Raw genomic sequence first — 109892 nt, 5'->3', positions numbered from 1 at the left:
AAGTTCAGTTTATAAAATGAGAATAAGAATACTAAGCACATGAATCCAGGTATCACTTGGTAATGACTTGAGTGCGTGAGGAAAAAAAGATACCAGGATGCTCACCACTCGTTCCCCATAAGTTGCTAATTTTCTGTTCTGCAGATGCACCAGGACTCCCATCAAGGAGGGTAATCCTTTAAAAAAAAGATGTGCATAAAACACAGCTTAAGTATCTGGTGTCCACAGAGGATTAACTTGAGTAAACAAAGAAGCTTTTATAGAAGAATGAGTCACTCATATCCTGAAGGAATTGGTGTCTGTGTACCACCCAGCTAGGCCGAGGAGCTTCACTCTATCTTTAGGCAGTGCTTTGGGGGGCTATGCTCTTTCGTGGGTGCATAAAGCAGAGGTTTATCTGCTCTATTCCTTCTTCCTGAACAGTAAAATGTGGGTTACTGGAGATTGCAGTATTTTCTTGCTTATTTCCTGCATTTTATGTCATTGAAAAGGGTTTGTTGTGTCGCTCACTGATTTTAAAGTCAAGCAAAAAACCAAACAAACAGCAGATTGGTTACTGTCCCCTGTTCCAGATCACGTCTCCTGTGTTGATGTCTTTCGCGAGTTTTCTCTCCTCGCGTCTCTCCAGCCCGAGAAGCTGAGGAGAAGGAGCTTGCAGTTCAGCCGCTGCAAGAAGCCATAGTGGCCATCGCTGACCACCACTTCATCTTCTTCAGTGACCTTGGAATCAAAAGGGAGGCTGTACATGCCCTTAAAGAGACATTTGATGATGCGGAATGAGTGCTGCAGGTGTAAGCAAATGGTCAAAACCTTGCAGGCACTAAAGTTATGTTAATTGTTTTCAACTTTTGTAAATATATTTGGTCAAGCAGGTCAAGATAACAGGTTGGCCTTGGTTCTGTCAAAATCTTATATGGCTCAAACAGTTCTTTTGCACAGGTGTTAGTTCAGTTGGCCTGACACCAGTTTTTGTAATGGCAATGTATTAACAGTCCTAGCATGTCAGAGGATCTGTGGACATACCATGTTGTTTTCAAAAGGGGCACTGCAACAATTTAGTATTGCACTTCCATGAAGGTGAAGGACTCACAAGAGACATACAGTATTTAAAAGAGGAGTCTTCAGAACTATTATGGATCAAGCATCCACATTTGTCTGGATTTTATATGTAACACAATACTGTATTCAGTGAGATCCTCCCTGCAGGGCAAATTACATCACCTGAGATATTTTCTTAGGCACAGGAAAGCTTCCACAAGAGTGAAAACATTGCACAAATGTTTCCATTGGCTTATTCATACTCTCTGTGATGAGTAACCTAAAATCAATGAAGTGCCCCTTTTATTGTTCTGAATAATTCCATTTTCTTAACTGCAAATTTCTGAGGAAATGATTTTTAACTGTTTTGCAGAAATAAAATAAAGGTCTGATGGAATGTTTTTGTGTATGCCAGTTTATGTTTTCTTTTAAACTTTGGATATCAGCAAGAAACTTTATGTAACAACAATAAACACTTTTAAGAAGTCACTGAAACTGGTTGAAAAGAAGCTGCAGAAAATCCTTGGACCAGACACAGACGGCTTTGTAGTGTGTCCGTCGTGTTTTGATTTACAAATGCAAGTACGGGTGTTGTGATTATAAAGATTTTTTTCATTTAGATATTTTGAGTATATATTATTTGACTTTTTGAGAGGTTGCAATCACACAATACTTCAGATTCGTTCGTGACAGTAGTGTGCTGTAGAAGCCTTTTTTCAACCGCTTTAACACAAGTGAAGAAGAAAACCGGAAGCGTCACTTCTCCTGCTGCTGCTGGCGATAGCTAAAGCTACGTCGGCGTCATCGTCTTATCGGTTTGGGGTTTGACAACAGACACAACAGCCTTATTTCGTGTCCAGCCACGAATACCCATTTTCATTGGGGTCTCTGGAGAGGTATGTCTATACTACACGCCCTATAGTTGGTAAATTTCAGAGACGCGGGGGTTCTGCTGTTCATGCTAGTGGATGCTAACCCCAGTGGATGCTAACGCCAGGTAGCTAAACACAGCTGTGGCCTAGGTTAGCTAACGTTAGGCGGTGGCGGCTAACAGTGACCAGTGTACCTGCGAGCTTCATCTGAGTCCAGTTAGCCTACCTGAGCGGACAGCACTGATACGCTGTGATTGTTGAATTAAAATCTGAAGCCATATATTATGTCGTTATGTAGCTTGGACCTGCTCTGCTCTGTTTGTTTACAGTCGGTGGGCGAGTGACTGTCTGGTGTCTATCTAACTTACCGATCTGCTCAGGTAGACAGGTTTAACTGTAGCGTAGCTTGCCAAAGAGCGGATTAGCCTCAGGAAAACACAAGTTGCGTTAAGCAACCTGTCATTTATGAGGAAGTGATACCGAAATCACGTCAACTGTGTTACAGTTCAGCTCAGCAGCGGGTATGTGTCAGCTGTTAGCCTCATGACAGCAGGTCAAGTTGGCTCACAGTGAAGTTATCTTGAGTTCATTGAGCTGGGGTGAAGAGACCGTTAAAGGTACATTTAAATCCACGCCGTGTAGTCTGTATATGTGGCAAAATACAGTCTCAAAACATCAATTCTTCACGTATTTGAATTTCAAGACTTAGCACTTTAACTCCACTATCTTTTAAATTGAAATACAGTTCTATAACTACGTGGTTAGACATAGCAAGTTTGTTTATTTGATTCCATAAGACTTACGAAGAAACATTAGGGGATATTGAATGGACACGTTTAAATGGGATTTTAAAAGAATAAAATATAAGATCAAAAATAATGCTGAATCAGAAAGAAAGAAAGAACAAGCAGTAGTAACAATGCAGAATCATGAGATATTAAATATCCTTACATTTTAAATAATCTTTAGCTTAGCTTTTTAAGAATTGCATCTATATCTATTGTTATTCTTGATTTCTCAACAACAATGAGCTCATAAAACTTAGAGAAATTACTACCTGACTCACAGCTTGCTAAAAATTTAGCAATAAGTTTAATTGATAACATGAATTCGTTTGATTTGTGAAAATCTTGAATGTGAGACTTCTTTATTGTTGTTTGGCTGTTTTTTATCATTCTAAATTAATGTGTGCTTTGGACTTTTGACTGTGGGGCAGACTGTTATTGGCATTTTACAGACTAAACAATTCATTGATCAATTGAAAAGTAGTCTATAGATCATTCATTAGATGCAGGCTTACCTCTAACATTAAATGTAGTCATGTCTCTGGTAGGGACTAGTCTTCTGACAACACTATATATGTTATCTAGGTGCAATATCAAGGTGATCTAGATAATCTACACAACTCGCTGTCAGCAGTTTTAATTGGGAACTAGGTCTGAGACAGTTACTGCATTACAGCGGTGCTGTGGTAAAGTAACCCCAATTATCATCTTCAGGTTTTTTCTTTTTTAGACTTGAGTCTCTTACAAGCACCCAGTTAATCAATAATCAATCAATAACCAAGCAACAGTATCGTTCACAAACAAAGTTTTCTCAGCTCCACTTACAGCTGCCGAAATGTTTTGCAAACGTAGCACTTCAGTTGGTGCTTCACAATTTAAGCTTTCCACTAGCCAATAACATGCTATTGGAATATGTTGTAAACAATTATGGCTGGAGATCATCTCTACCAAAAATAAAAATTAAAAAAAAGTTGAACACTATGCCATCAGTCAAATGCACAACAGCCATAAACTGTTAAAAGACTGAATTGCCAGAAATCAGAGCAGTTTCAGAGTTGAAACGTCTGCAGTAAAGGAAGGATACATTTTGGTCTAGCATCACAGTGGAATACAACCTGATAGTGGTGCCACGCTAACAAATATCAACACAAGATAAACTTCAGTATCTCCTTTTTGCATGTCTTCTAAATCCTCAGATGAACAACAACGGGAATAAGAGAGCTCCAACCACAGCCACTCAGCGACTTAAGCAGGATTACCTCAGGATAAAGAAAGACCCTGTGCCTTACATCTGTGCAGAACCTCTCCCCTCCAACATCCTAGAATGGTAAGGTGTTCATCCTGCCAAGGCCTAAGAACCTTTGGACTTTGGGCTGTTTTTTTGGTTTTTTTTTTTTTTTTTAAATGCCTATCAGCTCTGACACTTTGTCCATAAGTCATGAGGACCCAGAAACATTTTTGGATATATCTATGTATTGAATCCCCAAAAAACTAAAAACAAAAAACTAACATAGAAATAACGGTTAACAAAAAAAAAAAAAAACTTGATAAACCTGAGGGGTCATAAGATTAAAGATAGAAAATGCTACTTTACACAAATTACCTAAGTGGCATTTAGCACATAGTAAAATTTTTATATACCCAGGTTTCAAGATGCCTGTTAGCAGTGCCAACAGTCTAACAATCCCTCAATAAAATCAACTGTAACAAGTCTTTCCAGATTTGGTGTTGACACAAGATGCTGTCTGTTTGTGAATACAGACAGAAAGCAGAATGTAATTCACATGAAGCCTGTTGACCATGTGTTCTGTGGAACACCCAGAATAATGGGAGCATCTTTTTCCTGGAAAGATTAATTGCTGTGAGCACCACAAATATGCCACAAATACATTTTCATTTACCTCCATTGTACTGGAATGTAGACACAAATCACAAAAATGGATATTAAAAAGTGATGACCAGAAAAGATCACATATAAATAATGAGTGATCTTAACCGCATGTTTGTACATTACTACCCAAACCACCGATTTGTTGTTGTGTTGTAAAATCTAACTAGAGCTAGATAAGCAGTAATGGTTTGATAATAAAAGACCAGTTATATGTTAAAGTTAAATGTTTAGCTTTTAAACAGCCATATTTGAACTGGCTGTTGTATTATTGGATTTCATCTTCTAGGGAAAATCCTTTGATATCCTGTGTGGATTATTTATCAAGAATGTGAGTAACCTCTTGCAACACGTATTAAACATGAAAGTCAGCACTTCCTGGTTCCTGGTTGTTGAAACAGTTGTTTCAGAAAGTATTCAGACCCATTCAGTTTTTGCACACTTGTACATTTAATTTTAGATGGATAAAATTGCCATTTTTTCCTACCAGTCTTCACTCACAAACCCATGATGCCAAATTGAAAACGTGTTTTTAGCAATGTTTGCAAATTTGTTAAAAATCAAAAACTTAAATCTTTAACCTTAAATTATACTTAAACCTTCATAAATTATTAACCAACAGTGCAAATGTTTACTTTAACACACCCTTTGTGTTCAGGGTATATTTGTAACAGATGACAGCATACCTGAGACATGACAAATTATCTGTTTTTGAAATTTAGATAAATGTAACACCTTAGGTGTTTTATTTCCACCCCTTACTCTATGTCTCACTTCCCTTTCAACAATAATTTGATAAGGGTGATATGATGTCCAGGAGTTTTGAAATGAATACACTCTTATCACAGCCTTATCAGATCTGAGAAATAGTCAAGTCAATTTCAGTTATCTCGAGGCACTGTACATACTGAGCAGGTCTATACTGTACTCTTCCTTATAAGATTTACAAAGAGAGACCCAACAGATCCAGAACTGAACAGAACTGGACTCTGGGTGGGCGGCCATCTGCCTCGACCGGTTGGGTTTAGACAGAGAGAGGTGGGGGGTGGGGTGGGGGAGATGGTGTAAGAGAAAGACAACATTGCAAATATACAGTCTATGTCAAAATGTAGTAATAATAATGATAATAATAATAATAATAATAGCAGCTATAGGAGTAATAATGACAGAACAGTAACACTACCACTAACACAAATTTTTAAATGTTGTAACATCATTGGTTGAGTTGGATCATGGGAGCAGCAAGAGACTCTACAGCTCTGGAGGCAGACACCTGCAGTAAGCGACAGTAGAAGAAAGAGAGAGAGAGAGAGAGAGAGAGAGAGAGAAGCACAGCCTGGGCACTAATGTGCTTGAGGGAAAAAAAACCCAAACAGAGTTAGAGTAATGCAGCGATTTTAATACAGTTATAGACAACCTTTACTAACTACTAAGCTAAACTGACTGAGACTGACCCAACCCGCCAAAGGGAAAGTGTTGCATATATCATTTTATTTAATTTTTATTTAACTTTTATTTAACCAGTGAGGTCGTAAATCCCTTGTTCAAGGGAGGACTGAGGCCGAGATGGCAGCAAAACTTGGAGACAAAGCAAAGTTGTTAAGATAAGTTAAGAACTGAGACAATTAACAATGGAGTCAGCTACCATACAGTTTACAACTGTCCTGAAATCGTGTCACACCTTGAGTGTCTCCCAAATGTGATTTGCATATATATATATATGCTCCTCCCTCTGTTTCTGTTCCAAGACTTGGGGCAGAGAGCCCAAGGCTCAGAGTCAAACCGAACAAATTAACAAAACAACGCTCATCATGAACACCACTGAGTGTATTTTAGACACAATACAAAAAAGTTATCAGTCATATCAAATGTTAAAACATGTTATTTCAAAATTTATATAATAGGCTGTTTAATTTTCCCAAAACGTACCCTGTACAAATCCTAAAGGCACCCAGCCAAGAGGTAAGTAACATCCAGTGTACAGATTTTTTTGTTGAGAGGCAAACGCAGCCTAGTGACAGTGAGGAATGCACAGGTATTGACATGCTGACTTCACCAGCCTGGGGAACCACACTCTGCTCGCTCATACGAGCGTATACATTAAATTCCACATGATCAACAAAATTCTTAACGATCAATAATTACGCCTATTCCTCTATAATACATTGAATATTTATATGTATGGTGTATAGTGTGTGGTCAAACAAAGCATTATCTATGATAATTTGTGACCTGGTACTAAAATAATACTGTCACAGCCCAAACTGATATACATCTTAGCCACTACATCAGCAGGACATGCATCAAAGTAGTTGTTTAACACACAAGAAAAGAAATAAGAAAAACGTATTAAAGGCAAGGATGGAGATTTAGCCAACTCACTGTCACTCTATTATGTTTTTTTTATTTTCTAGCTAACCACAACCTTCTCTGTCTATTCCAGGCACTATGTAGTCAGAGGTCCTGAGAAAACTCCATACGAAGGTAAGAACGTACTGACAGTTCACCAGCATGTGGTCCCCAGGCAGCTACAGCGAATGGACACATTTTGTCAAATTGATACCTGCTGATTCCTGTGGTTTATGACATGTCATGTTGGAGAGATTGAACCTGAGAAGGCTCTGTCTGACTCAGTGTCTGGTATTTTAATCTGTGATGTCATATCTTCTCTCTCTCTCTCTCTTTTTTTTTTAGGAGGATATTATCATGGAAAACTCATATTTCCTCGGGAATTCCCTTTCAAACCACCAAGTATCTATATGATAACACCAAACGGGAGATTTAAGTGTAATACAAGGTAAGAATGTAGTTTCTTATTCATGAATAGAATGATTTTTTACATTTTTATTTGTTTGTAACTTTGCCTGCTTTATCCACAGGTTATGTTTGTCCATCACAGACTTCCATCCAGACACGTGGAACCCCGCGTGGTCCGTCTCCACGATCCTCACAGGTCTGCTCAGCTTCATGGTCGAGAAAGGCCCCACCCTCGGGAGCATCGAGACCTCTGACTACACGGTGAGGTCAAACAAATGATCACAGGCGCCGAGCAGGGACGTGAACGACCTGCGGCGTCTCAGATATTTGATATGCTTTTTATTCTTTTTTTCCCCAGAAAAGACAGCTGTCAGCCCAAAGCCTGGCTTTCAACCTCAAGGACAAAGTGTTCTGTGAACTTTTTCCTGATGTAGTCGATGTAAGTATGAGTTGATCTCCAACTTAGAATCATCTTCTCTCCTTTTTTTTTCCTTGACCTAATCTTCTCCCATCTCTTTCCCTCCCTCTACCAGGAGATGAAACAGAAACAGAAGGCCCAGGAGGAGTTAAGCGCCCGCACTCAGCCCCTCCCCTTACCCGACGTGGTGCCCGATGGCGACCCTCAACACGCCCACTACGGCCTCCCTGCCCTCAACGGAGGTCCCGTCCCGCTCGGGGGCGCAAACCCAGCCCCGGGCCTGCAGCAGGCCAACCGCAACCATGGACTTCTAGGCGGGGCCTTAGCCAACCTGTTTGTGATTGTAGGCTTCGCGGCATTCGCCTACACAGTCAAGTACGTGCTGAGGAGCATAGCTCAGGAGTGAGAGGAGCTGGCCGCCGTAGGGCGATGCTCCCTCCCCCACCACCACCCCCCATCCCCTTTGCAGGCGAGCCAGCTAGTGGACTCCACATTCTACAAACACACTATGTGGGGGGAGGGATGTTTCAGTCCTGGGTTAAACCCCCTCCACGACCACCACCACCCACAACCACCACCACCATGGACTTTGGAAGACGGAATCTCAAAGCCGACCCACCTAGGAAGGATTGAGCAGAGGAGGAGGGGAAAGAGGGAGAGGAGGAGGTTGGGGAGTGGATGGGAGTGGCAGTTGGACCGGGGGGGGTTTGGAGGGGCTCATTAAAACGGTTGTGATCCACTCTGTGCTTCAGTGGTTTATGTCAGCAGTAGGAACAAACTTGGCTCATGGGTTGTGGAAGAGCATAGAGCTGAGGACAGAGGCACACACAGGTCATAGTTGGTGGCACCGTGCCAGCAGGCTGGTCACCACAACAGAAATAGGCTTCACTGAGGTGGAATAAAATCCGCCATTGTTCTCCTGCACTATCAACTTATAATTAAGCAGATAATTCTTAAAGCAAGCCCCTCAGTGTTTCCCTCTGCAGTCTGTTCCAGTCATTCATACAGCTCAGGGCGGGACTCGATGCTGTTCCAATGCTAAATACATTCATAGTCAAGAAAAAAGGAGTTCCACAGAGGTGTCTTCAGTTGAAGTCTTTAATCCTGGAGTTGGTTACACTCAAGTAGCATTTCCATAAAATAGCTTCAAGGCAGCAGTTGTCATCACCCTGCAGAGAAGTTGAGAGGCAGTTACCTTCAGTTTCACTTTGTCACCAGTGCCATTTGGTTATTCTGCAAGAGGTGTTTTGGTATTTAGAGTACATCTGGGTCATGGAGGAAATTTAAGGAAGTTATTTTTCCTGAATGTGTAGCTTTCCAGATTACAAAAAAAAACAAAGAGCGCTCAATCAAAACAGCACAGACACGGGTGATAGCATCTGAATTTTAACCACATTCCTGAACACTATATGAGCCAACAACATGTCATCATAGGAAAGGCCTCATGTTCTACGTTGAGCTACCTGGAGGGGAAATCGAGACAGATTGGTGACAAAAAGCAAAAAACAACAACACGGTTAAACTACATGTGCAGGAAGATTAGTGTACAGCAGCGTGATCCAAATAGGGCCTTTTGATGTCATCGGTATGTGATGGTACATTTCTGCTGATGCATGGAGCAAAGAAAGTAGACTTGATACAACAGGGTATTATCAAGATACATCACAAACTTTCAGTCTGCAAAAGAGCTGCTGATACAGGGCTGAAGACTGATGTGAGTCCAGATGGTCTCTCCAGTCAACCCATGAGCCAAGCAATGAACCCAATGTCTGCGCAGAAATAGAGACCAGTGCCCCCCTTTTTAAAAAAAAAAAAAAAAAAAAAAAAAAAAAAATCCAAAATTGGCTTAGCTGACCAGTATAGCAGCACTCTATATAGGTCCAAATAAGGAGACACATGAAGAGAACCAACGTTTTGTTTCTGTATATTTTTCTTTTTCCAAATAATATTTTTCTTTGTGTTTTTTGTTCTCTTTATTTATAGACAGCCTTGGCTTGTCTGTCATGGCTCTGAGGAAAAACGTATAGTGTTTGCTAAGCAGGGCAAACACACACACACACACACACACACAGACAGGCAGGCCATGGTTCGGGCTCAAATAATTGCTGATAATTTACTGTTGTGCATTGCATTTAGTAAAGATGGTTCTACTGTGTATCCAATGTTTCAACAGAAAAAAACCGAAAGCAGAAGATTCACCTTTCTATTGCTCTTCTTTTCTGGCACCATCTTTAAAAAAAAAAGAAAAAGTTTTTTTAAAAAACAGAGAGAGAGGAACTGATGATGATGGGAGTGCGTTTGTGTGATTATACAGCAAATGCCCAAATTTCCATGCTTCAGTTAATCTTGTGTGACATTGTATGTTTTCATAGTAAATGCAAATAAATTACCCTGCTTGGCGGGGTCTTTTAGAAACCCGTCCTCTGAACTGCTTCTTTGACAAATCAAACATTTGTATAACGAGGTCAAAGTTTCACTCCTCAGAAAATAATAATGTAATTTAAATCCAAACGAGTTGGCCCGTATAAAGACTGTCATTTGCAGCTTATATAACATAACGTGTTTTTTGGAAGCTGAGACGAGTGTCGAAGCAGTTCCATGGAATGATTTTTTTTTTTACCTAAGGCGTTTCTTTGGAAGTGCCGGAAAACAACACGTGACAAGACCGGTCACGACGTTCGTGGGGAGGTGGGAGTGGAGTGCTTTAAGAGCACCTGAGCCAGGTAAACCTGTCACAGCAAACCTCAATCAACACAGCAGAATCATCACCTGCAGTAAGAACAGGGGACTCTGTCTATCCTGCACAGTAAGTGTTGCCTGGTAGACGCATTTATATTAGAGTAATGTTACTTTTGATTACTTATCATCAGCGAATGTCTCTTCATTTTTCCCGTGTTGAAAAATGAAGAGACTACTGTCCTCTGTTAACATGGTTTTCTCATGTTGTTGCTGCAGATCGTCCCTCGGCTTCGTCTAAGGAATATACTGATCCACATCCACGCCGACTCCACCATGTTCATCAACGAGGAGCTCGAGTGCATCGTGTGCTGCCACGAGTATTCCCGCAGCGACCGGATCCCGCGGCTCCTCCACTGCAAGCACACCTTCTGCGCCTCGTGCCTGGAGAAGCTGTCCAAGCTGGAAGGAGTGGTCCGCACCGTCTCCTGCCCCCTGTGCCGCTGGATCACCTGCACCCGGGCCAGTCTGACCCTGCCGGGGGCCCTGTGGGTCAACACGGAGATCTGGGACCAGATCGCGGAGGAGAAGAGGCAGCAGCGGAATAGGGAGGAGGAAGAGGAGGGAATGAACGACACAGACGCCCAGCTCATCAAGACACAGCTGTGAGTACAGGCCTCCTGCGTTTCAGTTCGGTTTTTGCCCTGATTGGTCGGACTTCTTTAAAGGGCTGCAGCAGTGTAATTTCAACATATAATATCTAAACAAATCTCTTGTTCTTTTTTTAAAATCTGTAGGTCGAACTCGAGACAGTCTGGCTTTATGTCCGCACTCAAGAAAATCTTCAACTGCGTGCTGCAGCAAGGACAAGAGATGGACGGCTGCTGACACCGAGGACAGCGGAGGAAATGTCATCTCCCTTTCTCCTCGCGTTTAACTTGACGGACATGATGAATGTGGCAGCGGGCTCGGCGCGGTTTTCACGACCCCGGAGGCCGCTTTTAACGGAGCAGAGGTCTGAGGTGGCTCTGTGAGGACCCGAGGGCCCGGACTGCTTCACGTGAAGTTTTTAAAGTTCTTAAAAAAGGAACTGCGCTGCTTGTAAGTCGAAATACCTTCTGTGAATTTGATGTAAAACACCGCACACCTTTTTTTCTTTAAAAAAAAAAAATCACAATAAGAGTAACTGTGAACGATCAGAATCAATCAGTAATCAATTTCCTACTTTTCTGTGTGAATAGCTCGTTCTGATTAGAAGAATGACATTCATACGGGAGGCTGTGAATTGTAAAATATAACATGATATACTGTAAATTATTAATTAAAGTATTTATATGTGTATAGTATTTTGTTAACTGTTGTCACACGTGCTTTGGTACATCTGTAAGAAAGTTTGATTTTGATTTGAATACTTCTTATTTATCATTCACATGAATGATTCATATCCTCAAAGACAGACTTATTTATATTTATATAATAGAGATAAAATCATAAATATTGACACATAGTTTTGTTGTGAACAAAATGATAGTGATTGTACCATGAAGAATAATGTTTTCAAAACCAAATATGAGCAACGTTTTAATAAAAGCTGTTCAGAAGTATTTCGTTGATTACTGTTCAGTGTTTATTTGCCTTAACCTGAGTAGAAAAAAAATTACACACAACCCAGTTTGGATTCACTTCAGTCCGTCTGCTCCTGCGGCTCTGCAGAAAGTTTCACTTCGACGTTTGAATCAGTTCAGTTTATCTGCAGTTTGGAAAAGAAAACTTTAAGAGAACTTAAAACAATTTGTCCAAAACTGCTTCACTAAGCCCTGATGATGATGCTGCAGCAAAATCTGAATATATTTTTAATGCATTGCTGTTTTTCATTATAGTGCAATAATATGGACCAACAGTGACCTGCAGACAACCTGTACAATTTATTTCATGCTTTTAAAGACAGAAATCATTCTCACGGAGTGCAATTTAAAATCAAATTAATGTGTTGAATTTAATACTAAGACTAAAACACTATTCTTATTTTTACAATTATGAGATTTAAAAAATATAATGCATGAACTGAAAATATCTCCATTTATTCACTGCAGTTTCACAATATAACTTTAAAATGTAAAATTGTCAGCTGAAAACATTTCTAGACCCACAGGTTTATTATTATTATTATTATTTATATATTAGATATTCTAAAAATAACAATGTACCTTGTTAAATACATTAAAAAATACACAAGTTATTCATATTTAAGTGGTTAGGGTTAGGGTTAGAAGTACTGATGAGCCTAGGGTTAGGGTAGGGTTAGGGTTAGGGGTTAGGGTTAGGGTTGGGTTAGGGTTAGGGTTGGGGTTAGGGTTAGGGTTAGGGTTGGGGTTAGGGTTACTGATGAGCCTAGGGTTAGGGTAGGGTTAGGGTTAGGGTTAGGGTTAGGGTTAGAAGTACTGATGAGCCTAGGGTTAGGGTAGGGTTAGGGTTAGGGTTGGGGTTAGGGGTTGGGGTTAGGGTTGGGTTAGGGGTTAGGGTTGGGGTTAGGGTTGGGGTTAGGGTTAGGGTTAGAAGTACTGATGAGCCTAGGGTTAGGGTAGGGTTAGGGTTAGGGTTGGGGTTGGGGTTAGGGTTGGGGTTAGGGTTGGGTTAGGGTTAGGGTTAGGGTTGGGTTGGGGTTAGGGTTAGGGTTGGGGTTAGGGTTAGAAGTACTGATGAGCCTAGGGTTAGGGTAGGGTTGGGGTTAGGGGTTAGGGGTTAGGGTTAGGGTTGGGTTAGGGTTAGGGTTGGGGTTAGGGTTAGGGTTAGGGGTTAGGGTTAGAAGTACTGATGAGCCTAGTCCAGAGTGACTGTGTTTGGTAAAAATAGTTCCATAGAACAGGAGATGTGAACCATTGGAAATTCCCCTTCCGGGTTTCATGCATATTTCCTTGTTTGTTTTGTATGCAGTCATAGACTGTGCTACTGGTCTTGTTTCAGATACCCTGGAAGAGACCTGTATATCCTCTTATCTCCGATTTTATTGTTTGTACTTGTCAAACCACTGTAAAAACAGCAGTGGTAGACATAATAAGTTACACTGACTCAAACAGATAACAAAGATTACTCAGCACTGCTCTTACTAATCTCAGCAGTTTCAGTTAGGAGTAATGAGGGAAATAATCATTAATTCACCGTGAACATATTGACGAAAAGATGAAACTCGTCATTTATTTGTGAATTTGTGGTTATTTTATTGAAAACAGTGACAGTGGATTATTTAAGCTGAAACCTTTTTCCCTGAATTAGTTCTACAAATAGCCTCTTAACTATACTATGTTAAGATGAAATACAGTTAAATATTCAGACAATACAACACAAAACAGATGCAAACACAACAGGGAAGGATTGAAAAAAAAAAAAAAGAAGCTTTCAAAACCCACAGAAACCATCCAAAGATTCACCTCCTTTTACTAAAGATGGTGGCAGGAAAAGCTGCTGGAAGTCTGAATTCAGAAAAAGACAGTTTTCTATATGTGGAAAAATATACAGGATTTTCATTTTTTGAATTGAACGGCGCTGAGAGACGTAACAGCTCAAGCGGCTCATCAGCCTTCAGTTTGCAGCACTCTCATATCCAGTCAGTCATTGTACAGCAGTGTGAGTAGTTAAAACTTCCTAGCGAGCATTTCCAAAGCGTGAAGGGGAGAAAACAGGACAGAAATTCATTTATAAAACTGTAAAAACTGGCCATAAATCAATTTTAATAATGAGCAGGTCCTACACGATCAGGATTCACAGATAATACAGAATATTTTTTCGGTACATGTGTACCTGGACTTTTCATATTTTAAGGAGATAAAAGAAATAGGGAAAGAAGGTTAATTGCTTTTTTTTCCCCCCTCAAACAATTTAAAACAAAAGCTTTTCACGTCATTCCTCAGGATGGTGATCCCACTCCTCTGTACTTCATAAATACATTCAGCACTCAGTTGATGCAGTTAAAAAAAAGTTTCTATTGCATAAGGACATGATTAATCCTGCCTAAACACTACATTAACAGACTATCACATGTGCACTTAAATTAACATGTATCCATCACAGTTTTCACCACACCTTTTTCTTATTCCACATCTTCATGGACATTCCTCTTCCTACCTCACACTGACAAAACATAATTTAAAACATGGTAAAAAGACAATTTGTGAGTAAACAGAGACATGGGTAAAGTACAGTCATTATTATATCAGCTAAAAAGATAGGGCCTCGCTGGATTAGTGTGAAAACTTTGTAATGAGGCTCGCGACTTTCTTTGTCAGCTTCGCGAGCCTCGTGAAGTCAGGCATCTTAAAAAGCTAAACCTAAAGTGTCGTCGCAGCTTGTGACAGGAGGGAAATCTCTCTTCACACAAAACCTCAAGATAAACAGGTGTAAAATACATTTAGCACAATGCCTTAATTGTACATTTGGATAAAGATAGGGGTAAAATATGGGCTATAAACAATATTTTTTAAGGGAAAATAAACTGATACGATATCAAATAATACCAAAGAACATTTCAAAAAACAAAACACTGAAACAGTCCAAAAGAGCATGTAAATGAGTTGGAGGTGAAATTCTGCCTTGTGGACAAAAGCAGCAAACAAATAAGTGACAAACAGTTAAACTACTAGAAATACAGTTTAAATGTCCCTTTGTGGTAAGTATGTGGGGAAGTCGATTTTTTTTTTTTACTTTTCTTTGTTCAAAATGTGTGTGTGTGTGTGTTTCTCCCTATAGGTAGGGGTACTGTGTGAGGCGCCTGGGGCTCAGCTGGTAGGCACTGTAAGCCTCGGCCCGGGGCGTCACGCTAACGTAGGGAGAACCAGTGGCGAACTGATGCTGGTAGGCTGCGGGGAGGCCGTGCAGCAGGCTGCTGACGGAATCCCTGCGACTGGCCGAGTCTCTCCTGGAAGAGGAGGAGGAGGAGGATGAGGTGTACGTTGCTGCATAGGTGGAGGGGGAGTGTCCGTGGCTGCCGTGGCCACGGCCCAGCAGCTGCTCCATGGCCTGCGAGGCCGAGGAAAGGGCGGTGGAGGCTGGGTAGGTGTACAGGCCGGGGACCGAGGCTGAGGTTGACGTCAGGGCTGAGACCTCGGGGAAGTTGTAGTGAGAGGCTGAGACGGCCGGAGGGAATGTCTGCTGGCGACGCAGAGTTGAGTCGCCGTGGGACGCCCCCGAACGCTCCTGAGATGAAGAAACCACCGGCTGAACCTGACGAGACATGACACAAAGATACAACAGTGAGAGGGCTGGAAATAATGGATAGTAATGGATAATAATCTTTTTCCACACTGTGGGTTAGTAACATTTAAAAACTTGAGCTAATGCAGCTAATGCCTTTACACATTAGTACACTGGTTCCCAACCTTTTTGGCTTGTGACTCTTTATAGCCTTTCTATATTGCTGCTACTCATGATCCCTCATTACAAATGTTTATGAGCTTTGAGTGGTTCAACATCAAAACTGTTTACTCCTCAGACTGCTTTAGTTTATACTTCTGAATCCTGAAGAGGTAAAACTCTGCAAAAGTAGGGATGAAAGAAGAGAAAAGGTCAGGAGGAAAAAAAAAAAAGATAATTGAATGTAGAAGTGTTGAGTTGTTCTCTTTCCTATCATGTTAATCAGTTTGCAACAACTTAGGTTTATCTCCTGCACCCTTGACTTGTCTGAACAGTTTGGGATCCACTGCACAAGACGTCATTCAAGACAAGCCTCTGTTTTTGGCAAGTCAATATTATCAGCAGGCATCAACTTAGCACAGATGTATTGGTATTGACACATAGGTTGGCAGATGTGCAAAAAAGAATCTGCAGTGCATAAATACTGAGAGTTTATTTTAGGTCATTTACAAACTCATCTGCCATTACACTGATTGTCCAGTAGAGAGCACTTTGGGACCCTCTTTATAACACAGAGAGACATTTCTTTTTCTGCTGTAAAATATTCTGCCACTGAAAATATCTCTGACACTCTTTCATAACCCAATCCTTGCTGTAAATATTTGTTTATGGGAGTGTGAAGATAAAAACAAAAGTCATTGTTTAGTGTCCTACAGGTGCAAACATTTTAAGACTTTTATATTGCTTTTTTTTTTGCAACTTATGACTGCTGTTCGTCTCCAACTGCAACATAATTTCTAGTCTGACCAACTGTCTAAACCTTTATGGCCGATACTGGCATTCAGAGTTATGTGATTCATCTTAATGGCACAGTTTGTCACTGTGATGGCTGCATCTGAGTATGCAAAGCAAGCTGACACAAAAGAGGCCTTACCTGGCTAAGGTTTAAGGGGTGTGACTGACTTGGCACCAGTCCATGGCGCTCCATGCTCTCCCCTGAGCTGCACGGCTGTCGATTGGATCTCTTAGGCTTCATGTAGTTCACTTTGGGTCAAAAATTGCAGTTGTTAAATTCTGCTGCTTTTTCACAGATTTCAAAATGAAAAATTGCTGCTGCAAATAAATAACAAAAGGCACCAGACTCTCACCAGTCTCTACGCGTCCACGTGAAGCCGCTCCTCTCTCAGAGCCCTGGGTTTTGACCGAGGGTGCCACCACTGCCAGAGATTTGACTTGACGTGATGACATGGTGCTAGCTGGGTTAAGTGTGCGTGGCAGAGGAGTCAGGGGGCTGGCTGTAGAGGAGTCGGAGTCGTGTACCGTCACACAGCTGATGACATTAGTGCGCTGGCTCAGACCAACACTGTGTGAACAGAGAAACAGTGTTACTTCACAGGTTGTATCAAAAAAAAAGAAAAAGAAAAAAAGATAGGTCTACCAAAGTTAATTCTGTCTAAATGAATGAAGCCTTGGTCTGGTAATAGAGTCAAACCTGGCCGGATGGAACTTGCGCTCATCTTCTGTGTCAGTGTCACTGTGAATAGTGATGATGCTGACCGCCGGGCTGGGTGTGTCGGAGATGATGATTGGCTGGGACAATGTGGCGCTGGAACTGGGTGGAGTCACACCACTACTGCTGAGTAATGATGCAGCGGAGAGACCCCTGGACAGAGACAAACAATGCAAATACTGAATTTCATCCACAGGGAAGGGGGATTCTTGTCATGATAACACATAAAAACCTAAAGACAAAAGAATGTGCCACATGGAAAACTCTACTAGATATCTACTGAAGAGAAGCTCAAAAATGTTCCAAGGTATGATAAATTGGAGATAAAAGCTGCAGGGATGCACAAACCTGTTTCTGTTCTCTCCACGTCTGGCTTTCACTTTCTTCCTCTCCTGCTGAGTCCTGGCTTGGGTTGTGTTCCTGTTGGAGTCAAAGATCATACCAATGGTAAAATAAGAACATGAAATATGAACACAAGGGAAAGCTTACTATTCTGATGGGACTCATAACAGTGAGTAGCCAAAGATAAGCTAGATATAGTGCGAGCCACTATAAAACCAAGGCACTTGGCAAAAATAACAAATTTAAATTAAGTATGTGTGTACTGCATCTGATACCAGTTGCCTGAAATTTTTGATTTAAAAAAAAAAAGTTATAAAACCTCTCTAAAATGACCAGGTCTAGACTACAAACGTTGGCTGACTGACCTCCAGCTGTTTCCCTGCTGTGTGGCAGCATCTGAGTGAAGTGTTTCCAGGGGAGATTCAGCGACATTTGACTGGTGGGCAGAGCTGTGGATGGCCACGCCTGAAACCTGCTGCCATGATGATGGTATGAGGATTTGTTGGGTGCCAGTGGGCCAGGCCTGCTGAGAGAAATAACAGAAACTCACACTTCAGAACGTGTAATATCAAGGACCAGCTATTTATGAATCGACACAAATTATTTGATTTGCTGGGATGGGCCAGACAAACTGAGCCATGCTGAGAAACAAATCCAAAGACTGAAGACAAAGAGGCAAAACAATGGGCAATCTCCTCTACAGGCAAAAGCACAAAGCTAGATAAGCGAGCAAACCTTTCCCAAGCCATTCTCTTATTATAGCATAGCCCTGCAACAAATCCACAAGATGATATCATGCAAAGCGTGGACAATGAAACACTGTAAACAGTCAGATCAGGTATAGAGACAAGTATACACAGAACCATGGTGCCTGTTAAAGAAGAAACACTGAAGAGAGAGAGAGATTAGTTTAGTTCACTGATGCCAAACAGTCTGCTGATAAGCTGTCTTGGGAAAAGGCATGCCACATGTTCTGGGGCTGAAACAAAAGACGTGTGTCAGAGAGTCAAGACTGTTGAGGATGGATTTTAGTGTAGCTTTGTAGCTGCAACCTCCTCTGCTGAAATCAAGGACGGACAGGACAAGAGAAGCTGCAAGCAAAGCGCAGACCAACTCAGCAACACATGCGCTCCATGCCCTGAGCACACCTATGGGGAAAGACTGTGGAGGAGGGAATGAGAGAGCGTGTGAATGGTGTGGGGGAGAGGGTGTCGTCTGGAATGGGAAAGATTGGAAATTTTGTCAATTCTGTTCTGATGTTGCAGAAGGGGAATTTAAATACATGAACACCAAGAAGGATAATGGTGATCAAAAAAGGCCAAAAAAAAAAAAAAAAAAAAAAAAGCGGTTTGATTTTCTTATTGATAAGCACTGACCAACCATGATCCTGACAACCATGACAAGTCCACATGTGAGGAGGGAGAATGTAGAAATATGATAAATAAAATAAAGACTATCCCCATACAACGTGTGGCACAGAAGGAGAGGAAAAATTGCAAACAAATGAAAAGAAAAGGGAAAGTGGGGCAGGAGAGAGATGGCACTGTTAGTGGTAGAGGGAGTGTGCATGTGCATGTCTTTCTTCAGGGATGTCATCGTTGCTTTACCAGCACTGTGGCTGTGTGCTCCAGGAGGGTGGGCCGACCCACCCCGGTGCCCAGCCCGAGGGGCAGAGAATACTGGGGGGCTATGCCTGCTGAGGGTGGGTGCAGGGTGGCCACCATCAGGGGTGTGCAGGAACCCTGGAGGAGGGAGGGAGGATAGGGGAGGGCAGTGTTAAGGTAGGATGAAAAAGTTATGTCCTTCAAGGCTGTATCTGATTTAGATGAAGGGACAGGGCGGATAAAACCAGCTGCGCAAGAGATGCACACTCGTACCACTGGCCATCTGGACACCTGACCTCAGCAGGGTGCAGCGATTATTCCTAATTTTAGCAAACTGCAATTAACTAGCTTTTTGTGCCAGATGAGTCTCCAACACTACACATCTGGCCTCCATCCCAGATAGGAGACTGGGAATAACAGAGGCCTGGCCCAGAGTGGCAGTCCAATCAGTTTTGGAAGCAAATCCAAGGCAGGATGCAATCAGCAGAAACACAAACAACAAAAACAGCGTTGATTATGTCACTCAAGCCAAATCTTCTGTTCTTTCAAAACTCAGATGTATAAATGCATTGAAATTACCAACATCTCCATTGAAAGTAAACCTTTTAACTGAAGAACACAATCCACCCTTCTTCCCCACCAAACTTTGGCCAGCTCTGCTGGCAGCAAGAAGAGAGAGGGGGGCATGAAAGGAGAACCCCAACAGGGAGAGTTTCTGGATGCACTCAGTGTACCCATGAATGAGCAAAACTGGGCACCACTGCTCTCAGCTTGGTGCTAATGACATGATATCATTCATGGAGGATGCCAGATTTTTACAGCAACCTTGAGTTTAGGTTGCTGATGGATGATGTGCTCATGTGCACTTTATCAAGGAAGTCTGTGGGGAACTGCTGGATGAATTTAAAGTTACATCAGTATTCACAGAAGGTGAACGGCATATAACGAAAAGTGTTTAATTCTGTAAACAGACTTTAAGTTAATGCGACAAATCTACAAACCCCTTTCCCATCAGTAACTTCTGCCCTCTTCCTACTAGACATCTGCATACAGGTCTAATCAGTGCATGGTCAACCCACCTAGGACTCAAATTCAAATGAGTCAGCTGTCACTCTGATTGTCTTTGTTAACCAAGGTTCCAGTCCCAGTAATAGTTAAGTTTCAGTTGCAGTCTGTCTCCATTTGTCCATACACATGCACTCCATTGTGTGCACTCTGGTCATCTTTCTCAATCACTCTCACATCTTCTACCTTATTCTCTTGTCCTCTCTTTATTTTCACCCTCTCTCTCTTTGGGGAGCTGGGTATTATTAAATTCATTGCCATCCGAGAGACAGAAGTTGACTAGACCAAACCAGAGGTCACACACTCCTGTTAGAGAGGAAGGTCAGATGCTGACCCATTCAGACAGACCGTCAAAGCAGCTTTCAACCACATCACTGTGTCAGTCTGAGCAGGATATTTGTGTTCTTCTAACTTCTTGTGTCCACTCCATGTGGGAACATGAGCCAGACAGGACTGTAGGTGGTAATCACTCCAACAGTTTACCAACTATGGACTGTCAGGTTCCTGTAACTCTTAGGTCACAGCTCTACTGGAAATAAAAGGTGCAACATTCTCAGGTAAATCCTGGAAAAGGTTACAAATGTCTTACATGTGACACAGAATTTTGCCACTGAGGTGACTGTATCTCTACTGTAAATGTCAGAGGTCACGCAAAACCAAAATGGCAGAGGAGAGAAGACAAAGCACTGTGTCTCTTGTTTAATGGTACATTCATACATACCAGTAAATATTACATGATGAATGCATTATATAACAACAGTTTCAGAACTGAACTGAAATTTGACAACACACACCATACAAACTCTTACCTGTGTGAGCATACTTGGCTGGATCTGCAATGACTGAGTAGACTGATTCTGAGGTACTATAGGAACAGAGTTCTCCATCCTCACAGGGAAACTAGAACTCTTACTGGATGGCTGTAGCCCTGGAAATGGACAATCCCGCAAATACAATGTCAATAAATAATCACAGATACTGATGAAAAACAAGTCACAGAGTATGTTCATGTGCACAACAGGTATCCCTTGAATGTAGGCGTTCCTGGTTATTGAAATCAAGATATGTGAGCAGGGTTACTACAAAGCAAAATGGGATACTGTGACACATAGACACCTTATCCTGATGTAGTAATTTAAAGGTAGCTAAAGCAATGATGTAATTATCAAAGTGTAAGTAGACACAGCCAGATACAAATCAAAGTGGAGGATTCATTGAGATACCCCTCATACTAATCAAATCAAAATAAACCACTGTGAGGTGTCTTGGCATTTGATATGCCTTCAAACATGAACGCCACTTGTTTTCAGTCTGAATGCAACTGTATACTTTACCTTGAATAGTGGAGGGTGGGCAGACGATGAGAGTCTGCTGGAAGGGTTCTGTCTGGCTACACAGCCCAGCAGGACGCGTTGGAATCGGGACACTCTGTTGAGCCAGCCCGGGAATGTTGATAGTCGCCTGCTGGTACAGAGCTGGCTGGTAGTTCAGCAAAGGCACCGCTCCCCCCGCAGAAGGCACCTGTTAGAGGAAGTAAAAACATCACTGATTAATACTAGAGAACTTACAGGTCCCTTATGTGTGTACAAATTTATGATGAAGATGTGGGTCATACCTGGTTATGTTGGTTGAGTTGGCTACTGAAGGTAACAGTGAGGTTTCCCGCTGCAGCGCTCGGGACTGCATTGGTGGAGTACAAGGATTTGCCACTGTCATAGGAGCTCCGGCGCTTGCAGATCTCCATGTTCTGGAAACACGACTTCACGCTGGAGAGGATCGAGTAAGAGCGTTTCGGTGATGACATCTCAATAAACACTCTAAACTAAACCAACATATACAAATCTTAATATACACACTTACTGGGAGCTGTGAGGATAATCCATGAGGTGGCTCATAGTGACAAAGGGGTGACCCAGAGTTTTTGTAGGTGTGATCCTTTTGTCGGCATCCAAACGGAGCATCCGCTTCAAGAGGTCTATAAACTCTCGTCTATCGGCTTTCTCAGCCAACATGTCCGTCCCCTCCAAATGAGATGACAGGTTGACCTGGAATTCACAAAAAATCCCCAAGATGACTCAAACAATGTAAGGTAGAGGTGATGTGATTTCATGATTTGCGCATTTCAGCATGTGTGTACGCTGTAAAAAAAACTGCGTGTTAAGTGCAAAGACATATGTGTACTATATCAAATATATTATGAAAAATTGCTATCTACCTGCATCATGTCATCCAGACAGTTGAAGATATACTTCCTGGCCTCCTTGGACTTGATACCCATCTCCATTTCATGCTCTGCTGGGGTCTGGAAAAAAAAACAAGTCTAATTATCTCTTAAGGCAAAAAATATTTGTCAGAAAACGGATTCACTGTAAAATATGGTTCTACTCAAATAAATAAAAAAAAAAAAAAAACTGAATCAGAACAATCATTAAGACATCTTTACATTTTGACATATTTAGCCATTCTTGGATACCCTGATTAATTCTTTAAGGGGCTTAATTAGCAGATATCCACACAATTTCATATGTGGCTTTATTCACCTTTAGCCTCCAGAGTGGGTAGCTGGAGTCAGGGCCTCGGTTGAAGAAGCGGCTGGTCTTAGTGCCGGCGCTCAGTAGGTACTCTGCTGGTAGGCCCTGAGTCTGGGAAATGTAGCGTATCTGTAGAAAGACACATACCAGTAAGTGCCATTGATATGACTAAAATAAACTGGTTACCTACAATACCTTTACAATTTGTAGTCATGCTTGTTCCTCTACAGTTTGGTATCTCTTGGTTTATAGCATTTACCACCTCCACAGATAAGGCTTGGGAAACACTAATATTTGTACTAACCTGGTCGTACTCCGAGGCTCCGGGGTAGAGAGGCCAACCCAGAAACAGCTCAGCTATCACACAGCCTAAAGACCACATGTCAATGGCCTCACAGAATGGCAAACCTAAAATGATCTCTGGAGCCCTAGACAACAAACAGAAGATTAAAGGACTAGTGCCAAAGAAATACAGCTGGGCTACAATGTTGTATCATAAAAACATGGCTTATTCAGCACACATGCTTATAAAACAAGGCAGAACTGGATTTCTCGCCACCAACCTGTAGTAGCGAGACTGTAAGTAGGTTGAGCAGACGGCCTTGGACACATGACTTGCTGAGCCGAAGTCAATGACCTTCACCCTGTAGGGCTGTCTAAGGGGGTCGACCAGCATGATGTTCTCAGGCTTCAGGTCTGCATGAATCAGACCCAGGCTCTTCAACTTCATTAGTGCTGTAGCCACCTAGAGGTACAAACAAGTAAATATTAATTTAAACCTAACATGAAGAATGAAAACAAATAAATAGAAGTGATAATATGATATGCAATTACATAATAACCATCAAAGTTGAAAAATATGTCTGCCTTTTAAAACATTTTGCCAACCTGCTGTAGGATGGGCCTGATGTGCCGTAGTGGGAGTGGGCTGAACTTGCTGTGTTTGAGAAAGTCGTACAGGTTCTGCTCCAGCATCTCAAACACCAGGCAGGTGTGACCCTTGTGTTGGAAGCATTCATATGAACGCACAAAGTTGTACTCATCTGCATTCTCTGCGCTTAGCCGGTTCAGGATGCCCACCTATGAAAGACAAACAATTCCTTGTGACTTGCCAAAAAATACTGTTCCACAGACATTTCACATCATGAAATACAAGAGCAAGGAAGTGCATAACAATACTATTTAGCCAATTTGCTCCAAAATGATGAGTGTCATTAGGAGCCCAATTGTTAAAGTGGAGGCAGTTCATGTTGGGTGCATTTCGGTATAATGACCCTACAACTGTGAAGCATCTGCAGGTAAGTTGAAACCCACATAAACACCACACCATGATCCTAGCTTTACAGTGTATTCAATCATTTCTAATACATTTCACATCATCAAAGTGTTTGACTCCTGGAGCCAAAGTTTGTACAAGACCAGAAGCTCTCTGCCAAGGTTGTCAAAAGCAGTAACCACTGTACAGGTAAGTTTGTTATCAAAGTAGGACACACAAATACTTTACCCAGAAAATTATGTCTGGTTACCTCAATCTGGCCCTGTCGAGCGTATGAGGGATGGTTTTTCAGGATCTTGATGGCCACAATCTCATTGGTGCCTCTCTTCCAGCACTTGGCTACTTGTCCAAATGTGCCTCTTCCCAGAAACTCCAGCACTTCATAGCTACAGGACACCGAGCAGAGGATCTCATGCTGCACTAGCTGATAATCTCCTTCACCATTGGAGCTACTGCTCTTGGTGGTCGGAGCCGAGTGGGGTATAGACTGACCTGTGCCCCCTCCTCCACCGCCGCCCGTACGGGTGGAGTATGTTGCTGCCGGAGCTGAGAGCTCCTCTAATATTTGGACACTGCCACACCCACTCCCACTGCCTTCACTGGCCTCCTCGATCTTTCTCTTCTGCCCGTGCCTGTGACCCCTCGTTTCAGAGGCTGTCTCAGTATGAGTGTAAGAGGAGGACGTCGCCTGCTCTGTGACACGCCGACTGGAGCCACGGGGAAGACTGCCGGTGCTATCAGCTGCCCGCACCACCACTTGACCCCTGGAGCCAGGAGCTGCAGGGGGGAAGACCAGGGACGGTGCAAAGGGCGGCACAGCCATTGCAGGCGTGAAGGTGTATGCTGACTGGCCTGCTATGGAGCTGTAAGCTTCAGTAGTGGAAACATCCCAGACATTGCTCTCCACCTTCAGCTTCTTAACACGGCAAAAGGCACTGGAGGAGATCGAGGGAGGAGAGAAGACCTGCAGCTGAGAGCTCATAGCTGAAAAGAGATTGAGAAGAATTAGACAGATGAGCTAAAAATATTCTGAACTACCTAAAAAGCTTTTAATGTATAGACCAATAAGTAATTAATAAGAAATTATAAATAAATGTTACATCACTCGTGATATATTCCATTGCTATAAACATCCAGTTTATTAGGTACACTTAGCTAAAAATAATACAGTCAAATATAAGTCCATCCATCTTACATCAGTAGACTAAATATTAGAACGCCTCTAAGAATAATGTAACACACTTCAACTGGACCACAAACTACAGAATCCAAAATGTCTCTGTAAAACAATTTCAGCAAAATACAGGAGTTGAAAAATTTTGTTATGTATTCAAGTAGACAATTTACTGAAAATGTGAGGTTCTGCCCTTTAAAATGAACATCTTGGGACTGGTTGGTCAGACAAAACAAGCAGTCTGAAGATGCTGCCTACAGTTCTGGTAAATATTAATATTATATATTTCTTTCATTGTTTCATAAATTGAAGGTATGATTTATTGACAATTGCGTTAGATTGCAGGTTTAGTTACGTGTAACTAATAAAATGGGAAATTCATTTTGAAAAACCCAATAACCCTGACATCAACATTTTAGAGGATTCTGTAACTTCTTGTAAATGTAGGGGTGATGAGTGTGATTGTGCTGATCCTAGAGCTGCAACTAATTTTTTTTTTCCATAATCGAGTTACCTGTTGATTATGTTCTCAGTTATCAATTCATTTCAATCAATCATTTAATCTATGAAATGTCAGAAAACAACGAAAATGGTAGATTACATCTGCGAGAATCAGTGCATTTTCAGCATTCAGTTATGCAGAGTTATGCATTTGCACGATCTCTCTGTAAAGTTTTTTTTCCTTCTCGCTAAGAAAGGCCCTTGCCATCTTAGCCCTTTTCTTTCTCTTCTTGGGTGGGGTGGAAACGGGAATATGGTGAAGTAATGTGTTTGGAAACAGAATGTATTTTCATTGATTTAAAGTACTGATACTCTATTTCATGAGTAAATATTGCAAGCCATGAACATATTAAACAAATAAACAAACAAATATTAAATCAATTATTTAAGTTAAACACTTAAATAACTCCTAAGACCGCTCAGGCAGTGTCTCTATGTCAAGCTGGGATCCTAAATGTAATGTTGACGAATATCTGAAGGATCTGATTCAAACGAAACTCTTGAACCACAAGTCAGTTACGAGAAAAATAAAGTGAAAGATGAAACACTTTCAGTAGTGTGTACGCTGACAGGGTAACTGCTGGGCAACTGTGATAGACCTCGGGGGAAGTTTAGCTGTGATCACCGCTGTTAACAAATATAACTATATACCTGTCAAAATATTACATCCATCATACGTCTGGCTGTTACTTTGCTGCCAACAAACATCTGTACCCCACTGACAAGGACAGACTTTTAAGATCAAATCAACAAGGTTGTTACTTAACTAGCTAATGCTAATAAGCTAACGCTTTCTGATCAACTTTCTGAAAATATGTCGTTAAACAACTGCCTGCTAATCTCACGAAAAATAGGGTTCAATGACATATGTCGCATGAGAAGCAACGTAAAACACTGAAACGGTTGTAACATACCGGATTGGATGTTATTGCAACGTCGAAAAACGGCTTCGTCCAAGGTTTAAATCCCACTGCAGTCTGCTGGACCAGCGTTATCCGATTAGCTTCCGCTAGCTACCATTAGCTGATAGCTAGGCCTGCATTGTTTCTTCAATCGATGGAGAGCTAGGCAGCGGGAGAAGGCGTTACAGAGCCCAGTTCTCAGAGGGAAAACACAAAGGCGTCATTGTCTTGTTAAATAAAATAATCCAGTCCCTAAAAACATGGACATTTGTTGGTTAAAACATGATAAATTATACTCTAAAACCGCCCGTCTTGTAGCAGCGAAACCCACTTTTCACCGGAACAAACCACGTCCTTATATCAGCTGCGAATATTACGGCATTTCCGGTTGCTACCGTAATTACCATGGATCTGGCAGGCGACATTCGCTGATATGAGCCTTATTTTTGAAGAAAATGCGGAATATTCACAATTTTATTATCATAATATATAACTCACAACTCTCCCAAAATGCATTCATTGTCGAAAGACTGGGCGAGTCACATTTTGGATCGTTTTAGATATCAAGGAAAAACGTAAACAACGTTTTACGGTAAAAAAAAAATTACGTGACGTGAATGGAGTAATACCAGTAATTTTCCGGCAGGCCCGGTAATACATGTTCCACATAAGTCAAGAGTGACTCTATTATTCCAATGTTTTACATGGCAACATAACAAACTATGCTTAAAAAATACAGTAGAAGTGACCTTCATATTTAACGGACAAAATAATTCATTTTTGTTCCATTTCCATGGAACACAAAATAATCTATCTATCTATCTATCTATCTATCTATCTATCTATCTATCTATCTATCTATCTATCTATCTATCTATCTAATGTTTGCATAGGCAGAGTTGCTTATTTTTTTAGCCTGAGCACATAGTTGTCATCCTCTTAATTTACTTGTGCCTTTAATACTATGCCACTTGTGTTAAAAAGTGAGCATTCTATAAATGAAATATTGTGTTAGAGAATGCACAACCACCACACAATATACACAAAAATACATTTTTCAAATAGATAAGCAAAGACAGTGATGTCCTTAAAAGGGTTCTATAGGCTCCTAATAACAATTCTTGAGGTATACCATTTTACAGATTTTGCCCTGCAGCCCGAAGTGTATGTAGCTCACCAGAAAGCTTGTAGCCAATGGCATGCAGAAGAAATTGTAAAACTACTTTGGTTTTATAAACCATGGGAGGAGTAAATACTGGGCAAAAATGGGTTAAAGTGCAAATTTTCTTTTTATTCTGATTTCATTTTACAGCAGAAATTATGTAAAGCATTCAGAAGACATTTTCCACATATAAGGGCAATATTCAAAACACTTTGCATGGCCTCAGCAACAAAATATTCTTTTAAAAACATCAACAATTTAGTGATGCTTGTGCATGCACATTTGTAAAACAAAAAAGTAAAAACTAGGCTACAAAAAAAAGAGGAATGAAAGACTGAGATAGGCATGGAGAACACAACAGCAGGCAAGGTGGGAATACAGCAGGAAATGAGAGAGAGGGAGGGGGGAAGACGGGGTGAAAGAAGAGGAAGGCAAGGAGAGGTCTAGCCATAGATTATCTATAAGGATCTACCATTCTAGCATGCAATGTGGAGTTTGGCCACGCCCTCTCAAAACAAGGCCTGAAAGGTTATACCATTCATTTCTAGGCGGACTTATGAGAACAGAGGCCATCTCTGCGCATGTCTACCAGCTGTCTACTATGGCAATATTTCATTTTTTGCTCTACTTTTTTTTTTTTTTTACACTACATACTCTTTTTACAGTCACCATCCTCTCCAAAAACATGAACATACTGATGGATTTTCTGCAATCTGTGTGTTTAGTTTTGTATATGTGTGTTTATTATGTGTCTGTTTATAAGCGCAAGCATTTGGAGTTGGTATGTGTGTATGTATCTGTGTGTGTGTGTGTGTGTGTGTATGTGTGTGTGTGTGTGTGTGCACAATATATATAGGAGTTGAAAGCAGTGTTCTTTAGTTGTGCTGATGTGAGAGGAGGGGCAGTTTAAGAGGAGGTTCGAGTGATATTGTAGCATGAATGCTCCTGACAGCGCTGTCCTAACCATGGCTGTCTCTCAGTGTGATGAAAACACATGAAACACACATAATAGAGATCTTCCAATTGTAAATCTCTCAATTTACTATCTCTCTCAACCTCAACCTTTAAAATAAGAAAATTGAAGTGATACGTGGCCATTACCTATTTTTGCATTATTTAAGAATTGTTTGTATTAAGAATCTTGTGCGTTTAAGACAAGAGCAAGTGTATAAATAGAAATATCACTTATTACTCGCTTTCAATTTTGTTTATATCCAAGTAAAATCCTATAAAATAAGGGATTTGGAGATATTTTTTTTTTCTTGTAGAAAAAGTGATGCACGATACAGCTGAGATGAAGCAAACAGATCACATTCGCTGCTTCAAAATGGGACTGATATATCAGAAGGAGTTTGTCGATTGAGAGCATGATCTGAAAATTTGTGGATACTAAATAGTGGATGAAACAACTGGAGTATCCCTAACATACACAAGTATGTACACATACAGTACATACGCATACACAAATGTACACAGTCATCAGTGGTAAAACAACTCTGTGTCAGCAATCATTGCACTCCACATACCATCTCCCTGTTCTTCAACCCTGAGTAAAATCTAAGGGAGAGATTTAATTGTTCCCAAAGACATAAGCACAGAGAGAAAGAGTGTGGGCTTCTTGTGTGTGTGTGTGTGTGTGTGTGAATGTGTACATTTGTGTCTGACTGTATATGTTCACGTGTGTGTGTGTGTGTGTGCTTGCTTGTGAGACGGGTGAGTTGAAGAGAAAGACAAAGAAAGAAAGTCTGTATGAAGGTTATTTTGTTCTGGAAAACTGCTGGGTTACGCTTTCACTTAAATGCTGCAACTTTTTTTGAAGAATAGACAGACAAAGTGAGTCCATGCAAGAAAAACACATCTTCCTCCCAAAAGCGACACTGGGGGATGTCGGAATAGACTTGCGACAGTGCCTTTCATACGCAGAGGCTGAATTCTATAGTTTTTCTTCTTCTACTGCACACACACAATTGGGGCATAAAGTGATAACTGTAATTACTGGTTTGTCTCATAAAGCAACACAGAGCATCAATCAGGCCATGAGCATCCATTCATACCACTGACAAATTAGAGCTTCTAACTGAGACTCGGATCAAGTTTAACACTGTCAAGTTCATTTTTAACACACAATTTAGGAAAATAAACAGGTAACTGGCAACCTTTTTTTGGAGGACATACAATAGATATTTCCTGATATTAGCTTGCACTTTTTCTGTTATTGAGCAGGCACTTTCTAAACAGAGCTTTCCAGAAGTCCAAAAGTACATGTCGTAGAGTAATGGCAGTGACGATGAGGAGAGAAAAAAGGACAAATCAATCAAATGATATGTAAAAAAAGTGGGGAGGAGACATTCTGTTTGAGGATGGAAAGCTTTGACTGGAGGCCAGGCTGGATCCGCTGTAGGTGTGATTAATGGTCTTAATAAAAGCTAGTATGTTGCTGAAGCACAACCACATTGTAAAGAATGTAGCGCCCTCTTCCCTTTTTGGGTCATCAGTCATTGCATTCACAATAAAACGATCATCATCATTATCATCATCATCATCTTCATCACCATTAGTATCATTTTCATACTTGCATCATCATCACCATCACCATCATCATCATCTGTACGCAAGTCTGCCTCAGACAAACTTCAGAACTTGTAGGAGGTCTACGGTTGAGCTAGTACTAGATCTCTTCTACTGTTTATTGTGTGTTTGTGTGCATGTGTTGCCTCTGTGGATCTTACTGATATCTTTTGGGTGTTGGTTTCCCCAACGTAACATATTGTTAGGCAAAATAGCATTCATAATAATTGGCACTACTGGCAAAAAGGGTTTAATTTTTGCTAGCCAAGAAACAAAAGCACAAAGTGTAAATGTTTTTGTTTGAAAGATCATTGTTTCAGCTAACTTTGTTTTTCCCACTTATAATTCTAACATTAGATTTTTCAGTTGCATGCTTTAACAAAATGTTCTTTTCGGTAACACTTATACTGGATACTCTTAAAGTGAAGCAGTTAAAATCCTCTCACAGTCCATAGCCACTAACATGTTCTTTTTGCTGTTTCTTTGTCTTAAATCTCATGCACATTACTCCGTTTGTAATATCTACATTATTTACAAGCAATACAGCCATCCTGTGTACCCAGGTCTCTGTCTTAAGTTCTCATTATGGGAGTAAAATAATTTATAATCTTAAATACAGTCCTCTTATGAAAAAGTTTCAGGGTCCTCGTATCCCCTTACCTCGTCAGTTTATATACAGGAATATGCAATAGTCCAAAATATGGATTTGATCGCCCATATGGGCTAATATGGGGACCAATGCCCTGTATAGGGGCAGGTATAGGACCCATGTCCTGTACAGAGCAAGCATAGAGACCTCTCAGAGTCAAGAAGAAGTCAAGGCAATGGTATGTGACTCTCTCCTCAAAACCACAGTTAGGATTTAGAGGTTCACGCAAAGAACAAACTAACAGAGACATTTAACCATTGGAACATGTCATATTTTACCACACAAGGGGGGAAAACCAGTCTCAAGCTTAACCACTCTTGAGCCAATTAAATTAATAATTAGACCCTTAAATAAATAAAGTAAAAAAAAGCACCCAAAACAAGTCATTTGTCCTTACACAGTTCACATTACACAGGGCAAGGATAAGTTGATGAGGACGTAAGTGAGACACAACTACACATAGAAATACAAAAGAAACAACACTAAAGCAGTTTGGCAAGCATGCAGGAGCTTGTAGCTCAAACACATGCATTGAATTGAACAAACACGGACACACCACGTCAGGCGAGCAAAGTGCTGCCTCTGAGAACGACTCCATACAAAGTCCATGTAACAAATTAAGACATCGTTATTCAGACCCCAACCCTTTATCTAACAATGCCCCTCTTACATTCAAGTGCAGTTCCTCCCCTTTTGGATCGGGTGACTGATTAATAGGTTTGTTAGCCTGTGAGTCAGAGTGATTGGTGATAATGTGATATACTGAATCAGCAGAATGATTTGCCACTATAGCTCTTCAGGATGATGGAGAGGAGGAATAAGCGAAAAAACCTTGCATGCAAATGCAACATAGAAGTGAGTTTTTTGGTTTATGTTTTCTTATTCTTTCATGGATCGCTGTTTGGATACAAAACGCAACAGGTTTTGTATATTTTTCTGCATGTCAAAGGAGCCGTTATCTTGAGCAAGCTGTTCATCGCTGGTGCCTTTCGGCACATCCAGTCGCTGCCACGAATGGAAGGACGTCGTTGTCGGATGCTTCCTCGCGTTCTTTCGTTCGACTCGTTGCCTTTTTTCTTGCAAAGAAACATACCCATGAAGAGTGCAAAGAATGCCATGAGGTTAATGTGATGGCCTCCCAGTGAAACTGTGGAGGAGGATCAGTGCTGTGGGCAGAGCCAGGTCCCTGGGCTCTACCCAGCAGTCTGTCTGTCTGAGCTGCCATGATGGACACCTATCCTGTCCTCAGTCTGTCTGGGAAGAGTTTTTTTTTCCCTCTTGAGAGAAGAGGGGAGAGAGGGTGAGAGTGAAGGAGGGAGAGAAGGAAAGAGGAGGGGAAGAGAAATGGGGGAAGGGGATTGAGAGGGGGATAGTTCGGGGAGGATGAAAGAGAGGAGAAAGAAAAAGGAGAAGATGGAGGGCAGGGAGGGTGTATAGATTGCTCACAGGCTGAGGGGGCTGTGTGTGGGGCCTGGTGGTGGGCTCTCAGGACCCCTGGCCTTTCTCTGCTCTCTGGCCCTGAGGAGAAACCAAACACACATTAGTGTATGTGCTTCTGTGTGTGTAACTGTACATGTCTTTGGCAAAGTGATTTTTTTTCCCCACTTTTGTATCCAAAGGTGAAACTCAGAGCAGCAGGAAAAGTTATTCAACAACACCACCCCCAGCACACGCACATACACACACACTCTCCAACCTGTTATCCTCCCCCACTCGTCCAGGCACAAAAAAAAAAAAAGAGACTAGCAGGCCAAGCAAGACACTTAACGTCCCCTAGTGATGTCAGTCAGAACATGCCCCCAGGAAGACCGTATGCAAGAATCGCTCCTCTATCTATCTGTCAGTCATGCACAAGTACCGACATCATTCAGCAGTCCTTGGAGAGAGACAGAGAGAGAGAGAGACAGGGAGATAGGGAGGGAAGAAGAGAGAGAGAGAGAGAGAGCGAGAGGGAAGGATGATAATCCTGGACCACCTCTCCTCCTCCCTCTGCTGACATGCAAACAGGCATCAGCCACCAGGAGAGAGGGAGAGAGAGAAGAGAGGGAGAGAAGACTCACCCGTTTCAGAGGCCTATGGTCCATCAAGGGGCTTCACAGGAACAGTAAAACAACACCAACTATTAGCACCAATGTAGTGAGCGCACGTGTGGCAGTGGGCTCTAAGTGTGTGTGGGTAATGTGTATGAGTGTCCTTGGATGTGTGCGCAGTGGTGTTTGAGAGTGCGTGAGAAAGTTTCAGGCCTCACCTGTGGCGGCATCGGAGCAGGAACCTCAGGATCTTGCGAGCAGCCTGGTTCTGTTTTTTAGTTAGGAGGCTGCTGCAGGCGAAGATATGGGTGTAAGAACATTTTTTAACATAATTAAGCCCCGTGAGTGTGTGTCTGGAGTGTGTTTGTGCGTGTGAAGTACCTGAGGGAGTGCCTGTAGGAGCGGTAGTATTGCTGGATGAGGACCGCTGCTCTACGACTCTGCTGGAACTTCCTCTGCTCATGGAAACTCCGGAAACGACTCTGGATCAGGATGGCTGCCAGGGTCATCCTCTTATAAAGTGCATACTGAGAGAAAACACAGCACAAAACACAGTTTTGTCTCCAAATTTATGATAAAGATAAAAAAATAAAATAATTTAAATGTACAAATATTTAAGGTTTGCTCTAGTGAATCCACAGCACTTAACTCTGAATCTATAGCCCTGACCTAAACCTGATACGGTAGGTGTGTCCTTTCAATGCACAGTGGTCAAAAACTGTTAGCAAGTGGGTTAATATATCCACAATTAAGAATAATTCTCAGCTCACAAGCTTGACATCAAGTCTTACCTGCTTGTATCTCTTATAGCAGCGCTGAATCACTGCTGCAATCTCTTTGCGTTGTTCCTGAATGGGACCCTGAGAGGAGCGACAATAGCATTAACATTGTGTGTTCAGTAGTTATCATAAGCTTTTTAAAATGACTGCAATTTATGGAAGAAAGAATGGAAAGGAAGGTAATTTGAGAATATGCTAGAATCAGGTATTTAAGAAAACATACAGTATTCCGTAAATACATCATATTATTTTACGTAAAAATGAATAAATGTATTAAATTTATGTATACCTTGTGTTTTCTGAGGGAGTGCAGGGCATGCCTGATAGTGTCATACAGCTCTCCCTGCTCTGCTTCAGTCATGGCTAGACAGGAGGAGTCAGCTTTCAACCTCTCCTCTTTCATAGCTGCACAGAGGAAGGAGCTCCAGTCAAAGGGGGAGGATGGGGCTTGCTTAGCCTGAGGACTCTGGTGATCCTCGGGCCCTGAGAGAGAGTTTGGTTTGGGGCAAGGATTCTGCGGCTTGGAGTTCAGAAACCTGGAGACAAACAAGGAACAAAGCAAACTTTTAATTGTAAAAAGATTGACGCTATTTCATGAGTTTGGTGAAGTAAATGTGGTGAACCTTGTAACACTTTTCACTTACCTCTCCACCTCGCCGAGGTAACCAGACAGTAACCTGACATCACTGCTGATTCCCACCTTCCCAGAGTCTGTCTCAGTCTCCATTGCCTCCTGCTTAAGCCTACCAGTTGAAGCCTCCATGATGTGATCAGCTAACATTGTGATGTCCATCTGCAACACAAACAGGGCAGGTGTTATCTACATATACATATAACACCTGCTGCCCTTAAAATTAAGAACTAAGAAATGCTTTAATTTTGTCATTTATTTTCATGCCTATGCTGATGACACACTACTATGTACTATGTACTATGAAAATGTACTAATACAAAATTATATGTATAGGTGGGAATGTGAAAAATTAATATTTCTCTTATCATTGTTACTTGATTTTCTTCTCTGTGATTTATCCTGTATACTCATATTAAATGTGTTAATGTGGCAAGAGTCATGACCAAAACAATAAAGTTTGATCATGCAATACATCCTCTATCCTCTCTTCATTTGCCCACTTACCTCTAACAGTTAGATGCGCTGGCACTGTCATTTAATTTCATTATAGACTATATAGCCACATATCTTTGAGTGGTGGCTAATTATCTTTCCTTGTGAAAAAAACAACTTCAGGCATCTGAGCTTTTATTACAGCAATCCTTTTCTTTGAAACTGATTGCTAGCTTTGACTAGCTAGCACTATAATCAATATCCAAACTAAAAACCTTTTAATCTGTATCATCATTTACTCAAGCTCAGTGCTGCACAGAAGGAAGAGTGAATTTCTTCCCTTAATTTAAGGTTTAATGTAGGTGCAAGGTTCTTGCTAGTAAGAATTTAGTATATGTGCCCTTTTTTCCTTTTCTTATGGGTACACTTGATCACTGATATTAGTGTGAGTCTGCTTGTGTAGGACTGAGTTGTGAAGGTAACACTGATGTACCTGCACCAGGTATCCTTCTTATAGTGACAAATTCAGTGTAAACAAGGTTTGAGATAGTAAATAAATGTAAAATCACAATATTCACCCGTTATCTGTTTTTCCTGTCTGTTTGTCTTGGGCCGTTCCTGAGTTTTTTGGGGGCATTTCATTGGATTTTTCCCTTAATCATTGAGGGTCAAAGTTTTTGTGGACAGTTGTTTTCATAGATTTTTTTAATGAGTTGTTTCATGTATTTACATGACACACATGCAAGCAAGCTGTACACATTGTCTATCACATACAGTACAAAGAGTTCAGTTTTTGGTTAAGGAACAAGATCCAAACTGCCCCTATCGATCTGCTCCCCCTACCTGCAAGTCCTCAGTGTTATCCTGATAGGTCAGCAGCTCTGTCTCCTCTCCCCTGTCAGACAGCACTCTATGGCGCAGGTGAATGGCCAGTCGCTCTTTTCCTAAAATCCTCCTGGCTAGGCTACGTTGCCCCAGAGTCTGTCTTAGACTCCACCTGGTGCCCCCTCCAGACCCCCCTATCCTGGCCTGCAGGTGGGAGAATGGGGTGCTGGGGAGCTGAGGCCGGTTAGGGCTGGAGCTGGCTGGAGGTGCGTTCTGACAGCTGAGGTTGGAGGGTTGAGGTTGCAGGGTGTTGGGGAGGAGGGAACACTGAGGGTTAGGACTAGGGGAGGTGTTGAGGGTGTTGGTGCTGGGGGTGGAGTTAGCTAGCTGTTGCTGGGTGTCTGGGCTGGGTTTGAGTCTCTTGGCTGGGGGTGGACCTCCCTGTTCTCCCTGGGTTCCCTGTGGGGCTCTGTGTCCTGTTTGGCTCCAGCTCTGGTTGTGGTTGTCTGGCTGGTTCTCTGTTCTGGCTCTCCTCAGCTCTATGGAAACATAGGTGGCAGAAAATAAGAGTCTAATAATGACAACATTGATTCCTACCACACTGGAGATGCCAACTTATTAAAGGGTCAGTTCACTCAAAACAAAACAAACAAAAAAAAATGTATACCTTGAAAATGTATTGTGATAATTTTCTGTTTTCTGTTTGTGATCTGATCCTTTAAAATGAGACAAATGCTCCCTTAATATAAAAGCAAATTTTGGCACCTGAGTTAGGGTTTGGAGTGGAGCTGTTGCTTATTCCGCTGGTCTGTGACTCTCCTCTCCACCTGTCCATCCAAGTGTCAGCAGGCTGGCCCTGAGCTTGAGGAGTCTGTTGCAGCTGCTCTAAGAGCTCAGCCAATCGAGTGTGACCCCTGGATCGAGCAATGTTGAGCGGCAAGCGCCCCAGCGAATCAGGAATAGCCAGAGCTCTTGGGTCCCACTGGTAAAGCACCAGTGCTGCCTCAGTGTGGCCCAGAGCACAAGCCCACATCTAGAGAGACCAAAGGAAAACACAAGTCACACACAGGCAGGGAAAGTCAGACACACACACTTAAAATGGCATTCTAAAGTATCAATCACTCACTAGTGGAGTGCAGGAGAAGTGGTCTACGTTGAGAGGATCCACCTCCAGCTCGAGGTCAATACTGTCAGCGTGCTTTGTGCTGCAGAGCAAGACGGCAAAAGTGAAATTAATTGGCGCAGTCTTGCACGTCGGCAACAGTGTGTCATGTTTGTGCGGAACTCACCGCCAGCGAATGAGTGTCTGAATGAGCCCTGCGTAGCCCTGAGCTGCAGCCAGATGAAGTAAGGTCATTCCTCTGGAGTTCTTACTATGGACGAGCTGATTAGAAGAAGCCCAGCATGGCTGAGACATCATCTTCTCACATACCACCACCACGCGACCCTCGAATGAACCCTGATCGGGGGATATCTGGAAGATTGGAGAGACGAAGAGGGCACACTGAGTTAAAGATGTACATCTTTGGTGTATATTCTGTCTGTTTTTAATTAGACTATGTTAAAAAAATACTGCAGAGTGGATTCAACATCTGCCTGAATCTAAAGCTGGTGGTGCTTTTGCACTTGATTGTGTTATACAGGTTTTGTTGTTGCTGTATAAGATTATTTCTTTACAAACTTTAACTACTGCAGGTGTTTAGCTCATTGGATTAATAGTCTTCAAATTTTATCTCAATAAGTCAAACACACTTGATTTATTGAGATTAGATTTTTATAACTAAAACAATTTCTATTAGTTTCATGTTGTTTGCCTCCACTGCTCACTTGGTAATATGCAAAACTGGGTTACTGAAAAGGAAAATTTCATCCCAACTAAATCACTTCTTCCTGCCTTACTTGAGACTGCTGATCAGTGGCTCCTCCTCCCTCCACTCCTCCGCCCTTGGTCGCCATGGTTTCTGAGCTGGGGTTCTGATTGGTTATCTCAGCCATCCTCTGTTCCATCTGCTCCAGACGCTCCAAGATGGACATCCTGAATTGGGTATCTACAGGCATGCAGGTGGGACACACAGAGCTGTAAGCTTCGGGCAGGTTGTTTGTTGGATTTAAGCAAATCAATATTATGTTTTAGTAAATCCTACTTAGAGAAGCTTAGAGAGCGAAGCTCTTTTCTGATGGACTCAATATTGGAGAATAAATCAGGGCTGAAATTCCAATAAATCTCTTTACCAACAATGGCAACTAGGCAACCAAGTAAATTGTGCATGTTTGTGAGTGAGTGTGTGTGTGATACATGACTTAAGACAAATGTAAGTTTTGCATGTCTGCGGCATGGATGTATGTCAATGTGACCTTTTGTTTTGGTGCTGCTGCAGTTTTGCTGCAGTGCACATTATGTCATCCCACCTGCTGCTCTCTCACTCAGTCTCTCTATTTTTCCCTCCTCTCATTTCACTCTCATTTTTCTTTCTGCTGTCTGCGGCGGACAAACTGAGCTGAGAGGGCAGAGCCATGGCACTGACACAAACGCTCAGGCTCCTCCCGTTTCCACTCTGCCAATCAGAAGGGGAGCAGAGTTTTTGATCTGAATACAAAGCAAAACACTCTCACACTATTTTAGCTGCCAAATGCATAAGGAACAGCTCCCTTCACCCATTACAAATGCAAACACAGACACCAGATACAGATACATAAAGGCACACATACAAAAAGGAAAAGTCCATTAGATTTCTGGACACATATCATACATATAATGCTTACAGAACAGTAACAGAAAAGGAGGGTTGAGAAAACTATATCTGCTATTTTTATGGCTTATTATAATGATTAATTGATACATTAAAATATAATTAGAAAGTTGACAAATACTAATTATAATTTAGCAATTGAAGTGGTCATTTAATTAGCCTCCTTAATAGAAAAGTGAATTACTCAATTTGAAATATGCTTTTCAAATTGGCTTTCAAAAAAAGGTTTTATTTACTCTTCATGTCATTTTCCATTTCACAGATCATTAATCTACCTGCTGTACATGTCACTTCTGTCTGGATGCTGCTGGGCTCATGTTATGAAGGATATGGAGCATTATGATGGAGGCCACATGAACACTGGAAACTCCTCCTTTAAAAGTAATTTTAGGAATTAATTAAAGATATTAATACATTTAATAATCATGTTACTGGAATGCATTATTTCTTTACTAATAGTTATTTAACCACATAATTTTAATGCAAATTCAACAAATTGTTTTCTAAATTGTTTTCAAGTGTATTAATTAAGTAAATTGATTATAATTAACCAGTAAATTTGTTACTTTGTCAGTTACTTTGAGTTGCACTGGATACCTGTGGATTTACTGACCAGCTTTAGGCTCTGACACTTTTCTTTTTTATTTTTTTCTAACCCAATAATACTCTGTTTCCATGGATTCAACTTCTCCAATAAACAACACTCTGCACAGGCTCTCACCACTGACCAATCACAACACGGTCTGAAGTGACATCTGCAAGATCTGGTGACATACCCAAATCTGAAAAAATGGATGTTGGTACACTACATTTAATCTAAACCAGTAAGTAAGCTTTATAGCTTTAGTAGCTTTAGTAATATTCATATTCTATTAAACCTCTATCAAAATTTTGATTAAAGTCTTCAATATAATTTGTGAGATCAGTTTATATTTGGTACACCTACGGTAAAACCATGTTTCTTCTTCTTTTGGTCAAAGTTAACTGATTCATCAGATAAACACACACTTTTGACGGTAAACACACACTTTTGGTGGTAAATAATTAAAAATGAGTAATCTGTATTCAAGCTTTGGGTGATCAACAATATGCCCACATGTTTTCTGCCTACAGGCCTGTTATTATCTGGGCCTCTACAGGAGCCACATTAGCCTCCCCTCATTTGTTTTCATGGAGTTTAGTGGCGCTGTCCACTGTCCGCTGGTGCTGAAACCGAACAGCCAAAACCGCTACACGAGACTGTCGGCTAATCATTAGGTCTGCTACAGAAATCAAGCAGGCTATCGCGTGCCCTGTGGTTCAGACGTGTGGCTTGCAAACAGCACTAGGACTTGTGGCTTTTCTACCGTCCCTTTGTCTGAAAACAACAGAGCCTGCATGGCACACCACATGGACTACAAACATTTTGACTGAATCATAGAATGCAAAAGGAGCGTAACGCTTTCCAGCTATAAAGCTATGTAAATGTAATGTACAAAACAGTTACATTTATTTTACATCTACAGCAGCATGACAAAAACAACTTAACTCAGCTACAAACACAGACCTGACCGCTGATTAAAAAAGAGAGAGCGCGTGTCGAAGTTATCATCAGTTTAAAATTAAATAAGCTACGAACCCAAACAGCGAACACCGAGTCTCTTTATCTGCTGCTCTCTTTGTTCCCGCTTCCGCTCAACCCCGTTAGTTTGAAGTGTGCGACTCACACATTGCTACTCCGACCGAGCAAAATACAACTAAGTGCAGAGAGAGAGAGAGAGAGAGAGAGAGAGAGAGAGAGAGAGAGAGAGAGAGAGAGAGAGAGAGAGAGCAGTCTCCACGTTGTGTCTGAGAGAGCAGCGCTTCAAATCCGCCCGCCAGACCCGGAGCTGCAGGAGGCTGGGTCGTCATCGGCACAACAATAGACCGCACACAAACTAAACTGGAGCAATGACATGTGGACAAAGTCGTGTGCTGACGCATATTTGCTTAAAATATGTATCTCTTGTCTATTTTCTTTCCCAGGCATTGAGCTTTTGATTGTACATTTGAGGCCAAACAAAGGACGTGAGCGAAAACAGGCAGAGCGCGGTGTCCAAGTCTCGCAATCATCGCTGAAAGTCAAAGGCAGAGCCCTATATATAGCGCCTGTGAGGCTACACAGCACGCTGCCGGTGGTGCCCAACATTTCTGACTCTCAAATGGACCGGCGACCGTGCCACCGATGTCCTTGCCCTTCACTCCAGCAAAACAGCCAGCCAGCCTGCTGTGACTGTAGAGCCGCATTGCCGCATTGCGCAACGCAGAGACGGGGGCGAACAGAGAGTAACCCAGGACATGCCTCAGTGAGGAGACCCGTGTGTTTCCGAGCTGCAACTGCATCAGGAGATATATTTGCACACAGACGCTAACCCGCTGGTGCTGTGCAGATATTTGCACAATACCCCCCCCAAGCTGACTCAAAGAATATTAGACTGTCAACATCTTAAAGCAAGTTTTAATTTGATTCAGCACTATTGAGCTATCACAGCATCAACATCCACAGCTCCAACAAAAGAACCCCAAGCTCTCTCCATCATGCAAACACTCAAAATGAACTCCAAAATAAATGATTGTACCCTAAACAACTCCTGAAGCATGTAGAAATCTTGTCATCTCTGAAAGAAGAGGTGTCAGTACAGTTCAGTAGCTTAGATTCCTTCTTGAATCTGCACGCGACAATAGAAAAAAAAAAAAAAGGCTGCAGGCACAGGAGAACACAGTCCAGCCAAACAGCAGCAGCAATGTCACCGCACCGGTCAGTACATCAGCGGCTGTGGACAAAACATTTCACAACATGACAGAGCATCCAGCAGGGAAAAAAACCACACACACGCACCACATCAACAGGTTTCCTCAGTTTTAGCTGATACAAAAAGTGAGTGTGACAAGAAAGGATGAGAATATGATGTATTTTGTACGATGCTTTGAGGTTTAACTTCTCTAAACACAAACACAACAGGTAAGTACATGTAAAAAAAAAAAAAAAAGTAACCATGCATTTTCTCTCTCCCTGTGCTGTGTTTGTTATTGAAACACGCATCACTGCGGGCATATGATGAAGCAGTTAAGCAGTTATGTTGTGCGGTCAAAAAGACAGCTGTACTCTCCTGTTTATGGTTAGTGTGGTAGTAAATACAACCAGACAGTAAGAGTGTGACACACGTCCCTGTGTGGTCAGAATACACAAACAAAATGCTCTCACCGTCCAGGGACAGCCAGTCATGCTGAGAAGATGGCAGGGCGGGGAGGTCACGCGCCTTATATTCAAACACCACAGAGGAAGAGATGACTTCACCGCCCATAGCTACCTGTAGCATCACCAGTCCTGTGTCATGGGCTGGAAACAGACATGAGGTAAGGCATTAGTAGGACTGACTATATGTGGAGATGGAATAATTTTAGGACGGTATGTTGACTGTTATAGACTGTGAATGTCTAATTTTACTTTTACCCATGTGTGCCTGCAAGTGACTATTTGCCAAACAGTTTTCCCCTGATTACATTTAATGTAGCAGGATATGACTCATGTATCACTCACTATACCATCTGAAGAACCATTTCTAAACACTGTGTGCATTGCGTGCCTGCCAAACAGTGTCCCTCCTCACAGTGTTCTTTTTGAGTTTGTGTTCTTATCTTCTTGTATAAAAGGGACTGCATCTCCAGATAAGGGCATGCAGCTGACATTGTTGAAAAACTCTTTTTTGCTAGAAACAGCTTATTACAGGATTTAGCAGGGTGAACGGTGGGGTTAATGTTTAAATTGAAAAATAAAGGACAGTATTTTTGCATGTGTGAGACTAGCATTAAGGAGAGCGAGTCGTGTGAGAGTGTGTGCGTACGGAGGCGTGTTACCTGGGCAATAGCAGCGTAGCACCCCGGGCTGGATGAGGGCGGCGGGGACACTGATGTGGTCAAAGAGACAGCTGTACTCACTGCTCGACTCCAACCACGGACCCGTGATCAGCACCTTCACTCCACCCTGCAGGCACACAAACACAGGCCTCAGTCTAATATATTTTGTCCATAGGGAAACTGCAGCTGGATGTAAGCTTCAACACACTGTAGTTAACAAGAGTCTGTGTGAGAGTGAGACACATGACTGCATGCAGACTACCTTTGTCCTGTTGTCTAAATTTACCTGTGTCTGTGAACATGCTTAAGTGAGTATGTGTGTGCGTGCTAACACAGAATGTTTCTCTGATTCCATCTGTCACCAACACATACCTCAGAGACGCAGAGGCCTAAAAATGGAACCTTTTGTTTTCTATTATATAAATCTAGACTGATAAATATTAGAACCTGCTTCATTTACAAAGTAATTACTCTTTTGTTAATGACAAATCTATGAGTCTAAAAGGCCTGGGAGCAGCCCCTAGAGGCTGTGCGGCTCCTTACATCCAAATTGAGTTGTATCAACCATCTGAACATCACTGCCGTATGCTCTCTTTTAGCGTAGCTAAAAATAAACAGCATATTGTCCCCCCACAAATGTTGGAGTCATGAAGTTAGAAAATTCAACAGCTAAAAAGATTCCATTTTTAAAGCCATTTCTCAGCATCTGGCAGAGTTTCCTTTTTGGCTTTTGTAGTGCTCGTTTTTAGGTCCTTCTAAAAATGATACGATCACGCTTTGAGCTCTTGGAGGAAAACTGTGTTGTTTTTTCAAGAAACTCAAAACTGTGGAATAATCAGTATGATGTAACACTGATGATCCTAGAAGAAAGTTGAAGAAAAATATCAGCTGAAAATGCACATGTGTTAGATATAGAGTTAGTTATTAAACTTCATTTTGAGAGTAATTTCCAATAACTGTACTAACTTTGGCAGGTTATAATTTTTTTAAAAAGCACAGGGTGGTAAGACGCTATGTTTCCACATGTTTCATCATAAGTCAATGACAGAACTGGTGTCTGAGATATTATAGTGGTACATGGGTACATTAATGAGGCCACCCAGGGGAATCAGTGTAATATTGAAATTTCATCAAAATCCAATCAGCTGAGCCTGAGATATTCTGACTCCTTAATGACCACACAGCCAGGCTGGCGGTCTCAGTACAAATTGCACTGAGCGTGATTTCAGTGTTTAACATCAGTACAAGCCACCGTCAATCATGTGGTGGGAGCGCTGATTTTACTGTAGGGAACAATGATGAATAAATAATGAATGGTAATCATGTTGGGTTTACTAACCTCTGGATAAGACCACTCCGGGGAGTAGTCTGTCACACCAAACAGCCTCCCAGTCTCCTGGAGCAGTCCCAGAGCTCCCTGCTCCACCTCCGAGCCCTGCAGGTGGGCTGCTCCTGCACCCTGCTCCTCTCCTGCTGCCCCCTCCTGGGGCATTAGAACCCCAGTGACGGCCGCTCCCACCCCACCCCCAGACCCCTCGACTGAGATGAAATCATTGATGAGATCAGAGAACTGGCTTCCGAATGAAGCCTCAAAACCTTCCAGGCTGATGGCTGCCCCTGCCCCGGCTGATGTGGCTGACACCCCCCCACCTTGCTGAGGGAGAGGAGAACTGTAGAGCGCCCCCTCGATGCTCGCGCTAGCAGCTATCGACTGAGGACTGGCCACCACTGAATTGTTGGCTCCCGGCAAGCTCACGCCATTACAGAGAATCTCATTTTCCCCTCCCCCTCCTCCTCCTCCTCCTCCTCCACCACCACCACCCCCTCCTCCACCCTCCTCTCCCCCTCCATTGTCATCTGTGGGTTGCAGGTAGTGCTCGGTGTCCACGCTCGCATAGGCCTTGTGAGGATCCCCAGGCTTAAGTAGTAGCTCTCCTCCATTCTCAGAAGCCTTGTCTAAGCCCCCCACCTCCCGGTGTCCCCTGCCACCCGACTGGTCAACTGTAGTATCCTGTGTTGTCAGGGGAAAAGAGCCCACTGCTGCTCCTTGTCCATTCCGTCCACACAGGGCCTGCTGGTCCGGGCTGGCTTGGTGGAGGTGTGTATGCGGATCTCCATTGGTGACCGGAGAGTCTGTTGGCACTGTGGGCAGACCTATGTAAGCCTGGGCCTCTCCTGACTCCTGTGTTGCCTCAGTACCGTTGGTCTGCAGCTGGGAGGCCTGGCTTGTCTGGGGGGAGGCCTGGAGGAAGAGGCTTGGGGAGGGGTGGTGTGCAGTCTGGCTCAGACTCGGGACACAGGCTGATGACATGACAGCACTGAAGTCCATTTGCTCCAGGGTGGTGCTGGGGCTGAGGCCTGTCCCCTCTCCTACATAGCTGCTCTGAGTGGCCAGCGGCTGCTCCAGGGGCGTCGTTTCCGTCTTGATGTTGTTGACGAGGCCTGGGTTGTAGACAAAGCCGTTAGAGGAACAGTGGAGTCCTCCATCATCACCATTACACCCCTCAGTCTTCCCTCCACCTCCTCCATATGTCTGGCCCTGCTTGGGATTGTTGAGGAAGCAATCGGGGTCAAAGGTCATGGTGGTTTCAGGAAGGCTGACTCCTCCACCAGAGTCTAGGGAGCTGGACAGAACCAACTCTCCTCCCTCCCCTAAGCCCACCCCACCAGAGAACGATGCAAACCTCTGGTTTTCAGGGGCAACAGCTAACAGGATGCCAGCGGTGGTACTCTCGTGGGTGGATGCCAGCAGGTGGGTGTGGCCAGCAGAGTAAACCGAATCTCCAGTCAATGTGGTGACCTCAGACATGAACACAGCTGTGCTCTGCGACAAGCCAGCCCCGATGGCGAGAGCGGGGCTGTCAGCCATGTCGCTGGTGATTGACAATGGGGAGCTCTGGGTGGTGTCAGGGACCTCCACCTGGTTAGTGGAAGTGGAGGAGGACACCTCCATGCTACTCTGTGGGAGTAAGGAGGGTTTGGTTATCCTGCCATTCCTCCTCTCTCCTCCGCCCCCTCTGCTCCCCCTGCCCCCTCCAGGACTAGGCTCTGTCTGGCCCTCTGACACGTCGCTGTTCTGGACCTCGGTGCCATCTGCTTCTTCAGCTCTCTGACCCGCCGCTACGCCGGTACCCACTGCAGCTCCACCTCCTGCTGCTGCCCCTGACTCCTGCTTGGATGAAATGATGCGCTGCTTGACACTGGAACATTTCTGATGCAGGCTGCTTCCAGCACCTGACAGAAGACACACCAAAGCAAAGGAAATACCATTTAAGACAATGCATGCTGTCGTCATATTCTGTCCTTCCAGTTGCTCAGGTCAATCTGTTAAGTAATGTAGCATTACCTCACATAGACTTGACAGTGTGTAATGGCGCCCTCCAGTGTTCGGAGTTTACACTGAGAACTGGGTTCATGAATATTGTGATAAGACTGGCACAGATGCATGAATGTTCAAATTTATATGCAAAATAGACAATTTGCTTCTTTTACAAGACATTTCAATACAATATCTGAAGGTACTTCCAGTTTCCAAATTAGATGTCTTCATTTACACCTGCAGGATTTGGCTAGAGTAAAATAACAACCACCAAACAGTTTAAGTGTCAGAGATGTAATGCCCATAAAAACCCAATAAAGAAAAAGGGATCGAGTCAGTGATCAAGGGAGAAGAGCTAGGAAAGGAAAGAAGCAGAAAGCTGTTCTGTGTGAGCAAATTAGGGCAGGTAGGGGAGCAAGAGGGAATATGATTCAGTGAGGAGAGTGAGAAATGAAGTAGTACTTAAGTCAACAAGCCACTTAGTTTTGGGCAGCTGTCCTCATTTGCCCTTCCAAACCAGATGAGAAGACGGGTGAGATTAGGTAAGCGTGTGTGTGTATGTGTGTTAGTGTGTGCGTGTACTGGAGTTATCTATTCCCTGATGCTCATTTATGAATAATACATGCTGGATATTTTGGGCGCCTCTGTCTTCCTTCCCTCCATCCCTCCCTTGTGCAATGTGTATCTGCCTCTAGGTGGCAGCATGGTGCTGACTGTTGGAACCATAAAAAGAAAAAAAAGAAAGAAAAAAAAACTCCAAATCTGTATAAAGCCTGGCCGAATGGTATGTATGTACCAAATGCCTCCTCAAAAGGTGGCTTTTTAAAGAACAACTGATATCTTGAAATTTATCACTAAGTTGAAAAGTGTTATTATCACTTCATGTTGACAGGAAGGACACAGTGTTCCAAATCTTCTTTCATCAAATTTAAATAAGATCAAGGCTGCTGTTACTGTCCTGAGTCCAGTTATTGCTTTTCAGCTTATTGATTTATCTTTACCTTCAGCAACATATCAATAAGATATCTGAGCTGAATGATTAACACTGACAAGATTAGATATTTTTCTTTCATGCAAGAGGGGAATTTTCATATTATCCCCTTTGAATTGTTGTAAGCACCTGTTGTCTCATCTAATAAGTGATGGCACAGCTCCAGACTGTGCCCCATCCTGCTGCCAAGTTGTTTATAAAGCCTAGAAACAAGCCAGTGAACCAAATTATCTGTGTTTTAGATTTACTACACTGGTTTCCTACAGATTAATTTTGAAACATGGCTTTTTCATCACTAGTGTACCATGACAAGTGGTATTGTTATTGACCCAAGGTGACTCACATCCCCAGGTTTAGGAGGAGTGTGAGGGCTGAAACATGAGAGCCTGAGAGTGGGAGGGTGGCGAGTGAAGTGTTGTGACAGTAAAGCTAACTCACACATAGGTTTGAGTTGTCCAATGAGCTCCTCCTTGCTCCACTTGGCCCACTCCTTCCTGTCTGTGTTGATGGAGCAGAGGACGGGACCACATGGCTTCCCGCTATCGTCCACTGCTGGTACATTCAGGTAGTGGACCAGCACGATGTCTGGGTTCTACAGCGCAGGGACAACAAAACACAAACAGAGACACACACGCACTTGCCGTTAGTTTAACATGGCCCTTTATTCAGGTAATTCATTGTCACGTTCTTGTCACATATAGGGAGGGAGAGAACAAAATGATAGAGTCTATTTACAGAGGGAGTGGAAGGAAAGGAAATGCAGAAGGAAAGCGGGAGAGAAAGTGGAGGTCAGGGAGGAGGTCGGACATAGCGTGTCAGATAAGATTCTCTCACCTGCCCATAAAAGATTTAACAGCTCAAGCCCACTCATCACTCTCTCTAACCCTGCAGAGGCTATGGACGTGTCTACTTGTGTGTTTGTGTGTGTGTGTGTGTGTGTGTGTGTGTGTGTGTGTGTGTGTGTGTGTGAGTGTGTGTAATATATAGAAGGAGAAAGAATGAGAGAAACAGAGGGAGGGAGTGTTTCAGAGTATTTCTTACTATACTGTAGGCCACCAGCAGACCTATGGAATTTCTACCCTATGAATGATTCAACAGGTGTGTTCACGTGCATTCGTGTATGTGGGTGACTATACGTGTGTGTGTGTGTGTGTGTGTGAGAGAGAGAGAGAGAGAGAGAGAAGCTCTTCTTGATGAAAGATTCAGTAGACAGACTCAGGTGAGGGGGAGGACCCGCTGAGGTGGAACACTTTTCTCTCCAAAAGAGGATGGCACAGTGGGCTGCTACAGCACCACACTGTGCAAAGCAACAGCACTCACAGACTGATTTATGATCATATTCACTGATGTGTTTTGATATCTGTGCAAAGAGCAGAAAATGGCACATTACAGATAAAGCAAGTAAGAATTTCCCTCCATAATTTCAGACTGCAGGGATGTAACTACTTTGGCATGCTGAAAAAGAAAATATATCGGGAAAGGGCATATTCAATTTACAGCCAGTGGCTGGAATGTCCTTGTAAATTTCATGTGACAAATTATGCAGGAAATTCTGGCAAAGACATAAATATATGTGCATTTCCATATTTTAAATGAACGTTGCTGGGTATTCATTATTTACTTTGAAATGAACAGAGAGAGATGAAGAGAGAGGCAGTGTAAATGTATGCGGACATGTTTAAGATTCATTGTGTAACCCGTCACCTGAAGATGATGAGGTCCAGGTAACCATATCTTGTATGGCCCATAGAGGGAGAAAGTGTGAGAAAGTGTGTGTGTGTGTGTGTGTGTGTGTGTGTGTGTGCCTGTGTGTGCACAACTGCTGCTCTCTGTTGTCTTTCACATGAGCAGTAGAGTGAGTCCAACATCTCTATGAGAAACAACATGCCTTTATACACAGGGGACACCTGTGCATGTGTGTGTGTTTGGGTGAGCATGTTGTGTGGTGTTTGTAGCTTCGGGGTATTTTGTTGGAGAGGACCACATAGAGAGGAATGCCTCAGTCCTTGATGCTCACTATAAGTACCGAGAGCCATGGTTAGGTAACACACTGTGCTTGGGAAGTTACAGACAACTTCTGGCAAAGAAATGCTTTTTAACACTCTGCACTGTATGTGAGCATTGCGCACAACCTATAGGCCTGGCATATTCTAGGTATACTGTAGTCGTCTAACAGTTTGTGCGTAGGACACTCCACTCAGCCAAACAACATCAAGTTTTATTATGAGCCCAGCTTTGTGATAGTATTTTCAGTATAGTCTGCCTCATTAATTTAGAAGAGGAGGATGTTTATTGCCGGTTTATGGTTTAGCTTATTGTTCTGTTTTGAAAATATAATGGACAGTTTAACAGATGAAGCTTTGTGTAAAACTAATAATATACTATATATTTTCTGGCTGTCCAGTTCTGAGTAGAATGGTGAATGAAGCCTCAACATCGCTGGAATAAATTACAGAATGGCCATAATGTCAGAGGGAAAAAGGCCTGAAAATGACAAAGCCATCCTGCTGTAAATGACAGATATGAACAAATTATCACCAGACTTTAAATGCAGTCAAAATATTGTTTTTTATGTGTATAAATGTGTGAGAAAGAGGTAAGGTGGGGTAGGAGGGTGGGCTTACCTGCAGCAGCCAATAGCATCTACGATGGAAGGTGGGGATGATGGAGGAGTGGACGTAGCAGCCATACAGACACTAGAGAGAGGAGAGGAGAGGAGAGGAGAGGAGAGGAGAGGAGAGGAGATTGCGGGGGGTAAACGAGAAAAGGAAAAAGGGAGGAAGCAAGACAAAAAGTGAAAAAAGGAGAAGAGGAGGAGAGGACAGTAAAGGAGAGAACAGGAGAGGAGAACTTAGGTTATACCCACTTAGGTTGTATTGATTGCGGTGCTAAAACTAAATTGCAAACATGCTGTATGCGTTTCTTCCTAATGTCTTTTCTAAAATACCATAAATCTGATGTTGACAATTACAGCACAAGAGATTGTGAAATTTACTGCCTCAGCAAGACCAGACATAACCCACTTGGAATTCACAAAAAGTCACAATGTTGTCAGCTCACAGACACTGCAAGAGAGATCAGTAACAGTGAGGAGGACAAAGAAGAGGGGGAGAAAGTGAGGGAAGCATAGAGCGAGAGGGGAGAGAGGAAGTTCAGTGTGGACATCCATCCAGCCAGGGGATGATTACATACACACAAAACACTGTATACATGTGCGTAGGTGTGAAAGTTGACCAAATATATAAAAGTAGTGGTTGACATACCGATATGCACAACTTCAGAGTCTCTCAAATACATCGGTATGTAACAGAAGGCAGCTGTACAAGAGTTGCGACTCAACGCAATCATCTAAAATGAGCTAAATTACCATCTAAATCAGTAAACATCTGATCGAAGAATATGTGAACAAGACATTCAAAGCCAGGTTCCACTTTCTTGACACAGTTTGATATCCTGTGCTGTGGAAACATTTTGGTCAAAAAGTACAGGAGTCTGGTGTGTTTATGGTGTTTGACAAGGGATGAAATGATGACAGAAAAGCCTTCTATGAAGGTCATCACGACCACGTTTTTTACACACACAAAATAAATAATCACACACAACCACCCACCCATATAAATTGGTTGATTTTGCACTCACAAACACAAATACTCAGCAATCAGGTTGTATATAATCAACACTTAAAACTCGTCCTGTTTTCTTTCTCGCAGACACTTGCGCACACTTATATTTTCTCGCCATTTTGCCTCTTCTCAGAAGTAGCCCGCCCTCTATCTAAAGTGTGTTTTGCCAAAGGCAGAGTGCATTTCCATATATTTCCATTCGATATGAGGAGGCTCTCCATCCAGGGTTATGTTTTTCTCTCCTGCTTCCTGCCTCTCCCCATCCTCCTCCTCTCCCTCTGCTCATCTCGCTGCTCTGCTCATTCCCTCATTCCCTCATTCCCGTCCCCTGCTCTACACGCTGCTTGCTTGCTTGTTTGCTTGCTTGGGGGGTCCTGGGAAGAGGTGACACAAACAATTACTGAGCAACTACCAGGGAGAGAAACACTTGCCTTTGTATATGTATGTGTGCGCGTGTGCTCATGCAGGAGCGCAGAAAAATGTACGCAAGATGAATGTCAATGTGACTGTGAGGTCGTAACTAATAGATGTGCAAATGGGAATATTTGATCTCAGTTATTCCCTTTACCGCTGTGTCTCCTGCTCACCTATTGAGACCTCTGTAAACATCCATGTGCCTCCTCACTGTCTCTCCTTCGCTCTCTCTTCTACCTCATTCTTTCTGTCTCTGACACATGCATGCTCACTCCTCTCACCTCTTGGTATATTCCTGCTGAATAATCAATTTTTGAGCTGGCTGATGTGACTCACACACACACACACACACACACACACTCACACACACACTCACTCACTCACACACAGACGCTGCCTTGAGACTGGATCGATACCCCTCTCTGTTCTGCTGAAGGAGGCATTGACATCATTTCTGGCCTCAGGCCAAACACACTCTTATCCTTCAGAAAGAGAGAGAGAGGGAGACAGAGAGAGGAGCAGGGAGGGAGGTAAAGAAAGAGGGACACCGCTCGCTCTCAGGTATCACTCTCAGAATGTGTGTTTGTGTGTACATCTGTGTTACACATATGTGTCTCCTCGGAGTGGAGGAGAGTAAGTTAAGGACAAGATTGGCAGTGAAACCATACTCAGCCCCAAACAAGATCATCGACTTGTTTTTCCACTGCTGCTTCTCACCTCTACTCCCTGCACTTTGAGCTTCATATGATCCTCTCGGGTGGTCTTCCCGTCTTTCCTTTTCTTCCAGCAGTAGCCATCTTTCCTGTACTTCACCTTCTTTCGGTTGTAGAGGATCATAGAGCCATTTTGAGGCCTGGCGGAGAACGAGATAGAGAGACAGATGAACACAGTGTTGCATTATGTTGATTATACAGAATAAATGTTTTAATTTCGTTGAAGCTGACAGCAATTCAACTCCATGGAAACTGACCAGAAATGATTTTCAGGCTGTAATTTCAAACTGCTGAAAGTATCAAAATTCTCCTGCATTGCTGATTCATAAATACCAACTGAAACAAGCGAGGACCTGTTCTTGGTTTACATGGTGACGTCAATGTTACTCTCCCACAGTCAAGTTAGCTGGGGCCCATGTACCCCTCCTCCCCTCTCATACATAGACTCACACTCCTACGTGTTAATATTTTAGTAGGGTGATTTATCAGCACAGCAGGAACATTGCCCTCTAAGCTCCCATTCTATATACACCTGGTAAGATGAACATGCATGCATGCACACACACACACACACACACACACACACACACACACACAATCACAAACACAAAGACATACGTGTAGAAAGACAGAGATGCTATAGTGATATCAGAGATGGCAGGACCTACAGCCGTGTGTTCTTTGGGCTCAATGCCAAACCTGCTGCTCAGCAATCAATCATCACACTTCTAAAACGTTAAGGACAGATGTGTGTGTGTGCACGCGTGTCTCAGTGCGCGTGTGTGTAGGTGGAGGAAAAATTCTTCTCCGCCTTATCTCATGACAACAGAAAGAGAACGGGCCCGTTAACAATCAATAAACTGACACATACTCACAAGTGCTCGCTCTCTCTGACACACGGTCAAGTGCACACGTGCACGCAACCACACATGTTGACGCGCCTCCTCTCCCTGCCCTCCTCTTCTCGATCAACCTCCAGTCTTTATCACCTCTTATCGTACTATCTCTTCATTTTCTCTTTACTGCTCCTTCAGTCCCTCCATCCTCCACTCCTCTCCACTCATTCTCATCTTCTCATTTCATCTGTTCCTTCTAGTCCTATCCTAACCTCTGTTTCTGCTCTGTTATTGTCTGTCTCCTCTCTCCTCTCCTCTCCCCCCTCTCCTTTCTCTCTTCTCTGTTAGAATTTGATGTAGACACATCTATATGGACTGAGATGATTGCAATTTACTCAGAACACTGTGTGTAGTGAAATTGAATTTACTTTGAGCTGATTTTCTTTGACACCTTAAATCTGTTCTGTTTTGGGGTGAGCCTGCCAGTTTCTTAGCGGAGTGGAGACCCCCACCCTCCGATCAAAGCCGAGTTTAGTCTCTGTCTCGAGCAGTGTGAGTCATCTCAGAGCTGCTGATTCTAATTATGTTATGGAGAAGATGGATGAGATCAGATGTGTGCCCGTGTGTATGTGTGGGTGGGAAATACGTGCGTGTTTTGTACGTATGTGTGTGAAGGGACACGCACGTGGACGGTGCCCATGTTCACAAACCCTCCGATTCAAGCAGACATAAATGCTATTGATTGTAACTGGGCTGTGATGTGTGGGATATAAAAAGCTTTTCCACCGTTCCACAGTGTAGCAGAGCGAAAACAGAGAAGGCAAGGGGAGGAGAGTGGGAAAAAAAAAGACGGCAAGATAAAGAGACAGAGTGGGCGAGAGAGTGAGTCCGGTAAAGGGAGGAGAGAAGGAGGAGTAGATGAGAAAAGTGAGAGGAGAGGGAGACAGGAGGTAACAGTCATTGCTTTGAACTGAGGGGAGAAATGAAGGTCATTGATTGTTACCCTCATGTTGCCCCCCCGCCACGTGAGTGTGCAAATGCACACGCACATAGGGATACAAACGCACACATATGCGCACATCCACGCACACACACAAATGTCACTGGCTCCGTTAGCTGAGCTCCTTTCCATCTGATGGGATTAGGTGTAATCTGTTCTAATCGTGCCTCGTGTCATGTGTAAATGGGATTATATCTAACTGCTGCTCAATAACACCAATATGACTGCTGCTGCTGTTGCTGCTGGGAGGCTGAGGCTATACGGCAGCACAACCAATCAATGAGAAATCCATCCACAACATAAACTGTGCTGCTGGCCTCAGGCTGCTCCTGAGAAGAGTCCTTCAGCTCGCACAATGGGAGCGCACAGGCATCACCTCGGGCTTTCAGCAGTGTCAGTAATCAGAAATGGGGCCATGAGGTGACCGCTTCACTTACTTTACCTTACTTTTCCTTTCTTCTTTTCTTATTTTTCTCACTTCTTTTCTGCCTCTTTCTTCTTTCTTTCTCATTTTTTTTATCATGCCTACATCTGTATTAACTAAAGTAAATGTCAATACGGTGATTTATCAATAATTCAAAATGCCTTTTTCTCCTGTCTTTCATTTTCCGCATCCCTCGCTTTACTTCCTGACTGTAACCTCTCTCCATTCTGAAAAAGAGCTACCTATGGCTCATTCGAATCAATGAATATTCAGTTCTGGCATGTGAATCCCTGTTCACACCCCATCATATACATACACACACACACACACACACACCACACACACACCCCTTGCTTTAAACCTCCTTTCACCCTCCTCTGTCTGAATTATACATCACTTATCCTAATACATTTACATTCATTAATACTCCATTTTCAGCTGACTAGGTGCTTTACAGTCCAGCCATGTTCTAGAGCGTTCTCTACATGTAGAGCAGGTCGTCAGCGGGATCCTTTGGAGACAGTCGACGTACATCACTAATGTTTTAATCAAACACAGGCGCTCAGTCATTGGGATTAAACCAACGTGAGTCACTGGCTGATTGAGTGATTTTTGTTTGTGTTGTGTGTGTGTGTATACCATCGTCTGCGCTCTCCTCACCTGGTTTTTGGCGATGTCGTCAGCCACTCATCATGTTTCTCAAAAGTGATGAGATATGCAGCAATCTCCTAGAGAGACAAAGACAAGATGGAAAGGTTATATTGGTGTGCAAGCACAAGAGTGTGTGTGTGTGTGTGAGTGTCACAGGGAGATAAAACATAACAGGTATTTCCAGATGACCTGCCGATGCCCACAGAGAGTATGTCACTATCTGATTGCCACGGTGTGGTCTGGGCGCCTGATTGGTCACAGAGCAACCAGTCAGGAGGCAGATATAGAGGACAGACCCTCAGGGCCAACAACCAATCACGCTCACCGACACACTGATGTCTCCCTCCACTGGGGAGGAAAAGCTATCTCCTAAATACACACACATGCCACATAAACACACACATACAAACACACACACACAGACCGGGGGTGCAGACCCATACACTTGCTGAGAGAGTGCACTGATAGGAAAAGTTTTCTTGTACTTTGCAGTTTCACAGTTTCCCGTCAGATAAAGCTTGCTCCTAACTTGATTCTTAATTCCTCCGGCTCTCTTTTCATCTCCTCAGCTTTCCTCTCCTCTCCACACTATTTCTATTCTTCTTCCACACTCACATGAATCCAATAAGGAAAAAGAAAGTTCAAATCATACAGGTGCATTCTACTGAGAGTAGGCAAAACAAAACGTCCATGCACACAGAGACAGAGACACGCGGAGATGCAGCCAAAAGAAACTATTGTTTATACCTCCTGCTTTTTAGTCGCTCACGCAACACCGCCTTCTTCCCTTTGCTCAGTGAACTCTCTCACCCCTGGCTTCCTCCTTGAAACATCATCCTCGCCCCCCCCCCCGCCCCCCCATCTCTGACTCCCATCTCACCCACTTGTTGTGAACGACTATGAAATGTAAATTGTCCTCTTAAGGCAATCAGTGTTTGAAATGTGGCACAAAGCAATAGTGAAGAAGACATCAACACTCAAGCACTCCTTCATCTGCCCCCTCAGATCAACAGTCTCCTCTCCAGACCTCCTCTCCCTCTCTTCCTCCCTGTCTCTTTCTGTGTGTGTGTGTGTGTGCGCGCGTGTGTTTTTAGGTATTTGTCCCAGTTTGGCATGAGAGCACTCCAGCTCCACACCGATCAGAAGAGATGGAAGGACGGAGAGGGAGAGGGGGAAGAAAGGCAGGCAGAGACAAAAAGAGAGAGCAGCTGGAGGGTGCTGGCACTTAACTGGATTGTTTTTTTAGTATCCTCCATTCGATCCTCACGTCCCAACCCCCTGCTGCCTCATCCGGCATTTATATGTGTGTTTATATATGTGTGCGCGTGTGTGTGTGGGATGGACTGTCATCACACCCTTAATAATTATCACTATCAAGCTGGCCACTGCTAATGTCTGTCTGTCTGAGGCTCATAAAATAGCTCAGAGCCGAGTTTAGGTTGGGCACACACAGGCACATTTTTAGCCATAGCTAGGCACAACAACGCACACACACTCACACACACATGCGCGCGCGCACACACACACACACACACACACACACACGCACACACACACACACACGCACACACACACACACACACAGACACACACACACACACAGGAGTGCCTCATTCATTTATGCATCTATTCATTAGCTGTGACAGGCAGCCACCTCTCCTCCTCCCAAACCACTCCGCAGCAAGTCAATATCCTATACGGCCTCCACAGCCCCGGCCAGGCACTCGGGCTCCCCTAGTGACTGTCAGCCAGTGGGAGGCGGGAGGAGAGAGGAGAAGAAGAGAGGAGACAAGGGGCTGGGAGAGACAGAAGGATGGGAGGATTAAGAAGGAGGGAGAGAGACTTGCAATTAAAGGCCTGCCCCATAAGAGCCATTAAAAAGCCAGAAACAGAAGAGTCAGCTGAAACGGCAGCCTGACACACACACACTCTAAAACACACCCACACATACACACTCGCACTGCAGACACACACTGCTGCTCACTCCCTCAACCAGCATACACACACACACAATACACACACACACATACACACCCATGTGAAGAGTGACAGAAGTGAGATGGTGAAGGTCGATCCTCAGGAAGTCACAGTTATTGTCCCAGTGGAAACCGGTGATGGAGCGCTTTGAGCATGCCTGGCGACACAGTGACCCTTCAGGAATACTGTGAGTGTGTGTGTGTGTGTGTGTGTGTTAGCTGTTCCAGACACAGGGACAGGGACAAGTATCTTTCTCCAGAGATCTACTCTAGAAACCCAGACATTCTGCATGTCTGTGTGAGTCTACGTAATAATAATACATTACGACAGGCCCAGCCGAACGCGCACACACGCACGTGCACACTGTTCCCAACACACACCTATTCCTGTCTGTCTGTGTGTGAGAGAAAGTGAGAAAGAGAGAGAGTTACTTAAGAAATATCTAACAAAGCAGAGAGCATGAGTGGGAAGTTAGATTGGAGTGAGCGATGCAGTTGGGGAAATCAGCCTCCCACTCACGCATCACTGAGACCATCTCCCTCCAAGAAACTGGTGGCATGTACAGAAAAGCAGACAGACAGACACACATATATACACACACACACACACACACACACACACGCATCAACACGCACTCACATGCCTCAGGGAGATTTCCAGAGGAGGGAGGGGGAGAGGGAGGGGTGGGGGGTCGCCTACACTGCAACAGACTTATCCAGGAGCTTTCCCCAGGGAGATTCCGTTATAGTGTCTATGTGTCTAAGTGTGTGTGTTTGTGTGTGTGTGCTTATGTGTGCGTGCGTGTGAACATGCACGTCTGGAGCCTAATGATGAGCATCACCCCGACAGAGATCTGGAGAAAACAGAGTTGTCTGTAAACTGGAACTGTCACATCCATTCGAAGTGCCTCAAATGAAGGCTGCCGCTGGTTCTCACCACAGCCATCATTTGGCATTGAACAGCTTATTTTGGCGGCACGAGGAGGTAGCAAACTGAAGTGTCCTTTTCAACTACAGAATCCCTTTTCCGCCTTTCTCCTTGAGCGCAGTAAGCCTTGTATACATATATGGGGTGGGGGTGGGGGGGAACTGCATTAGCATTATCAGGGGAGGTCTGCTGATGCTGTAATTTGTTCCAGAGCACCTCCACCGGTTCTCTCCTTCCCAGAACAACCCTGTCAGTGTCTGACGTTGACAGACACTCTATCCAAAATTGCCTCCCGTTTTTATTATTTTATTTTTCTGCAAACTACAGGCTTCTCTGTGTTTTTTTTTTTTTTTTTTTTTGATCTGGAGCACTACCTCCGCCATCGTTCAACCCACAATGTATTGATCACTGTCTATTTTTGAGCAAGGCTCATCATGTAGATTAATCTTAACAATGACAATTTTACTCTAAAACCTATATCATTATACAATTTCATTTGAACTGTAATAATCAATAATCCATTAGAACTGAGAGGTGCCTGTGGGCATGTCATTATCCACAGTTGTTGACAGAAGCGTGACAGGGCTGATCTCTCAGCGTCTCAGTTTAAACAGTCCTGAGTGACCTCTAAAATCGGCAATGTCATGGAGCAGTGGCTGCTTTTCTGAAGACTCCAAACTTGAGATCACATTGCAGAGGGAGAGATGAATACAGATTATGTCGTGTTACGCTTTAAGCCGATGTAAATGACGTGAAGTCTATTGTAAACCAGAGCAATAATGTCTTGTTTGCACTATGTTCCTCTAACCTGGCTAATTAAAATGTGTAGCCCTCAACAGAAAGAGAGCCAGACAGTGAGTTACGACAAGGATAATTTTGTTCTGTTCTAGCCACACAATAACATTTCATCAAGTCTATTGTAAACCAGAGCAATAATGTGTAGTTTGTATTATATTCCCAAACTGCCTCACTCCCCACTGTGTGTTACTTTCAACAGCCTTTATATTACCTCCACTGGCTAATACAACTGCTTAATGCTGTTTCCATAACAACTGTTGCAAAGCCCCTGATCAGAATTCCTCTCAAGCTTGCCTTGTGTTTATCATATAAACACCTCATCACAGACTGGGCAACACACACACACATGCACGTCCATGGACATAAAAGACTTGTACACACATGCATACAAAGGGGCCGTCTATTAATACACAAAGTCGCTTGTATGGAAAAATAAATAAATAAAAATAAAACTTGTCCTGGCTTTCTCTGTCTCTCTCCTCTTGTTCTCTCGGTGACACATACACAGCATGGACAAACACACACACACACACATTCAGTGCTGGTCTGTCATTGGAGGACAAAGTCTGACCTTCAGCCGAGACCAGCCCCTGTCACCTGGTTGGGAGAGAGACATGCACGTCACATTCATCTCTGTCACACCGCAACTCTCACAACATTCACACACACATATGCACAAACACACACACACTTGGACATACATGCCAACACAAAAAAACACACCTCCCATGTCAAAATGACCACATGACGGGGTGCACAGGCATTAACGAATGTATACATACATACACACACACACACACACGACCCCAGAGAGGCTTGATCTCAGAAGAGTTTGTGTGTGGCTGCTGCTCATGTGAGTGACGGCTTTATAATGAAATAGTCGCTCTCCCCTCTCCTTCACTCTTTCACTCCCTCATTCCCTCTCCTCTTGGTTTGACCTCTTCACCCCCCCCCCCCCCCCCAACCTTCTCTCCTCAATCCAGCTCACCCACCTCCCTCTTTTTTCTATCTCATTTCCCTCTCATCTCTCGTTCACCAATATATAGAAGTCCAAATGGTGAAGGTGGCTACACACACGCGTGCGCGCCGCATGGAAAGTAGCACAAACTTTTTTAGAAGAGACCCGAGAACGAGGAAGAGTCAGCTCCAATCCACTGAGGGAACATCAATCATATTTTTCTAAGACTTCCCTTCTCTTGCGCACCTTACCTGCCCTCTTATTCCTGTCTTGTATTTGCATTTGAGGGCCCCCTCTCTCTCAGCAGGGGGACCAACACATCAAAGACGGCAACAGGTGTGTGGTGTCAAACACAATGCCAGGACCCTTGCCGCGCTAGGGCGTCTTGGATAAAGCCTGTCAGAGTCCTCAAAAACTCCCACAAAAGTTAACCAGGAAAAGGTGCACTCCACAGACACACACACACACACACACACATAAAAAATCTCTAATGACAAATGTGTGTTTGCCAGTGGGAGGTGGAAGAAGACAGAGAGAGTGAGAGAGAGGGTGGGGGGGGCCCTCAATGAAGGAGTCTCCGGTGGTTGTGTTAACCCCTGATGCCTCATCTCACTGTGAGTCATTCTGCCCTCCGAGGCTCGTCTCTGCTCTCCTATTGTTGATGTTATTGTTATTGAGGAGGTTTGGTATGCTAAGAAGAGAGAGCAACAGAGAGAGATAGAGAGGCATGGAAAGAAGGAGAGAGAGAGAGGGAGAGAGAGGTAGTGGGAGAGACAGAGAGAGAGAAAAAAAGAAATAGTGTGTGCCACCTCTCATTGGCATAAATACTTGTTTACAACAAGACATAAATTGGCACCCTGTCAGTCAGTCTCTCTATTTCTCTCTCCTCTAACTCTCTTACTCTATTTCCTTCACTGTCTCTATCTGCAGCTCTCTCTCTTCTTCTCTCCCTCTGTGCTGCTAAGCGTATTACAACACTCCCTGGTTCAGCCCTCTCTCATTACCATATTCTAATTACATTCGTTAAGGGGAGCATTTGGGAGTTTAATGAATAAATTTGAAAGATGGGTCTCCGTGGCGATCTTTAGGTTTGTCTCCTCCTCAACCAACTAAGGATGGGAGCATATGTGTGTGCACACGTGTGTGTGTGTATTTGTGTATGAGGTTGTGCACCAGTTCAGTATGTGTGTGAGCTCTTGGTAAATATCATCGTCTTTCCATTTCAGAAGAAACAAACAAATCCAGTTAACTGCTGGAGCTCACGTGGAGTTCTCTCTATATAAATAAATAAATTTAAAAAATCAATTCTGAATTCTGTTTGTCTCCACCAAATAAAGATTTCATGTCATTTGTTTGTTGTTTAAAAAAAACACTTGGAGCCACCCATGTTGAAGCCATGCATATTTAACTCTCCTCAAGCCTCAAAAACAAACTGCCAAAGACAAGCATCAAATTACAGATGTACAAATTGTCTGCAATCTCGGGCTCATCTTCTCTCACTGACAACAGACCTGGAGGCTTCATGCTATGAGATGGGCAGGTGGAGTTAAAACAATCATAAGCAAAAGTAAACATTAAAGGTTATCAGCCCTGCTCTAGTGACTGGCTTCCACTGTTGTGCAGTCTGATCTGTCTCTGCCTAGGACGAGGCCCCGGGCTATAGACCTGAATAGACTGTTAGTATGGGCCCTGCACTCACTCTTTCAGGGTATTGCAAAATGTGATATATGGTTTAACAGAGGAGTCCCAAAGGCATTCCCAATTCTGATGTTTGCCAAGCTTGTGCGCCAATGAGTCAAGGAGCGAAAGAGCAAAATTCACCTTTTGTTCAGAAATAGAATTTTTTAAAAGCTAACAAAATGATGCACTTTTACTTGGCCAGTTGCCATTGATTACAGACAATTAAACGGCACCACAAGCAAAAGAACAAAGACACAGAATCTAATTTAACCCCTTCCCCACAGGATACACTTTTAGCGCGACTGCACTTGATTAAAATGATGCTATTTTCTTCTTTGGCTAAATACATTATTTTTGAAATCCCAGAAAGGATTTACTCATTTTCCTGTTGACTTGAACAGAGTCATAACCACAAATCAGGAGTCAGCAGAATTTGGGCAGTGTCTGGAACTTCTTTATTGCATCTTGTGGTAAAAAGTATGGATTTGTTTCATTTGGAATTCAGCTTGAAGTAGACCGATCCATTTTAAAATTTCTTCATGACTTTAACTCAGCTGAAAACACTGCATGAAGGCCAGGCTGTACTCATCCACAGCTAAGAAAATGCACGAACAGTGAGATGCTGTAAGTGATGAGCATAATGCTGTGCCATTAATAGTTCATAAGTGTATGGTATACTCTATCAATAGATGCAAAGGGGCTCCTCTTCACAGTATATTTACAGTGATGATGCACTGCACAAGGTAGAGCCCGGTGTCATCACCCTGCCTTGAAGTGCTGTGACTCACACTGTGGGCGCCGAAGTATGTTAGCTATCTTTAAACGTCTATATAATGTAAGATACACATATATAAATACATAACAGAAGGGGAGAGGAGAGTATAGGCAACATTTTTACAGTTAAAACTAAACAGCAGCCATATCCATTTGTTGCCTACGGGAAACTATCACAACCTTTGGGAGACATTTGTTTGCTTAAATCTGACTGTTTTCATTCATTAAATGAGTGTAGCTCTGGCAAAGCCATTTAATAATTGCTCTAATTTAATGCACTTTTAGAGATCGAGGGGGAGACAGACATCAGTCATTGCCAGCTGGGCTGTCCTGGTAACTTTCCACCTCATATGAACTGTAATGGACTGTGACTTTCTAGTTCAACATGCAGTGACACCTTAGAGCAGACAGAGACCAGAGCTTAAGAGTCTCACAGAGAAAGCGATGCTGATGTTGTGCATTGTAACGTTAAGACTCGCTAGCTGGCAAGCTATGTAAACACACATACTGCCAGTACGTATATGCTGCCAACAAGAGGTAATTACGCAGTTAGGCTTAACACTAGGTAATACCTGTTTTTGGGCTGGGAAATCTTGGCGTTTGCCATGTTTTTTTTTCCTGTTTGCTGGAGTAGTGGGCTAACACTAACCAATAGATAATAATCACATTTTTGGGACAGAGTGATTTGGCTCCAAGTATTAAAGAGGAAATTTAGAGGAAGACTGTGATACTGTTAGCAAAAACATTCACAGTCAAACACCCAAAGGAATGACTGAACACTGTTCTCAATCTCTGTCACTTGGCCAAGATGCTAGTGAGACAAGTGAGATGCTCTCCCTTCCATGTTAGGTGTTTATCATCCCCACCACCACTCGCCGCTTTATACTGTACATTCAAACAATTAAATATATGCACTGTCAGTATGCAAATGCGGCATCAGTATCCCTTATATAGCTGCCTCCTTAGAGTACAAGATGATGGATGATATATTACAGCTGAGCTGGTCTTAGACTAATGACACAGCTGCATTACAATACACAATTTAGTACACAGCTAATATTGTATATGTAGAGAGACAGAACATACTCACACACGCACACACGCACACACAAATGCCACCTTGTTTAATCCCCCAGGAATCGGTGAAATTTGATTACCGTGACTTTTACAAACACACTCCATATGAGAGTAGACATTCCATACATCAGCAGGAGGGAGGAGAGAGGAAGAAGGGGGGAGGAAGAGGAGAACAGCGAGAGGGAGACGTGGAGAAATAAAACTGCAGTTTGAGAGGTGAAAACACCAGATACACACCGTCCTCTCCTGAGTGGAACTATTCAGATACCATAAACCCAAACTGAATGTGAAAGACCACGCACATACTGCACGGACTACCTCACCCTACGTCTATTACGGTAAAAGCAGGGAACTGTATATTTACCAGTAAATGTATCCATCTCCCAGGGTAAATCTTGTGAATGTGTACATTTCCAGGATAATGTTAGTGGAAAATGCTTGTCAGCGCACCATGAGATTCACAGTTCTCTCACTATGTTTTGTTGTGGATATGATGTAGTTGGCAGCAAGTTTACCCCTTTGGCTCGGCTCCTGTAATAAACTGAGATCTGTGAGACAATGGAGACCCAATTGAAGAACATTATAAAATCAGAGAAAGAGCCAAAGGTAAAACTTTTGCTTGGCAAGTTTTCATACATGCCATCATATTTGACCTGCATCATACCCTGATTATTGTATGAGGTTGGAACACAATTGAAGTCTCTTTTTTTTGGCACATATGCCTCTTTATATTTGAAAAAGCAGACATCGTGTACTTTTAGATTCCTAGTTTATTTTACACACGTCTGCTTCAAAATTAAAGTCTTTAATTGTGTCTTTAAAAGGTTTACTAAAACAAAACTCCATGAGGCCAAAAACGTGTTGATGAACACTGTTCAGAGTGTGCAGTAAACACGGCAGGAGAGCTCCACACTAATATGACTTCTCAACTCATTAACAGGGAAACACAGACATTAAGAGATTTACCTTGAGAAATGCTACTGGTGAACGTTAAACATTAACCAACTCTGTGGCTGATAACTCACATTTACTACTCAATATTCATATTTACTATTCCCTGCATACACATCTGCGTTATCAAATCAAATAAACAGTGAGCAAACTGATAATGAGTGAGAAGAAATTAAAGTGTTCTGAAACCACCACAGCAAGTTGACATTTTTCATTACTATGCTGTATTTTTGTGCATTGATTTTTCTCTGACAACGCAATTTTAACGACCACATAATCTTACCAGATTTAATTAAAAATAGAGAGTACAGCCTGCAAGTGGCCATTAGTGGGCTGGAGCGTATGAGGCCGACACAGTCAGACCCGTGCAATATCACATCAACAAAACTGACAATTTGACCTCACAGCAACTTTATAAAGCACAAATCAAATACGGTCTGATACACTTTGCAGCCACTTTGCAAACAGGTATGTGAAGCTTTACTGTTTTGGTATTAAATATTTGGGCTTGCACATTTTTACTGACAACCTCACATTTGTGTCTTGTACAAATGTTTACATGTCTTAAGTGTCTGGATTAACTACGAGGTAGGCACTTTTAAAACTTTACAGAGGCAACTCTGCATGGAAAACAGAAGCGTGTACTCACTGGGGAACATCCTAAATATTTGTGCAAATTGTGGTTTATCTAACTTTGAGCATATAAATGTGTTGCAGTAGAAATAAGAGCGCCTTAACCATAATCAGTCTAAATACGTCAGGTGTAAAAATTCTGTAGAGACACGACATCAACATTATGCCTGCAACAGCTAAAAAAATTGTAAAAATAGATTAATGCTGTCAGTGCAGAAATGAAACCACAGGAATGCACATTGAATTCATGTTGAGTCAAAGAATTTGAAGGATAGGCTGCAGTATAGAAGTCACTGATCAATATGTTAGCAGTTTTTTGTATAGTGCAATTATCTGGCTGATGTATTTTCAGAGAGGCTTGGCAGAAAAATCTGAGAGATTTTAAATATATCCACAAAACATGTGACATAGAGGAAAAGCTGTTAAACAGTTTGAACAGAAGGTAGGCTACAGTTTCACATCTATCTATCCTTTATTTCCACACTGGAGCCGTAGCTCCAGCCCACTATTGCTGGTAGACAACTCCGTAATCATTATACAACAGCAAAGCAGTATAAATTGTCTGTAAAAACCTCTCAGATGACTCATGTAGAACTCATGCAGTCTCAGGTGTCCACAGATATGCTCGGTGCATACTTATCATATGAATTTACAGTATAATAATAATTGCATGTGCAGAGACTGCCACAGAATGAGCATTAGCAATTGAGCGCAAGTAAAAAAGTGTCGGGGCATCAGATTAGCGCTATGTGTGCAGATCACAAAAATACATACGCAAACTTGGAATAAAGAGTTGTACAAATATGGTGAGATGGATTTATAGATATTCTGAAATTGTTTCTTATTTTTGAGTACAACATAGTGAGCTGAACCTGCAGTATGAGGGGAAAAAAAGATGTTTGACTGAACCCTACCTTCGTAAAACATGAGCAGAGAGTATGAAATATGTATTGACTTTAGAAATCCTGAACAAGGCATATTCCTTTACAAGTCTCTAAGCTCCAGATATTATCAAGTCAGAAAACGAAGAAGCGAAAGAAAAACCCTCATCAAAATAAATAGGGTTCCAGCACCTGTGGTGCTTGATTTACAGTCTGATGCTTTGTTGATGTCTCACTCTTATTTGGGGATGTAAACATGCAAAATTGCCTTATGCTGCAGTAAAATACATTTGACTCCTAAAGGCCTTGCAAAGTCTGAGGAGCAGAAAGTTATCAAAGTTAAATAAAATTATAAAGTTATCGAGACAAAGCTATACACATACAGTACAAGTTCTCAAAATAGGAGTATGAAGACCATCTGCGTGTGTGTGCACATGCGCACACATACACATTTTAATGCTTTATTTGTCTCCAATGAATTAAATCTAATTTACAGAGGACACAGATATTACAGAGGTTCTATGTGGGGACATTTAAGGATACAAAAAGAATTGTCTCCGCTGCACAGCCCAGCTCCTTATTACAGCAGACACTGCTGGTCATTCAATTCTTTTTGGTCGGGCTTGGAATCTAACAGGAAGTTAAAACGCAAAGACACACTCAAAGACACACACATGAAGGCAGGCATACACAAACGAGCTAAGGCACGTACACAACACCCCCACATTCGCAGTCACACAATCCCACTGTTTAATATATTTCTATGTCTCCAGTTAACAATATTTTGTGTCAAATTATAGTGGGCAAGATAAATAGTGGGTCTGTGCGACATGGAGAAAATAGAACAGGAGGAAAATGTGGGGCTTCCAGTTGGGTAGGAGGAGAGGAGAGGAAAGGGGAAGAGAAGAGAAGAGGAGAGGAGAAGAGAGGAGAGGAGAGGAGAGGAGAGGAGAGAGAAGAGACAACACTAACTCCTACCTCAGACACCTGGCTTTCCATGACTAGACTTGTAAAACCTGGTTAATCCCAGCCCCTTGTGAACCTGGTTGTGCTGAAATATCTGCATGACTGAAACACACTGAAATACTGATCCCAACAATCTATGCGGCATCTACAGTCCCATTTGCAAATGAAAAGCTTGCGGGATAATTACATGTATCAACACGGAAATTACATTTATGAACAGAGTGAATCTAATTAATTCTTTGCATTGCTTCACATTCGGTTCATACTGCCAGTTCGGTCAGCAGGACAGTATGGATGTCTGGAGTTCAAGCGGAAATGGAAGTCAAAACAGACACAAAATGACGTTGGGTGTTAATTGGGCTATGCTTGGCTCAGAGAGAGATGGAGAGATAGACAAAGAGGAGGGGAAAAAGAGAGAGAGGGAGGGAGGGAGAGAGAGAGCCTGGAGGACTAATTAGTGATTATAACTTGGCGCTCTCCAAACATAAAATATTTCTCAACCCAAAAGACAGAGGAATGATTAAAAATAAAAGAATAGGAATCAAACACAAGGAGCTGTGCAACACCCCTCTGGTATTGTGTATGTGTGTCTCTGTGTGTGTATATACATATGTGCATGCATGTGTGCACGAGTGTGAGTGTGTGCGTTGGCTTTTTTGCCCCCTCATTAAACCATGCTTTACTCTGGTAAACGGCAACAGCACAGAGCTCAATGTCAACTGGAGAGGTTACAGCCATAGGCAGGCTCTGGGACACACACACACACACACACACACACACACACACATACATACATACACACACACACACACACACACACACACACTGACACGGATACACTTAGTCTCTCTAGAACATGTTATCTAACGAATGCATGAAGAGCACACCCATTTCATTTACAAATGAAACTTTCGGTAAGTTTCCAAAGGCACGGTACTTTTGTCTTTGTTCTGACACGGACGACAAAATGGAGAGTGTCAGCCAGAGCCAGTGTGAGCTGGACATTAGCAATTCACACATCAAAGTCATAAATCAAGGGCACCCTTCACCACAGTATAAATGGAACATGGAGGCCTGAGACTGTGTGCTAACTGTATTGCTCTGGGTTCCCATAATGGATCCATAGTATTTTTTTAGTCTGGTAACTGACATTTAACGTCACCAGTCCTGTGTAACTTCCTTCCCACACACTTCTCCTGCTCACGTTTTACCTACAGGGAAAAAAATGGGAAACATCTCCACAAAGAAATGTAGAAATACATTGCATGCATATTTAATTCAATGTATCTATTTAATGGTTCACAAACAACAATAATGACATGAATAATAAATTAAACATTCACACACACACACACACACACACACACACAGAGCTTTGTGTGGGCTAGAGATTGGAGCTCACAAAAGCTGAGATGCCACAGCATGCTGCACAGGTGAGCGTGAGCAAGTCCCTGACATTTTTTCTTGAGATTTAGAGCTTTTGTCCTTCACCAATTGTTCCTTTTTTTTTGTCTGTTGTACATGTTTGGCAGACATACAGACGATGTCACGACGTCTCTAAAATAAATAAACGCCGTTTGAGTCACACATGCAACATTGATCATACCATTAGGAGGAATACGCACATACGCACACACACACACACACAAACACACACAAACACACACATACACCCAATCTGTTACCATGGCAACACCTACCCTTGATGCACACGCGCGCGCGCGCACACACACACACACACACACACAGGAGGCAGATGGGGCAGCAGTCTAAAATGTATATGCTTTTTGATCTGTTTCTCATTCAGGCAATCATGTTGGTGTCATGCAGCGGCACAGCCAGACATGAGCGTGTGTGAACTGTCAACAAGCTGCCTCCACACCATACAGCTACCAATATATCACTATGTGACGAGAACGGAGCTCCACAATAAAACACTGCATGTTTCATATCATATTATTTCATACCATTGATACCAAAACAATGCCTTTTCCTCACGCTCACTTTTTTGCACCCGTGCAGTTGGGCGCCATGTAGAGCAGACTCGCACGCAGAGGCACTGGGGCACAGACGGCTGTCGTCTGTGTGATGTACTGAAGTCTGTACCAACCCGTTTGACAGTTGCATCATTTGAATCATGGTGGGGGGGCTGCTCTGAAGTAGAAGCCTTTAAAAATGCACATTAGATAGTGCAGCAACGTGCACATTCACATAGCATGTGCGTGCACATTTCACAGTTTGCATTTAATCTTTCTAAAGGGAATTTTATTTGTTATTCAGCTCAGACTGGCCTCTTAAAATATGAGTCAGGATGTCAAGGGTCCCCGCAAGAGTAATCATATGTTTTCATGAGCTTGAATCCCAGGACCAGAACTAAAGTTTGTCTTTGTCTAGATTCAGGAAAGTTTGGTAGCCTCCTTATTTCAGCGCTCCAAAGATTTCACTGAAACCAAACAAGTCACTCCCGATGGATGGATAAAACAGACTCTACCATCAGTCTGTCCACCTGAGAGTGGTTTGTTATCTAAAACTAGTCTATAGTCTATTACCATGGACAGATACACATACACCCCCAATCTATTATTGAACAAAAGGCTCACGCCTCTGCTCAGCCCTTCAGGGAGGAATCCATCCCTCCATCCCAGAATAATTTCACACATCAGTAGGTACACAAAAGAGAGAGAGAGGGAGGAAGAGAGGGAAGGGGAAGGAAGAGAGGAGAGGACAGAGAGAAGGAGGAGGAGTGGACGGGGTAAAAATGTATGGGGTCACAGCTCAGTGCTCGTGGGAGGCCAAGGTGTTGGGGAGAGTCATGCGTGACAAAACAGAGATCAGAGGATCATATGCAATTGGGCAGATGTGCAAGAAGGCAAACACACATACATGTGCGCACGCACACTCAGATAACCACACATACTTGCACAGATATACAAATGCCAAGAAAAAGGTGAGAATAAGGACATATCAGATGAAGACTTGTAAAGATTGGGTCTGACTTAATCAGGGGCATCCAAACACAGAAAAGTAATCTCTTTATCTACCGCATTCTGCTCTTCTTATTCACACACACACACACACACACACACACACACACACACAAAGGATAATCCTAATTCTAAATGCAGACATGTATAAACAGCATCCAGAAACCCAGCACCCAAACAGCGAGGACGATGAAACACAAAAAGCAATTGTGGATTTCCTTATGTATAAGCATATGGGAATGAAAAATTCAATGTAAACCCACAAAAGTATACATATACACCCAAATACAGACACACACACACACACACACGTGTCTATACACTGAATAATTACTGGGCGTTATCAACACACTATTTGTCAAAAGCACATTGCCACACTGAATGAGCAATATCCAGACCAGAACAGTATTATATTTTAAGCTAACACACACACACACATTGAGGGGATGCAACTGAATAAATAAATTGATTCAAGTTTGACAGCTGACTTGACAGCTGATGGCTGATTGGTCTGGAAATCCCACATAAAACTGTATTATATGGTGGACTTACACACCCTACATGTGTATAAAATTTGATGACCAATGATGATTTCAATTTTCAATATGCTGCTGAGGAAAACTACTCTACTTCTTGCAATGTCTGCAATACAGACAGATAAAAATCAACAAACACAGAAAAAAAATCAATACTTTTGTTGCAGCAGCTACAAAATAATCAACCACAATAATCTGGAGTCCTGCATATCCCTGACAGATACACTCACACGCATAGTAAGAGACACATACACAGACTGAAATACATACATGAGCTAGATGCACAGCGAGCATCCCACTATGAAAGCACCACGCAAAAGGAGCAGCAGACACAATGGAGTGTTTAAGTATGCAGGAAACTTTATGCCTGGGTGGAAGAGGAGCTTTGAAGGAATCCGCTGAGGGACACCCAACCTCCCCCTGAACTGAGCCTGTACCTCCTCATCAGAGAGAGAGAGAGAGAAAGAGAGAGCGTCATGGCGAGAGAGAGAAAGAGAGAGAGAGGGGGGAGGAGAGGAAATGAAAGATAAAGATGGAGAGGATGAGATGGTGAGTTGAAAGGGAGACTTATGGAGAAAAAGAGGGAGAAAGGGCAAGAGAGGGGGCAGCAACAAGGTGCTCTGGTCTGGTCCCTGCGCCTTGTGCACAATTGCTCTTGGTTAGGCTGATGAGTGGAAGTCCCTAACCAACAGCGGTCACGTTGTTCTGAACTGTACACACACACACACACACTACACGTACACATACACATACACATACACACACACACATACACACACACACTGCCTATTCATGTGAGCACACTGTTCAGTAGGCGCCGTGCTTAACTCCCAGTATGACCTTCATTGAGATGGATTGCATGAAAAATGTAATGACTTTCCTGAGAGAAAAACCACAGGCCAAATCAGCTTTGCATTGCATAATAATGCTGGAGTTGGTAATCAATAACACAAACACACAAACACACATCCATAATGGAGTGCACAGCCTGCACATGGAGAAAATGTCCTCGCAGAGGCCAACCACATCACAATGGATGGAGCAAACCACCAGTGGAGAGTTGTGCAATGCATAAACAAGGAGCTATTGACGATAAATGCCTGCATCCATTTCCACCCATCAAACACTTCCCTAAACTAACAGCTTAAGTCTGGAACAACATGCAACTCTGTAAAGCTTTTCACACCCCAAATGTTTAGCGCAGGGTTATCTTTGGCCCTGAGTAAAGGGTTGTCCCAACCTAATTTGGCCCCGTTTTACATTGTACCACTTAGCCAGCAGCGGAATTTAAGTTATCTATTGTTCGTGCTGCAAATGTGATGCTAATTTTGGCCAGAGGGCAAACTCAGCCCCACATTAATGAGTGGTAGCTGTGTATTTGAGTGCAAACTTCAACAGTTGGCGCATAAGAAAAGTTTGGTTAAGTATAGGTTAACACTGAGTAAAGTGAGGTGCAAAGAGCCCTAAAGTTACTTAAACTGAACTCACTTTTATGATCAAGTCCTCTGGGTGCATGGTCACTGCTTTTGTTGTTTATACCTCACAGACAGCTTTTCATTTTTTCCTCTGTTTTTTGTTTTGGAGGACAACATTACACATCGTAAGCAGAGCATCGTTTTCACACATACCGCAAAGCAGAAAAAAGCAGCTAGGTGCAGAAATGTGCCACACATTTAACAGCTTTCTGTGGTTGCGTAGCAACAATGTAGATAACAATCTTTATCCTACTGACCATAGGTCTTTTGAACCCAGTAACCCCCAGCAGTGGAAACATTCAATCTGTAGCTTCATTTCTTCTTTCTTAGCCTCTAAGTCCTATAGTTTTAGACCCAGGAGTCCCTGATCCCTGCGCCTTAAACCAGAGTTGTTTGGATTAGAAAGCGAAATAGACAGCAACATGCCAAATGGAATGTACAGTCAGTGGGATTTTGGCTGGGAGCTCAGGTTGTTGTTTTTTTATTTCCTAGTGTCACAGTTTTAGGGTCCCATAATGAAAAGCTGCCATTGTGTTTGTTTACCTCCTCTTCATCTCTCAATGTGACATTAGCTAGAGATGCGTCACCAGTAAAAAAAAAACAACAACAACAACAACAAAAAAACACTGAGTTCATCTCTCTGTCACAGATATTTCCCGCTTGAGTGTGTTTCATTCTCACCTCGTTGGTGTTCCAGCGATGGCGCTCCTTGGGCAGAGAGGAACATTTGGGTAGACACTCTAGCAGCTTCTTAGGAAGGTAGATCTTCAACTGGCCTGGCTCATCTGGAGCGGGGTGGGTGGGGGAGGACAGGGGGTGAAGATAAAGGAAGATAAATGAGGGATGAGTAGGAAGAGGAGAGAAAATTTCTCTCCAATGTCTCAGACACAGAGACATTGCGAGAGGAGAATACCAAAAATGTATCCCACCATCTCTGGGATCTGGCTGAATAAAATCATAACAAACTTTTATTGTGTAGCATTTCTAATGGCTTAATGTGACCTTAAGTAAGTGAATTTACAAAGAGATTTGTTCAGGCCTGAAGGACAGGAGCTTTAATTAATTTTGTTAAAAGAAAATTTGGTCTATCCCGTATTTGATCTGTAATAACTTTCAGTGAATTCAGAATCAGAAATATAGCTGAGGATTTTTGGCATAGCAGTGAAAGGAGATGTCAGGCTGATATTTTTGTACAGCAAGTACATTTCAATTGCAAACAATCTTTGTTTGATATTTCCACATCATCTCTAAAAAAAAGTGTGTCTCATTATATTTTACTCACTTATGGGTGATTCACAGTGATGTAGATATGTAAGGCTGATAAGTTTCTCCATCAAGGTGCACAATGCAAACAACAGTTAAGTGTGCAGTGTGCAGAGGGAGTGGCGGTGCACTTATTTTTGGACAGCAGGTGGAGGTGCACAGCGCACCTGAGGCCCTCCCAGAGTCAGATTTGGATTAAGAAGAAGCCATTATCATACATTATCCGTACATTTGGGGTTGGTTACAATCACAGCCAATCACATGGGCATCTCTTATCCCCTTTAAAAGCAATGCTCTCCCCACAGTGTTATACAGACAGTTCAGTAATGGAGTAGAGACTCTGGGCTAGCTCCTCCTGAGAGGAAACTAATATTCTTCAACGGGAGCTGGAGAGTTGCAAGTTCAAATACATAACAGCACAAATGCTGCTATGGGCAGGTGATGTTTAATTTGAAGTTTAAATCATGTTCCTGGACATGCTGAAAGTCCTCAGAGGACCAAGTTTTCTGTGAGTAATGATGCACTATTTTATTTAGAACCAACTCCTCAACCACAGGTGAGGCAACAGGGGTTGGTAAAAAAAAATGGTCACCTTTCACCTCCTTGGCATCATTGCCTTGAAGAATGAAGTCTGGTGATATTTCATATTTTTGTTACTATCTACACACCCAGCAATCACTTGATACTGCCAACAAGTACTGTCTGTGTAACCCAAAGTCTAATAGTGCATGTTTCTCTGCCATAAACTTTTACTATTCAAAAACTACTAAAAACACATCAGTGAGCCACACCGTTGCACTAAGTGACATGTTCCTTCATTATGATGAATACAGGCACTGTGGTTTATTTTGAGTAAATCCCACATACACCATTCTGCTGCCGGAAATACTCACTTATACACCAAATCCACAGCTGAAAAATGAGCCCCTGTTTGAGTAACATTTGCTAAAAGCTACAGTGCCCAGCTGGTTTGAGAAACTGCATTTTTTTTAAAAATGTAACTATATATTTGTAACCTGTTTTTAAAGATTTAAGTCTTTCGGAACTATGGGGCTTAAGGCTGCAGAACCACGAGCAGGACAGGGAAGTATTGACGTATTGAGAAATAGACACATTGTTGATTTTAGTCTTTTCAAGTGATTTGTTGACAATAACAAAGCTAGCCTTATCCTAATTGTTTTTTTTTCAGTGTAATGTGATGTGACTACTGGTGGAAGAATGTATAATAAAACAGACAAATAAACATGAATAATAGAGGTTTGTTTAGTTTTGAAGAGAGCTATAAGAGTGCAAAGCCACCAAAACTACATGGTGCTGCCAGATTACCCATGAAACTGCCCCTACTGTGCCTCTCCTCCTCCCATTGCAGCGCATAGAGAATCACCAGTATTGAATAGGTGCTGGTAAGGAAAAAAAATCCCACTGTGCCTCAGGAAAATACCACTTCACCAGCGCAAAGCATCTGCACCAAGATAGAGCCCTGTATGTGTGTGTGTGTGTGTGTGTGTGTGCCTGTTTGTGAGTGTGTGCCCAACGGGTGTGCCGCTCAGAAGTCAAAGAGAGCAAGCACTCAAAGGTTATTGATAAGCATTTGAGTAGAGGGCGTCCATTCATGACTCCCCTGGGAAGATAGGAATTATACTCTACCTGAGGGCAGACGACAGAGCGAGAGTAAAAGAGAGATAGGTGGGGGGGGGGGGTCAGAGCAGGGAGACAGAGAGAGAGGCAGGGAGACAATGAGCCACAGAGAGACAGTTAATGAAAAAAAAACTTTGAGAGAGAAGAATCAGAAAGTACGAATTTTGCAAGGACAGGAGATGAAACAAGGTAACACAAAGAGAGGAGAGTATTGTGTGAGGACATGAGTGGGGTCTATGCGGGTGTGTGTGTTCATGTGAGTGCGTAGGTGTCTGAGCATGTGAGTGTGTGTGTTTGTGTCAGTAGGAAGTGTGTTCAGGCACGTATGCTCCCCCTAATCAATTATGCATTTATTAATAGAAGGCCTGAGAAGACAGAATTTCAAACAGCTGAACGGTGCAGCAGCTTAGTTAAACAGCTGAATGGTGCAGCTTAGTTAAAGCCTAATTTCTTTTTTAGCAGCACTCCAGCCTCTCTGCTATGAATGCCAATCAGCGTTTAAACCCCACCCCTCCTGGCTATAACCCCCTCCCCTCCCCCTGCTGTTCTGAAGAATTCTCATCAGAGCCTCGCCTTTGAAATGTACCAGAACCACCACATCAAACAAGCCCGTAGCACATGCGTAGGCACACACACAAACACCCGAGCGCACACACACACATGCACGCACGCTCATACATGCAAACAGACACCCACATACACATGCAGTGCCTGCCGATCAAAGACCATACATCACAGTTGTCCCAGAGTGGCTTTTTTTTTTTTTTAACCAGTGACCTTGGTACTGAAATCCCTTTCAAAGCACACCTTCATGGACACGACCATCATCTTAACCTATCCTTACATTTGCTCTCCCCGCTGACAAGAAATGGAAGACCAACTTTGCAGATTTTGTTGAATGCTGATGAGCTTTTTACACCCCAAAGAGTTGTATCTTGTATTTCTAACAATCCTGAACCGGAGAATGTGTCCCTGTTTTAAAAAATTCAGCCCGGGTACTGTCGCAATCGTCTTTTCCATCTGTTCCAAATGGCTCTCGGTGGAGCTGTTCTGTGGTGTGACATGGGGCAAAAACTTCTCTTTTGTTTCTGGCTACCCAGGAAAATGAACTATCCAGAGACACGGGGAAGAACCCATCTAAATATGGAAATTCAACACCACTCACATTTATATATGTGTTTAAAATAATAAAACAATTCCAATACCTGCATTTCTTCATGTGATTCCCTCAGCAGTAAGCCAAAAATCCTGGCTGAACATAGATCACGCACTCACTTGCTTAATCTAGTAAAAGAGAGTCCAAAAGAGTGACAAAGCCTGAATGCTAATGTGAAACTGATGGCTCATTAAGTCATATAGAGGTACGCGTGCTAAAAGTGAAAGTGTTCGACCAAAGTGAAACATTGCTTTGGTAGCCTATCAAATGCCATAATTTAGACTGGAATCACATAGAAGAGCAGCCTCCTGACTGATGAATATTTTACCTCATAAAACTGTCATCTCCATATTTAACACAGAAACAAGCCAATGCCCTTGTGAGATGGCTGTCAGTTAATTATAAAACTCTCCTCAGTAAAGAGAGAGAAAAACGCTCCAAATGCAACTCTTAACTCTCCCCCTACTGATATTAGGAGGCATCAGGGGAAATTTTCACATTTCCCCCCTTTTTGGGATGAAATTAATGTGACAGAAAGAAAGGCTCATTGCACAGCAGCTAGATAGAGGGATGGGAGGGAGGGCAGGAGGGAGGGAGCGCCAGGGCAGGGAAAAGAGGTGGGGGGGGTACATAGCATGGGATGAGCAAGAGTGCAGGAAGAGGGAGGGAGAGACGACAGAAAGCGGGAGAGCAGGGGGGCGGAGGGGGTGCGTGGCGGTGGGGGGGGTGGAGAGATGGGCGTGCATGCTAATTTTATCATTCTGCTGATAAACTTTTCCTCCAGTAATCCTCCAGCTGGGACGAGAGAACAGATAGGAGACAGGGATAGGCTCGGGAAGTCTCAGCTCATATTAAACAGCCATCCCAAACAGAACTCTCTGTTCTATTCTATTCTATTCTATTCTTCCTCTGATCTTCTCTTAATTCTTTATTTGCTATTTTGCGACAGTCACATTTTCTCCCATCCCTCTTGACAAAATAAGAGGGTCTGGTGCAGGTATGAAGCCATCTGCTCCTTTTGAGATGAAAAAGGGGGTGGGGTGTGTGTGCGTGTGTTGGGGGGGGGGTTAGATGAGGGGTGGGGAGTGGTGGTGGTGGTAGTTTCCACATACCTTCCCTTCCCTATACCAATAACCCCCACCACCTCACTAAGCACCATGTCTGTCTGCTCCTCCTCACATCTGTTTATTTTCCTCCAATTTGTCCCCCTCTAACACACACACACACACACACACACACACACACACACATTTGCACACACACACAGAGGCAGAGACATGCATCTGTGTCATGTCCTCTGGAATCAATAACCAATCAAAGCAATCATTGCCTTTATAGTCCCTCTAACACACCAAGGCAATCACACACACACACACACTCACACGCTTACACAACCATGCGGCGACCCCAGATTACACACTCCATCTCACTTCTAGTTTAACCAGGCCCATTGAGGATTATAGATACATAATGCCATGTGTACAGATTAGGTATGACAATAAACTACTGATAGCCAAAGTAAGCCCGGCCTTATTATGTGTGTGTGTGTGTGTGTGTGTGTGAGACGGAGAGAGAGAGTGTGTGCCCACTAATACTGTACTGGCATGCATGAATAAACATGATGTGTAACAGAGCTGAATTGGAATGACATCTCAGCAGAGAGACACAGAGATGGAGTGTGTGTTTGTTTTGTGTACATGTGTGTGTGTGTGTGTGTGTGTGTGTAAGTGTGATCTGTTACAGAGCAGATGAGAAGGAGCCCTGAGTTCCTGCATCACATCATTCTGCCAGAAGGCTTTTATACTTGCTCCCAGAGTCACCCTGTGCTACAGACAAATGTGCGAGCGGCACTTAAACACCCTCTCACGGACATGTGCATGCACAAGCAGTGTGAAGAGCGTTTGTGTGTCTCTTACTGTTGGCGTCAGTGTCGTCACTCTTGGGAGGGGTGTGTCCTGTGTAGCCAACAGCAATCCTGACCATTCGCTCTGGATTTCTTATCTTCTTCAATCCTACAAAAGACACAAGAGCGGAAAAAAAAAGGACAAAGACAAGAGACATATTTAGGAGACGCTCCAGACTTTGGTTTCCTTGGCAGTCACATACCTCACCTCATTCTTTCTCCTCTAAAGCCCAGAAACAAAACTCCAAGTGATATGCATGTGGGCTGATCCATTTTCTGATCCACTAACTTGCATCCATTGTGTCCCCTGATCGATTGGCCACAGTAGATACACTGCCTCCGTGTGTGTGACTAACTTGTACCCGGCTTTAGTTTCTCTTCTCTCTCATCATTTCTCTGTTTCCCTGACCACTGTTGCTATGATACAAAGTAGACCAACCAGCGCAGAGGGAGATGGTCTTCCAGGCTATATGTTGGATATTGTTCTCATGCCCAGTGGTGTACTCTGCCGATTGGCACCACACACATCTGCCAGGGGATGGAAAGAGTGGATGGCTGTCTCCTACCTTCACCGCCGCGATTCATTTGGCTTTCATTCAGCATGGCTAAGGCTCGTAAATTATTACATCCTCTCTATGCATAACACTATGGGGTCAATGGACAAAAAAACCCAACTTCACACTGTGAATGCCGTGTGTCTGTGTGTACAGTACAGTATGGGCATGGTGGGAGGTGGGGGTGGGTTATATTCGTGCGGTACACTGCCTGCTGATCTGCCCATGGGCCTTCTGTCTCATCTCCAGTTCTAGTCTTTTCACGCAATGGGACTCTCAACCCACGGCCTTCCCTTTGCCTCTGGCCATAGCACTGCATGCTCGCCTGCACACGTGTATGTATGTGTGTCTGACTTTAAGTGCTATACGCCTGGAAAATGTGCTGCATGAATGTATCATACTACTTGTGTGGCTCAAGTTGTCCAAAAATTGCCCCTTTAGAGAAATCCTGCTCAGCATCGCTCCCTAGTGGAGACAGAGCCAAAGACTTCCCCTGTCATTTACAGTATCACTATACAGCCTATACTGGAAATGACAATTAAGAGCAGTCTCATAATACAACTGATGTCTACAGCAAATTTTCAGGGCTGTATGTCATTCTAGCTCTTAAGTAGTTATGGAAATACTGTGTCTCATCCATAACAACACACTCAGCTGTTATGTTTATTGGCTTGACTGGCTTCTTTGGGGCAATTTAACCCTCTGTGGCATCAGCAGTACTTTAAAGAGGCAGGAAAATGAAAGTGATGCTTAGCGCAGACTGACAACCAGGGGGTGTTTATAAACAAATGTCAAACACACTGAGTTAAGGAATAAAGCCTTCATTAACCCATGAAGTTGAGCTAGAGATAACATCACCATGGTGATTCTGGCCATCCCTTAAATAATTCATGAATGAATGAATGAATAACAATCTGAATGAAATGGTGGCTGTGTTTGTGACGATATTGACCCCAAGAGTTTAGCTGAAGGAGCAAAAAAATAAAAAAATAAAAATTTAAGTAGATTCATACATGATATGACCTAAAACTGACACACATACACTCCTCCCCCTCCCCAACCTAAATGCAGCCGGATTCTCACCTTCACTGCCTTAGCAACCATAAGCTCAACACCAAATGAACACAAACATAAACACACACGCACGCACACACACGGGTATATATATATACACACACACACACACACACACACACACACAGGATTGTGACTAAATAAATACACAGCTGGACTGGGAGGTTGAGTGGCTGTCAGGAAAGGAAATCTACGATTCAATGAGCTATTCTATTCTTAAATAGAAATACGGAGACAGATAAACACACGCGCGCGCACACACAACACACACACACACACAAGCACAGAAAGCATCTGAATTCCTTCAGCGTGAACCACTCTCATCCTCTCTCATCCCCATCCCTTTTATGCTAAACGCTTAAAAAGCACTCATAAACCAGCTACTCAGGGGAAACGCTGGCAAACACCGGACGGTGAAAAACTACCCCCATCCCGACTCACTCAGAGCCTACCGACAGGACAACTCTCCTTCCGTTATTTATTTGCTGTCGGTTAACCGTGCTCCACACAGTCGCTGGTTCAGCACCAGCGTCCGTGTTTTCGGGACGGGCTAGAAGAAAGGGAAAGCCCTGCCGTTATCTCTCTCCTCCTCTATGCCTCCATCCCTTCATCGCCTCGTCTGAACCCCGAATAGCGGGACTCTGCCACCTCAAATAAAAACCGTTATTTCTCTCTTACCTTCCGGCTTGTTTTCGGCAGCCATTTCCCCTCCACCGCGCGCCTCATCCCTCCTCCTCCTCCTCTTCCTCCTCCTCCTCCTCCTCGACTCGACCTAGTGGTGGTGGAGGTGGTGGTGGTGGGGAGGGGGGGTGCCACGCGCGTGCACAGAGAGGACAGCTCAAGGAGGGGGGCGGGGCTGAGAAGAAGGGGTGGGGGGGACGAGCCTGCCAGGCTCAGCGAGACTATTGGTCCGAGCGGTGAGGATTGACAGCGGGGATCCGTGGTGGTGACTCGCGGAATTCTCCATCCCTCCGTTTATTCCCGTTGTTGTCCCCGCCCCCCACCCCCACCTCCCCCACCCCCTTCGACGTTCACGCGCATTCTTCCTCGCTCTCTCACTCTCTCTCTCTCTCTCTCCTCTCACGTCACTGAACGACGTCTGTATTCGAGGACACCTTGACAGCCTCCCACAGCATCATCATCATCATGCTCATCATCATCTTCTATCTCTCTCATACACACACACACATACACAGCGTAGGCCTACCTACACACACACACACACACACACATATATATATATATATATATACATCACACACACAAACACACACTCAGAGAGAGACTCGCGTGCGCGCTCATTTTCTCACATGCAAACCCAGTGGACTGTTGAAAAACTGAGGTCGCGTCTCGCCATAAATTATGAACCCCCCCCCCCCTGAATTTAAATGAAAAGAACTGCCTGAAAGAGACTTTTTAGATGCGCGTGGGCTGGCGGGTGCTGTCATTCGCTGTGGTGCTGAAGCTCGCGGTGCTGAAAGGACAGCTCCACACGCGCCTACACAGGCTGCGCGCACTCATTGGGCTACCTGCTTTCTTTGAGCCGTGTTATTGAACTGAAGTGATGATAGGTCAGGTGAAAACTTATAGGATGAAATGAAAAACATACCCCCCCCCCCCCCCCCCCCGTTTGGTGCCTATTCTAGCTCTGGCAGGAAATCGTTGTACCATTGCTCATTGCTTCCCTGCGGGAAGTTAAGTTTATAACGAGCCCATATTCTCACTGATAGGCTATTTATAATTCTGCTGTTTTATACTACGCTATCCCTTCTAAACACTGGGGCTTAACCGGGACCATTATGTTCTTGTTTCAATCCCACACTGTCGCTTTGTGCCTCGGGGTAGAATATCGCCTTTGCACCAAAGCCTTGTGTTTGACAGAGACAATCCACTCCGTAGACACGCTTCACGGAAAACAGAGGTTTTGAATGGTTCGTCCTCAGCTACGTATGCTTTGCGTAGCCTCTGCGTGCAGAGGCACACAGGGTTCTTGGCATCGACTGAGTTCGAGCAGGATGAATGACAATGAGGAATATATATAAGATATGGAGCCAAAAATGAGATCGATTTAATTTAAACCTCCAAAACCGTGTGATGTCGCTGTCCGGTGACAGGACTAATGCTGCATGCCAAAACATAGCATATAAACAACAAATCTGTGATGGATGCGCAGCGTAATGGTTGGCAGGTACAAGTTTTAAACGTAACTATAACATAAACTATAACATAGGTGAACAAAAACAGAGAATCAAACTTTTATTTTAAGCAGCCGCATTTTCACATCTTTTACTAGAAGGACTTGAATACTAAAAATGCTATTAAAAAGTCCTGCATTCAAAATGTTGCTTAAGTCAGTGTATATAAGTATTATCAGCAAAATGTACTTAAAGCATCAAAAGTAAACATTGCTGCTGCACATTAGCCAGCAGAATCTCTCATGTCAGCGTTTATTATGTTTCTGAATTTCTCATGCATTGACATGTGAGTAGAATTTTAATGTTGCAGCTGGTTGTGAGGAAGTTCATTCTAATGACTTTATATCTTGTTTGATAGTTCAACCCATGCATCCTGTTTATAAACTATTCTATAAACAGCTGGAGCTATATTCCCTACAGACATTTGGTGGAGTGTAAAGTAGTAGCCTATAGAATGCAAATATTTAAGTAAAGTTCAAGTACCTCAAAACTGGGCTAGAGTACAATGCCTAAATATATGTAGTTGGCTACATTCCACCATGCAACAACACTTCGAAGGGGGGCGTTCTGCAGAAAGACTGCATTTACTTTTGATGCTTTTGAAAAGAGTTGAGTACCTCTTCCACCACTGCAACAACTTTAACAAGCAAAATCAAAATGGAAATATCCTGGCAGCAGAGCAACACAGCCTGGTAATGATTAAAGACAGCTATAATGTTGAACTGCTGACAGTGTTATTCGGTTTACAGGTTGCTTAAAAGACACCCGGTAAAACAGATTGGCATAAAGGGAAGAGAAGCTGTTATTATAACTTGGATTTTAATGTAATATTGTTCGTACTCGAGTTATTGTAATTTAGGGGTAATCTATTTCCTCAGTTGCGACCATTGTCATGTCAATGAGCGTAGGATGTTCAGCCAATCAGAATTGAGAACCGGTGTTAGCAGTTTAGGCGAGGCGATAAGCCACCGACTATTTAACTAAGAAAGACAGAAAGGGAAAAGACAGTGGCGGGTTGTTTTACACACTGACGAATACAGTACGTTCTAGAGAGAAGAAATTCTCCTTACGGTGGCATTTCCTCTTTCCTGGAAGTGTGTTTTTCGCGCTGTGCTCAAACTCAAACACAATCAGCAGAGGGCGACGTGACAACTTCCGTTCCTCTCACGGCGGACCAATGAGCTTTCAGAACACTGGAGGGGTGGGCGGGACTGGACCAAACGCGAACATGGCGGCGTCCTTAGATGATGATTTCGAGTCTAATAATCAGGACTATTACTCTCTGCTCAACGTCAGGAAAGAGGTACGGTTGTTTTTTTGTGCTACAGCGAAACCTGACGATGACGCGCTTTTTGCCATGATAGTCGGGTCGACTTCCTTTGAGAAAGTAACATACAGTCGGTGCATCATCGTTGAGTTGAATAACGGTCTTCCCCATTACCAGCACCATCATCTGTGGAGGCTGAGACCGGCTGGTGCTGCAGAGGCACTGACAAGCAGGCCATTTAAACATGTACTTTACACGATGCAGGGAATACATTTTACAATGCATGTTAACACAGGTAACATGTCTGCATCGCTGAGCACCACCAGAGGTCACAATGAGAGACTGATTAGGAGGCCTGACTAGGACTTGCACTTGGATGCTCGCCTGGATAACGTTAGGTAACACTTGGTACTGAGGCAGACACTCCAGCCTAACAGGAATTTATTTGGCTGTTTCTCAGTTTCCTCCTAAAGTGGTTGTTTTAATTCAGCAGTGTTGTGTCAGCATTTAAGAGTGGGGCTGAAATTATTAGTCAACTGAGTGAAAATTAATCTGCAATAATTTTGACAATGAGTGATTTAAAAGAGAAATTCAGAAATGCAGCAAAATTACTGGTGCCAGCCTGTCAAGCGTCTCCCGCATGAAATTGTAATATACAGTTAGAATGGCCAAAACTAAGCAACAAACCAATTTCACCTTTTCTGACATTTTACAAACCGTACAATCACTTAATCGGCAAAGTATGTGGCAGATTAATCTGTAATGAAAATAATTGCTAGTTGCAGCCCTACTCAGGAGTCAAACCTGTCCTCTCTATAATTACAGGCTACATTGGAGGAGTTAAAGGCATCGTATCGGAGGCTGTGTATGCTCTACCATCCTGACAAACATCGAGACCCGGAGCTGAAAAGACAAGCTGAGCAGCTTTTCAACCAGGTGCATCAGGCGTATGAAGGTAAATGGATTTTTTTTTCATTGCCAATCAACTTAAGAAAATACAGCTGAAATTAAGCAGTGTTTCTTGAGAACTAAAAACAGATTTAATGCCAGACAAAACATAATATAAACTGAACAGTGACTTCCCTCGCTCCCCTCAGTCCTGAGTGATGCTCATTCCAGAGCCATTTATGACATCTTTGGGAAGAAAGGGCTGGAGGTGGAAGGCTGGGAGGTGCGTATTCTGTTTAACAATAATTGTTTTGTCTCACAGTTGAGTGATTTTGCTGGCACATTATACATACAGTATAAGCGTATCCTCATTACCAGTGTCTTATGGTGATGATGCTGTGTAGGTGGTGGAGAGGAAGAGAACTCCAGCAGAAATTCGAGAGGAGTATGAAAGGCTGCAGAGAGAAAGAGAAGAGAGGCGACTGCAGCAAAGAACTAACCCCAAGGTTTTTCTCAGTCACTACTTTTATGCAGATGTTATTAAATACGTTGCAACTTAGTTTTCACTGTGGGTGGATTCCACATTCATTTCATTATGTCCCTCACCTTCCTCCTTCTTTCTTAATTAATTCTGTCAATCTCTAATGCGTTATTCAGGGCACCATCAGTGTTGGTGTGGATGCAACAGACCTGTTTGACCGGTATGATGAGGACTTTGAGGAGATGCCAGGAGGAGGCTTTCCACATATTGAAATCAACAAGATGCACATTTCCCAGTCCATAGAGGTTTAACAAAACACACTCACTCAGCACTTACCTTCCACACAGCTACTTACCTGGGCCAGGATCACTGTAGTATTTCTTTTATCAGGCGCCACTTTTCTGTCTTTCATCAGGCTCCTTTGACGAACTCTGACACAGCAGTGCTGTCTGGTTCGCTCTCTACACACAATGGGAATGGAGGGGGTAACATTAACATGACCATACGAAGGGTTACTTCAGCCAAGGGCTGGGGAGAGGTACACACAGATACACAACACATGTAATATGGAAAACGCAAATACAAAGGCACATTCCTTCCCCTCTGTAATCACATGTTTCTCTGCAGGTGGAGTTCGGAGCAGGAGACATACTGGGACCGCTCATTGGGTTAAAAGTGTTTCGCAATGTCACTCCACGTTGGTAAGGCCCAGCTGTTTGACACCAGGAACAGCAACACGTACTTTAGTAGTTTTTAAAATCTCCTCTCTGTCATTTCTCCGTCCAGTTTCTTGACAGCCCAGTGCGGTTTGCAGTTCTCTCCTCGAGGGTTGCGACCGAGCTGCTCTCTGATGACAGCACGCCACCTGGACCAGAACACCATGGGTTACCTTCAGTGGCGCTGGGGGCCCAACAGCGCCATGACTACCAGCCTGGTCCGAGACACAAAGAGCAGCCACTTCACCCTAGCTCTGCAGGTACACACAAACACAATTACCAGCAGACTGACTGCATACACACTGCCATTTGCTGTCACAATGATGAATAAGGTTTGTGCTGTAACTGAAATTTGCTGCACTTAACCCTGTGGTTTTCTTTTTTTTTTTTTTTTTTTTTGCTTCATGTGGCCTGCCAACCCCACCCTCCTCCAGCTGGGTGTGCCTCACTCCTACCTGATGATGAGCTACCAGTACAAGTTTCAGGATGAAGACCAGACTAAAGTGAAAGGCTCTGTCAAGTATGTCTGTCTGTTACTGCTGTGTCTGAGGACTTAAGTACCCATTTCTCTTTAAGCCAGATTGGTTTAAATTAAAACAGCTGGTTTAAAGGGGAAAGGGGTAATTAGCAAAGCTATGCCAATGAGCTGATGTGATTTCCATATCAGTGCACTTTGAAGGGAAACTGAACACCAGCTGATGATCTTGATTTTGCTGAGTGTACTTCAGAGTGTGTCAGGGCACCCTGACATCCCTGCTGGGTGTGGTCAGAGGTGCAGCAGACACCTCTTTGCTTTCCTGCCTGGTGTTAAGTTGTTTTTGTTTTCACAAGAATTGTGAAAGTTTTTCTTGAAAATCTTTTGTAATTACTAGGAAGCAGTTTGTCTGTTCTATTATGAGTTATGTTGAAATCCAAACAGTTGTTTTGTTAGCGTTAGTGAATAAAACATGAATACTTAGTCTTTATAGCCTTACATATCAAGTATCCTACATAAACCATTTAATAATATGACCTGCAAAATCATAATTTAATTGACTCTGGGCTGCACTTCAAGCTTTACAGAAAACCTATTTCAACATTATGGTTTTCTTTTGTATTTCTAATAACAGTTTATTTATAGAGCACTTTTCAAGCAAAAAAACACAACACAAGTGCTTTCCAGGGAAAGGAAAATAAAAGACAATGACAGAATATAAGCTGCATTAAAGGAGCTGCAGGAGGTAAAAGCAGTAAGCAATTACACAAAATAGAAGAAAAATATGAAAATAAGTAAACCCGGTAGAATAGAAATAAAACATAAGTACAGAAATGAATGTAAAAGAAAGAGAATATTGTATATAAGTTGTTAAACAAATGCCATAGACACAGACATTTTAATCCAGCTGTACTACTTATTTTATTTACTGCCCATTCTGACCATGTTATTTTTTTTTTGGTTGTTGTCTAGTTTCATCTGTCTAATAGTCTCTGCTCATTTCTGTATCTCTTTCTCTCCAGGACAGGCTGGTTTGGCACCGTAGTGGAATATGGAGCAGAGAGGAAGATCAGCCGACACAGTGTCCTGTCAGCCACTGTCAGCATCGGCGTCCCGCAGGGAGTCACCCTCAAGATCAAGTACTGGCCAACCCACAACATGATCTCATTCTTCTGTGGGTCCTAATCCCTCTGCAGGATCATCTGATGTATGTGTGTGTGTGTGTGTGTGTGTGTGCAGGTTGGCGCGTGCCAGTCAGACGTACCTGTTTCCGGTCCACCTGACAGATCAGCTGCTGCCAAGCGCTGTCTTCTACGCCACTGTGGGACCCCTGCTGGTCTACATGGCCGTCCACAGACTGGTTATCATCCCGTATACACAAGCACAGAAAGAGCAGTTAGTACATCTCCTCAGTCGTTACTGTTCAGACAGACTTTAAGTTAGCTTTCATGTGCACATGATAAGTAATTAGATCATGAAACTTTGTTCCTGAGGTGAAGGCAGCACCACGCCCCTGATGTGTGCAGAAATGCAGCATTTCAGTTGTGGGGTTTCGTTAATACTAGAGGGGTTTTCTTTCACGCTTACGCTGTCATCAGAGAGAGCCTCCACGGTGAGTCCCGGCGGGTGATTGTTGATGTCTGCTTTATCTGTCTTTGTGCTTCCCAGAGAGCTGGAGCTGCAGAGGAAGAGCTCCGCCACAGACATCGCCAAGAAGAAGCAGGAGGCAGAGTCTGCTGTGAGCGCTCACACACTCAGCATGCACAACACACGGTTATTCATTGCGTGTGTGTGGGGGGGGGGGTGTCATGGATCATTGTTCAAGTTCAGCTCTCCTCATCTCATCTGAAAACCTCTCTCTTCTCCTCTCCTATTTCGCTCCCCTCCTCCTCCTCCACATCCTCCTCCTCCTTGTCTTTCTCCCTTGGCTCCTCTGCAGGTTCTGCTGATGCAGGAGTCTGTGAGGAGAATCATAGAAGCAGAAGAATCCAAGATGGGTGAGGGAACACACACACACACACACACACACACACACACACACACACTCACACACATATACTCACAGACATTACACCAGGGTGAGAAAGTGAGAACCTTTTTAATTTGCAGCCAGCCAGAACTTGGTAAAAATCCAAATGTGTAATTCAAACGCATTTCTCATGGTTGCTGTCAACGGCATAATGTACTGTAGTTCCAGGATTCTGTTTGGCCAAGTCTGGCTTCCATCATATCCTTGCTACGAAGCAAGAGATGATGATGTAGCCCATCTCCATGCTGAGGTGTTTACATAGGTTAAACTTGTAAATCTGCGCACGGGAACACAGGAGTGCACACTGACATAAATCAAACCTGTGATGTCAGCACGCTAATGGATTTCCTTGTTATATTTATGTAGCGAGAGCATGTTATTATTTGAAGAGCCACTCTACGGGATGTGTTCACAGCACCTTCTAGATGCTCTGTGCAAGGACCAGTGGTAGAAATTGAGACGTATTATTGACATCAAGCTTATGTCGTAGCAGGACTGTTGTTGAATTTACACATGTAAATATTCTGTACTCTGTACATCATCACCTCTGTGTCCCTGTTTTAAACTGACAAAAATGTTGAAATGAAAACACACTTTTACCATATATTTCTGTCTAGGCCTGATCATCCTGAATGCCTGGTATGGAAAGTTTGTGTCAGACACCAGCCAGAAGCAGGAGAAAGCAAAGGTCATTGACGTCACTGTGCCTCTGCAGTGCCTGGTTAAAGACTCCAAACTCATCCTTACAGAGGCCTCTAAGGTGTGTGCGTGTGTTTGTGTTCACATCAGTGTATGTGACGGTACATTTGTAAATGCGTGTATGCATATGAATGATTTGTCTATGTGCAGGCGGGGTTGCCAGGCTTCTATGACCCTTGCGTAGGAGAGGAGAAGAGTCTTAAATTACTGTACCAGTTCAGAGGTGTGATGCACCAAGTCATCTCTGCTGACACTGAGCCTCTACGGATACCCAAGCAATGTTAGTGCTGCAGCTGCTTTACTTTTAAAACTGCACACTTATTACAACAAGGCTAAAGCCTATAGGCATGCATCCATGTTTAAGTTATTTATTTATTTATTTTTTGTCTTTTCAGCTCACAGGATTGAGTCTGAGTCCTAGGAGCTCACCGCTGTTGGAGCACCAGAGAGCCAGTGCAGATAAAACCAGACTTTGTGTAAACAGAAGAACCCATGAAAAGAGAGGACACATCAAAAATAAGTCAGTCTCTCTCCTCCAGTCCTCCTCTGTCATGGTATTAGTCAATCCGTTTATCGACTCCCCCCACTCCTCCCTCTCCCCGTGGGGCCATCTCCCTGGTTCAGCGAAAAACAGGAGTCAGCTCAGAGTTTTCTACAAGGTGTCACCCTTTTGAGTCTCTAGTCGGCCACACCTGGCGGGGATTCTCACATATCTGTCTGCTACAGGAGATCAGACATCGACCCTGAACATAGTTTTACATATATATGCACTACAAAGAGGGACCTGTATTCACCGCGGACGTGGTGGCCACTCCCTTTAACGATGAGCTAAACAAATGTGGATAAATTTAAAAATGTTTCTTGACATTTGTTATGTCAAGCGTATACAAACAAGCTGTGCTGTAAGTTTATCCCATATTACTGTAGTCTTTGTCCTTTATGTGTATGACCACCCCTGTAGTTTTGAATCTAATAATGTTACATGCAAATGTTTAGAGTAACACTATGCAGGATCATGTCTCATGTCTGTGACCCTGAGGCTGGCCAGGACTGAGGAATGATTTTGTAACAGATGTGAACATGTCTCATCCTAATCTATTTATTATGCCTTTCAGTGACATGTCTGCTGCTCGTTTGGGTGCCAGTCAGCAGGTACAAATTGGTGCTCAAAACTTATATCTGTGAGGGTTCGGACTTGGAAGTAGAGGGATAGTTTGCACAGGGAGGGAAAGTGATGAAAGTGATGCCCTCTGATGGTAGCGAGACAAGCTTGAATTCACTATTCAGATTTTTTTTTTTTTTTAACATCTCAGACAAGACTGCAATTTAAAGGCAGACGTTTGGTTTACGTCACTGTTTATTGATTATATCTGTGCAGTTGCAGACAAATCTGAATTTCTTACTATGATTTTTTAATACAGTGAAGGCTACACTTTGTACGTCACTGGTGTATATCTATTAACAGTGACTACTGGTATGGATTTGAAACTTGCTTTTCAAGAATCTTGTTTTGTGGTTGGGATGTGACCAGTAGAGGGCGCAGATCAACACTTTCCCTCTTGTAGGTTGTGTTTGCTGCTTAAGCTGGAGCTGACCTGAGCCACACTAAAACCATTTCACTGATTATGGCACATTAACATGATTACATTCATTTGTTTGAATTTAGTTAATGTTAATGTTTACACTATTTTTGTGCCACTTTTAATTTTCTATCATTCTCCATCCCTTTTTTATTTTTTAAAATTCTCAGCTGAATTAATCTTAAATGCAATGACACTACTTAAAGTATTGTATAAGATGCTAAAAGCGTATTTTTCATCCATTGTTTTAATGCCTGTCATTTAGGTGATAATCCACAGTCAGTGACTCACCACTGGTAGCTATATTTCTGACTGATGTGGTGTGGCTGACCTGGGGAAATCTAATATCCTGTGATGCACTTTCTGTTGAGATATAGGTGTTGTAGCACAGAAGTCCTAAAGTTTAAACCTCATACTGATGTATTATTTGCCAGTATGTACAGTGGTACTGTAACTGCAGAGGGGAAGGTGAGAGCTAGTCAAGTTATTCCTCATTTTCTCTGGGAAGTCTTTAATGAACTACAGAAACACACTACTGTTGGATAAAAATGGTATTTTTGTGATTTCAGAGGTAATATTTTGCACAAACTGTACAGTATTTAAAGCAAATGTTATCATGAAAGTGGCACTAAAGCCTCTAATAGTAGCTCTACACCTTACACTGAACTCCATAGGGTGCATCCAAGAAACAGTGACTGCTCCTTGATATGGCATCTTCCCCTGATTGAATCTGATTTTGCCATCAGTGGTAAGATGGAGGGATGTCTGTCTCTGCCCGTCCCTACAGAGAAATAATGGTCTTGGCTTGGGGTCACTATTACTGCAGCCATTTTGCACTGATTCTGTTTGTAGTATTTGTCTCCTCTTGTTAGTCTGTAGCTGTGCTGTAAATTATTTTGACAGGTCAGCTGGTCACCTCTGCTCTAGTGCCACCGTGAGGCCAGCAGAAAGTCTGCTCCCTGCTGTTACATTCCAACCCACCACCCAAACTGACCCACATTATGTAAACGTACCGAATGGTTGAGGAGCCTGTGTTCTCTGTCCTGTAAAGACTACAATAAAAGTGAACAAAAAAGATGTGGCGGTTGATTTCCAGAGTGTTATAGAAAGACCGGTCTCTCTCAAAAATGCACTGTGATCTCCTAGAAGACAAAAAGCAACATGTTAAAATGGTAACTCTTTATTTACAATAGTTTACAATAGTTTCACAGAAACAGTTTGCACCACAGTACAGACAACGCTTTCTCAATAAGGGGATAGGACAACCCAGGATCAGAACAAACGAGCTGTATCACAATGAGCATTGTTAACATTAATTACACTGATGTCTTTAAGACGCAGACTAACGTCAGGAATTTGTGCCTGAAGGTGTCTTCAGGTTCTCTCTTCAAGACATGAGCGTCCTGAGAAACAGCAAACGATTTTTTAAAGTCTTGAAACGTCTTAAAAGCATCAAGACCTGGGTGATTGCTGGGTACGAAACCAGTAAACCAACATTTGTAAATACCAGAAGACAAAGAGTGCAGAGATGAGCTTAACCACTTTAAACTCTTAGTAAGTCTTATGTTCTTTACAAACCGAACATTCACTGTGTGTGTGTGTGTGTGTGTGTTAGTCGTTCCCTGGTCGTGTCATTGATTCTGCATTGTAAAACCCCATCCTGGACTAATATCCAAGGTTTTGAGTCTAAAATCTGTCACTCTACAGTATGGCTTTTGTATAATCAGAAACAACATGTAGCCCTACACAGACAGGCCCAACAGCAGATGGCACATGAATAACAAAGCTTAAAATCTTTCATCCATATTGCAGCAAGTTGTAAGGAAAAAAAGTGTCCGTAAAAGAAAAAAAAAAACAATTTTTCCATTAAACCTGCTGCATATGGGGGTAACTGAATACTGCTGTGAAAACGTTAGCTAGAGGTGATAAGAGACTGAGGTCTGTTCTTCTGATCTGACCCTTCAGAGACAAAACAAAACAAACCGACCCTGCCCATGGTACTTAGCAGGTATCCATTTCTCCATCTTACAAAAGACCCAAACCCATGGAGCTTAGTTGAGACAACTCATAGCAGCACATGCAACACCCTGACACGGTGTTAACCATTCAAACAAACACACTCACATGCATAATTTCAACTGGACTCTTGAGAGAATCTCTCCAACAACGCATTTCCAGTTTAGATAGCTTTTTTTCTGTTGATACTTTAACAGGACGGCCACAGGAGTTCCCTTCTATAAATATATTTGTCTCTGAAAACTTTGTCTTGAGTAATGTTGAAACCAAAGAAAACTTTCAAAAAACGGTTTGTAAAGGTATTGTGAACAATACCCGTTATGAAATGTAGCAAAAATCATGCCGGCCGACCGCAGGCGACAGAAAACACCTTTATGACAACTGTCGCGTTATCTGAATCTTGTCAATTATCTGGGTTTTTTTAAAGCTGTAAAATAACACATTTTAATTGTGAACGAACTTCTGGTGAAATCAGAACACTATTCGAACATTTTTGAGAAACACACAGCATGTGAAAGCTCCATGTGTGGCCAAGTAACGTCTTGACTCAGACGCGTGGCCGAGGCTGGAAGACAGCTTGTGAAGTAGAAGAGAGGGAGGGACAAGCGCTTGGTTCAGTTGTATGGGCTTACAGCCTCAATGATATTCTTTCACAGTGTCTTAAATAACAAAACCGAACAACAAACAGATGAAGCAGATGCAGACTCTAGTCTCTTATCCTACATCTTTGTTCTATTGGATTATACCTCAGCTTAATACTATAGCACCATCTGAAGCAATTAACACAAGGCTTAACTTGTTTTCTCATTTTTTAAACGGTTAATTATGTAACATTAATAGAGGCATCTTAGAGAAATCAAATCCAGTTTAATCAGAAGGACATACCTGTCCTTATGACAGAAAGGTCAGATGGATTTAAAATTAAGAAAAAAAGGTGAGAAAAAGTGCAAACAGTCTTTCCCACAAATCCCAGCATGCACCATAGTGGGTGGCAGTTGTGAGGGCATTTCTCTCTATATGGCAGTTCAAATGATTCCAGTGTTCACGAGACACCAAGTCCCAACAGTAGCGGTTTGCTGCTATGCTAATGTCATCTACAGACAGACATCCATTCAGTGATTGCCTTACGCACAGAGTCTGTAGGGAAGCAGAAACAAACCTTAGTAAATCTCTAAAATAGCACTCAAACTGTTTTCAAATGGAATAAGGGCTTGGGATAGGTCCACCAGAGTGTTTATAGAAAATGTGGGTTCACGGCTGACCAGGAGGGACAGAGACTGAAGGATCACCTGATATTGAGGAAGAATGAGTCCAACAGGTGGGGGAGAGGCAAGGGAGGAAGGAGGGAGGGAGGTCAGAGTTCAAGGTTCAGCTTGGGGTCAGTCTAGCAGGTGTTTGCGTGGGCCTACGCGTGAGCGGTGGGAGCGACGGGCATCCTGGACTCCATGTGTCTCTCGGCAGCTCTGGCACACATATGTCTCTGGCACGTGGCTCTTGCGGATCTTAGCACACGACAGGTGGATCCAGGTGTGACACTTGTTACACTCGATCATGGCCCGACCCGCAAAAGGCTTCATGCAGAAACACGTGACCAGATCCCACGAGTCGTCATCTGAGGAGAGAAGAGAGAGAATCTCCTGAGTCAAGCTTGGCCACTTTGTCAAACTTGTAACAATGCAATATATGCACGCCGATGCAAAAACCTCACCTGAGTCTACCATGATGTCCTCATCCTCTCCTGATCCATCTTCGTCTCTGAACACCACCTGTTTCCCCTGGCGGAACACCGTTCTGTTTCCTGAAAAGCCCTCCACCTTCTGTACCTTTACCACTCCTTCTTCAAGGTCTCGACCATCCCAGTATCGACGCTCCTCCTTGGGCTCCTCCTTGCAGGGGGAGGGGCTAGGCAGACGCTGGGGGTGGAGGGGAATGCTGATATCATCTTCTGGCTCTTCTTTGATTGTTCGGCCACCAAAGGAGACGGGGTACTCCAGCTGTGGGGCTGTCGAGTGGCCCTGCTGAGCCTCACTTTCCTCACCAGCCTGATGCTCCCTCTCCTTTCTCCTCTTCTTCTTCTTCAGCTTGTCAGCTTTCCTTCGGTCATCTGGATGCAGGGTGGTGATTGTGTGCTGCAGTAGAGGGGGATTAAAAAAAACTGTATGTCAAAAGGAATGAAGGTGAACATTTAAAATGTGTGAAGGTGTTATGTGACATCAGTTCAACTCACATCTTTCTTGGTGTGACTGGACAGCGTGGCTCCTGGCTGTGGACGTTTCCTGCTCCTGTCCTGGGGGACCTTGGGAGGGCGCTGGGGACAGGAGGCTGGGGGTCCTGGGGTCCAGCCATCACTGTCAGCTGTGCTGCCTGTACTGTTGGGGGGGCTGGAACTACTGCGCAGTGGAGAGTCCTGTAACAATGAATGGAAAAGTAGGGGGTCAGTGAGAGAAAAATCACATCAGGAGATGGAGCTGGGGATTAACATATCCAAAATGCAAAATCCAAAGTTCATCCACTCAACAATAGGATGACAAAAATCTATGATATTCCTGATTACCAATCACCACGCTGCCACTGGACCAAGCATTAACATGACACTATGAGTTCAGAGGCCTGAGTGTGGGTACCTTGAAGCTTCAGACTATGAACATTTCGCTGTCTTTGGTTCTAACTTTAATTGCTATGTTTTAACTGAATGAGCTTCACAGTGTCCTCAGGAAATTTAAGAAAGTGTCAGAAATTCCCTGGTATAACAATGTAGCACGGCCGGTGTTATGAATCAATTTCAAAGAGGGACTAGTAATGAGACTGCAGGCAATGCTAAAGTACTGTCGTGACAGCTTGAATGTTGGGCTGCACATTTTTCAATTTATTTTAATTTAGACCTCTGAGTTCTCATTCTTACATGACAACTATTATGCTGTATTTGAATTAGTGGGGAGACCTGCGGCACAAAGACCATCATCAAGTATCATCAGATGACAAGACAGCCTTATACCATGTGACAAAATTTGCACAGGAGGAGAGGGTGGAAATGAAAACAAATAGAACCTGTGTAACACCAGAGAAACAGAGGAGCTGTAAAGTGAAAGAAAAACCTTCGAAAGAATAACCACAACTAGAACGAAATGAGTCATAATTTTGAAACCCCTGTGGCTGATGGGGAGGAAAAGGAACTTATTTTGTACTAATTTTTGAGGGGGAAAAAAAGTTGTCACACCCTGATGCCTGTTATTGGTTTCACAGGAAATTACAGTTAAAAAGAAAAAACTTTTCAAGAAATGTTTTGCCATAGCTTAATAACACAACAAACTTTGATGAAACTATCAAGGGCGTGAGAACCACAACATCCCTCCGCCTGAAGGGTGTTATCTGTGGGAGTTCTGAGGAGAAAAAAAATGGTGTGTGTAACAACGGACTGTGAATCCAACACTGTGAAAGGAGTGTACAAAATAGTATTCTTGCCATCTGAATTATCTACTGTCGTCTGTTGCGTGAAACAAACAGTTAAGGTTAGTTCTCTTAGGAGAGGGTGTGTTGACACTAAAATAGCCACTTGAAGCTGGAGAAACTACAGAGACAAAAGAATCTGTTTAAGATAATCTCATTGTCTGGGTATCTCCCTCCCTGTTTCCAAACAAGATGCAATTCCAGCAAAAGAGAAGTCAACACTGCATATCCAATTTGCTGAGTCAACACATTTGAAGACTTATAAAGATAAAAAAGTTGTCAGTCAACAACACTTTTCTATATAATAACTTCCACCAACACAAAGTCTAACCCACTCCATGTTAATCACAACATACATGGAGGAGGACTTTATTTAAACATTAGCTTTCCGTCCATCCATATATTATCTCAAAGCATTCAGATTATTGGTTAACTAGTTGTATTCATTAATTAGCATATTGATTTAATCGAACATGGTGTAGGCCTTCAGCTTTTCTTTCTCCTTCTTTTTTTTTAATCCTTAAAGGAGTTTAAAAATTCGGTTATCCATTGTATCTGTATTTTCATTTAATTCTGATTTCGTTTTTTCTACTTTACCTAGACAATTTCTCAACTGTTGGCTTCACTTAAGCTTGTTTAGATTAGCAAACGTGGTGTAACTCTGAGAAGCTGTCCTCAGGTGGCAATGCAGCTGATTAAAACCAATGCATTCACATAAAAAAATGCGCCAGTTTAGCCCAACAATGCAGGTGCTTATGGGACGATGAGTGTAAAGGCACTCTCCGCTTCATTTACTCACCTCTTGGGGGTATGGAATATAACCGGCGTAGGCCAAGACAAAAGTGCAAAACTTGTTGAAATCCTCTACTGTCCTCCTCCTGTACGGCGGACTGAAACCCTGAAACACAGGCACGTAAATGAAACATTTGCTGCATCAAACCTACACATCCCAACCATACTCTGCAGACTGACACTCAGCGATGGCTGGTTGCGACGTAAACAAACACAACGAAACAAAACAATAACATGTTGACTAACGTGACCCAAAGTTGAATTAACTGCATGGATATTGTCTCTGGACTCGACTGTGAACCTTCCTACCAACCCCCACCCATTAGCACAACTAAAAACGACAGCTAACGTTAGCTAGGTCGGCTAGCAACAGACAGCAAATAAGTAACTAATGCTAACAGGCTAGCTGCTGGCTGCTGTCGGTGGAGTTTAGCTGTCAAACAAAACTATGAAGCCATAAATGAATCCGTGTTACAGACTATCAAAGTGTCACAGAAGAATCAGTGTTAATCAACTGCTAGCTGACAAAAAAAGAAGATGGGGTGAAAATGAAGCTTAGTCAGCCAGTGTTAATGTTAGCATCCTCCGCAATAATGAAGGAATGTTTTCTTTTCGATGAAACCTTAAGCTAACGCTAGCTTTAACCGTCTTGGAAAGTACCATCTAAAGTAACATTAATGACTCATTCACACGCAAAATGTCAAGTTTCAGTAGCGAAAGTTGACTGTTTGATGTATGCGTGTCCGAGTGTTTAACGTGTGTAACTTATCTAATTTCTGCAGCAGTAGCTAACATTCTGTCAACATTAGCACAGCAAGCTAACGCTAACTTATCAGCAGCTGCTACACCGTGTGGTGACAGACCCCGAGCAAACTGACGTCTGCTAACGTCGTTAGCCATGACTGCAAACTACTCATCGTAAAACAGTTACATAAAACACTTACCTCCGACTGAAATGCATGAGATGTCGATGGGTTTATGTCACCCATCTTTACAAAGCACCCGACCACCTGGCGTTTTGTCAATAACGCGACAGGCTACAGCAACGGGCTACTCGATGCCACCGTAAACACCGAGGTTACCTAGCTAACACCTAACGTTGTAGCTAACGTTAACGTTACCTATGCTAAACTCGAAGCAACAGTGTTTCACTCAGTTTGTCACCAACGATAACATGACTTGAACCAGCGCCAGGAACAACCAACTAGCGTCAGCCAGTCAGATCAAAGTTGTAAAACGTGCCTCCCGTGAACCGTAAACGTTACAACTGTGTTTCCATCGACCTGTCCGGTAACGTCTCTGTTTGATCCAGTTTACTGACTGCTGCTGGGGGGAGCGGTTCACTTCGGCTGTCACCAGCTGCCTGCCCCCTCTTCTTCTTCTTCTTCTTCTCCTTTTCCCTGTGTCTACAGCAGCTAATGAACGTGATGGTGCATTACCGCCCTCCTTTGGTTTGCAGCACTTGTTAAGGGTCTAATATTTGAAGACCCCCCAGATATGGTTCAAAAGAGGTCATCCTCTCAATCAGCAGACCTCCTCTAGGATACTGAAACAAAATTTTATTAAAACTTAACCCCCAAACTCTCCTGGAAAAACACTGCATACATCATATATTTATGTTTTTCAGTTGGTCTCTTATGTTATGCTTTCCTATTTTATGATAACCTTGTGTCAACCTCTGTATGCCTTTTAGTGCCCACAAAGGCATGTAGTTTATTTTTTTCTGATCTTGAGGCCCTGTCTTGTGTTAAACTATATTTTTACATGGTGTGTATGACTATAAAGTTGGACAGAAGGGAATACGATTAAGGGGTAAATACTGAGCCCGCAGTTCATTTGAACCCCAAGCATGTACATCTAGCCATGATATCAGCCTCTTCTTAATCGCAGAATTAAACCTAGTCTGAAATTTGATTCATTTTCAATATAGAAAGAGAACATTATTCAAAAAGATGTTTGGATTATATATTTTGTATGTAAACCCTGCACTTATATTTATGTTTAATATTCATACATTTGTTTTTATGAACCTACTATTTCATTCTATTCATTGATTACTAATAATCATATTGGGTGCAGATCCACCCAGATGTTAGTTGCCGACTGTCCTGCAGGGGGCGCTAAAATGACACAAAGTATAAAAACCAAAGAAGAGGAATTTTCCCAGCGGAAGTTCCTGGTCTCGTGTGCCAGTGGTTGTAGTCTTTCAAGACTGTTCGCGGGTCGCCTTCTGCAGTTTCAGAGTGAAATTCATATTACTTAGATGCAACTTTTGTGTTCAAAATGTCGAACACTAAACTCCAGACCTTTCGGAGCTTTCTAACGGAGCGGTTTACCGCCGTGGCTGTGGAGATATTTGTAGAAGTTGAAACTATTGTAGAGGCGTGTTACGAGGAAAACAAACGCCTGCGGAGCATACTGCACATGGTGCTTAACCCCGAGATAAAGTTACCGAGGATAGGTTTGTTACTTCAGTTTAATTTAACTAAAGCTCAGCTGACACGTTAGTTGCTACAACATAACTTGAAATACTAAGTCACACCAGTGCGAAGTCAATATGTTTCTGCATCGACTTGAAAATGAGCTAGTAGAAGAATAGCATGAAATATAAACAATGAGAAATTAACGCTAGCGATCTAAAGTAGTCTTCGTTGTTATGTTCTGTTTTGTCTGCAGTACTGTTACGTTACATCTTTAAGAGTAACAGTAGTTATGAGTAAGTCATGAATCCACAGCAGTGTCCAATACAATGCTAGATGTAAATATGCATTCAGGTTGCAGTTTATTAGGTGCACCTAATTAAACCTAATGCACTCTAATACAGCAGTTCTGTAACTGTGTTAAAGAGGTGTTGCTCGTTTTGGAGGCTGTAGTTTGTGGTGCTGCTGAACTGTATTGCTTTATGTAGATTCAAATCAATGAGATTAGACCATACAACAGACGCACCTCTTTGTAACATTGCAGTACACTTCAGTAGCACCACAGACTCCAAAATGATCATACAGTTGAATTAACTCTTCTTTAACGCAACTGAACATTATAACCTTCATTAAAGTATACTTTTTGTAGGACTGTTGTATTAGACTGCGTTAGTTTTTGGTAGGTGTTCCTAATAAACATACCAGTGAGAGGAAATTTGTTGTGGTTTAGCTTTGAGTAAAGGCTTTTGCTGTCATGTAAATACAGCACCAAACTACAATTTGGAGGTGATTGTGCTTCACTTAGCCAAAATATGCTGTTTTATACCATTTCTCATGCATGGATTGCAGCTTTAAATGGCCATTACTGTGTTTACACCTTTATGAGGCATGGGATGTATAGTATAAATATTGGTGCTTTTCTTTTTTCCCTACAATAGATGATAGTCGATGCATCAGAGCAACCACAGATGTCAGAGAGAAGCCCCCTGAGCTGAGCTCTGCAGTGGACCGGGAAATATCAGAGCCTCTGCCCAAAAAACCTAAAGAGGAGCAAATTGAATGTGATATAAGTTTAGAATCAGAACAAGAAGAAGAAGAACTGGGGGGAGCTGACTATGCAGTTATCCCAGGCTGTGTGAAAAGTGACCCAGATGAAGAAGATGACAACACACCTTGCCTCACTGACTTGTTTCACATTCAAGTGGTGGAATGCGACCCCAGCTCCCCAGCCACTTTTTCGGGTGTTGAAGGGAACAATGAACACGAGGACAGTTCCTCACCAGACTCTGATGCAGTCACTGATTGCCCACAGCTATCCAGAAGTGAAGAAAGTGCAAGTGAAAGTCGGGAACCTGAAAGACATTATAACACGTCAATGACAATGGTAAGCTTGACAAAATACCTCAGAAGCCCACAGATCTGAAGCATTTGATGAATAAACCTGGCTGTGACAGGCTGGAGAAGCTTTGTAAACACTACAGTATCGGACGACAACTTCTTAATTATCAATCAACAGTTTTCAATTTTCATGTAACCGCAGAAATGTGAAGAGTTGTTTGCTTTTCCCCTTTTCCTTTAACATTTTAAAAACATATTTGTGGCCCCTGGTAACTTGTGATCATGATTACTAATTAAATTGTAAATCAGTGATCAATACTAAATGATGAAATAGATCAAGCTGGTGCAAATAGTGCTTTGCAGCCCAAGTTCACAGTTTGTTTCAGTGTGTCTAGTTCAACTGTGTCTGGGAAAACATGGGGATTTTTCATGCAGCTCTCAAGCCATGGGAACAAATAAAGCATACAAGAACATAATTTCACTGTTTAAATATGATAATCACTTCCAGAGGTCAGTCCGAAACCACATAGTTAAGTCAGTACTTGTAACTTAATTTCCGAAATTTACATCAGCTGTCCTCAAACCAAGAAATCCAGATTTGTCCCTTCTGGCTCACTTAAGCCTAACTTTTAATTCAGTTTAAGTTGAGGTTTTCCTCCTGAACTCTTCCCTGCCTGAGTCAAATGAACTGAACTTTTAGTCAGAAGAGACTTCCACAAAAAGATGCATATAAGGTGGTTTTTAGGTCGGAATATGTCCTGGAAATATCCAGGAAAATCTTTAAATAAAAACAGTGGAAAAACATCTTGATGCCCTGAAGGACTGGTATAGAATGTTTTGTTCACGTTGCAAGCCTGGTTTGTTTTTAGCAGCTGAAGCATGAATAATGAGTTTTTTGTTGTTGTTTTCTTTTTTTCAAATAGAAGTCAGAACAACCCCTGCAGAAAACCAAGCTAGAATTACCAAGGTAAGAATGGTGAAACTCCGAATGACCACAGTTATTTTGATGCATTGCTGCCCGGTTGCTTACATGGCTAATGAATTTAATCTGTTTCATACAGGATGATGCCAAACAAGTCTTTAATTCCTACACCACCTGACTTCCCATCCTTCTTGGCGAGGCTCACTGAAGCCTTCAAGGATGTTTCTGATGACACAAAGCCTCTGATAACCAAAATGGGCCTCACAGCAGATGTGGAATTGGTGGACTGTGCTTTTGGTAAAGTCCCTAAAGGTAGCCCCCTGTCCTACCAGTGCCCTGTGCCATCGAGTAAGGATTACGAAGCTCACGATGATGCTCCCCCTCGACCGCTGCTTCCCCTGTCCGATCACAGACTGGAGCCAGTGTCGGCTCCTCCTACCCTCAGCGCTAGAGAGCAGGAACACATGAACACCATGCAGGTCACCTGGGAGGACGCGCACAGTCTCGAGCACTCCACACGTGGATGCAAGCGGTCTTTAGAGGAGCTCAGGAAACAGCACTTGACCAGCCGTTTCAGGGAGATCTGCAAACTTCAACCAGGACAGAGCCACGCAGAGCGCATGATATTAAAGATACGGAATGGACTCCCCAGATGCAAGACGGTACAGGTAGAAGAAGAGATGAAGACTGAAGCACTTCGGGAATACTGTCAGCATATGTGTGTCAACTGGTACCCCTGTGGTATGGTTGTCCACCCAAATGCTCCATGGTTGGGGGCACAGCCAGACGGGTTGGTGTACGACCCCAATGAGAAGCCCAGTTTCGGGCTGGTGCACATCAGATGTCTCAGGTTCCGAAGCCTTGTTGACTGCGGGTTCCTGATCTGCCGGGATGGAGTCTTAAAACTAAGGACGAACCACTCATACTATTGGCACATCCAAGGAGAGATGATGGTGACAGGCACATCGTGGTGTGATCTGTTTGTCTTCTCCAGAGAAGACATACTGGTTCAACGCATCTACCGGGACAAAGTTCTCATCGAGGTTATGAGGAAGAAGTTGCATGATTTCTTTTTCCGTTATTATCTGCAAAGTCTGTTTGACACTGATGTCACAGCTTGAGTGTTTGTGGTGTTGTCACACTTTTGTCATGCACTACATGTTGTTTCCTCAGTTTCCTTCTCTAACCTCTACTGTTCTACTGGCATTAAATATGAAACGTTTACTACAAGTTCCATCAAGTCTAGTCTAGACTAAGTTTGTGTTTTTGTTCATATGTTCTGAAAATTGTCTCTCAAGTATGTTTTCATTAGCCACAGATTTTTTTTTTTTAATCCTCTGTGTTTTCTTGTACTTTGAGATGACTGCTGAAACCACCAGGTCTTTGATGCAATTAGACATTGAATTGAGTTTCTATTTGCTGTGTTTACCCCTCTTATTCTCTCCAAAGACACTCTGTTCTAGGGCTGCATTTACTCTATTTTCATTATTGATCAGTCTGCTCATCTTTTATGTACTTGACACAACTTTGAATGTTCTTAAATAAAAATTCTCATTTCTAACCACATAAAGTCTGTGTCTGTAGTTTTAAATAACCCCAGTGTTCTGTATGGGTTCCTGTAGACACTGATCCCCCTTTAAAACAACATCCTTGTCACTCTTTTATCAGCACAGTGGTTTATGACTTCTAATTTAATTTAATGAGAAATTTACTTATAAACGTGATTTGTACTGGTCAAATCAGAAAACGAAGCAGTGCAGCTGTAAAACAAGAAAAATTCAAGAAATTTTAAATGCTGCATTTTGGTGATAGGTGTTAACAGCACTCCTTACGCAGCACTATCCTTGCTTGTTAATAATGTAAAATCTGTTCCTGTATTCCTTCTCTCTCAGGCAGAGAGAAGGAATACATATTTGTCCATTTGTAATTCACAAAACATCACCATCACATGCAAGCTCTGTATATGACAAAGACACAAAGTTTTTAGTACAATCAGATTAAAAAAAAAAAAAGCCTATTAGAGGGAAAACAATTGATTAATTTGATACAGTTACTACTGTTATTTTCACACATACAGCATTAATCTCTATGGGACTCCAAAGTTGAGGAGGTGAAGTTAAAGTCAGCAAAGCAGAAGGGTTAGTGTGGGGACAGCTGACATATTGTTAGCTCCTGTAGAGGGCGCTGTGTTGACTCACCATGTCACTGAACAGATCTCTTTGGTTAGTATCAGATGACGTAGGGTGAAGTAATATGTGTTTTTTGCAGCTGGATAGAAAAAAACAGAAACGCTTTGTCATGTTTCACACTTTGGCCTGAGTGTGTGTGACAGAAACGATTAGTCAGCAGGACAAACACATTTAGTCACATTCTCCTGGGCCTGTTTGAAGACTGACCGGATGCAGTTGTTTTTAAATTAGCAGCTCGCTCTCTCTCTCTTTCCCTCACACACACACACACACACACACACACACAAACACAGTCGGTTCTCCTCTGGCCGTGTCTCTGCTTTTCTCCCCACGCCGCATCTGTGAGTTTTTTTGTGATTATGGCTGTAAATAAAACGTACATTAGTATCGGCTATTCCTCGTTTGGAATGCTTATGGGCTTCTCTGCTTTCCTGGTGTGGAACATCGTGTACAACCAGCCGTGGACTGCGGCCATGGGAGGACTGTCAGGTAAACACCGCCGCTGTCTGTCCCTCAGCTGTTGTTTTGTCCTTTAACTATGTGTTTATGTGCCCTGTCGCATGCGTGTGTTTATTACAACAGTGACCTACTCCTCGGTGTGAAGGTGTCCCGGTTACTAAACCTACTGACTGCAAAATGAGTCCAAACTTGTTTTAGAAGGGCAGAAGTGTCAACTGATCAACGGTGTCATTCAGTCAACTCAAATTGTTTTCTTGAATTAAAGGTTTATTATAACCTTAGTGATTTTAAAAAAAAGCATTATAAGATGAAGACATATAAAAATAAAGGCTACTAAGTATGAATTTATTGGGTTATAATGGCAATTTTCCTTGGTTATAAAATACCCTATAAAGCACACTGTCAATGTTTTGCTTGTTTTATTCCACATATAAATCATCCATGCTTTATATTCTTAAACCAATGTCTCAAAGTGTGTTGCAGTGTTTCATATCGTTGAACGGTATTCTTTACACTTCTTCAGGCAGATGTTGGTTCCATTTTATAATCCATAAATTTCTGTTAAAGTTTCACGCTGCACTGACATGAATAGAGGCCACTGTTTGCTTAGAGCGCATGAAAACACTTACAACAAGTAAATTGTTGGTATTAATGTGCAGTAAAATGCACTTAAACAACAATAGTAAGATGATTTGAATTTGGACTGATTTTACACACTTAGTGTTTAAATGGATTTACTAATGAAAATTGGAAAAGATTTGCCGCATTAGTTTCCGTTCAGTCTACCAAAAAAAGACAGGATAGTTCTGCACAGTTATGTAATGAGCTGTGTTAAGAGTTGTTTCTGTGAATCTGACCTTTGAGCCACTGCTGAGATTTGCAAGTCCATATCTATAAACTCTGCTCTCATCCGTTCACAGGATGTACTGTAATCAGTTTTAGTGGTTGTTAAATAAACCAGGTCCCAAAGATCAGACTGACTAGTCTGTGCTCTTTCCATAAGCTGCCAAGACCAGAGACCTACTTACATGACATTGACCCTGTTGTCTGACAGGTTTGCAACAATATAAAATGTTGCTGATATCTGAGAGGTGAACACTCCATGACAACTAGAGGCTAATTTCATTAGCACTGCCTGCAGCCTGCTCCATGCCTATTTTGTTTGCATGCTGGTGAATGTGGGTGTGAATTAAGCATGCTCATCATGTGCTCACTCACTATACAACCACATGCACCAAACATTCACTAAAACACTGAGACTTAAGCAGAAGCTGCTGTCAGCTGGGGAACATGAAGAGAAGAAGAAGAAGAAGTGTGATTCATTGACTCAGCAACTGGTAACCTGCAGTGTCATGATGTGTCAACTGCTGAAAATGCATGCTCACCCCTGCTGCCACCAAAAGTTCATGACCATCCAAACACAGATCAGCAGCCGTTATGTCGCAGCCCATTATATAACAGTCGGCAAGACATATCATCAGGTTTTAAACTGTTTTCCAAACTTCCAGGCTGCCACTGATTTCTACTCACTTCAGTTATGTATGAAACTGTATGTGCATCAGAGTTTACCGTCGCTTGGTTTCTTTTTGGTCATCAATGATTTGAGAGTCATCTGCTGAAAACCACACTTTCTAACGCAGGAAGTAATAATTAGGGAAGGCACACACCAATCCCTGACCCTGGATCAATATCAGGATCCATACTGACCGTATTGGTCAGACACAACTGATTCCTTCAAAATACAGATTCCCTGTCAATGTCACTATAAAATTCAGTGTTTCTGCTGGCAGTTACATTGATTTAAATCACAACGAGCCACCAACTGAGCTTATAGAACCACAGCAACCCTCTGCTTCATGGTATCTTACATAAAAATGACTCCACAGAGTTCCACGCAGTGAGGTATGTGGATTTTAAATTTGGAGAAAAAAATTTGGAGTCAGAATCCTGACTTGATGTTTTGGAATCTCTGCTGGGAGAGAAGAAGTCAGAACAGTGTATATTTAAGTTAGGCTACATTGTTTTCATGCCACCCACGTCTGCTTATTGTTTGTTGTTATTGAGGTATACAATAGCTTTTGAATGCAGTACTTTACTAGTTTTCAGAGCTTTCAATTGCTTATTGCAACTGTGTTACAATACAACAATAACATGAAAAAAAGGTTTCAGGTTTCCGGATGGGGAAATGTCCTGAAATAAGCTGGAAACAGCGGCTGCCTGATGGGCAGAATATTATAAATAACCCTGAAGTTATTTGGTCTAAACCTGCAAGCGCTGCCAGTATATCAGCACTGCCTTTTTTTGAGTGATTTAGTTGGCTGAAAATGAACTTGTCCACCAAGACTTAACTGCATGTCTGTATGTGTTTGTACCTCAGGTGTGCTGGCACTTTGGACCTTGATCACTCACATCATGTACCTGCAGGACTACTGGAGGACCTGGCTGAAAGGCCTCAAGTTCTTCTTATTCATTGGGGTTTTCTTCTCGCTGCTGGCAGTCATAGCCTTCATCACCTTCCTGTCTGTTGCCATCAGCAGGAGAGAGTGTAAGTGTTCCTCTCTTTCAAATAACCTGGTGCGTGCAGTGTTCTTTACCAAATGCATTGATGTACTGGGTTATAGTATAATCAGACCAGTTACTTTTTGTCATCCTCCCTGTCACTGGCTCTTCTTATATGACCTGATAAGGCAGCAAACTAAGCAGAGTGTCCCAGTGGAGTTTTGTGTCAACTCAACTCAACCTGTCGTTATTATTTCTACTTAGCCTGCAGATTTTCTCAAAATCCCTGAATCCCCTTTAACAACCTCTGGGGCAATTAACAGAGAAAATGTTACATATCTTATCCTGAAACATGATGTACAATGAAGGCTCATACAGTCCCAGTTACAATCTCTCCCTTTATAAATGTTCAACATCACCTTAAGGCCACCCCGGCCCACATATTTTTGTAGTTGTTTCCATGGCTTGGCCTGGACTCCTTGGTCATAATAAAGGGAACTCTTAATGCTACAGCAAACAAGGATAGACAATAGACAATAGAGTGCTTCAAACTTTGTGGCAGTAGTTTGAGGAAGGCCCTTTCCTGTTTCAGTCTGAAGTGCCCCCTGTGCACACAGCCAGGCCCGTTACAGAAATGGATTTAACGACTTTAGGGTGGAAGGACTTGGCCAGCCTGATCAGATCCCTGATGCGAACCCCATCCAACACCTGCAACAGTCAAAAATAACACTGAAGGAGCTGCAAAGATCCACAATGGAGATATCCATAGAACTACTTTAAGCTGTACACTCCACAGAGTGGCGCTTTATAGGCGAGTGGCCCAAAAAAAAGTAATTGGTTAAAAATAAGAAAACATGTTTGGAGTTTGTCAAACAGCATGTGGCAGACTCCTCAAACACATGGAAGAGGGTTCTGTGGTCAGATGAAACTAAAATTCAACTTTCTGGCCATCGATGGGAAACGCTATGTGTGGTGCAAACCCAACACTTCCCATCACCCTAAGAACATCATTCCCACAATGAAGCTTGGTGGTAGCAGCACCAGGCTGTGCGGATGCTTTTCACTGGAAAACTGGTCAGGTTTGAAGAAAAGATGGATGGGGCTAAATACAGAGCAGTTTTTGAGGAAAATCTGTTTTAATCTGCCAGAGATTTGAGACTGGGATGAAGGCTCAGCTTCCAGTCTGACAGTGACCCTAACCATACTGCTAAAGCTGTGGTTGAATGGTTTAAACTGAAACATGTATATGTCTTGGGATTGGACAGTAAAAGCCTCAACTGAGTTGAAAATCTGAGGCATGACTTGACGATTGCTTTACACCAACACAACCCATCCAGCTTGAAGGAGCTGGGGCAATTTTTCCTCAAAGAACGGGCAAAAATCCCAGGGGCTAGATGTGCTAAGCAAACAGAGACATAGCTAAAAGTTACTCACAGCTGTAATTGCAGCAAAAGATGGCTCTACAAAGTATTGCATTTAGGGAAGTGAATACTAATGGACACTCAAGATTTCTGTGTGTGTCTCAGTAAAAAATATTTTGCACCTTCAAAGTGGTAAGCTTTCTCAAGGCACTGTAGATACAAATTGGACTACTCATCTCTAAATGTGTTTTGAAGTCATGATAAACAACAGTACTTTTGCTGAAATGAATGAGGGTAAAGCTGGAATGGATTTTTTTTCCTCCTTATATGATTTCTTTATTGCTTTTGTTTGTGATTCCATTTCAGCCAGTTTGTTTTAAATTTATCCCTGTTAATAACCCCGATTTCAAAGTTCTAGATAGCTACCAGAGGTATCAGTGATAGCAATATCACACATGTATTTGCAGAATAATCTTAAGACTTTTCTTTTTTTTTGCCAAATATGACAGATGTCAGATCAAGATTTCTTGCTCTGAGCAGACATGTGATCAGTCACTAGAGAGTTGATCCCAAAGGTTACTCACTTTTGCAAAACGTGCCTTTTTCATCACTTTCAGGGAAGAACTTTTTTACTTTTAGTCCTGATCTTTAGAGAGTTCTTAAGTGTAATTATTAGAAGACATAGATTGTGGCCTCATAACCCAGCATCAGCGTCCAACCTCAGTGATGTCCTTGCGTCTGAATGGGGGGGTAAATCCTTGGAGGAAGGTTCCAACATCCTGTGGAAAACACAAGAGTGGAAACTGTCAAAGTAGCTTATTAACACCTGTGGCTTTAGAATGAGATGTTTAATGCTATTTACTGTATGTTAGGCCAGACATATGCATGAATATGAAAAATACACCAGCTAATCTGACCGTCTCCCCCCCTCCCACAGCCCTCACTAACCCTCAGAGCCTCTACCTGTCCTGTGTGTGGAGTTTCATGAGTCTGAAGTGGTCCTTCCTGCTCGCCCTGTCCGCTCACCGCTACCGCAAAGAGTTCGCTGACATCAGCATCCTCAGTGACTTCTGAGAGCTTTATTAAACATCCCACAGTGACCACTCAGACTCTACAGCACACTCACCGTGCCAGCATCCCAACCTGAGAGCGTCACAGTGTTCGAGAGACCGAGGACACTTTAAGAGGTATCAGGGGGGAGTATGAAAGAACATTGTGTTGAGGATGAGCACCAGTGTCTCCCCACCGAAAACCTCTTCTGTTTTTATGTGTGCAGGATTTGTTGCTGACTCTGACACTTTACAGACAAACGGCGCCCTGTTTTTTATACGATCCTTGACAGATTTTATTCTCTTACATTTTCACTTCCTCAGCATACTGCTTAGTCACGCATCCGCACAATTTCTTCCTGACAAAGTAAATCGAAAATGTGGTCTTTTTTAACCGTGACTCAGTGAAGGGAGTTGCTGTGTTTCAACACACTCCTCAGGGGTAATTATCAGTTGCAGCCACTAGAGGGAGTCACTTCTCCAACAATTAAGTAACATGTACAGTATGTGTACTTTGTGATTTTACATTTATGTATTTTCTTTTCTCTATATCAGTGAATGATGAAATAGCCTTAAGACAGACATGTTTCCACATACAGTTGACAAAATGTGTATATCACAGTGGTGAATGCAATGCTTTAATGTTGATGTACATCCACACACTGCTGTGAGTGTGTCAGGGTGTTGCAGAGGGCAGGTCACCCAAAATCTTGCAACATTAAAGCCAATGGATTCATGTGCAATGCCAAATAAGCACCACGTGTACTGATTCAATGCATTACTGAACTATGAAGGGGCATTTTTGATGTAAAGAGTGTTTTTTGTATTATTTTTTAGCAGTGTGACTAAGAATACTCAAAGAAAAGGACAGCGTTAGATATCATAAGTGTGAAGACGTGCCTCGGCCGGGAGCTTTGATTCACAGCAGCAGTGATCCCACCAATGTGCATGCTCAAGTATCCATGTTGTTTTATGATAAATCATTGTCATCAAAAACCTTGTTGCTCAATGAGATTTTTTTTTATTTCCTTTAAATGTTTATCTCTGTACACTACCATGTTAGAAATGAAGTATAACATTGTGTAGCCACATGCGTTACTTGATTGAATGAGTGTGAGTTTGTACAGGAGTGTGTCTGAGAGTCCTGATAATAAAATATGTTTTTTGACATTCCCTGTGCTGGTGTTGTTTTTGCAATGAAATCTTAAAATAGCCCATGCCAGTGGCTAACAACCGTTCCTCTTTTATGAGAAGGAATGTGTCGACATCTTTTACAGTTTCTGTTCCTCTGAAACATTGAATTCCTTTCTGTGTTTCAAAGGAAATGCAACAACAAAAAAAAAAAAGAAAGAAAAAGAAAGTTTTTATTTAGTTATTATTTTCTTCATAAGACTTATGACTGAAAGTGCAAGGTGCCACACATTCCCTTCCCACTAAGTCCGAGAGGTCAAGGGGGGTCAGTGTCGGGCATTAGGAGTGGGATTTGCGCCATGAGAGGAATGAACCGCTTCTTTCCACCCACCCCAAGCCACATTTATGAAGAAAAAACACCCCACAGCATCGCAATCGCAACGGCAAATGCAGACCAATAACCTGCACTTTGAAGTCAAGGCAATTATTCCATCCATCCACATTTTTATTTTGTCCCTCAAAGGGAGTGTGGGGGTGTGGGTGGGGGTTGGGGCAAGGGGGGTGGAGGTGTGGGGGAGGTTTTGGTGTATGATTTTGTTAAGGTGGCCGCCTGATAGAAGGGACTTTGAAGTTGATGTGAAAAATATGTGACTGAATTATTACGGCAGCTATCAGTGTTTGGTGCATTATAATTCATCAAGCGATTGTTTTATGGGACAATATCTGGTGGAAAATGTGTCTCTTGTATCCTCCCTGCAGCTGTTAGAGGAAAAAAAGAAATTCTACTATGCTAAGTACTGAGGAAAGTGAGTCTGGCGTGGTGTTTTGTTATTTACTAGAAAGATCAGTAACTTTGATCCTTAAGAAGCCACTATCATTATTTCACTTTCTTTGTTGCTTTCCTGCATCCTTCCTCTGTGTTTTAAGGACATTTTTGGTGGTACTTATAACTTAATTGCATTACACTGGTTTGTTTGTAAGCCCCCAGAGTCTCATTGCATCAAGGTAATTGCAATGTTGTGGTTAAATCACCATGGCAACATTTTTTATCTGGCCGTTATAAACTTCGACATTAAGAAACTGAAAAACAATCCGGCTCACTTTCCACTGAGCAAGCTGGGGGCTTTGGAACCAAATGCGTCCTATTAAGTTTATACACCATCCTGTAAAACTGTGTGTGTGTGTGTGTGTGTGTGTATGTATGTGTGCGTTTGTGTGGTATGTAAAGAGAGGGAGGGCTCTCGTTTTATTCAATTATGGGACTCCTTTCTACTCAAATCAAGGAAGGAAGTTGTCTCAAGTGTTGACTGGCAGTCTGGCAGAGTGCGGTGAGACTGGAAACAATAGTTTATACATTCAAATAACACGAATAT

At 42.7% G+C, this 109892-nt stretch overlaps 8 protein-coding genes and 1 long non-coding RNA gene across 22 annotated transcripts; 5 read left to right on the top strand and 4 right to left on the bottom strand.

Moving 5' to 3' along the window:
- Positions 1-1680: 1680 nt before the first annotated feature.
- ube2j2 (ubiquitin-conjugating enzyme E2, J2 (UBC6 homolog, yeast)) lies at positions 1681-10176 on the top strand. The gene is made up of 7 exons (XM_018677705.2): positions 1681-1934; positions 3892-4022; positions 7027-7067; positions 7278-7380; positions 7463-7601; positions 7699-7779; positions 7874-10176. Exons 2-7 carry the CDS (start codon positions 3892-3894, stop codon positions 8162-8164), a joined length of 786 nt encoding a protein of 261 aa, XP_018533221.1. The 5' UTR covers positions 1681-1934; the 3' UTR covers positions 8165-10176.
- Positions 10177-10402: 226 nt separating this feature from the next.
- Positions 10403-12038, top strand: LOC108884058 (RING finger protein 208). The gene is made up of 3 exons (XM_018677706.2): positions 10403-10564; positions 10714-11099; positions 11232-12038. The coding sequence occupies exons 2-3, from the start codon at positions 10771-10773 to the stop codon at positions 11320-11322; spliced, it is 420 nt and encodes a 139-aa protein (XP_018533222.1). The 5' UTR covers positions 10403-10564; positions 10714-10770; the 3' UTR covers positions 11323-12038.
- A 1589-nt stretch (positions 12039-13627) lies between these two features.
- Positions 13628-27052, bottom strand: hipk1b (homeodomain interacting protein kinase 1b). 4 transcript variants are annotated; one of them, XM_018677694.2, is made up of 18 exons: positions 26698-27052; positions 24359-25092; positions 23721-23912; positions 23396-23577; positions 23137-23260; positions 22842-22961; positions 22517-22603; positions 22162-22346; positions 21917-22067; positions 21636-21822; positions 21111-21229; positions 19240-19374; positions 17998-18158; positions 17639-17710; positions 17273-17443; positions 16929-17143; positions 16715-16824; positions 13628-15651 (listed from the first exon to the last, which is right to left on the bottom strand). In XM_018677694.2, the coding sequence occupies exons 2-18, from the start codon at positions 25088-25090 to the stop codon at positions 15172-15174; spliced, it is 3423 nt and encodes a 1140-aa protein (XP_018533210.1). In that variant the 5' UTR covers positions 25091-25092; positions 26698-27052; the 3' UTR covers positions 13628-15171. The 4 variants fall into 4 exon arrangements, with proteins under 4 accessions (XP_018533210.1, XP_018533211.1, XP_018533213.1 ...); XM_018677695.2 differs by having other exon boundaries at positions 17998-18155; XM_018677697.2 differs by lacking the exon at positions 19240-19374 and having other exon boundaries at positions 17998-18155.
- A 903-nt stretch (positions 27053-27955) lies between these two features.
- LOC108884052 (calmodulin-binding transcription activator 1) lies at positions 27956-79381 on the bottom strand. 9 transcript variants are annotated; one of them, XM_018677690.2, is made up of 22 exons: positions 79245-79381; positions 76952-77047; positions 71660-71763; positions 54371-54438; positions 51455-51590; positions 49325-49396; positions 47139-47292; positions 43730-45624; positions 42391-42517; positions 41738-41872; positions 37664-37812; positions 37054-37238; positions 36891-36969; positions 36530-36797; positions 35783-36303; positions 34518-34666; positions 34163-34436; positions 33886-33954; positions 33476-33621; positions 33313-33384; positions 33125-33155; positions 27956-32582 (listed from the first exon to the last, which is right to left on the bottom strand). In XM_018677690.2, exons 1-22 carry the CDS (start codon positions 79267-79269, stop codon positions 32550-32552), a joined length of 4788 nt encoding a protein of 1595 aa, XP_018533206.1. In that variant the 5' UTR covers positions 79270-79381; the 3' UTR covers positions 27956-32549. The 9 variants fall into 9 exon arrangements, with proteins under 9 accessions (XP_018533206.1, XP_050930525.1, XP_018533209.1 ...); XM_051074568.1 differs by having other exon boundaries at positions 33313-33381; XM_018677693.2 differs by having other exon boundaries at positions 33313-33381; positions 34163-34409.
- Positions 79382-80844: 1463 nt separating this feature from the next.
- On the top strand, positions 80845-89975 carry LOC108884046 (dnaJ homolog subfamily C member 11). The gene is made up of 16 exons (XM_018677680.2): positions 80845-82064; positions 82854-82983; positions 83126-83199; positions 83321-83422; positions 83574-83702; positions 83813-83935; positions 84025-84098; positions 84184-84373; positions 84548-84633; positions 85611-85727; positions 85828-85983; positions 86257-86326; positions 86528-86585; positions 87235-87377; positions 87467-87596; positions 87712-89975. Exons 1-16 carry the CDS (start codon positions 81939-81941, stop codon positions 87735-87737), a joined length of 1734 nt encoding a protein of 577 aa, XP_018533196.1. The 5' UTR covers positions 80845-81938; the 3' UTR covers positions 87738-89975.
- LOC108884051 (uncharacterized) lies at positions 84250-86272 on the bottom strand. The gene is made up of 3 exons (XR_001960975.2): positions 86176-86272; positions 85853-85945; positions 84250-84367 (listed from the first exon to the last, which is right to left on the bottom strand). It is a non-coding gene; the product is annotated as an uncharacterized LOC108884051 (long non-coding RNA).
- phf13 (PHD finger protein 13) lies at positions 87813-96544 on the bottom strand. 3 transcript variants are annotated; one of them, XR_001960973.2, is made up of 6 exons: positions 96096-96544; positions 95159-95257; positions 93140-93319; positions 92621-93041; positions 92202-92524; positions 87813-90038 (listed from the first exon to the last, which is right to left on the bottom strand). XR_001960973.2 is itself a non-coding variant. In XM_018677682.2 (5 exons), exons 1-5 carry the CDS (start codon positions 96138-96140, stop codon positions 92292-92294), a joined length of 978 nt encoding a protein of 325 aa, XP_018533198.1. In that variant the 5' UTR covers positions 96141-96544; the 3' UTR covers positions 90061-92291. The 3 variants fall into 3 exon arrangements, 1 of the variants encoding a protein (XP_018533198.1); XR_001960974.2 differs by lacking the exon at positions 87813-90038 and adding an exon at positions 90061-92049; XM_018677682.2 differs by lacking the exon at positions 87813-90038 and having other exon boundaries at positions 90061-92524.
- A 765-nt stretch (positions 96545-97309) lies between these two features.
- On the top strand, positions 97310-101395 carry LOC108884047 (uncharacterized). The gene is made up of 4 exons (XM_018677681.2): positions 97310-97612; positions 98510-98955; positions 99833-99876; positions 99971-101395. Exons 1-4 carry the CDS (start codon positions 97435-97437, stop codon positions 100950-100952), a joined length of 1650 nt encoding a protein of 549 aa, XP_018533197.1. The 5' UTR covers positions 97310-97434; the 3' UTR covers positions 100953-101395.
- A 665-nt stretch (positions 101396-102060) lies between these two features.
- Positions 102061-108558, top strand: slc48a1b (solute carrier family 48 member 1b). The gene is made up of 3 exons (XM_018677683.2): positions 102061-102509; positions 104857-105024; positions 107277-108558. Exons 1-3 carry the CDS (start codon positions 102380-102382, stop codon positions 107411-107413), a joined length of 435 nt encoding a protein of 144 aa, XP_018533199.1. The 5' UTR covers positions 102061-102379; the 3' UTR covers positions 107414-108558.
- The last annotated feature ends 1334 nt before the right edge of the window (positions 108559-109892 follow it).

The sequence above is a fragment of the Lates calcarifer genome, linkage group LG12 (assembly GCF_001640805.2).
Source record: "Lates calcarifer isolate ASB-BC8 linkage group LG12, TLL_Latcal_v3, whole genome shotgun sequence".
Classification (NCBI taxonomy): domain Eukaryota; kingdom Metazoa; phylum Chordata; class Actinopteri; family Centropomidae; genus Lates; species Lates calcarifer.
This window is presented reverse-complemented; position numbering and strand designations above follow the sequence as displayed.

Bases quoted from the DNA above. Each gene is read 5' to 3' on its own strand.
- ube2j2 (XM_018677705.2), top strand. From the start codon at position 3,892: ATGAACAACAACGGGAATAAGAGAGCTCCAACCACAGCCACTCAGCGA. The intron at 7,068-7,277 runs GTAAGAACGTAC...TTTTTTTTTTAG, and splicing joins TGAGAAAACTCCATACGAAG to GAGGATATTATCATGGAAAA. The intron at 7,381-7,462 runs GTAAGAATGTAG...CTTTATCCACAG, and splicing joins AGATTTAAGTGTAATACAAG to GTTATGTTTGTCCATCACAG.
- LOC108884058 (XM_018677706.2), top strand. From the start codon at position 10,771: ATGTTCATCAACGAGGAGCTCGAGTGCATCGTGTGCTGCCACGAGTAT. The intron at 11,100-11,231 runs GTGAGTACAGGC...TAAAATCTGTAG, and splicing joins CAGCTCATCAAGACACAGCT to GTCGAACTCGAGACAGTCTG.
- hipk1b (XM_018677694.2), bottom strand. From the start codon at position 25,090: ATGAGCTCTCAGCTGCAGGTCTTCTCTCCTCCCTCGATCTCCTCCAGT. The intron at 22,604-22,841 runs GTGAATAAAGCC...TTTTTTTTCCAG, and splicing joins ACCCACTCTGGAGGCTAAAG to ACCCCAGCAGAGCATGAAAT. The intron at 21,823-21,916 runs GTATGACCCACA...TTCCTCTAACAG, and splicing joins AACTCAACCAACATAACCAG to GTGCCTTCTGCGGGGGGAGC.
- LOC108884052 (XM_018677684.2), bottom strand. From the start codon at position 79,269: ATGGCTGCCGAAAACAAGCCGGAAG. The intron at 54,439-71,659 runs GTGAGAATGAAA...TTGTCTCTCTAG, and splicing joins ATCGCTGGAACACCAACGAG to GAGATTGCTGCATATCTCAT. The intron at 51,591-54,370 runs GTGAGGAGAGCG...GTTCTCCGCCAG, and splicing joins ACGACATCGCCAAAAACCAG to GCCTCAAAATGGCTCTATGA.
- LOC108884046 (XM_018677680.2), top strand. From the start codon at position 81,939: ATGAGCTTTCAGAACACTGGAGGGGTGGGCGGGACTGGACCAAACGCG. The intron at 84,099-84,183 runs GTAAGGCCCAGC...TTCTCCGTCCAG, and splicing joins CGCAATGTCACTCCACGTTG to TTTCTTGACAGCCCAGTGCG. The intron at 86,586-87,234 runs GTGAGGGAACAC...ATTTCTGTCTAG, and splicing joins AGCAGAAGAATCCAAGATGG to GCCTGATCATCCTGAATGCC.
- phf13 (XM_018677682.2), bottom strand. From the start codon at position 96,140: ATGGGTGACATAAACCCATCGACATCTCATGCATTTCAGTCGGAG. The intron at 95,258-96,095 runs GTAAGTGTTTTA...CCTGTGTTTCAG, and splicing joins CTCATGCATTTCAGTCGGAG to GGTTTCAGTCCGCCGTACAG. The intron at 93,042-93,139 runs GTGAGTTGAACT...CCTCTACTGCAG, and splicing joins CCAGTCACACCAAGAAAGAT to CACACAATCACCACCCTGCA.
- LOC108884047 (XM_018677681.2), top strand. From the start codon at position 97,435: ATGTCGAACACTAAACTCCAGACCTTTCGGAGCTTTCTAACGGAGCGG. The intron at 98,956-99,832 runs GTAAGCTTGACA...TTTTTCAAATAG, and splicing joins ATAACACGTCAATGACAATG to AAGTCAGAACAACCCCTGCA. The intron at 99,877-99,970 runs GTAAGAATGGTG...TGTTTCATACAG, and splicing joins ACCAAGCTAGAATTACCAAG to GATGATGCCAAACAAGTCTT.
- slc48a1b (XM_018677683.2), top strand. From the start codon at position 102,380: ATGGCTGTAAATAAAACGTACATTAGTATCGGCTATTCCTCGTTTGGA. The intron at 102,510-104,856 runs GTAAACACCGCC...TTTGTACCTCAG, and splicing joins GGCCATGGGAGGACTGTCAG to GTGTGCTGGCACTTTGGACC. The intron at 105,025-107,276 runs GTAAGTGTTCCT...CCCCTCCCACAG, and splicing joins TGCCATCAGCAGGAGAGAGT to CCCTCACTAACCCTCAGAGC.